Source organism: Lissotriton helveticus, chromosome 10 (assembly GCF_964261635.1).
Source record: "Lissotriton helveticus chromosome 10, aLisHel1.1, whole genome shotgun sequence".
Lineage (NCBI taxonomy): Eukaryota > Metazoa > Chordata > Amphibia > Caudata > Salamandridae > Lissotriton > Lissotriton helveticus.
In genome coordinates, this window is record NC_136071.1 from 1,182,610,047 (window position 1) to 1,182,754,225 (window position 144,179).

General features: G+C 46.2%; 1 protein-coding gene across 1 annotated transcript; it reads left to right on the forward strand.

Moving 5' to 3' along the window:
- The first annotated feature begins 1,369 nt into the window (after window positions 1-1,369).
- Window positions 1,370-107,889, forward strand: LOC144784920 (vomeronasal type-2 receptor 26-like). Its single transcript, XM_078664033.1, has 3 exons — window positions 1,370-1,703; window positions 87,905-88,028; window positions 105,225-107,889. Exons 1-3 carry the CDS (start codon window positions 1,488-1,490, stop codon window positions 106,130-106,132), a joined length of 1,248 nt encoding a protein of 415 aa, XP_078520159.1. The 5' UTR covers window positions 1,370-1,487; the 3' UTR covers window positions 106,133-107,889.
- The last annotated feature ends 36,290 nt before the right edge of the window (window positions 107,890-144,179 follow it).

Consider the following 144,179-nt stretch of genomic DNA (forward strand, 5'->3'; position numbering starts at 1 on the left):
ATCCTGCTGAGTAGACTCTAACTTCCATTTTCCTCCTTAAATTGTATTTTTTCTCCTTTATGTCAGTGCTTTGATTGTATACAAATGGGACTTAGTATTTCCTCACAAACCTCTAAATAAATACAAAAAATATATCAATAAAGAAGCCAATATCGAAATACCCGGGTGGTTAGAGACAGATCTACCCAGGTAATTTTTCAGACAACACTCAGTGATCTAGCACGGCCATGAGTATCTCTGTGATGACCTCTGCATGAACACAACAGATTCTACCCACCGATGCTTCACCTTCCTCATCAATAAATAGTACACAACCACAGACATAGGCACTTTGGGGAAGATTTACTAAGAAGTCATGCAACGCAACGCAGCAGGACAACTTGCTGTGATGTGATGCATGTCAGGGACAGAGCCATATCTACTAAGATATGCTGCATTTCTGCTCACGCCCTGCACCGCTCCACTCTGTACTGCCTAGCACCAAACTAGGCTCCCTTGCACCATGCTTCAAGGGGGCCTGTGTTAAGAGGATTAATTCAATCTTATAAGGAATTTTCCTCTTTCTATGTGTGCCACAGAATGCAGTACACATTGAACAAGGAAATAAGGATGAGAAATAAAGTTATTTTGCCTCATTACATCTCATTTAGAAAGGTGTGTCATTTTGATGCAACCCCAGTTCACTTTTTATAATTAACTCAGTTTTAGTTTTTTTTTGTGAGTTTTATGTAGCCCGAACTAGACCTGAGACATCAGGTATCAGAGAGCTTTACATGAGGGTTTGCATCAGTATCCATGGGTGGAAGCTTGGGAAAACCCATGCTCCACCTTTGAAATATTTTCAGAACCTGGGTACTGCAAGGCAGTGATTTGGGATGCTGTTTGTTACTCTGGATTTACTAAGCCACGCAAAGCCATGCAAGGAGGCTTTGTGTTGACTTAGTAAATCCCATTCCAGATCTTGCCTTGCCTTGCGTCACCCTGCATGACACAAGGGGAACGTAAACCCTAAGTAAATCTGCCCCTTTGTACCAAGTCCTGCAACCCCTATCCTGGCACTGTCCACTGAATGACTCCAGTTATTGCCATCATGGCATGACCAACTCCTGCGACACCTATCACTTCAATTGCACGCGACTGCTGAGTACCAGCATCCAACTCCCCTTCAACAGGCGCAGTGTGGTCTCTACCACTGCAGCCATCTTGTTATTACTAGAGCAAATGCACTGCGTCAGTCTGGCATGGCTGCAGCTCTTCACTGCATCGTCTGCTGCAGAAATACACCTGGACAATTGCAGTTGTCCTGAGCTGCATTGAGGTAGACCCTTTTTGACCTCTGACCTACCAAATGTGCTTTATTCAAAGCTTCTTCTGCAAAAATGGTATGTCGATAAGTAGCATCCCACTGCTGTAGGTATTATTGGGGCTTATGGTTATTTGCTGTGTCATCTTTCAATTTCTCTGTCTACTTCCAGTTACATCATTACATGCAGAATCTTCATTTTAAAACTTCCTCTGGTGATGAAATCTACTTTGATGATGGAGGGGACCCTCCGACGCGCTTTGACATTTCCAGTTGGATTTACTACAACCGCATTAATGCTACAAGGATCAAAGTGGGAAGCTTCCAAATAAACCCTTCTGGGGAAGAACAGTTCATCATTGATGACCGAGCCATTCACTGGCACCCTGACTTTAAACAGGTAATGGCTCCTGTCTGATTTGGGAACAAACTTGGAAAAAAGGTGAGAAACACGTTAATGTGAAAGGACAATAATAATCAAATGGAAAAGTAATTGTTGCCTCATTCACAGTCTGTATCAGAGGGTGATCACAATAAATCGAAGTTCAGCTGCCCTTCTAAACTCTAAGGGGCTTATGTACTAGTTTTTGATGCATGGCAAAGCAACAAGTCACTTTGCAGCGCTACTATGCATCAAAAGAAAACAGCAGGAAAGGGTCATATCGCTGAGATATGGTGTATTCCTGTGCTTTTTCACTGCACTGGTGCATAATTGGCTGACTAGCGTCAATGCAGGCACCCTTGCACCATGGTGCAAGGGAATGCATGACGTTACAATGCATACAATTACATACATTAAGATTTTTACAACGCAAGTCATTACAACGACTTGCGTTGGAGGGCCCTGGACTTAGGAATAGTATAATTTACTATTCCAACTCCAGCCTACATACAGTAGGGAAGGTGTTGGATAGTAAATTATACTATTCCTTGTCCTAGAGCACCATCCAGCGGAAAACCGTGATGTAATAGCATTGCGATGTAATCCCCGCATTGTAAACGATGTTTCCCAGTGCAAGGGTGCCTGAATTGTAGTAATTATTGTTTTTGTGCACGAAGGGACACCTTCCCACACAAAACATAATAATTGGAGGAATTTTTCTCCTATATGTGCTGCAGAATGTAGCACCCACAGAAAGAGGAAAAAAATGGGGAGAAATAAAGTTATTTCTCCTCATGCATTGCCAGGATTAAACTCACAGAGCCGCCCAAGGAATGCCTCTTTGACGCAGAGTAAGGCAACACAGAGTGAGGAGGGTGACAGATGGAGGAAGGCGACAAAGGGAGGAGGGCAACAGAGGGAGACAGAGGGAAGGATTCGGAGTGAGGGAGATGGAGTGAGGGAGATGGAGTGGGGGAAGGGAGTGAGAGAGGGAGAGAGGGAGGGGGAGTGAGGGAAGGAGCGTGAGGGAAGGAGAGTGAGGGAGGGAGGGAGTGAGGGAAGGGGAGGGAGGGAGGGACGGAGAGTGAGGGAGGGAGTGCAGGAAGGGGATTGAGGGAAGGGGAGTGAGGGAAGGGGAGTGAGGGAGGGAGTGAGGGAAGGGGAGTGAGGGAAAGGGAGAGAGGGAGGGAGTGAGGGAAGGGGAGGGAGTGAGGGAAGGGGAGTGAGGGAAGGGGAGTGAGGGAAGAGGAGGGAGTGAGGGAGGGAGTGAGGAAGGGAGTGAGGGAGGGAGTCAGGGAAGGGGAGTGAGGGAAGGGGAGTGAGGGAAGGGGAGAGGGAGGGAGGGAGGGAAGGGGAGTGAGGGAAGGGGAGTGAGGGAGGAAGGGAAGGGGAGTGAGGGAAGGGGAGTGAGGGAGGGAGTGAGGGAAGCCGAGTGAGGGAAGGGGAGTGAGGGGAGTGAGGCAAGGGGAAGGGGAGTGAGGGAAGGGGAGTGAGGGATGGGGAGTGAGGGAAGGGGAGTGAGGGAAGGGGAGGGGAGGGAGGGAAGGGAGTGAGGGAAGGGGAGTGAGGGAGGGAGTGAGGGAAGGGGAGTGAGAGAAGGGGAGGGAGTGAGGGAAGGGGAGTGAGGGAAGGGGAGTGAGGAAAGGGGAGTGAGGGAAGGCGTGAGGGAAGGGGAGTTCGGTAAGGGGAGTGAGGGAGTGAGGGAAGAGGAGGGAGTGAGGGAGAGAGGGAAGGGGAGTGAGGTGTTGTGTTTCTATCTAGGACCCTTATTCGATATTCCCGATTTATGCCCTTATGTGGTTATAATAAATAATATCCTTATAAAAGCATAATAACCATATCCATATTTAGTCATAGCCCATGCAGTCCAAATCAGGCGAGGCTACTTCCCTAGACTCCTAGAAAGTACAACGCGTTCTTTAAACAAACCAAACCTCCAGCAACCTGGGAATTCCCCATGCTTCTGTTTTGATTTGTCCTAGAACTCCTGCGAACACTGAAAGAACGGCCAGTTCTTAGTGACATCTTTTATTGACGTCTTATGTCCAACCTTACGTCAAACCCGGCACCTTTCAGGTATAATTATACCAACGTTGCCTTAAGCAAACACACGGTGGTTTGGAGCAGAGCGGCTATCTACTTGCCCGAGAGCCCAGCAGAGGCAAGAGCCCACGAAAGCCGCCCCTCCCTTTTGACGCACTGAGAGAGACGCTGTCTTTTCTCCTGCCGAGAAAATCCAGCTCCGGTGTTTCGAGATACCCTTGCGGGTTGCTGGGATATCGAGTCCTGAGAGAGAGATACCCGACCTCCTGCTTTCTATTACCCAGGTACGGAGCTGACTAAACCCTTGAGAGGATTCTTGATTCAGATTCCTTGGCAAAAACCAACTTAACTTAAAACTGCTACTTACTTACTCCTTCCCACGTATTAGGCTTAGGTCAGGTACACCGGCGTAGGCGTAGATTAAAAGCACCAGTTGAGTACGTTAGTTAATGTTTTTATGTATGTATATATTTTATCCATTTTAAAGTATCATATGGCTAAGAAACCATATCAATGCTTTTACAGTATTATTTCATAATACTCCTTTTACTGTACGCACTTTACTTCATGATAAGTATTGCAATTATGGCAATTCATTTCTCTTGCATGAGAAAGAAGACTGCTCAATAAATAACACCTTTTATTGAAAACGCCCGTCTCTCTATTTCTCTGCACTCTGGTGAAACTAAGTATGCACGATTGACTGAGCGAAATAACTGTCTATTGTTTTCACACGACTCTAGAGATACACTCTTTATTCTGAGGGAGCAAAGTTGTCATGTTATATGGTTGTCAGAAGCTAATCCCTTCTTGTATATCCAGGGAAGTTAAACTCCTCCTTGTTTACTGGAGAAAGTTTCTAGTGACCTCTGAGCTAGCTGGCAAAACTAATTAAGTCTAATATAGTCAGTAGAGACCTAGTCAACCTCAGTCCTACGTCTACACTGCTGTTTATATTATTCCAATGCGCAGAGCGTATTGGGAATATAGGAACTACACTACATGGCGCCCAACTTTTGGTAAGGCGATAATCTAACGCAAGACCTTAGAGTAACTCAGTCGTGCTTTTTCACACAGAACCCTTTTTCCGTAAAAACTCCAAAAGACGTCTGGAGTGGGTAAAAGGTTAATATCCGCCGGAACTTAGTAGGAAGAGATTCCTATGAATTAGTTTTTGGTTTAGTCAACGTAGAAGGATACAGTGTTTAAAAATATTGTGCACCTAATCTTTGTTTCCTTGAAACTTGATCTGCAACAACAAAAAACTTTCTGTCAGTAAAATGCCGGACGGTGACAAAGAAAGAGATGCTACAGCGTCTCAACTGTTGTTAGATGACACAACTCTCCAACAGAATGACCCGAATACTATACTCATTCCGGTCAACGTAAGAAGAACTATAACTATTAAACTTATAGAAAATGGACTGACATCACGAGGCGGTACAGTCATATTCGTGGTAGAGGCCCATGAATATCGGCAGACAGAGGTATTCTATTCATGGATACACTTTCCAGCAGCAAACGCTGTAACAAAAGAATTCCACTATTACAAAATAGAGGAACCTCCGGATGAATACACTCCTTTCGAGGATGTTAAAATCCCACTAAACTACCAAGGCACCTGCTCTGGTTAAAAGGCGCCCTAAAACATCAAAATCACATCACCAGCCACGTGGCCGGTTCTAGCCAGCTACACACCACATCCCGACATTGATAAAATGTCAGACCGGGAACTTTTAGCTCAGATAAAATTACTAATTAAAATACATAGACAATTGGTCCAATATGTCATGCAGACTTCAACAGTCCAACCAACAATTAACATTCCACAGCTGACCCCTCATCAGGGGAACACAAACAAAATTACACCACAGAACATACAATCATGTCTTGGTAAAATACCCGCAAAACGGGAACAAATTCCATCCTGGTTAGCACAAAAAAATTACTCAAATAGAGGCAGTATTTCCTGATACTACACCTACTGAGAAACACAGAATTCTGACTATCTGCCTTCCAATGGAGATCGCACCACATGTGGAGGACTGTGACACTTGGGGCACGGTCTTTGCTTCCATCTGCACAAAAACACATGGTGTTCCATCCATGGCGGTTATACCAGACGTACTAAGACAGATTCAAAATAAATACGGTCCAGAACCTGCTTTAACTCTGGGTATGAAATTACTGAATAACTTCAAGCAGGTCTCAGCTATATTATTAGCCAACATAAAAGGAGAAGGAGCATCTGTGGCGATCTGCCAGAAATTGAAAGAAACAGATATAGCAGAACAACCTTTTGAACTTGCCAGAATCATAGAAAAATCCTATGAAGAACTAGGAAGAGATAGTTTGGGTGGGAAACCAGTAAAACCCCAACTAACTGAAAGTCCTGAAAAGACCTTTATTAAAAATAATCTAAATACTCCAAAAAAGAGTTGGGATGGTAATAAACAATCCACTCCAAGAGAAAAACGATTCCAGTCCAGAGGAAGGTCTCCTCAACAGAGAGAAAGATCTTCAGACCGAGGAGGCAAGTCTCCCCAAAGGGAGCCCTCTGAGAAAAGATACAACCTTAGAAATAGGGATAATTTGAAGAAATCTGATAGATATCAAGATATTGATACACGTCCCTCTCGATCTTTTCAGACTTCCTCACAGAAATTGGAAAGAAGAGGACGGTCAGAACACAAGGAAGAGCACGTCAAGTCCAAAGACAAGGAACCGGGTCATCAAAAGTAAAAAATTACAATTTCCAAGAAAGAAGGTAGCCAGTATTAAAATAATGAAACATGCCGAGGATACTGAGGACACAACTGAAAAACGGAGAGTGGGCTCAGACAATGCTAGACAGCGCAGCAGAAGTGACAATAGCTCGCAAGATCCTGATGAACCTTCTGGAGACAGTGAACACGAATGAATACATTCAAGTGGAAACTGCAGACACCAGAGTTAGCAAACCCCATAAATTATACAAAATAACATTACGTATAGAGGGGGACAAGACTTGGAAAGTAAGGGGTCTCTTTTGGGATAACCTTTCAAAAGGCTATGACATTCTGTTAGCTGAGAAAGACTGGCCACCAGAGTTTGTCAGGGAGTGCCCTCATGGCGAAGAAATGATTATGCCTGCCTTCTCAAATCATATTCCAATTCATAAAAAATATACACTTGCAAGAAAATGGGCAGTGGCCCAAGCTCCTGCATTATACAAAAATCATGTAGGATGGGATGAGGACTCTCCTCCTCACAAAATCCAGTTAAAAAATCAGCCCACTGCACAAAGGCAGTACCCAGTTAAGCAAGAAGCTAAAAAACAAGTCAGGTAGATTTTAGATCAACTTGAATACCAGGGGGTGTTTGAAACATGCACCTCACAAATGAACAATCCTTTGTTTCCTGTCTCCAAGCCTGACGATTCATATCGTCTAGTTTTGGACTACAGACACTTAAACTCCTGTTGCAAAACATTTGCAGTACAAAACTCACACAGTGCAGCACTAATGAATAACATCGTGCGCAAAAAATATAAAACGACATTAGATATCTCTAATGGATTCTTTTGTCAAAATATTGCACCTGAAATCAGGTATTTGACCGCTTCTCAATAATGGGGTCGCAAAAACACTTCTGTCGACTCCCACAGGGATTCAAGAATAGCCCAGGATTATTCTCAGCAAGAGTAACAGAGTTACTACAAATATATGATGATGAGGCATTATCTTATGTTGATGACATCTATCTAACAGATGATGACCTGGAGACACACTTGAAAAGAGTAAACACCATAATACTTGGGTTTGCAGCTGAGGGTTACAAATTCAACTTTAAAAAGTCACAATTTGCCCATTTAACTGTCCTATTTTTAGGATATGAATTATCAAGTGAAGGCAAAAGCCTAGCAGACAACTTCTTAGAGAAGTGTGCTGTACTCCAAGCACCTAAAACGCTGAAGAACTTACAATCAATACTAGGTTTCCTGAATTTCGGAAGAACATACATTCTAAATTATGCAGAGAGGGTTAAACCTCTCTAGGAATAAATAAAATCTGATTTCAAACCAATAAATTGGACTCAGAAACACACAGAAATTTTAAGATCATTGCAAACAGACATGTTAGCTAAAATCAAATTGCAAACACGCGAAAACGTACGCAACCTTGTAATCCGAGTCATCCCAGGAAGATGCGGATTCACGTACCTAACCTCTAGCGAGGGAGAAATGGTACCAATAGCTTACAAATCACACTTGTACACACAAGCTGAAATAAAATTCAGTTCTACTTAAAAAATTCTAATAGCGGTTCACACCGCTGTAGCAAAAGAAAGAGCCCAAGCCCAAGGCAGAAGAATAACTGTTTTAACAGCAGATTCAGCCCTTGAGGCAATACCAAAGCCCACGCAATTTGACTACCGTGGCATTAGATCCAAAATGGATACAATGGAAAATTCTCTTGCTGCAGAAGACGTGAAATAATATTTTGACTCGAAAATGAAAAAACTAGTAGATCTAGAATATGAAGAAGAATATCCTCTGCCAATCAAAATTCTGCCTCTCGAACAGTACACATGTGTAATCTACATGAACAGATTTGCACAACACTACAATGTAGAGAAAGGTTCCTACAACGCTGCGTGCGCGATTGTTAAAGGTCGCTGGCGCTTTGGTAAATTTAGACCAATAATAACCAAAACTGAATCACTCAGAAACTGTTCAGCTCAGCGAGCTGAAATAAGATCTTTAAAGATGGCGCTTGAAAATGCCGATCGTGAATTCCCGACACTAATAGTGTGCGATTCGCATTTCTGCGTCAGGTCTTACAACAATGACTTGCAGAACTGGGTTCAAAACGATTATAAAGGTGACACAGGTGCCACAATAAAGCATAAAAAGCTTTGGGAACAAGTAGTTATTTTGCAGAAAGAACTACAAAAGACTCACGTGACACACACACTGAGTCATCAACGTGATTGCGTTCACGTTGCAGGGAATTCATTGGCTAACAGAGCCACAGCGGAAGCGGTTCAACCGGCTTCCGTAGCCACATAAAAGCGTACAAAAAAATACATAGACGTAGAAACAATGCTCGCGGTAAAAACCTCATTAAAAGGCGACTATGCAGCATTACCTCTTGGCTATCCACTCAATTATACATACATAATAGATGAAAACTCTGTTCCTTTTGCTCAAATCCCTGGAGTGGGGGATAGAGTAATTCCAAACACGAACAGGAGAGTCTTATTAATAGCAGACGCACACATGGGAGAGGGTCTAGGGCATCGAGAGATCAAGGAATCTATAAAAGAGTTACAATCAGAATACTGGTGGCCGGGGATGAGCTTGCAACATTACAAATTTGCAAAGGATTGTCCAAACTGCAACAGAGATCGCAGTCGTGAACCGGACCAGACTAGTGCCAGGATCCCGTTATTAGAAAGCATCAGGCTATCTATATGCAGAAATCCAGTAGGAGAAATGCGTACCCATAATATTTAAGCCTAGATTCACTTAAAATGCAGACACCAGCACTCGGCTGACGCCAGAACTGTTATAAAAGATTTGCTAGTTTTTATCGGCACATACGCAATTGGCATGCTACATTCTGACCAGGGTCCTGCGTTTAGCTCTCTGGCTTACAAGGAGGCCATGGCCAGCATGGGCATTGCATTGCGGTACTCTTCTCCATTCCATCCTGAGGGAAATGCGGTAGTGGAAAGAAAAAACCGGGACATAAAGCAATCTATAACGGCGAGGGTATTAGGTTCGGGTGATGGGTGGGTCAAACATTTAACAAGTGTCCAACGTAGTCTTAATAATCTGCCAAGAAATTCTCTAAAAGGTCTCACTCCGTACGAACTATTGTTCGGTACTAGAATGCACATTCAGGATCTAGATAGTCACACTTCAGTGGTAGAAGAAAAATCCTTTGATATCAAAGACCGTTCGGCTGTTTTACAGGACTTGAATGAAACAAGAAGAAGCCTGAGCAATATAAAGTTAAAGCAACAGCCAGCAGCCACTGAAGAAAAACCACCTGTCCCAGCAAGACCTGTCTGGATTCCAAAGATTGGGGATCTGGTCAGAGAGAAGACCGCGGTTAAGAAGGAATTTGGGCCTTCTTACAGAAAAGCAGTACCTGTCTTAGCTTTCAGCGGAACAAGATCAGTTGTACTACCGCCCCTTGCTGGTAAAAAGTAGAACCGAGTTGTATCCATCGACCTGGTAAAACCACAATCATGTGGCCAATAATAAGTAGTAGGCCCAGTGGACTCCCAAGAAATAGCAGAGTACCAAAATTTGCTACAATCCAAGAGGTTCAAACTGAGAGACTAATCACAGTTGATAAACCTGCAGTGAATAAAAAAGGACTATGCAACAAAGCCATGGAACTTGTGCCTCTTGAAACCCAAATCGCAACAGTTTGTCAAGAAACACCTGTCTACAATGATGTAGCATCGGACTATACTAATGTCTCCAAGAAAGATCCAAAGACATAAGAAAACCCGGAAGCAATTCGAACAATTGACAGAACTGCATCTGGCTATTTCATCAATTTCGATGACTTTTCTGATGATCCAAGTGAACATGAAGAAACGCCAGCAACAAAAACTTTCAAAGACAAAGTAACTGAACTCTTTCATCAACTAAAAGAAACCTATCTGATCTCACCATGGATTGAATTTTGGATTGTGTTAGGTGTACTTTTCCTCCTGCTTTGGCTCATCATGGTTCTTTGTTTGGGAAAATTCATTGAAGGAAAATACAGTCAAAACATCAACTTGGTCCTAAAGCCTCACAAGTCATCTCACATCGAGAAAAGAGAATTATCATCAGTGAACATGACAGCCAATCCAATACCCGGTGGGGTAGTATGGGACAAAACGGATTATGAAATTTATGGCCCGATTGAGCTCTTGAAATATCCACACCAGTTCAAGGTTTCATTAAGTAACTTTGTAAAACCAAGTACTTTCTCTGATGATTGGGACTTTGAAAATATTTACAATATGATGTCAGATTTAGTAATGTCAGCAAAATTTACAGAACATGATTATTTACAGGGTTCATCAACTTATGAAGAATTGTATTGCTATAATCATTTTGGTCATTACTATTTGCATAAATCTGCTCAACCTAGAATTTTTTTTAATTATAACTAATGGGAACATTGTGCAACACCGCCTAAAGGTAGCTCGAAAACATTTTGTGAGAAATTCCCATACTTCTCAGGGTTTAACACAAGTGATGCAGAAACGTTTTATTTTAAAATGTTAAATAAGACAGGAATGAAAACAATGTTGACAAATACTAAATTGATTTATTCTGAAACATTTTATGAAAAAATGACTACATTTGGTTTTGAATTTTGGAAAAACAACATTGAAACAAAGACCATCTGGAGTACAAAAGAATGGCAGGTCTAAGGTTTAAAAGCATTATTTAGAGCCTGCATGATCCCAGAACAATTAATATTTCTGAATGACACGGTTCAGCAAACAACCTATTTTGGTCTAGCCAAGATAAAAGACTTAAATAAACCGTCTATTCCGAAGCCCATACCTGATAGTAATAGCACTACAAAAGTAGAGATAGAAGTATCCCATATTTTTCACCAAAACAGAACACATCCTGATTGGAAAAATGTTTGATCTGGCCCACAGACACAAATAACTGTCAAGATAGATTCCTGAACAAAATACAGGGGTTAAAACTGAACAAGCCAGACCCAAGATACTCCCAGAGACAACATCCAGGGATAGTTACAACATACAGTGTAGGGAAACTATGCCTTGAGTGGCTACAGAAATCCACACTGGCTGAAATTAAGCAACACTTGACTTTACTTAAAGACGGTGCTGACTTGCGTGATTTCATACTGGGACCACGCAAACAGCGTCAAAAACGTTTCATAGCGGCCGGTATATATGCTCCATACAACGAGGCTTGGAAAGTAACACAAATTGAAACAGCAGAAAAAATACGAGAAATTGATCGTATTAATTTGGAAAAATCTCTTTCTGTTGTGGACAATGGGTTAATGACTCTGTCCTCCAGAATATATTCACTGGACAGTATTGTATCATCTGCTATTGACATAATAGAGCAGGACTTACTAATGTTACAACATGGTCAGTCCCAATTACGTTCTATTGTACAGCTTGGCTGGACGTTGCAAAATATGCGTTCAGGCTACGTGCCATGGCGTTTAATCAACACAACGTCATTATTCTCTATCTTTAACCTTACTGATAAACAAAGCAGTTTGGCACAAAAAGGAGCAGACTATACGATTCTGAGCATTGAAAAACTTGAGAGATTACCATTGACAATGTCAGAAAGACCTGTCATTGAATGGATAATACACAGAATAATTACAATTCCGATAACAACTTTCCAGTTTAAATATTTCCAAGAATATATACCAGCGGGCCAGTATGAAAGGTTGGGTAAAGGCTACATCAAGTCAACATGGAAATTACCTTATACACACAAATGTTATAGTGAACGGAAAAAGGAGGTATTTCTTAGTGGTAACAATTGTAAAAAATCACTAAGCGGTACACTTCTGTGTCAAGGTAATAACTTGCACAGAGCTTGTGAAGGGTCTTCAAATAACCTTTCATGTCACCTTCACGGCACTCCTGCAACACAGATAGAGCCATTCTTTAGACAGCTTTCCAACGGCAGCTACGTTCTAATAAGTGACCACAGCTGTTGTGGCATGGTGCCAGGAAAAGCCTATCTCCTGAGCGTTAGTTCCATGGTCACTTGCTGTTTGCAAATATTGTATCCAAACAGCAATCCAGACATGGAGGCGGCAATATGGCCTTATTAGAATATCTCTTCTATTCGAATTGATACTTTAAGCAGAATTAAATCCATTCTTTTACAAACAACTGTGCCTTTGACCTCGTCAAAAAAAACGTATGATCTGCAAGTTGCAAGGACAACGGCAGAGATACATTCCCTATTATCAACAAATTGCCCCGTGCATTTCGTAGAAATGTTAAGTCAAATCTTAAACATGTCTGATACCAGTGGCATCGCACATGTATTTAAGACAATTTTTTCGGGACTGTTAGCACCCTTTGAAACAGTTCTGGGCTTTATCCCGAATTTTGTGCATTCCATTTTTGGCGGTCTGCCTCTTCTATTGGGACTCGTAGCAGGAATTTTATTTTTGATCCTTCTGCTTCGATATGGCAAGCCAAGCGACAGACAAGAATCCAGGAACGATGGGAGAAACGATCCTAGCTATACGCTAACGGGACCGCATCACTAAAGTCCTCGGATTTGCCCAGCTAGGAGATCTAAGTACAACTTGGTTTCTTTCATTCAGACCAATCTGGCAGAATAGCATCTTACCTGTGCTTCACTGTCTGCTATGGGGAGAAGAATGCGTGTTGGACATCTGTCTTACACTACCATCAGCAGTACCAATGGATATCGATACTTTGCTAGGTCCTGTAACGACTCATGCATCGTGTTGTCCCCAGCGGCTACCTATTCTGATGACGGCATTCGTTGAGACTTCACCACTACAAGTAGGTGGCGGTGAAGTACGAGAGGAAAGCAGCACCAAACAGGTACAACCTTGTGTGAGCATTGCTGATCCAGACATGTATGATAGCAATCATTCTCACATGTGCACAATTTCAACCTTTTCAAACTTGGTCGAACTTTCACCTGATGTTGTGGACTAATTTTTTGCAAGTCTGTCTGAAATGATGTTCTCCCTGAACAACGAGAATAACTTTTAAAGCAACAAGCACACAGCGTTCCCTGAACTCTGAATTCGGCCTTCAGTTTTTGATAAACACAGCTACTGAAAACATTTGGAACTATTTTTTTCCCCTGTAAGCGACATTATTTTTTTTTCACTTCCAAAATATTTACCCTTTTTCTGGCACATGGTAATCTGCTTAAAGTAGAACTATTCTTAGAGAACAGAGCTTCTAATTTAGGAACTCTAGAGACAATATTTTACCTCAGCCTCTAGCACAGGTACAGCATTTGTATTAATATGTGATGAAATGGTCTCGACCTTCTTTTCTGTATTCAGAGCCATTTCATGTGTAATTTCGCAATTCATTCAGCTGATATAAATATGCATTTAACTGAATGATACCACTGCTTGAAAAGCGTACAGTACCAATACTCATTTTCGTGTATTTACCATATACCATTTCAAATGCGATTTATGTATTTTGGGGTGGGTTGGAAAACACACATGCATTGTTATATGTTTAATATTGCTTAGTTTTAGTAATGATGGACATTAATTCGTGGAGTGGGTGTTGTGTTTCTATCTAGGACCCTAATTCGATATTCCCGATTTATGCCCTTATGTGGTTATAATAAATAATATCCTTATAAAGGCATAAGAACCATATCCATATTTAGTCATAGCCCATGCAGTCCAAATCAGGCAAGGCTACTTCCCTAGACTCCTACAAAGTACAACGCATTCTTTAAACAAACCAAACCTCCAGCAACCTGGGAATTCCCCATGCTTCTGTTTTGATTTGTCCTAGAACTCCTGCGAACACTGAAAGAACGGCCAGTTCTTAGTGACATCTTTTATTGCCGTCTTATGTCCAACCTTACGTCAAACCCGGCACCTTTCAGATATAAATATACTAACGTTGCCTTAAGCAAGCACACGGTGGTTTGGAGCAGAGCGGCTATCTACTTGCCCGAGAGCCCAGCTGATGCGAGAGCCCACGGAAGCCGCCCCTCCCCTTTGACGCACTGAGAGAGACGCTGTCTTTTCTCCTGCGGAGAAAATCCAGCTCCGGTGTTTCCGGATACCCTTGCGGGTTGCTGGGATATCGAGTCCTGAGAGAGAGATACCAGACCTCCTGCTTTCTATTACCCAGCTACGGAGCTGACTAAACCCTTGAGAGAATTCTTGATTCATATTCTTTGGCAAAAACCAACTTAACTTAAAACTGCTACTTACTTACTCCTTCCCACGTATTAGGCTTAGGTCAGGTACACCGGGGTAGGCGTAGATTAGAAGCACCAGTTGAGTACGTTAGTTAATGTTTTTATGTATGTATATATTTTATCCATTTTAAAGTATCATATGGCTAAGAAACAATATCAATGCTTTCACAGTATTATTTCATAATACTCCTTTTACTGTACGCACTTTACTTTATGATAAGTATTGCAATTATGGCAATTCATTTCTCTTGCATGAGAAAGAAGACTGCTCAATAAATAACACCTTTTATTGAAAACACCCGTCTCTCTATTTCTCTGCACTCTGGTGAAACTAAGTATGCACGATTGACTGAGCGAAATAACTGTCTATTGTTTTCACACGACTCTAGAGATACACTCTTTATTCTGAAGGAGCAAAGTTGTCATGTTATATGGTTGTCAGAAGCTATTCCCTTCTTGTCTATCCAGGGAATTTAAACTCCTCCTTGTTTACTCGAGAAAGTTTCTAGTGACCTCCGAGCTAGCTGGCAAAATTAATTAAGTCTAATATAGTCAGTAGAGACCTAGTCGACCTCAGTCCTACGTCTACACTGCTGTTTATATTATTCCAATGCGCAGAGCCTATTGGGAATATAGGAACTACACTACAGAGGGAGGGAGAGAGGGAAGGGGAGAGAGGGTGAAGGAAGGGGAGGTAAGGGGAGTAAATAAAGGGCAGGGAAGGGGAGTGGGTGAGGGAAGGGGAATGAGGGAGAGGGAAGGGGAGTAAGGGAGGGGGAAGGCAAGAAGGAAGGTAAGGGAGAGAAGGGAGAGGGAGGGAGAGGAAAGGAGAGGGAGGAAGAGGGAAGGAGAGAGGTAAGGATAGAGGCAGAGGGAGAGGGAAGGAGAGTGAGGGAAAGGGAGTGAAGGAGGGAAGGGGAGTGAGGGAAGAGGAGGGAGTGAGGGAGGGAGTGAGGGAGGGAGTGAGCGAAGGGGAGTGAGGGAAGGGGAGTGAGGGAAGGGGAGAAGGAGGGCGGGAAGGGGAGTGAGGGAGGGAAGGGGAGTGAGGGAGGGAGTGAGGGAAGCCGAGTGAGGGAAGGGGAGTGAGGGGTGTGAGGGAAGGGGTGAGGGAAGGGGAGTGGGGGAAGGGGAAGGGGAGTGAGGGAAGGGGAGTGAGGGAAGGAGAGTGAGGGAAGGGGAATGAGGGAAGGGGAGGGAGGGAAGGGGAGTGAGGGAAGGGGAGTGAGGGAGGGAGTGAGGGAAGGGGAGTGAGGGAAGGGGAGGGAGTGAGGGAAGGGGAGTGAGGGAAAGGGAGTGAGGGAAGGGGAGTGAGGAAGGGGAGTGAGGAAAGGGGAGTGAGGAAAGGGGAGTGAGGAAAGGGGAGTGAGGGAAGGCGTGAGGGAAGGGGAGTTCGGTAAGGGGAGTTCGGGAGTGAGAGAAGGGGAGGGAGTGAGGTAGGGGGAGTGAGGGAGGGAGTGAGTGAGGGAGAGAGGGAAGGGGAGTGAGGGAGGGAGAGAGGGAAGGGGAGAGAGGGGGAAAGAGGGTGAAGGAAGGGGAGGGAAGGGGAGTAAATAAAGGGAAGGGGAGTGGGTGAGGGAAGGGGAGTGAGGGAGAGGGAAGGGGAGTGAGGGAGTGGGAAGGCAAGAAGGAGGGTGAGGGAGAGAAGGGAGAGGGAGGGAGGGAGAGGAAAGGAGAGGGAGTGAGAGGAGAGAGGGAAGGAGAGAGGCAGAGGAAGAGAGAAGGAGAGAGAGGGAGACAGAGAGAGAGGGAGTGAGACAGTCAGAGTGAGGGAGAGAGAGGGAGAGGGAGTGAGTCAGTCAGAGTGAGAGACAGAGGGAGACAGGGAGGAAGAGAGAGGGATGGAGGGAGGGAGACAGAGAGAGATAGAGGGAGAAAGACAGAGAGAGGGAGACAGAGAGAGAGAGAGAGAGAGAGAGAGAGAGGATGGAGGGCGAGAGAGAGAGAGAGAGAGAAAGAGAGAGAGATATTTGTGTATGCCAGGTCTGGTAGCTCAGTGGGCGAAGGCGTCTGCTGTGTTCAACCTCATGGTCACAGTTTTTTTTGTTCGTCTAGCCCTGCCCCCTCCCCCACTGACCCCATCACCACCTGTGCGGCCCTCGGACACAAACCACACTGTAAATTTGGTCCCCGAGAGAAAGTTTGTGAGTACCCATGCCTTAGCAGGTACTCACCTGGGCCCTTTCCTCTTGTACTTCTCACTCTGCACCTGAAACCATAAGTATTACCTCTGATGTTTTCCCGACTTACACCCTTCTTCCCTGACTTCCTGCTTGGATTGATCTATTTTTCTTTTACCGATTCAGGATCTGTTACTTTACTTACCCGATGCCTACATAAATAGACCAATCCTTTCACTCAATGAATCCTAATTAGTTGGCCTGATGATCATGGCTATTGTAACAATCTTCACTCTCTTAGGCATAATAACTACAGACGCCAAAAACCACGGACTCTGGTTGTCATTTAAATCTTTTCTAAAATTTTGTAATGAAATGTAAACACTTAATAATACAGTGAAATACTTGAAGGAGAAAATATTTGTTAGCAGAAATTCAAAAAAATCAGTCACTACTGTCACCTGAAAAATATGGAGTGGATAGAGAAGAGGACAAAAGTACATATAGATAAGCTCATTAACTTAATCTCTGAAACTATATATTACCCAAATGAGATGCTGGAAAACTAATCCCCAGGTCTAGGGACTGGCGGGGCCTCCCAACACAAGACTTCAGGGGGCAAAGGACTCAGGACAGGATCAGGACAGGATAGAACAGTTGGACCTCTTCTGCGCTCCCGACGACCAGCGCCGCACCATTTCTCCAGCTCTCTCCCTCCGCGAGTGTTCTTCCGCAAATCTTCTAATCAGCAATCAGCTTTGGATCTGCAGTAATTTTTCTCAAGAGTCTGTGCTGCACTGCTCTGGAGCGTCAGTGTCTGCATCTGCGTCTCTGGATTTTTGATTCTGGAGTCTCTCGATCTCGGCATCTAGTTCTAAGTAATTGGCTAATCTACCCTAGTTATACCTTACTTTATTCATGTCCCACCCTCTAACGTAACTTTTACCTCTAAATGTGGGCTCTGATTGGACCAATTAGAGGGTGTCAGGCTCACTCCACTGCTGAATTGGCAAATTTATAAAACTTTATTGTTACTTGAATCTGCCCCTTAATTTATTATTCAATATCCTGTTACTTGTACACATTTACTATACATTGTAATACATTTTATTCAATTCATATAAAGGTGTCATTCAAAAAAAGAGTTCATAGAGCACCTTTCCCAGGCTACCTTGTTCTTGACTTCTTGGCAGGAGCTCCGCAATGAGTTCACCGGGTCGGTTTGTTCTCCTTCTGTGCATGTGCGCAAGATGGCGCTCAAGCTCACGTTATTTGGCTTGAGTGGCCCGAATTAATACTAATAATAAACAGCAGAAAAGAAAAACGTTAGAATTTCAAACTTAGTGTATCAGTGTTCACCACCCGCCTCTACCTCATATTAATCTTATTTGTTAAAGAGAGTGTAGTATCTTGGTATTCTCTATGCTGTCCTTCTCTACCTCTAATAGAATGTTCAGGTCATGCATCTATCAGAATGTTGGTGATCTGCCTGTGAGTTTACAGTTGGCTGGGCTGAGCACCATGATGGATGCTCCTGGTGGGGTCTGTCTATCTTACTTGGAATAAACTATCATAAAACCATATGATTACTTGTGGACTTCTCATCATTACATATTGGCGACGATCTTAAGAAAGAACCTACATTTGTCAAGACTAGAAGTACTTCAAACAAATTGAAATTACGAAAGAAAACTACGAATTATGAAAGGACCTCCTGCAACAAGAAAAGCTACCCCAACTGCCAGCATGACCCCACCAGTGACCTACAATCGGTTGCCCACAGCAGTCTGGCAGTTGTCCTGTGTACCAGTGAGTCTACAAATTTTAGGTTGGAACTGTGCCCTCACGCTGGGTAAGCCTGTTTGTTTTGACTTTGGGACTCACGCTGTATCCTCACATGAGGGTAAGCATTTTATTTGCCAACTCTGCCAATTGTCCTATTTACATGGAGAGTCTTCTTTATGCTGTGTTGGAGCTGTGCCCTCAAGAGTAAACCTAAATCTTCACAGTTCCTGGCTCATTCTGTCTAGTGCCTTCACGTGAGGGTAAGCATTAATCTCTCTGGGAAGATGTGTGACTATTCAAGTTTGAAAACATTAAGCAGCAGTCACTTATCTCTATTGGTTTATTTATTTAAAGACTTTCCCAAGAGGAGACTATTCTCTACAGAGCTGGCTCCTTGCTTGTGAGCGAACATAGGATGTGGTTTGGTGATTTCTGCCTGTTTCACCCGTTTACCACCATGGTATGCCAAAGCTTAATTTTTGTGGAGATTCCTTTTTTTATGTTCCATTGTTTTCTGTGTTTTTGGGCGAAAATCGAGCCACTGAATCCTTCGTCAGTTTAACTGCCTTTCCTTGTTTAAATATACAGCGCGTGTCTTTCTCTGTGCACGCTCTCACCTGCTGTCTTCTACGGAGCTCCTGTGACGTGCTGTTTTCTCTGCTGGATCTCCCGATGTGGTTTGCTGCGAGGAAGCGCCGTGAGCCACTCTGCTTTGCGTCACTGTGCGTGCCGCCATGTTTGTTTTGGGAGTCCTTGAAGTTACTAGCTCTGCTTACATCGTCTGCCTCTACGTATTTCGAAGTTTTATTGCCAACCATTCTGGCCTTTTTTATTTCACACGTTTATATATTGTGATGCACACGTTTTTGTGTTACGATGCAGCGGACAGCGGGACAAGTGAGAGTTTTTCTTCATCCTCAACTGAGCGCTGTGACAATTCTGAGGTACTGTGCACTTTCTCCAAGAAAATTACGGAGTCTTATGTAGCGCTGTAATGAATCTCAGTGTGTTCATCATTTTTAAGGGTAATTTATCAGGGGCAAGGATCGAGCTCCGGCGTTTAAGATTTAATTGAATGCCTACATGTGAACTATCTAGTGACTTGTTGTTAAATTGAATACGATTTACTCCTTCTGCTGTTTATGTTATATATACCTGCTTTGGTTCATGTTTTATGCCACATTGTTTTGCTTTGCACACAACACACATACTTGCCATGCTTCCTGGTTGTGCACAACAGTGTTTTGTTTTTTATTGCACTTGCAGTGGGTTTTAGTCCCGGCTGCTCTATTTATCACATGTTTATTTTAAACGTTTTCGGGATGTGTCCCGTCTTCTTTTGTTTGCAGTGGGTTTTAGTTCCACCTGCGATGGGTTTCTAGTCCCATTTGTTTGCAGTGAGTTTTAGTCCCACCTGCTTAAATTTCTTTGTTTTTGTAGTGGGTTTTAGTCCCACCTGTGTTATTTAAATGTTTTGCGATGGGTTCCAGTCCCATTTACTTGCAGTGGGTTTATTCCCACCTGCCTATTTTGAATGTTTTGTGATGGGTTCCAGTCCCATTTACTTGCAGTGGTTTTTTAGTCCCATCTGCTTATTTTAAATGTTTTGCGATGGGTTCCAGTCCCATTTACTTGCAGTGGGTTTTAGTCCCACCTGCCTATTTTGAATGTTTTGCGATGGGTTCCAGTCCCATTTACTTGCAGTGGGTTTTAGCCCCATCTGCTTATTTTAATTGTTTTGCGATGGGTTCCAGTCCCATTTACTTACAGTGGGTCTTAGTCCCATCTGTTTAGTTTCAATGTTTTGTGATGGGTCCCAGTCCCAGTTTCTTGCAGTGGGTTTTAGTCCCACCCGCTCTAAGTTTTTGCAATGGGTTCCCAGTCCCATTTGCTTTCTATAGCCTATGTTTGTTTTTATTTTGTGCCCTGTAGGGTATGCGTATTTTGTCTCCTTCAGAGGAGCTATGCTAGGGTTTCAGTCATTAGCATTATAATTTGCATTTCTTGTCTAGAGCTTTGAACATGTTATGTATTTCTATTCACATATGCTAGTTTACCAGTTACTTTTAAAAGTCTAGGTTTTAAATATGTTCAGATTTGATGTATTTTTATTGTAACTTTTTTTTTGCACTCTTGGTTATCTCTTGCATTACGTTATTGTATTTTGCTTAGAGGTAATAGTGTTTTGATGAGGTTTCATCTCTACTTTTCCTCATCTTTTGTTCTTTCTCTTGCTATTGTTAGCTTTTTGTTTTCCCTTAAGAAGAGAGGATAATGTAGTATCTTGGTATTCTCTATGCTGTCCTTCTCTACCTCTAATAGTATGTTCATGTCATGCATCTATCAGAATGTTGGAGATCTGCCTGTGAGTTTACAGTTGGCTGGGCTGAGCACCATGATGGATGCTCCTGGTGGGGTCTGTCTATCTTACTTGGAATAAACTATCATAAAACCATATGATTACTTGTGGACTTCTCATCATTACAGAGAGGCATTTCATGTAGCAAACAAGGCTTGAAAATATAGCAAAGCAGGCGCCATGCATGCGAGTTGGCAAGACGCCATTTTAAGCATCACTGCTCGGGCACAAGTTTTCCCACCATCTATACTACGTCAGACAGACTGACGCATGCACAGGCAGAATTTCCAGTTTAAAGCGACAGTGTTCGTATTAATCGTCTATTAGATGCAGTTAGTCATTTGCAAGCGTCTTTTCCCCGTGTAATGTTTATTAAAATGCATATTAGTCTTCACACCACGATTTTATTAGTATAGTTAATATTTCTATATATCGGGAGAGTTGCTTTCAAGCAAGTTTCACTCGGTACCTTGCTCCATCAGGACACTGGACGCAATGAGCATGCAGTCGCAGTGACACATGAGAGAGATAGGGCCGCACAGAAAAAAATTGGGCCACATAGAGTTCTGCCGCCGGTGGATCCCCTCACCACCAACCAGACGCTTATGAATGTTGAGGTCCCTGCAGTACAGGAATCACACACCTTAGATGCTGACAAAGTTTCTGGGGCTCAACCCTAAGCAACGTGATCTCCAGACATACTTCTTAGTATGGCACCCGTGACTCGCTGCCTTTTGGGATTCAGCAGACGAAGTAGGCACTTGCAAGGGCAACGCTTTCTAGATGTTTTTCAGTGCCTATACACCTACGGGTAGTAGTGCGCTTTAGAAATCCTACTTTCATTTATTTAATTTCAGATGTCAAAGGTAGATGGTGTAGGCCCTTGTAGGAGATCTTTGATATCTACAAAAGAACAGGAGGCCAACCAACAGACCCTTGGAGAGTACCCTTCAGGGTGCTACACTTCAACAGGTCTTCAGCCAAGGCCGGCCACTATTCAGACAGTTATCCTCCATGCGCACAACAGATTCCTCTGACAGTGTGCACCACACAGTCTGGGTCCTTCAGTCCTACGTCCCAACAAGTGTAAAGTAAAGTTTATTTTGTTGATTAATTAAAACCATTACAAACAGCAAAGAGCAAATTCAGTTTACAACCGGGTTTAAAAAAAGCAATATAAACACAGACCCAGATTATCCAGCACTCATATACATACTTAGTTCAGCTGTAGAAGGATAATCAATAAACAATTTAGCAGCAAATGTGAAGTAAAGTGCAACGAGTTGTTAATGAATGGATTAGCAGCAGAAGTTAAATAAAGTGCAAATGTGCGCTGTAGTTCCATAACAAATATATTAGATGCTAATCAAAGAATTCTGATAAAACCATTTTAATCTAGAAAAATAATTAATATACTATCTCCCCACTAATTTGATGTACTTTAAGGAAACAAATTAGATGATCATGTACTTTCAGCAAATATTATCTAGGAATTGACATAATACATTTATAACAATTACATTTTAAAATTTCTATAAAGTTTCCTCATGATCCCTAAAAACATTTACTATTATAGAGTCATTGACATTTTAGATAGCATTCATTACATGGATTTCATCGATTACAGCGTCTTCCTTACATAATTTTGTTTCCACTGTAAGGATATATTTAACAAACTGATGAACTAATCTAGGTGTAGTACCACTTAGACATACAATGATTGCAGTTCTGCACGTTCTTACTCCCATTTCATTAAAAAGCAGTTTTAAAAACATCTTTCGTTCAACAAGCAATCTTGGGCACAAAGTTACAATATGTTGTAGAGTTTCTTCGTTTTTACCACATAATCTACAAACATTAGACGGCCAATTTTTTTCCCATTTTGGGATTCCATCTTTGGTTGGGTATCTCCCAAACCGTAGCAGCATAAATTTATTTTTGATATAAGGTTTTAGATAAAATTTCAAATAGGGCTGTGGATACAAATTGTTAAAAGAGTTTGCTATTGTCCAAAGATGTTTTTTTCCCCTTAAATCGTCTTTATCCGTTATACAAGACAACAGTGCTGCTGATTGATTGATTGTTTTTTTAAAGACCATTTTACACCTTGTTTTATCCTCTAAGTTCGGGCAATCAAAGGCAAGCAAGCACTCGTTTAAATAAGATCGCCAACTTCCCGAATAGGCCCCTCTTTGAATCTCTAGCCAACAAAGGTTTACCAGCGAGCCTTCCTCTGATCTGGATAATAACAGTAAAGATTTTAAAAATGCAGATTGCCTAACGAGACACTGTTTCTTCAATCCAAATTCTAGTCTGACATTCGCTCGACTGATGTTTTTTGGGATTCTAAATACCGACTTATATGATCTTATTTCAATATCATCTAAAAGTTTTGCATCTTTGCCCCGAAAAATAACAGAACCATAGTCCAATAAAGGAATTAACTTCACTTTCATGGCCTTCATCAAATGGTCATGATTTGGGCATAATAGCTTATCCCTCAATTGTCTAAAGGCAAATGTGAGAGAAGAGCCTTTAGCTTCTAGGTTGTTAAAATGTTTCCTAAAAGATAAATTGTGATCAAATGTTATACCCAAGTATTTATAGGTTTTTACTCAGTCAACAACCATACCGTTGACATTCTTTAACACCTAATTTACCTTTTCCCATGGTCATTATTTTTGTTTTTTTCATATTTATTTTTAGACCATTCCTTGCGACATAGACGTTGAAAGAGTCTAATAATCTTTTAAGGCCAATAACTGTCTGACTTAATAAAATAGTATCGTCAGCGTATTGTAAATATTTAATCTCTTGGCCCATCACAAAAGGGGAATGAGCATTAATATCCTTAAAATGGGCAGGGAGATCGGACATAAAAAGATTAAAAAGGCAAGGGGCCAAAACGCAACCTTGTTTCAAGCCAATATTTGTTTCCAGGCGTCGGGTTATATGACTCCCGTCGCCTACTTTAATCTGGACCCAAGTATCAGAATATAACAGTTTAATCATTTTTAAAAGTGCGTCGGATATTCCCCAATTATCTAATTTGGACCATAATATGTTACGGGGCACAGAGTCAAAAGCTGCTTTTAAATCAATAAAACATATATACAAATTTTGTTTCCTGATTTTGGCTCTTTCGCCTAATAAAGTTAATAAAACTAAATTTGAGTAGGTTGATTCTCCCTTTCTGAAGCCGGTTTGTAAATTTGGTATCAGTTTTTCTTTAGAGACCCATGATACCAATTCCTCTAACAAGCAGGTTGCGAATATTTTAGCGTCAACATCAGTTAGAGCTATTAATCTATAATTTGCTGGGTTATCTTGAGGGCCGCTTTTATAGATTGGTTGGACGATACTACCCTGCCAAGAGTCCGGAATTTTACCAGTTTTAAGCACATCATTAAACAGCAGGGTAAGGACCTCTGGCCAATCCTTCAAAGCAGCTTTAAATATGGCATTTGGCATTCCGTTAGGTCCGGGCGCACCATTTGATCGAATCCAATGTACCACTTTTTTTACTTTATCAACTGTCCAATGCTCAATACCCGGGGTATTTATCGGGGGTTTCCGAGATATTACGGTTATATCTGGACATTTATTATGCATAGGAATAGATTCGTCTTGAACGAACTGAGGGCCTAATTGAACCGTTTTAGAGGTTTTTAGAAAAGATACCCAAGTTGATTCATCAATATTTGCGCTATTGCTTCTATTGTTTCCATTTTCTAAATTATTAATTAAACTCCAAAAGAGCCTAGGGTCTTTTGATTTGCAGGCGTGATGTAATTTGGCCCAAATTGTTTCGTAATAGGCTTGTTTGGACTTCCAAACTTCATTCCTGTAAATCTGTTTTAATTGTCTAATTTGTTGGGCGACCACAGCACAAATGGGCCCTTTCGCTTTCCTATAAAATGATCTTATGGTTTTATTGAGTTTTCTTTTAAGATGTTTTACGCGGGGGGAAACCCATCCTGGGTTCTTTTGAGTTAACGTCTTACCACCTGTAGATTTTGATTTAGTAAAATTTGACACAAGTGCAGTACATAAACAAGGCCAAAGATCTACCGAATTTTTCCCCTCTAGTATCGCATCTTGTAAATCAACAATTAGGCCAGCTAGAAAGTCCAAGATATCCTTTTTAATTTTATCATTCCATATGAGCCTTTTTAAATTAAAAGCGGTAGTTGATGTTCTAATTGTTTTCGACTCGGGCAGATAATTGAACGCTAAAGCAAGAGTAATAACTTGTGGGTTGTGGTCGCTCTTGATTCTTGGTACAACTTGATAACTTTGGACTGCCTTAACAAGATTTTCTGAAATTATGCTATAGTCAATTATCGAAGGACTAGCACTTTTCCTAAATGTAGGAGTATTATCAGCATCTATGAGAATATTTAAGTTATATTTTCTGAACTCACAGACCATTCTAATAGGGTGGATGATGGTACAATTCCTTTTTTATATGAAAAAAGATGCATATTAAAATCCCCAGTTATAATGATCATTGAGTCCAAATGATCGTAATATAACAATTTTACCATTTCCCATAATAGATCGAGTTGTGAGGACCTTATGTTTTTCTTTGAACTCAAATAGACATTTAGGAAGATAAATGATTGTTTGGCAATAAATTTAACACACAAGATCCATTTTACTTGGAGGTCTATCTCATAGTGTTTAACATCAAGATTTAAGGAAACATATATGGAGAGACCTCCACTAGGGCGACCTATCGAGGCCTCACGAGTTGCCACGTTCAGATATTCGTAATAACCAATAATAGGTTCACTACACATTTGCCAGGTCTCCTGCAATATTAGGATATCAAAGGAGTACAGAAAGCTCGTTACACTCGGATCCTCAAGAAGAGTTTTGAGTTCGTTTACGTTCCAAGAACAAAACTTTAGGGATTTAAATGTTTTTTTTTAGGGAGATAGGCTTCAGTCCTTCTTTGCAGAGTTAACCTTTGATAGTATTAAGGGAAGCCAACTCCAATCCTCAGTTGGATTAGGTGTGGACCGTAATTCAACACAAACTCTGGATCCAGACTGGCAGCTCTTAATCTTGATACCCCGCATCGTATTCACCTCAGTTGATGGGCCTGAGGCACCTTTCAGTACTCTGACAGGTGAACCATAAACTGTTTTTTGTACACCCTTTGTTTGTATCGAATTGCAAGGTGATTTAACCGGAATCAACAAAGTTGGGTATTGAGTTTCACAAAAGGACCTAAGTTTAATGCCCCATTTTTCAAATTTATCTGCAATGGCCAATATTTTATTGACAGTATCCTCCATTCGCCAGGTAGTCACAGTTGTTTCAATATTGCGGTCGATCTTAAACTCCACAAGTTCCAGATCTACCGATGTTATGTCTATCAGATCTGGGATTGCAGTGAATAACTTCAGGATATTTCCACAGTTCAGAACATCATGAGTTCCCCTCGTGATGTACTCAGGGCAGAAAACAACTTTCATTTTATCCATTTGTCCATCTGGGACAGCCTGGACCTTCCTCACAACAACCTGGTCCAATATAGGTTCTGCCTGTTGACGTGAGATAGGCAACTCGATGGATTTTTGTACTAAAGTGCAGGGGGGAGCAACAAAGGATTTTGTACATGAAACATGCGGATTTGTTTTTACAGTTTACAGTTTCCCCATTAGGGGTTGTTTGCACTCCAAGTTGTTCCACCGATTTACCACGTGGATGGTTAGACATAGGATCCCTTTTTTGAGCCTCGGGACATGCATTAAAGAGGGCCTCATCCTGTGTTGAGTGAATGTCATTTTGTACATCCCTTATTTTAGGTTCAAGTTTTTTTACACACCTAAAAATTGGAAAAAGGGCTTTTTTTCAAATTCTTTGGGACGGTTTGCAGTAACTTCCACTCTTGAGGAATCTTTGATATTTATATGGTTTGTGGTTACCTCATCTGTAATATGATTTGTTCCCAAAAGGATTTTATTATGGTTCTTCCTCAATCTTTTTCTTTCCCTTTTAGATAAGATTTTATGTTTATGTTTTGTGTTCTTAACTTGACTAATTTCTAGTGACTTTATATCTTGTGCTTTATTGGAGGTATCAATTAACGATTTGTTTGGCTCCACAACATTACTTGTCGTTTCTTCATGTAACAGTAGAGGCTTATTTATTTTGTTATCGTTAACTGATTTATGTCTGTCTACATATATGGAGCCTTTTTTATCTGTAGAATCCCCCCCACCATCTGTAGAAACTAAGGTCAGGGGGGCAATCGATATTTGTGCCCGGCGGTATTGCCTCTGTAACCCACGAATTATTAATCAATGAAGAGGCAGGCGCTGGAGACGGGAAGGCAGGAAACAAGGTTTATTTTCTCCGGAGGAGAACACATCAGTTAGACAGCAGGTATCGTCATGAGGTGCTCTAACTGCATCTCTGAGGCCTGGCCTCTTATATACAGGTTTATAGCTTTATTACATATAACACATTCTTGGCGTTACTTTGATGTACGGAAAGACATTCTCGGAATCCCCGCTCCAAGCCCGTTCCCACACACATTTACAGTTGAAGTCCCCACCCTGGTCACAACAGGTGATGAATATCGCGCAGCTGGACATTCCGCCGATTCACGGAATGTGGGGGTTTGATCGGATCTCATAGGGCGGGGGCTTTGATCAATTCGGGGGTCCTTTGATGAGGGAAGCTTTCTACTGTACGGGGAGGGGCAATAAACAGTATCGGCAGAGCTAGGTGTCGGCCTGGGAACGAGGAAGACAAACGGGCACAGGAAAGGGGGTCTTTGCATCAAAGGATCTGGGACTATGAAAGGAACGAAGGGAGGTGTCGCGCCGGGAACAGGATGGGGCTCTGAGGCAGAGCTGCGCTGGAGAGGGGTTTATGACCCAAGGCATGTGAGAGCGGGGGGGGTTGTCAGCGCGCGGGCTTTGCGAGGGTGAAGGGTTATGCTGGGGGGGCTCAGTGGCGTGCAGAGGGTGGTTCTGATCGAGGCACCTAAAATGGCGGGTGCACACGACAAAAGTGTGGCATTCGGGAAAGGCAAGATGGCGCAGATAATGTTTACCAAAATCGTACTAATTTTCCACAGTCCTCTCTTTAACATATCCAAGACATCTTGCTGGTCTATTTCCTAACCATGTCTATTGTGGCGATCATGAGTAAGCAGGAACCCAGGTGGAGGAGCCATAAACAGTACATTTAAAAAAAATTTCATCTTGGGAGGCGGGCCTATTGAAAAACATGTTCGCAGGAAAGTCATAGTAATGCAATACAAAAACGATTCTGTAGCGAGAGCAGTGAGTACATTTCATAATGTGAACTGATAGGTTATTACATATACAAGTTCTGATCAGATTTGGATTGGAGCATAATCAATACAATGGTGGCTGGGAGAGAAATGAGGCATAGCGGAAACGATGATTGAGGGTGCCAAATGTTCGAAGTTAATGAGTTCTCAGTATTCTTTGTCGTCTTTTGTTGGCGCTGTGGAGCACCGGCGGTGGAGCTACGGGTCCAGCTCTATTCTAAGTCCCGCGTTGCAGGGCACGACCTTTTCCTCGCGTTTCTGGTCAAAAAAGGTCCTTTTCGCCCTGTGTTCTTTGAGGTGATTGTCAAAAAGTTCAGATGGAAGAAGGGTGCATGTGAGCAGTCCTTTAGGGTAGGTCGGAGAAAAAAGGGGGATGGAGCAGGGCCAGATCGGGAACAGACTAGGGGGACGGAAAATTTCAGATAGGCGGGCTCATGACCGAGTTCAGAGAGCGGGGACTTGTCGGCAAACACTGGACATCGAGCAGGGGCATCAGGTCAGCCCTTTCTTCTCATTTTGTCGAAAACAGTGCCTCGTCCTGCAGCTCCTTACTGTCGCGGTCTCGCCTTGGCCAATGTCGCAGGTGTTCCATAGTCTGTAGTCAGGCCTCGTGCTCCCACATCCGGTCCTTCTTTCGTCCGACAGCCGTACCCTTAAATGAGTTTGAAAAGACAGTCTTTAGAGAATTGGCAGAGGAAGGTAATCACATAAGTCTATTTCTCTCCCAGCTCCAGGAAAAAATGAAATCGTCCGTTATATTAGGGTTCACAACTAACAGATAAATGATTGATGAGGGGCCTGCTGGATTTACTATGACTTTCCTTCACAACTATCTCTTTGGTGTTTGTTGGTCGTGGTGCAGGATTATAGTTACGACAGTTCTTCTGATGGAGACCCACCTTCGTGATACGAGCCTTATAAAGCTATACCGTTCTCTAGGGTTTTATATTTTACAAAGGGTACTGTGAGCTATCAACATGGTACTAAATAGGTATTTTGCTGAGGGACGAACATAGGCTAAACATTTCTTTTCTATCAATGCATCCTGCCTTTCAACTAAACATTTTCGCTTTCAACAGGGTTCATTGCAATGATTTCTTCGCTTTGATCTAGTCTTTAACCTTGTAAAACATCATTCTGGTTCCTACGTAGCCTCCTACGGCCTGATTACTTAATTAGAAAAGACAGGGGTTTTATGGGAAACAACTAGGGACATAGAAAACTGTGGTAAGGGCGTAAATCGACCCATCTCTCACAACCGGGGATGAGAGACAGTTTCATAACTCCCGTCTGGAGCAGCTGATACGGGGACAGGGGCGTTCCTGGAACATGAGGATGTTTCGATCACCTTTACTGTTTGGGTATTGCAACAATTCGGGACGGGGAAGGTCGCGTTTATCTGAGGCATCTTTTTATAACATAGGAGCCGCTGACATGTAGTTCCCTTATTTCGGGTCGGATTGGGGAACCTCAGTCGTCTTACCTGTCCTTTCCCTTATGGCCAAATCTCGGTTTCATCAACTTTAGCAGAAAGGAGAGGTAATGACACGGCGTCAGGGTGATTTTATTAAAGACAATTTCTGTGCAAATACCGGCGGTATTTGGAGCCAATTGGGTGGTACGCTAGGGGTGGCGGTTTGCCAATTTCGGTGTTAGTCCTTCGGGAGAGTGAGAGTGTGGAAGGGAGAGAGAAAGAGAGGGAGAGAGAGAGAGAGAGAGAGAGAGAGAGAGAGAGAGAGAGAGAGAGAGTGCAACAATAGGCTAGACAGTACACGTGCAACATAGGGAGCGGCCGTGTATCGAGATAAGCTATTCAGCGCATTACTCGACACAAAAACATTGCGGGTCGGTGTTAGTATTTTGAATGCATGCGGTTCAGGACGGGCAAACATTAGGCAGGGTAGAGGGGTCATGCTTTGAGAAAAAGGGAAAGGGTACCACGGTGTCGCACTTCTTGCATTCTCGGTCCTTTGACCAGCTGAGTCAACGCTTCAGTCACACACACACATTCTCTCATAAGTTCAGACATACGTGACATGTGTCATTCGCGCAGCATGGATTAAGGGTGATCATTTTCCATCAGATCATACGATTTATTGGCTCGTTTGCTACATGAGTAGTTTGTGGGTGTGCTTAAGCGCCACCTTGCGGCGTTAGTTCGCTTCGCGTATCAGACGTGGCAGGGCTTCAGATCTTTGCCATACCTCGGTTGTGATCTCCGATGTATCCTGTAGAGGGAGGGAAAAGAGGGGAAGGGAGGGGGACAACATTCGCGTATATCAAAATACATGGATTCAAGAGTCCTTTACTTACCTCATACTCGTCTCTCCTCCTCGGGGTAGAATCCCTGGGGTATGGTTTCTGGAGTCGGGGGGGGGGCAGTGTGCCCTTATAGGTCGGGTGTAGGAAAACGTTAAAAAGAAAACCAAAGGTACCTAGTGCGAGGTATCTAGTTGGCAGGTGTATCTAGCTATCGGGGTCCTTAAATCTCTCTCAACGCTGTGATGTTCTAAGGTTTATTAGTTCTTCGATCAACTCTGTTCCCTAGTACCTTTGAGCGTTGTATTTTATAACATTTACATCGTTCCATTTTACCCATCTATTACATTCCATCATTTATACCGTTTCGTTTTACCCATCCTCTGAAGTCGAAGTCTTCCTCCATGCGCGAGTTCATGAGTCAGTCGCGTGTCTGAAGGCAGAGTATCGTGTCTTAGATCCGATCCTTCATTCGGGGCTGGGCAACCATCTTCTAATAACCTTAAAGAAAGAGCAAAGTAGGGTGCACAAAAAAAAAACTCTCCCGCCGATCCCATATTTTAAATAAAGCAAGCAATACCCGTTCATAGTTTTGAAAACCTTTATTTTTGCAAAATCATTCCAGTACGTAGATTATGAGGGTGGAGTCGTATTGGGCCGGACACGGCAATGGCTAAAGTGCGTACAGTGGGGGTGTTGTTTTGCAGCAATAAAAACATTTAGAAAGGTTTCGTAGGTAACTAAAACGTCCATCAATTGGTTGGGGGGGATCGGGGGCATTTATTTCATAATTTAGAAGCATAGTCAGACTAGCTGTAATCTGATTTCCTATATGCATACCGTGTGCGTGCGTCATAAGCGAGGTTATACATCAATTATAAATAAAAATATAGTACATCGTACATTTTGTAATCAACTTTTTTAACGGGATCCCTTTACATGTTCGTCGAGTGAGTTCTCCTTCTTTCTTGTCAGGTGTACAAAGGATTATATATATATATATATGGCTTGCAACATCAAGTTTCGTATTAGTGTGAAGGAACACCACGAGGTGTTCGTAAGTTCCTATTGATACCAGCGCCATTTTGGGCGGGGCCGGTTCAGTCCGGAAGTAGCATCAGGGGGAATGTTTCCTACAACTGGCAGTTGGACCAGAGTCCTTTTCGGCAGTTCAAGAATTCATGCTAACAGAAGGAGTGGCTATGCCATGCTTATTTCGTTTAGCGATCAAGGCAGTTGTCCCTTACCGGAAGCCTGCAGGGGCCATGGGCTTCTCCGGGGACTTTTGTAGAATTTTCGAGGCTGTGGAGATGCTGTCGGAGGTGGGGGCTCGTGCCCCGGCGGTCAAGCGTCCGAGTTACATTGCTGTTAAAAGTTACTCTAGCGGCCTAGATCCGCCTTCCAGGGGCTCGGACGCCATTTTAAGGCCCTGCAGCGGCCGCCCTTCATCGAGCCTGCAAGAGTGGAAGAGACCCTTTGGAGTGAAAGGAAAAGGAACTCTGTGTCGTAGGAGCAGGACATTCAGCTAGGGTGCAGCTGTGGCGCCCCCCCGCCTGGGGGGGGCGGGGGAGACTCGCTCGTGCCATCTCCCACTCCAGGTGCATCCCACGCTGCTCTCTTTCATGGGCCTGCACGAAAGTCTCTCCACATCCTGTGCTCCACAAGTCCCATGCTCAGTGCTGTGGAAGTATGGCCACCTGCAGCGCACATTCGGTGCTGCACAAGCATCGGTGCAGCCATTGCATATTCGGTGCTGCGCAAATATGGGCGCCATTGCATGTTCGGTGCTGGGCAAGTATTGGCGCCACCTGCCTGGCTGGAGGAGTTCGGTGTTGGGCCTGGGGCTGGGAAGCCTCCTACCTGTGGAGGTGGGGGAGGCTCGTCCGCGTCGCCTCTCCCTCCCAGCCCGACCAGGACCAATTTTCGTGGAGGTATGTACAGGACATCCCGCCGCCCAGAGTTGTCGCGGCCATTGTTCATGATAGAAGTGGCGCCTGGCGTGCTGCTGCGGCCATCACGGAAGGGAAAAGAAAGAGGTGTCCTTCTCTGGGCCGGGCCTCCTTAGGTTATCGGCTGCAGCCGGACTCAGTTGGCCCCGGTCCCTGGCCATTGGTGGCCGGACCGGAAGGACATGTGGCGGGACTACCTGAAACTCCCATGCGCCACCGTGGCCGGGCCGGGAAGGCATGTGGCGGGACTGCCTGCAGCTATCCAGGGCCGCTGCGGCTGGACTCCGCTGGCCCCTGCCTCTCCTCCGGCTCCCCCATATGTTAAGATTTCCTGACCGAGTGTTGGCAGCAGGGCCCGCCTTATATGGGTTGCCGCCGGTTGGGCGTAGCCGTAACCCTGCCCTACTTTGGAAGGTTCCAGAATGGGGGGTGTTCTGCTGACTTTTTTTCCTACAGTTTACCGTTCTTGTATTGGTATTGTTTCTTGCTTGTTATGCTAAATAAAAGTTCGTGTTCATCAGTGGCTTACTGATTTCGTTTCCCATTCCTTTCTTTCCAGGTTGTTTCTTGCTAAAATTTCTGTTAACAGAGTTTATGTAACACGGAAGCACATGCAGAGGGATGACGCAGATTCATACATTACGTACACACAAACTCAGACGGGGAGACAGTAAAAGTATGACACACAAGATCCAAAGACAAACATAAAACAGTGATTGGCCATAATTATCTCTTTCTGTCTGTTGATTTAGGGCTAGATTGGGTTCCCGTCTTATCATTGTCCGATCTATGAAAACTCGAGCATGTCACTGAAATCGGCTTGGCAAAGTCTGTGCCATCGGGCATAATCGAACGTGGTGGTTCTATCTGGCTTGTCCAAGTCAGTCCGATTCATCTTTGTCTCGCGCCTTTTCCCTTTCTGCCGGCCTGTCACTCCTGTCGGCCCTCTGCCCCTACTCACGCTCAGTACAGTCGGGCATTGGGCTTTCCAGTGCCCGGCGTATTTACAAAAAGCACATTGGTTTTGTCCTAAGTCTGGCCGTCCTGTGCGTAGTGTCGGGAGATAATTTTCGGGTCGTGGTGTCCAGGGGTTGTCCTGTTGATATATTCCTCTACCTGCTCTGTCCTCGTCTCTTTTCTTTCGTTGCATTGCTTCTTTGCGCCACATACCGAGACTGTCGAGCATAATAGGCGTTGTCTTACTATTACGAAGGGCTATTTCTAACGTTTCTATTTTATCAAGGTCGAAGGATCCTACCAGTGGCCACTGTTTGTCTTGACTTTCTTTGGTATACCTGTGCCACAATTTATTATAGGCTATGGTAACTAATCCATAGTTTATGAACATGTCTTTATTAGGGGTGCCTTCCAGCGGAGCTAGATGATCCACCTCTAATAAACGGTCCGGGCTGAACCAGCTATCAATCAGTGGGGAGAAGACAGACATGACGGCTCGCAACGAGGGACAAAAAGTCAGCACTGCCTATCTTATCACTGCGCGCAAAGACTAGACAGAATATTTCTATTCTACGTTGTTTGCAGGCAGTGAATACCTCATGAACCAATAACAAAACAATGAATAAATAAATGATCAGTGGGGAGAGTAAGTAGATCCGCAAAGGTCTGCGTCCTCTACCCTTTCGCTATCTGCAAAGGGGAACCTGTTTTTTCCTGTTTGTAGACAGAGAACCTCCAGAAAACAATCCGCGAACGGTAGCTCGGGGTCAAAAACAGTTAATCAGCGTCCGTAAAAATAAATAATTTAATCAGTGGGGGAGAAAAATAGGCACGACGGCTGCGTTACCTATCCTTCACTGTTTGCAAAAGGGAAAGAGCCTACTGTTTCTCCGTGTGCAGACAGTGAATCTCCAAATAGGTCAACAAAAGAGTAATACTAGTATTTTCTGAACAATCAAATAATCATTTTGCAGTTTGTCATGTTTACACGACCTTACCCGGACCGTATGGACAGTTTCTTGTCTTCCGAATCCAGCGCCCGATCGTCCTCTTTTTCTCGTATTCCTTGCAGCACTCCAAATGGTTCCCAGTCAGGACCGTAGATCACTCGAGAGAGGTCTGTTCGGAACTAGTGAAGTTCGGATGATCGGCTGCCAGACGAGGGTCTATTGGGCAAGAGCTCTCCCGATCGTTGCAGTCGTTCACTCTGTCGTCAGGACCTCTCCCACTGGATCCACAAGTCGCTGATGGGCCCCACGTTTGGGACGCCAATTGTAGAAACTAAGGTCAGGGGGGCAATCGATATTTGTGCCCGGCGGTATTGCCTCTGTAACCCACGAATTATTAATCAATGAAGAGGCAGGCGCTGGAGACGGGAAGGCAGGAAACAAGGTTTATTTTCTCCGGAGGAGAACACATCAGTTAGACAGCAGGTATCGTCATGAGGTGCTCTAACTGCATCTCTGAGGCCTGGCCTCTTATATACAGGTTTATAGCTTTATTACATATAACACATTCTTGGCGTTACATTGATGTACGGAAAGACATTCTCGAAATCCCCGCTCCAAGCCCGTTCCCACACACATTTACAGTTGAAGTCCCCACCCTGGTCACAACAGGTGATGAATATCGCGCAGCTGGACATTCCGCCGATTCACGGAATATGGGGGTTTGATCGGATCTCATAGGGCGGGGGCTTTGATCAATTCGGGGGTCCTTTGATGAGGGAAGCTTTCTACTGTACGGGGAGGGGCAATAAACAGTATCGGCAGAGCTAGGTGTCGGCCTGGGAACGAGGAAGACAAACGGGCACAGGAAAGGGGGTCTTTGCATCAAAGGATCTGGGACTATGAAAGGAACGAAGGGAGGTGTCGCGCCGGGAACAGGATGGGGCTCTGAGGCAGAGCTGCGCTGGAGAGGGGTTTATGACCCAAGGCATGTGAGAGCGGGGGGGGTTGTCAGCGCGCGGGCTTTGCGAGGGTGAAGGGTTATGCTGGGGGGGCTCAGTGGCGTGCAGAGGGTGGTTCTGATCGAGGCACCTAAAATGGCGGGTGCACACTACAAAAGTGTGGCATTCGGGAAAGGCAAGATGGCGCAGATAATGTTTACCAAAATCGTACTAATTTTCCACACATCCATAAGATCAACGGTAGTGGATTGTCTACATAAACATTTTATGCCCTCTTTGATGCCTTGAACCTTTCTAACAGATAGCAATTTTACCTCCTGTAACATAGAGCTAACAATTACCGGTAGATCTGGTATTTTATCAATCAGTTGAGCGCAAGTACAGGTTATTAGTTGGCCTTCATTATCCTTTTGAACCCTAATAATCAAATCAGATAGATGCTGCAACTTTTCATCTATTCTGACCACATGTGTTGCTAATGTACTTAAAATATCAACTTGCATATCTAATTTATCTGAATGAAAATTTAGGGCATTAGTGATTGAGTCCATAGTGTGCAGAAGATTGGCCCATAAGTCACATTCACGACCTGTTTTATTTTCTCTTTGCTCTGGTCTTGGTTGAAAATTCCCATCAAATTTTGTTAGCAAAGAAAAATCCAGTGGGTTCAGCCGATCATTTGGTTCTAGGTTAATGGATTTTTTTCGTTCAGATATACAATGGAACTTTTGACCATTAACTGCGCCTGGGACCAGTAGTGATTTATTCAAGTAGTAACTATTCTCCAAGGTTATACTTGATTGGTCCAGTTTGAGTGGTCTTACATTACCAGCATTCTCAGGAGGACCTTTTTGGCTAGATACTAGATCAATAGTTAGTAAAGCCATATCTTTGGCAATATGATCCAGTACAAAAACCTCATCACTTGAATTCTGTTCTAGACCAGAGGAGATATTAATAACTGAACCTTGTTCCTTGTGACCTCCAGCTATCCGGGTACCAAGTGGGGTTGGACCGCTACGAACCCCAATGGACTCCGTACAACATAGTACAGCATCGTGCAAATTGTGCGAATGAATTTGGGCTTTATGAAATGCTGCTTTTGTCCCAATCTCACCCGCAGACTGATAAGAAAGTTTAGGTTTTAATGATGACCCTAACTTTTTTTCTTCATTTTCAACATTTTCTACCTTATCATCTTTTTCATCACTATTCCCATTATTGCCCATACTAGGAATGATCTTATTGTAGTTGACTGCTACCTCCTTCGATTCATCTATTTCTAAGGAGGCCTCTGATAATACACATGGATTAGCTCCCTTTTTACCCAATGGAACTGAGGATGGAGAAAACATTTCACAGGTGTCATTATGTCCACAATTATTTTTGTTTTTTCTTTGATGTTTTTGTGTCCGTTTTTGTTGATAATTATGAAAAAGACTCTGTACGGATGGTTGAATAGCATGGATAACTTGTGGCACGCCCTTAATGTCTTGACCTGAGATAGTAGGAGCTACAAGCAGTGGGGCCTGGTCATTTGGATGATCCTTTCTTAAGGCCGATGTTACGGCCTCTGCCAACTCATTTTTGTACTCGTTTGCCTCTTTAGCACAAACTCCAGGACAGGCTTCGTTTACATGTTCTTGGCTCAGCTTGGGTGGAGTGGTAATGTCCTTATTCTCCTCCTGTTTTTGTCTTTTTTTCTGTTTGGGTAGCGCCCCACGTTGGTTTCCAGATCTCATATCCGCAGACTCTTGAGATGATTGAGTTTTAGTTGGGTTAGACCTGTGTCTTTCTTCAACCTCCACACCTCTCTACACACCGTACCCCAGATCTCCAACTATTGGTGCAACCCGCGTTTCAAGCTCCGCCAGAAATCCACAGGGTTCAACACGTCCTCCCCCTGCTTTTCTGCTCGCTGCGCAAGTGACCAACACACAATTGCCGTTACTGGCAAAACCTCTAATGTGAGACAAGCAAAGTCAAATGGCAATGGACCGAACACTGCGAACAGCAGCCGTCGGAGGATGACGAATAGGGGCCTGCGGGCAATAATCTGGAAAGCAGTCTGCCTTCCCTGGGTAATTCTAAGTATTCTTAACAATCACCAGAGCTCAAATACCTCAGGGGTAATATTCTATATATATATTACCCGTAGATAGTTTGGCTCGGTTCCCACTGTTTGATCCACTTACCGAGAGCTCGTCGTATGAAGCTTGTAGCTTGTAAGCATGTAAGCTTGTGACCAGTCGCAGAAGCTCCAGTCGCTCCGTTCACTGGCAAATGCTGATAAATTTGAAAACACAGCTGTGGCAGTCCAGTCTGTAGCAGTCTGTAGCAGCTCTTCGAGGTCGTTCACTCGGGTGCTGGATAGAGCGCCGCGTCTGCCCGCGTCTACATTCACGTCGGTTCCGCCCGCAGGCTTCCACTCGCTTCCACCAGCTCTCTTGACCCCCCTCGTCCGCACCGGGAGTTGTTTTACCGGGTGCGGGGGAACCGGGAACCAGATTGGGACGGACTTAAATGGACTTGAATGAAAATACAGCCCGCTCGCTGCTCGCCAGAGAGAATGGTGCCCTGTGACTGATGACTGGCATTCTGGCTTTCTGCTGCTGGGGTCTGGTGGCGGCTAATGAGGCAAGCTGGAAGCGGGCAGATTTAATTAGCCTTAGTTAGCCTTAGTTAGACCCTCTGAGCTCCTCTGAGCCCCTCTGAGGCTTTACATTCAAGCAGACACAGGTGAGACACAGGTGAGCACAGAGGACACTGCTGCTGCTGACAATCACAGCTGTCTGTCACTGCCACAGCGTGTCCAGCTGAAGTTTGTACGGTGCAGTTTTGAGATTGCGGGGACCCCCGGGTGGAGGACACAGAAGCGAGCGCTGCTGCGGCTCACCTTCAACTCCGTTCACCGCTGCGCTCTCTCTCCCCTTCCGTGATTGCTCCGTGGGTCCCACCGCCGGCCGCGTCCTGCTGTGTTCCCGCCGAGCAAGCTCTTCCCTCAGCAGCTTGGTTGCTTACGGCGGTGATGACGTTCACGGTTAGGGGCTGAGAGGGTGATGGTGAGTGAGTGAGAGCAGCGGGCGGTGGGGGCTCGGCTCAGCGCTCGCGCCGCTCTGCTTCCACCGCGCTGCTGCTCCTCGGCTCGCTCACGATTCCTCCGACTCCTCACGGCTCCTCTGTCCCAACAAGTGTATCTCTGCTTTGCTGAAGCATGGCACCAGTAGTTATACGGAAGTGGCCTTTGTAGTTGGGGGTGGTTCATGGGGTTTCCCTTTGAACCACAGATGTCTCCCTAGATTTCAGGCCTGTCTGTAATGGAGCAGTGGAATGCAGATGTTCTAATCTTCAGTGGGGCCTTGATCTGGCCTGTTAGAAATGGGGATCTCTAGTTGGCACTGGCTGGCGCCAATGTCCAAATAGGGATCCTTCTTCCTAAGTCAGAGCAAGGGGGCGGCACTCCTGGATAACCCCTGCTCGAACCTGTTGTAACGTAGCACGAGCAGACAGGCCTATCTCGGAGGCAGTGTGTGAAGCATTTATGACCATACTCAATAATGCAGCGAAGACACTACAAAAGGCACACCACACAGGTAGTTATAAAAACATAAGCATCTTCATATAGGCTTGTCACAAGACTCAAAGCGACTTACACTCGATAATATATGTAGAGGGGAATTCTTTTAGTGTGCTGGGCAATGACTGAGCAGCTGGTCACTCAAGTTCGATTTAAGGCAGAGGCCTATGCGTCCTGTTGACATACCAAAGTACCTGGCGGGGAGGAGGCCCAGCAACGCGACTCAGCGGGGGAGTTGTGGGCGTGGAATCCGGACCCTTCAGCAGCCACAGCTCCGGGCGTTGGAACGTGACTCCCGGCTGCAGCAGCCTCAGATGGCGATGGCAATGCTTCCCCCGAGACGAGGACAGTGCAGGCACTCAGCGGCCACAGCTCCGTGGCTGCAGCGGCCCACAGATGGTAATGGCGATTATTCCCTCGGTGCGGTAAAAGTGCGGGCACTTCCGTGGCAACAGCTCTCGGCTGCAGCGCCCCACAAGTAGTAACAATGACGATTGCCCGGTACCGATGCAAAGAGCGGGCCCTCAGCGGTAACAGCTACCGGCTGCAACGGCCCACAAATAGCGGTGACAATTATTCTCATGATGCGAGGCAAAGAGCGGGCACTCAGCGGCCACAGCTCTCGGCTGCAGCGGCAAACAGGTGGTGATGACACTTAGGGCCAGATGTAGGAATTTTTACCGATTCGGAATTTTAGAATGGGTAAATGATATGTAGCAAACGATTCAGTAAATATCGAATCGGTAATAGGGGGTAGACCTTCAAGGGTGTCAGGGTGTCACATTCACACCCTGTTGCACCCCTGTATAGTGCATGGGTGCACATGTGGCACACATACATGCCCTAAGGGCATGTTTGTCTGCCACATGGCACAGTTGAAAAAAGCACAAATTTGTTTTTTTTAAGGTTTTCAATATTTACCACCAACTATTAGTTGGTGGTAAATACCAAATCCTTAATGCACATAATTACTCCTAAATGTGCTTGCTACATATCATCTACCGATTCGGTAAATACCAAATCAGTAAATACCGAATCGATAATATTCAATTCAGTATTTACCGATTCGTATTTACAGAATCTGTATTTTTTGGCATCCTACAAATTCGGTGATTTTGGCCGTTACCGACCGGTATTGGGCGACCTACATCTGGCCGTGTGTTTCTTGAAGCGATGTAATGTGCAGACATTCAGCAGCAACAGCTCTCAACTGCAGCGACCCACAAGTAAGGAGGACACTTATCTTCGTGATGCGATGCAAGGTGCGGGCACTCAGAGGCAACAGCTCTTGGCTGCAGCGGCCCACAAGTAGGGACTAAACTTATCTTCGTTATGCGATGCAAGGTGCGGGCACTCAGCAGCAACAGCTCTTGGCTGCAGTGGCCCACAAGTAGGGATGAAACTTATCTTCGATATGCAATGCAAGGTGCGGGCACTCAGCGGCAACAGCTCTTGGCTGCAGCGGCCCACACGTAGGGGTGACGATTATTCCCAGCCGGCGCCCCTGCAGTAACACAGAGTCCCTGGAGTTCTCGACAGGAGCCTTACCTGCAGGTAGAATCCCTGTCGCAGGAATTCGGATGGCTTGCGGGGTGAAGTCTTATGTCCCTGAGACTTCGGCAGGAGGCAAGCTCGGTTCAAGCCCTTTGGTGATTGCTTAGCAGGATGGAGGAAAGTGCAGACAGTTGTTTACCTCGACGGACAGAGGTTCGCCTTTGTCATCCAAAAGTAATACAAATTAACGGCTTTCAACGCGCACATTTATACCCTAAAAGTCTTTGCTCTCAAGTGTCACAGGTCACTGACCCAGCCAGAAGCAGTTCAGTGTGGTCACGGAGCACTGCGTTTTACAAGGCTGTATCCGGGCCTTGGAACGAGGGGGTCTGCCATCAGACGCAAAGTGGGAGGTGGAGCAGGCATGTACCTTGCCAGGCCCAGCTCGCTTCAGGTCAAGGGTTCACCCTTACTACCAAATGCAGATCTCTCTATTCAACCCCAGGTCTGGATCAGCCTGCCGTGTCCCTCCAAAACCAGACAGACAATACACATAACGACAGATCACATTGGAAGGCTTAGGCAAGAAAATACTCACTTTCTAAAAGTGGTATTTTCAAACACGGGATGAGAAAATACTCTTTACTAAAAGGTGTATTTTAATATCCTTAGCTCAGGCATACTAAATTCATTTTTCCTATCGTGTTCCTGGAGTCGGCTTTGGATTATAGGATGTAATAATCGAACCGCCCATTCTGGCCTAAGGGAACTGATAGCCTTGCCATAGTGAAAACGAAATAGAGTGTAATTCACTATCAGGACATACTACATTGACCAGAGCATGTCCTACCTTGCACACACAATGCACCCTGCCATAGGGGTGACTGAAATGATGCGAAGGGAAGGTTTAGGGACTGGGGAGGGGTTGCCCTTCAGAGTCAGCAGGGCAATTCGGGACTGTGCACAGACTCTGCGATGGCAGGTCCAAGGTGTATTTGGCAAGCTGCTTCGTTGGGTGGCCCAATCAGGGCTGCAGGTCAACCGGCAGCATTTGGGTTACCAGCCCTGGCACGCATGGTGCACTATACTTTGGACTGACGGGCAACTCAAATGAACCAATTAGGGGAATACCAATTCATACGCTCAGTTGATAATAAGGAGCATTTGCGCTGTGGCACTCAATGGCAGTGGCGCAGTGCCCACAACATCTAATACCAGCAAGAACAGAACAGATGGAAGCGAAAAATGGAAGGGAGACCCATGCCAATGGTGCCAGGTCTAACACGCATCCCCTCTAGCTGAAATGTGGGGAGAACTACTCACCCTCTTGGGGGTTCTCATCACTAAGGCGGAAAAATCTGAACAGACCATCAGCATTGGCGTGTTCTGTCCCAGGGCCGTGTTCCACCATAAAGTCCATGCCCTGTAGGAACATAGTCCACCTCAACAACCTGGGATTCTCACCTCCTATCTGCATCAACCATCTGAGGGGTCTGTGGTCTGTCTGAACCCGGAAGTGAGTCCCAAACAGGTATGGTGTCAGCTTCTTCAGTGCCCAGACCACAGCAAAGGCCTCATGCTCAATGGTGCTCCACCCCTGTTCCCCGGGAGTAACCTCCTACAAATGGAGGCTACAGGTTGGTCTAGGCCCTCTTCATTGATCTGTGACAGAACAGGCCCCACACCATGCTCTGAAGCATCTGTATGGACAACAAATTCTTTGGAGAAGTTTGGCACCTGAAGTACAGGTGCGGTACACATGGCCGTCTTCAGGGCGTCAAACCATTCCTAACAGGTGTCAGTCCAGTTCACCATCTTTGGCTTCTTTTTAGAAGTCAGTTCAGTCAAGGGGGCAACAATGTTGCCATACCCCTTGACAAACCTCTTGTAATAACCCCTGAGTCCCTTAAAGGCTCTCACCTGGGTCTGGGTCCTGGGGGGCTCCCAGGCATGGATGGTTTCAATCTGGGGCTTTAGGGGCGGCAGCTGGCCGCTCCCCACCTGTTGTCCCAAGAACACCACCGAACCCTGCCCAATCTGGCACTTACTGGCTTTGATTGTGATGCCTGCCAACCGCAGCGCCAACAACACTTCCCAGAGGTGGCGCAAGTGGTCCTCCCAAGAGGTACTAAACACTGCAATGTCATCCAGGTAAGCGACACTGAAGTCTTCCAGCCCAACCAACACCCTGTTGACCAACCTCTGAAAGGTGGTAGGGGCATTCTTCACCCCAAAGGGCATCACCTGGAATTGGCAGAGCATCTCTGGGGCGGAGAATGCTGACCTATCCTTGGCCCAATCAGTCAAGGCGATCTGCCAGTACCCAGACGTCAAATCAAGCGTGCTGAGGTACCGGGCAGCCCCTAACAGATCTATGAGCTCACCCGCTCTGGGTATGGGTGCACGTCAGTCCTAGTGACCGAATTGAGACCTTGGGCGTTGAGGCCACGCAGAACTGAAGTTCTGGGGTGGCACCAGGGGCTGCAGCTTTTGGTACCAAAACCACTGGGCTGGACCAAGGGCTGCTAGAGGACTCAATCACACCTAAGGCAAACATTTTGGAGACCTCTTCAATGCAGACCCTGACCCGGTCAGTCACTCGGTCAGCCTTGTGCTTGACAGGAGGACTGTCCGCAGTGTCTACTTCATGGACACACCAATCCTTGACACTAGGCACCAGGGAAAACAAATCTGAAAATTGCCCAAACAGCTGGCAACAATCATTCTGTTGCGCCGGGGTCATAGTGGTGGAGAGGACCACACCCTCTACTGACCCATCTTGCTCCTTTGCACACAGGAGTTCCGGAAGAGGCTCGTTCTCTTCCTCCATCCCAGCATTTGTGGCCAGGAGCATACACACTTTGGACTTCTCAAAGTGGAGCTTTAGGCGGTTGGCATGCAGGACCCATGAGGGGTTCCTGGGAGACTGCAAGTCCACCAAGTAGGTAACAGAACTGTTGTGCTCCCCCATCTCAAATGGCCCGGTCCACTTATTCTGGAGAGCACGGGACTCCACTGGGAACATGACCCAAACCTTTTGACCAGGCTGAAACTCAGAGTGGCATTCTGATTGTGCCAGCACTTCATCTCTTCCTGGCTGGCTTCCAGATTTGCTTCAGCAACCTTCCTGAAACGCCAAGTCTGGTTCCTGAAGTCCAGCATGTAACTAAGCACATCCTGCGGAGGTTTCCGGGGAGATTTCTGCCAGCCTTCCTTGACCAGACTCAGAGGTCCTCTGACCGGGTCACCATAGAGCAGTTCGAAGGGACTGAACCCTAGGGCCTTCTGTGGCACCTCAAGGCAGAGCAAGAGGACGTCCCACTTATGCCTCATGGGCTCTTCTAGGCACATAATCATGCCTTTAAGGGTCCAGTTGAACCTCTCAACCAGCCCATTGCCTTGGGGGTGATAAGGAGTGGTAAACGTATAAGTTACTCCACACTCCTCCCACAGAGACTTCATATACTTGGAAATGAAGTTAGTGCCCCAGTCGGAAACTACCTCTCCTTGGAACCCCATGCGGGAGAAAATCCCCATCAGCGCACGTCCCACCACGGGCCGTTACTATCCTGAGCGGGGTGGCTTCTGGGTACCGGGTAGCATGGTCCACCAAGACCAGGATAAACCTGTTGCCCATGGCTGTCTTGGGTTCCATCCAGAGGCCACACAATGTTAATACCCACTCGCTGGAAGGGGGTACTGACAACTGGGAAGGGCTGGAGTGGGGCCTTGATCTTCGCCCCACTATTAACTGCAGTGAGCATCTGAGCTCCTGCACATCTGGGGCCACTAAAAATGGGTCACCAGCCTGTGCAAGGTCTTGGTCTGCCCCAGATGTCCTGCCAATTGCACGTCATGAGCTAACCACTCTAGGAAGGCTCTGAAGTGCTGGGGTACCACCAGCACACGGTCTGACCCAGGCTCCGCCACCTTAGGCTCACTGTAGAGGAGGTCATTCTCCCAATACATCAAATGAGACCCCGTCTTTTCACAGGCTGGCTGTGCTGCGGCCTGTTGCCGCGGGCCCTCAAGAGAAAGGCACGTTCTTTGTTGCTCATAAAACTCCTCCATGGTGGGCCCTCCCTCCTGCTGCCAAAGGGTCAGCTCAGGGAGGTCCTCCAGTTCGGCTTCCTGTTCCCCTGTAGGCTCCAGGGCATCCCCCTCAAGGTCTGCTCCCTCCTGGACCGTGGGAACCACAGGGGCCGGTTTCCCGCACCCCCAGTACCCTCTCTCTAAGGCAGGGGCCTGGGCCATACTCTCAGACTCCAGGTCCTTCTGATCACTCGAACTTGCTGTCATGGACCGAGTCATGGCACACGCCCGCTCAGGCAGCCCCAACATTTCCAAGTGAGACATCCTCTCCACTGTAACCCACGGGGAGTTATCTAAATCATTGCCTAACAGATAGTCACAGCTACTTGAAGTGTTCCTGAGACCCCCCCCCCAGTCAAAGGCTGGCTCTCAGAGTTGTCTGCTGACACTACTGGGCAAAAGGCATGAGGGACAAACTGCTCTTCAGACACCAACTGGGAGCTGACAGCAGTCACACTAACTCCTGTGTCCCTAAGAGCCTCCACCCTCTGGCCATTGATGGTCACCCACTGCCAGTATTTTTTTGTATTAGCAGGCAATGTGGGATTAAGGACCATCTCAAAGTCTCCTAATGAGACAAGGGTCATTTCTATGGGCTCCCACCCATCTTGGGCCCCCATCGCCTCCCCATCCAGGGCTGCACTGGCAATTTGGCGGGGTGGTGCATGGGGGGGCATTGGGATCCTTTTGGGGACACTGGGGATCATAATAACAGTGGCCCACTTGACCACACTTAACACAAGTAGGGGCCCCCCTCTGAACAGGCCTACCTCTCGGGGGCCCTGATTTCTTTTCTGGGGGAGGCTGAGAACCCACTCCTTGGTTCCCTTGGGAATTACTTTGGGGCCCTCTTTGGAACTCCCTCAGTTTACCCCGGTCCCCCCACTCCTCTGCTGGGGACCCAGCCCACCTTTGACGAAGTCTCCCATAGGACCCTTGCAAACCCGGGTTCTCACCCAGCGGTCCGCCTCCTTAGCAAGTTTCCTAGGGTTAGTCAACTTGCTATCAATAAGGTGCTGGCGTAGATCTGGAAAACAATTTCTAGATAAATGCTCCCATGCGAACAAACCGTAAAGCTGTTCAAAAGTTGCCACTTTACTACACTTTACCCAGCGTTCCATTGTTCTGCAAAAAAAGACACATTTTCAACCCAAGTGGTACCCTCTAACTTCTTTCAGGTTCTAAATCTCTGCCTATACATTTCAGGGGTTTACCCACATTTTTTCATCAAGGCCTCCTTCATGTGGGCATACACCACCCTGCTCTCTTCAGGCAGATCTAACAAGGTATCTCTCCCATCACTCACAAAGCGTCCCCACAACCCCGCTCCCCAATCCTGCTCAGGGACTATGGCTATCACGTAGGTGGCAAACCATTGCCCAATATCCTCACTCTTATGGAAATCCTTGATGACATCCTTGGGTATGTAAACTCAACCCTTAGTAGGTACTACAGGTATGCTGCCAACAGAGGGGGAGTCCTCTAAACTCTTAGCCCTGATCTCCAACCCCCTCAATGCTCTCTCATGCTCCAATTTCATTTTCATCATCTGAAGTTCTAACTTCTTACTGTCTAGGTCACTTTGACCTTCTATTTTACCCATCTCCATATGATGCCTCCTTTCTCTCTTTCTGTCCTCCATCTCTTCTAGCAAACAGGCCCTTTGAAGAAACACTAGTACAGGGATTGGAGAGGGCTTTACGTCCCTCCAAGTCCCCATCGTCATCCTTCTGGCCTCCATCATTCTCCTCCCCCTCCACAGTCTCTCCCTCATTCCTGGGGGACTTTCTCGCCTGTAGCCAGGCCGTGAGCTCCTTCTGATATTCCTCCTTCCTAGAGAGACCTGCGGTAGGGACTGTGAATTGCTTGCAAAACGTCTTTAGCTGTTTAGCAGTGTAAGTTTCTATGTTCTCTTCCTCAAAGGTGAGATCCTCTGAAGCATTGGATGTTGGCTTACCCATAGTAACAATACTGAAAATTACGATCAAAAATCGAACAAAATCTAAATATTTATGCGGTTGCGTTTAGGTCTGCACTCACTAGTAGTGTGCACCAGTTATTGTATGTGGATCGCAAATGCAAGTCCTGATCCTCACCCCTGACCAGCAATGTTAGAAATGGGGATCTCTAGTTGGCACTGGCTGGCGCCAATGTCCAAATAAGGATCCCTCTTCCTAAGTCAGGGCAAGGGGGCGGAACTCCTGGTCAACCCCTGCTCAACCGTGTGGTAACGTAGCGCAAGCAGACAGGTCTATCTCAGAGGCAGTGTGTGAAGCATTTACGACAATGCGCAATAACGCAGTGAAGACACTACAAAAGGGACACCACACAGGTAGTTATAAAAACATAAGCATCTTTATATAGGCTTGTCAAAGGACTCAAAACGACTTACACTCGACAATGTATGTAGAGGGGAATTTTCTTAGTGTGCTGGGCAATGACTGAGCAGCTGGTCACTCAAGTTCGTTTCAAGGCAGAGGCTTATGCGTCCTGTCGACATACCAAAGTGCCTGGCGGGGAGGAGGCCCAGCAACGCGACTCCACAGGGTAGTTGCGGGGGTGGAATACGGACCCTTCAGCGGCCGCAGCTCGGGGCGTTGGAACGTGACTCTCGGCTGCAGCGGCCTCAGATGGCAATGGCGATGCTTCCCTCGAGACGAGGACAGTGCGGGCACTTAGCGTCCACAGCTCCGTGGCTGCAGCGGCCAACAGATGGTAATAGCGATTATTTCCTCGGTGTGGTAAAAGTGCGGGCACTTCGTGGCAACAGCTCTCAGCTGCAGCGGCTCACAAGTAGTAACAATGACGTTGCCCAGTTGCGATGCAAAGTGCGGGCCGTCAGCGGTAACAGCTCTCCGCTGTAGCGGCCCACAAAGAAAGCTGACAATTATTCTTCGTATACGAAGCCAAAGTGCGGGCACTCAGCGGCCACAGCTCTAGGCTGCAGTGGCCCACAGGTGGTGATGACACTTAGGGCCTGATGTAGGTAAATATCATTTACCGATTCTAAAATACAGAATTTTACCAATTCGGTATTTTAGAATCTGTAAACGATATGTAGCTAATGATTCGGTAAATTTTACAGAATCGGTAAATACCGATTCGGTATTTACCGAATCGGTATTCCCCATTCATTCCTATGGGCCTGAAGGCCCATAGGAATGAATGAAAATTACTGATTCGGTAAATACCGAATCAGTATTAGGGGGTAGACCTACAAGGGTGTCAGGGTGTCACATTGACACCCTGTTGCACCCCTGTATAGTGCATGGGTGTACATATGGCACACATACATGCCTTAAGGGCATGTATGTCTGCCACATGGCACAGTTGAAAAAAGCACAAAATTGTTTTTTTAAGGTTTTTAATATTTACCATCAACTATTAGTTGGTGGTAAATACCGAATCCTCAATGCACATAAGCACTCTTAAATGTGCTTGCTACATATCATCTACCAATTTGGTAAAAACTGAATCGGTAAATACCGAATCGGATGTTACCGATTCGGTATTTACAGATTCGTATTTACCGAATCGGTATTTTTTGGCCTCCTACATTACAAATTCCCAATACTGGTCGGTAACAGCTGAAATTCGGTAATTTCAGCCGTTACCGACCAGTATTGGGCGACCTACATCTGGCCGTGTGTTTCTTGAAGAGATGCAAAAGTGCAGACACTCAGCGGCAACAGCTCTCAGCTGCAGCGGCCCACAAGTAAGGAGGACACTTATCTTCGTGATGCGATGCAAGGTGCGGGCACTCAGCGGCAACAGCTCTTGGCTGCAGCGGCCCACAAGTAGGGATGAAACTTATCTTGGTTATGCGATGCAAGGTGCGGGCACTCAGCGGCAACAGCTCTTGGCTGCAGCGGCCCACCAGTAGGGATGAAACTTATCTTCGTTATGCGATGCAAGGTGCGGGCACTCAGCGGCAACAGCTCTTGGCTGCAGCGGCCCACACGTAGGGGTGACGATTATTCCCAGCCGGCGCCCCCGCAGTAACACAGAGTCCCTGGAGTTCTCGACAGGAGCCTTACCTGCAGGTAGAATCCCTGTCGCAGGAATTCGGATGGCTGGCGGGGTGAAGTCTTATGTCCCTGAGACTTCGGCAGGAGGCAAGCTCGGTTCAAGCCCTTTGGTGATTGCTTAGCAGGATGGAGGAAAGTGCAGACAGTTGTTTACCTCGACGGACAGAGGTTCGCCTTTGTCATCCAAAAGTAATACAAATTAACGGTCTTTCAACGCGCACATTTATACCCTAAAAGTCTTTGCTCTCAAGTGTCACAGGTCACTGACCCAGCCAGAAGCAGTTCAGTGTGGTCACGGAGCACTGCGTTTTAACAGGCTGTATCCAGCCCTTGGAACGAGGGGGTCTGCCATCAGACGCAAAGTGGGAGGTGGAGCAGGCATGTACCTTGCCAGGCCCAGCTCGCTTCAGGTCAAGGGGTCACCATTACTACCAAATGCAGATCTCTTTATTCAACCCCAGGTCTGGATCAGCCTGCCGTGTCCCTCCAAAAGCAGACAGACAATACAATACACATAACGGCAGAACACATTGGAAGGCTTAGGCAAGAAAATACCCACTTTCTAAAAGTGGTATTTGCAAACACGTGATAAGAAAATACTCTTTACTAAAATGTGTATTTTAATATCCTGAGCTCAGGCATACTAAATTAGTTTTTCCTATTGTGTTCCTGGGGTCGGTTAGCCTTGCCATAGTGAAAACGAAATAGTGTAATTCACTATCAGGGCATGCTACATTGACCAAAGCATGTCCTACCTTGCGCACACAATGAACCTGCCATATGGGGTGACTGACATGATGCCAAGGGAAGGTTTAGGGACTGGGGAGGGGGTGCCCTTCCCAGTCAGCAGGGCAGTTCGGGACTGTGCACAGACTCTGTGATGGCAGGTCCGAGGCATATTTGGCAAGCTGCTTCGTTGGGTGGCCCAATTAAGGCTGCAGGTCCAGTGGCAGCATTTGGGTTACCAGCCCTGGCAGGCTGGCACGCATGGTGCACTATACTTGGGACTGACAGGCAATTCAAATGAACCAATTAGGGGAATACCAATTCATACGCTCAGTTGATAATAAGGAGCATTTGCGCTGTGGCACTGATTGGCAGTGGCGCAGTTCTCATAACATCTAATACCAGCAAGAACAGAGGAGATGGAAGCAAAAACTGGAAGGGAGACCCAAGCCAATGGTGCCAGGTCTAACACGTGTCCCCTCCAGCTGAAATGTGGGGAGAACTACCCACCCTCTTGGGGGTTCTCGTCACTAGGGCAGAAATATCTGAACAGACCATCAGCATTGGTGTGTTCTGTCCCAGGGCGGTGTTCCACCATAAAGTCCATGCCCTGTAGGGACATAGACCACCTCAACAACCTAGGATTCTCACCTCTCATCTGCATCAACCATCTGAGGGGTCTGTGGTCTGTCTGAACCCGGAAGTGAGTCCCAAACAGGTATGGTCTGAGCTTCTTCAGTGCCCACACCACAGCAAAGGCCTCACGCTCAGTGGTGCTCCACCTCTGTTCTCGGGGAGTAACCTCCTACAAATGAAGGCTACAGGTTGGTCTAAGCCCTCTTCATTGATCTGTGATAGAACCGCCCCACACCATGGTCTGAAGCATCTGTCTGGACAACAAATTCTTTGGAGAAGTTGCGCACCTGAAGTACAGGTGCGGTACACATGGCCGACTTCAGGGCGTCAAAGCTTCCTGACAGGTGTCAGTCAAGTTCACCATCTTTGGCTTCTTTTTAGAAGTCAGTTCAGTCAAGGGGCAACAATGTTGCCATACCCCTTGACAAATCTCCTGTAATAACCCCTGAGTCTGGGTCCTGGGGGGCTCCCAGGCACGGATGGTTTCAATCTGGGGCTGTTTGGGCGGCACCTGGCCGCTCCCCACCTGTTGTCCCAAGAACACCACCGAACCCTGCCCAATCTGGCACTTACTGGCTTTGATTGTGATGCCTACCCTGCGCAGCGCCAACAACACTTTCCAGAGGTGGCGCAAGTGGTCCTCCCAAGAGGAACTAAACACCGCAATGTCATCCAGGTAGGCGGCACTGAAGTCTTCCAGCCCAACCAACACCCTGTTGACCAACCTCTGAAAGGTGGTAGGGGGATTCTTCATCCCAAAGGGCATCACCTGGAGTTGGCAGAGCATCTGTGGGGTGGAGAATGCTGACCTATCCTTGGCCTAATCAGTCAAGACGATCTGCCAGTACCCAGACGTCAAATCAAACGTGCTGAGGTACCGAGCAGCCCCTAACCCATTTATGAGCTCACCCGCTCTTGGTATGGGTGTGCGTCAGTCCTAGAGGACCGAATTGAGACCTTGGTAATCCACGCAGAACCGAAGTTATGGGGTGGCACCTGGGGATGCAGCTTTTGGTACCAAAACTACTGGGCTGGACCAAGGGATGCTAGAGGACTCAATCACCCCTAAGGCAAACATTTTGGAGACCTTCTCAATGCCGGCCCTGACCCGGTCAGTCACTTGGTAAGCCATGTGCTTGACATGAATACTGTCAGCAGTGTCTACTTCATGGACACACCAATCATTGACACTAGGTACCAGGGGAAACAAATCTGAAAATTGCCCAAACAGCTGGCGACAATATTTCTGTTGCTCCGGGGTCAGGATGGTGGAGAGGACCACATCCTCTACTGACTCATCTTGCTCCTTTACACACAGGAGTACAGAAGAGGCTCGCTCTCCTACTCCATCCCAGCATCTGTGGCCAGGAGCATACACACATCGGACTTCTCAAAGTGGGGCTTTAGGCGGTTGGATATGCAGGAACCGTACGAGGTTCCTGGGAGACTGCAAGTCCACCAAGTAGGTAACAGAACTCTTGCGCTCCCCCACCTCAAATGGCCCAGTCCACTTATTCTGGAGAGCACGGGACTCCACTGGGGATATGACCCAAACCTTTTGACCAGGCTGAAATTTAGAGTGGCATTCTGATTGTGCCAGCACTTCATCTCTTCCTGGCTGGCTTCCATATTTGCTTCAGCAAGCTTCCTGAGACGCCGAGTCTGGTTCCTGATGGCCAGCATGTAACTAAACACATCCTGCGGAGGTTTCCGGGGAGTTTTCTGCCAGCCTTCCTTGACCAGACTCAGAGGTCCTCTGACCGGGTGACCATAGAGCAGTTCAAAGGGACTTAACCCTAGGGCCTTCTGTGGCACCTCAAGGCAAGAGACAAACAGGCAGGGCAAGAGGACGTCCCACTTATGCCTCATGGGCTCTTCTAGGCCCATAATCATGCCTTTAAGGGTCCAGTTGAACCTCTCAACCAGCCCATTGCCTTGGGGGTGGTAAGGAGTGGTAAATTTATAAGTTACTCCACACTCCTCCCACAGATACTTCATATACTTGGAAATGAAGTTAGTGCCCTGGTCGGAAACTACCTCTCCTTGGACCCCATGCGGTAGGAAATCCCCATCAGCGCACGTCCCACCACGGGGGCCATCACTGTCCTGAGCGAGGTGGCTTCCGGGTACCGGGTAGCATGGTCCACCAAGACCAGGATAAACCTGTTGCTCATGGCTGTCTTGTGTTCCAGAGGCCCCACAATGTTAATGCCCACTCGCTCGAAGGGGGTACTAACAACTGGGAAGGGCTGGAGTGGGGCCTTGATCTTCGCCCCACTTTTCCCGCTTGCCTGGCAAGTTTTACATGTCCTGCAGTGAGCATCTAAGCTCCTGTGCATCTGGGGCCAATATAAATGGGTCACCCGCCTGTCCAAGGTCTTGGTCTGCCCCAGATGTCCTGCCAATGGCACATCATGAGCCAACCCCAGTAGGAAGGCTCTGAAGTGCTGGGGTACATCCAGCACACGGGCTAACCCAGACTCCGCCACCTTAGGCTCACTGTAGAGGAGGTCATTCTACCAATACATCAAATGGGGCCCCGTCTTTTCACAGGCTGGCTGGGCTGCAGCCTGTTGCCGCGGGCCCTCAAGTGAAGGGCATTTTCTTTGTTGCTCACAAAATTCCTCCATTGTGGGCCCTCCCTCCTGCTGCCAATGGGTCAGCTCAGGGACGTCCTCCAGTTCAGCTACCTGTTCCCCTGTAGGCTCCAGGGCATCCCCCTCAAGTTCTGCTCTCTCCTGGATCATGGGAACCACAGGGGCCGGTTTCCCGCGCCCCAATTCCCCTCTCTCTAAGACAGGGCCCTGGGCCATACTCTCAGACTCCAGGTCCTTCTGATCACTCTGACTTGCTGTCATGGACCGAGTCATGGCACACGCCCACTCAGGCAGCCCCAACATTTCCAAGTGAGACATCCTCTCCACTGTAACCCACGGGGAGTTCTCTAAATCGTTGCCTAACAGAGTAAAAAAGTAAAAAAGTAAAGTCCACATTTGTAAAGCGCACAATCACCCGTAAGGGTCTCTAGGCGCTGGGGGCCGTCGGGAAGATTAAGCGAGCTATTGCCCAGAGTCACATGGTGCTGGGCTAACCTGCCGCCGGAGCCGGGGATCGAACCGTGGTCCCCAGATTCCAGCGTCAGTCGCCCTGGCCGCGGCGCCACACCTCTCCCTACAGACAGTACACAGACGTGGTTGGCCTCACAGCTACTTGAAGAGTTCCTGAGACGCCCCCCCAGTCAAAGGCTGGCTCTCAGAGTTGTCTGCTGACACTACTGGGCAAGAGGCATGAGGGACAAACTGCTCTTTAGACACCAACCGAGAGCTGACAGCAGTCACACTAACTCCTGTGTCCCTAAGAGCCTCCACCCTCTGGCCATTGATGGTCACCCACTGCCAGTATTTTTTAGTGTTAGCAGGCAATGTGGGATTAGGGACCATCTCAAAGTCTCCCAATGAGACAAGGGTCAATTCTACGGGCTCCCACCCATGTTGGGCCCCCATCGCCTCCCCTTCCACGGATGCACTGGCAATCTGGCGGGGTGGTGCACGGGGGGCATTGGGATCCTTTTGGGGACACTGGGGATCATAATAACAGTGGGCCACTTGACCATACTTAACACAAGTAGGGGGCCCCTTCTGAACAGGCCTACCTGTCAGGGGCCCTGATTTCTTTTCTGGGGGAGCCTGGGAACCCACTCGTTGGTTTCCTTGGGAATTACTTTAGGGCCCTCTTTGGAAATCCACCGGTTTACCCCGGTCCCCCCACTCCTCTGCTGGGGACCCAGCCCACCTTTGGCGAAGTCTCTCATAGGACCCTTGCGAACCCGGGTGCTCACCGAGTGGTCCGCCTCCTTAGCAAGTTTCCTAGGGTTAGTCAACTTGCTATCAATAAGGTGCTGGCGTAGATCTGGAAAACAATTTCCAGATAAATGCTCTCATGCGAACAAATTATAAAGCTGCTCAAAAATTGCCACTTTGCTACCCTTTAACCAGCGTTCAATTTCTCTTAAAAAAAAAGACACATTTTCAACCCAAGTGGTACCCTCTAACTTCTTGCAGGTTCTAAATCTCTGCCTATACATTTCAGGGGTTAGCCCATATCTTTTCATCAAGGCCTCTCTCATGTGGGCATACACCATCCTGCTCTCTTCAGGCAGATCTAACAGGGTATCTCTCCCATCACTCACAAAGCATCCCCACAACCCCGCTCCCCAATCCTGCTCAGGGACTATGGCTATCTCATAGGCGGCAAACCATTGCCCAATATCCTCACTCTTATGGAAATCCTTGATGACATACTTGGGTATGTGAACTCGACCCTCAGTAGGTACTACAGGTATGCTGCCACCAGAGGGAGAGTCCTCAAAACTCTTAGCCCTGATCTCCAACTCCCTCAATGCTCTCTCATGCTCCAATTTCATTTTCATCACCTCAAATTCTAACTTCTTATTGCCTAGGTCCCTTTGACCTTCTATTTTACCCATCGCCATATGCTGCCTCCTATCTCTCTTTCTGTCCTCCATCTCTTCTAGCAAACAGACCCTTTGAAGAAACTCTAATACAGGGATTGGAGAGGGCTTTACGTCCCTCTAAATCCCCTTTGTCATCCTGCTGGCCTCCATCATTCTCCTCCCCCTCCACAGTCTCTCCCTCATTCCTGGGGGATTTTCTCGCCTTTAGTTAGGCCGTTTGCTCCTTCTGATATTCCTCTTTTCTAGAGAGACCTGCGGTAGGGACTGTGAATTGCTTGTAAAACGACTTTAGCTGTTTAGCAGTGTAAGTTTCTATGTTCTCTTCCTCAAAGGTGAGATCCTCCGAAGCATTGGATGTTGGCTTACCCATTGTAACAATACTGAAAATTACGATCAAAAATCGAAACAAATCAAAATATGTATGCGGTTGCTTTCAGGTCTGCACTCACTAGTTGTGTGCACCAGTTATTTTATGTGGATCGCAAATGCAAGTCCTGATCCTCACCGCTGACCAGCAATGTTAGAAATGGGGATCTCGAGTTGGCACTGGCTGGCGCCAATGTCAAAATAAGGATCCTTCTTCCTAAGTCAGGGCAAGGGGGCGGCACTCCTGGACAACCCCTGCTCAACCGTGTGGTAACGTAGCGCAGCATACAGGCCTATCTCAGAGGCAGTGTGTGAAGCATTTACGACAATGTGCAATAACGCAGTAAAGACACTACAAAAGGGACACCTCACAGGTAGTTATAAAAACATAAGCATCTTTATATAGGCTTATCACAAGACTCAAAATGACTTACACTCGACAATACATGCAGAGGGGAATTCTCTCAGTGTGCTGGGCAATGACTGAGCAGCTGGTTACTCAAGTTTGATTCAAAGCAGAGGCCTATGCGGCCTGTCGACATACCAAGTACCTGGATGGGAGGAGGCCCAGCAATGCGACTCCGTGGTGGAGTTGAGAGGGTGGAATCTGGACCCTTCAGCGGCCGCAGCTCAGGGCATTGGAACGTGACTCCCAGCTGCAGCGGCCCCCAGATGACGATGGTAATGCTTCCCTCGAGACGAGGACAGTGCGGGCACTCAGCCGCCACAGCTCCGTGGCTGCAGCAGCCCACAGATGGTAATGGTGATTATTCCCCCAGTGCGGTAAAAGTGCGGGCACTTCCTTGGCAACAGCTCTCAGCTGCAGCGGCCCACAAGTAGTAACAATGACGATTCCCCAGTTGCGATGCAAAGTGCGGGCCCTCAGCAGCAACAGCTTTCGACTGTAGCAGTCCACAAAGAAAGCTGGCGATTATTCTCCTGATGCGAAGCCAAAGTGCAAGCACTCAGCGGCGACAGCTCTCAGCTGCAGCGGCCCACAAATAGCGGCGACAAATATTCTCGTGATGCAATGCAAAGTGCGGGCACTCAGCGGCAACAGCTCTCAGCTGCAGCGGCCCACAAGTAAGGAGGACACTTATCTTCGTGATGCGATGCAATGTGCGGGCACTCAGCGGCAACAGCTCTCGGCTGCAGTGGCCCACATGTAGGGGTGGCAATTATTCCCAGCCGGCGCCTCCGCGATCACACAGAGGCCCTGGAGTTCTCGACAGGGGCTTCACCTGCAGGTAGAATCCCTGTTCCAGGAATTCGGACGGCTGGCGGGGTGAAGTCTTATGTCCCTGAGACTTCGACAGGAGTCAAGCTCGGTTCAAGCCCTTGGGTGATTGCTTAGCAGGATGGAGGAAAGTGCAGACAGTCCTTTACCTCGACGGACAGAGGTTCGTCTTGACATCCAAAAGTAATACAAATTGGCGGTCTTTCAGCGCGCACATTTACACCTTAAAATTCCTTGTTCTCAAGTGTCACAGGTCACTGAACCAAGCCAGAACCAGTTCTGTGTGGTCACGGAGCACTGTGTTTTACAAGGCTGCATCCTGCCCTTTGGAACGAGGTGGTCTACCATCAGACGCACAGTGGGAGGTTGAGCCGGCTTTACACTGCCAGGCCCGGCCCGCTTCAGGTCAAGGGGTCACCCCTCCCCATACTACCAAATGCAGATCTCTCTATTCAACCTCAGGTCTGGATCAGCCTGCCCTGTCCCTCCAAAACCAGGCAGCCAAAACACATAACGGCAGAGAACACTGGAAGGCTTAGGCAAGAAAATACCCACTTTCTAAAAGTGATATTTTCAAACACGTGATAAGAAAATACTCTTTACTAAAAGGTGTATTTTAATATCCTGTGCTAAGGCATACTAAATTTGGTTTTCCTATTGTGTTCCTGGAGTCGGTTTCGGGTTATAGGATGTAATAATCAAACCGCCCTTTCTGGCCTAAGGGAACAGATAGCCTTGTCATAGTGTATTTCACTATCAGGACATGCTACATGGACCAAAGCATGTCCTACCTTGAGCACACAATGTACCCTGCCATAGGGGTGACTGACATGATACCAAGGGAAGGTTTAGGGACTGGGGAGGGGGTGCCCTTCCCAGACAGCAGGGTAGTTCTGGACTGCACACAGACTCTGCGATGCCAGGTGCGAGGCGTATTTGGCAAGCTGCTTCGGTGGGTGGCGCGTGTAGGAGAGTAGGGTCTGCTATCCTATGGTCACCCCAAATTTTTGCTTTTTGCTTCACTGGTTTCGGACTTAATGTGGCTGTGGGCCTGCTAATCAGACCCACAGCCTGCTGTTCTCTCTCTAAATTGTAACCCATGCACTTTAGGTGCATAACGACATTGGAACTGGTTCACCTTATTGGCCCCTGTAACAGTGTACCCAGGTACCCAGGGCATAGGTGCTTCCAAGGCCTACCAGGGGCTGCAGCACGTATTGTGCCACCCCTGGCCTGGCCTCCATATTTGACACAACTGGCTGATCACTCAGCTGGGGTAAGTCGGTGTAACCACCCCTTACTTAGGTGTAGTATGCCTATACCTAACCTAAAATGGACACATATGTTCCTATCAGTCACTCCTATGGAAGGCCTCATCAATCCTGGAGGCAGAGTGCTTGGAAATATGTGAGATGGTGCTCTGGCATGAGCTGAGCCCATCTGCAGCTTTCGGAACCATGTCCTTTAGCTGTTTCATGATACTGCCATACCATATACTCTTAAGTGCATTATAATCCTCGCGGTTAAATGCTATCTTAGGTTTGGCTTTATCAAAACATGTCGAGTAAGGTGTCATACGAATTGGAATACTACCCCCTTGCCAGTTCTGGCGACGGGGGTAGCATTCCACCCTTCTAGAGGGACACGACATGTACCTAACCTGAACCCCGGTTAAAGTTAAACAGAGCCTTAGCATCACAAAATGGATGTTGCCACCACAGACACAAGTCTGACCTCCTGCTGCTGGGAGTCTGTAACGGGGTCCCCCTGGCGCCCCCCCCCTTAGGGCGCGAACTAACCACTTGTGACCCCCCCCTTGTCTTTCCACAGCCCACGCAATACTCTGAGTGGACCAGGCCAAACACGTATAGCTGTGATGAAGAAGACGACTGGCCCTTTAACCCGTCAGGAGGCCGAGAAGAGGAGGAGTCCCGCAGGTGGATAAATACAGAGACCGCCCAGCACCAGGTGTGTCTTTACACCGGAGGAGTGGTCAGAGCGGAGAGGTGCGGAGAGGCGGGAAGCAGCGAGGAAGAGCAGAGAGAAGACGGACGGGAGAGCAGAGAAGTGAAGCGGAGGAGAGGAAGAAGCGGAGAAGGCGAAAACCAGCAGAGCGGCGGCGTCAAAGGGAGTGGCGAGAACCGTTGGACGGAAGGAGAACAGCCGGACTGGGAGCAGAGCTGGGAGCAGATCAACGAGGACAGCGTGGACTGCGCACGGACAGCAGGAGAAGACGCCGAGAGAGCAGAGGAGGACAGGGGAACGCCTGGAGGCCACCAACACGCGCCGCCCAGCCGTACGCCAGGAGGGGTACGGCTCACTGAGGTGCGTGATCGCTTCCTGGGGTGGTTCACTACTAAGGCTAGAGGTTTAACTGAGAGGGGGGGGAGAATTCTGAGGGACGACTCCCTGAAGCCCAGCACAAGCAATCGCCCTACTCGTTAGAGTAACACACCAGACTAGGAGATTTGCACCGGGTGTTTCCCCTCACTACCCTTCCCTGGGATTGACAACTACCTCCCTGTTGTTCCGTACTGATACGTGCCTCTCTTTTCCTTCCCTTCGGTGTCGGCGTGGGTGGCCAGCACGGAGCCTCCAGAACCCCCTAGACGGAGGAGCCCAGTCCTGAGAAAAGAAGAGGGAACTCGTCGAAAGGCGCGCAAGGAGAGAAGCCGGTCTCCACGGAGAACAGTTGTACGAAAAACCTGTACAGATGCCCTATACGACCAATTAAAATCTAGAGTAACAAAAACTCGTCTCCTACCCTTTTCTGGTCCCGCCGTTACAGTGGTGGAGAATGCGGGCAGTATAGCCATCTGCGACCAGAAGATGGAAGGAGTAGTACAAGCACTGGTACAAGGGCAGGAGAGACTGGAAAGGCTGGCAGAACAACAACTCCGGGCAGCAGAAGCAGACAGAGAGCTGATAAAGACTGCCGTGACGGCCAGGGCCCTTGACCCCCCTCTAGCATCCGGACCTGTATCCGTGAGTAACATACCCCATACCATAGGTGGGGTCTCTCTGCAAAAGTACCAACCCGGAGAGGACCCGGATGCGTTCCTGCTAAACTTTGAGAGGGCAGCGCGGGCTTGTGGCTGGCCTGGGGCCAAATGGCCTTTCTTTTTGGCCCCGCTACTGGTGGGGGAAGCGCAAGCAGCGTACCAAGTGGCTAATCCAAGGGGCGACACCTCTTATACAGACATAAAACGTATCATACTTGACCATCTGGGTTTGGACAGAGAAGCCTATCGCCTGCGGTTTCGGCGAGAAAGAGGGGTCACAGGAGAAACACCCAAGACCTTATTCGTCAGATTAAAGATGGCCGCAGACAAGTGGCTCAGTCCAAACGAAAGTACCAAAGAGGAGATCATGGATAGGATCTACCTGGAACAGTTCGTAGAGGCGTTGCCTTTTTCCACTCAGAGGTGGCTAAAACAACACCCTGACCTGACGACCGCCCAGGCTGTAGAGATGGCCAACACGTACTCAAGAGTACAACAGAGACCCCTACCGGCCCCGGAGCCCGACAAAGCAAAGGTCCCCTTTCGTCCAGAGAAGAAAATACTGCGGGCGCCTGAAGTACCGAAACCCCGTCCCTGGAAGAGTGAGCCCCTTCCTCACACAGGACCCCAGTGTTTTGAGTGCGGGACCTGGGGACATATAGCAAGACACTGCCCCAGGCGAAGACCAGTGGACGAGCCAATGGAAGTGGGATATTTGCCCCGCCCCGTCCTCTACTCGGCAGAGATGGGTCACGCATACCGCGTAAGTATGAGGATAAACGGCAACCCGGTACAGGCGCTCTTGGATTCGGGTTGCCGCCAGTCAGTAGTACAGGCCCATCACGTACTGCCCCGTCAGCTCCTCCCACAGGAACAAGTATACATACGATGCGTCCACGGGGATGTAAAGCCCTATCCCGTCGCAATACTACCCCTAGAACCCCGGGTTGGACCCGTCGCAAGGGTTCGGGTAGGGGTGTTGTCTACGCTACCGGAAGACCTGATCATCGGAACAGATAACCCGGCCTTTTTGACCATGTTCGAGCAAAGCCTGGCCCAGACTAAAAGGAAACGGGACCCAAGGGGCCACCCCGAGGAGGCCCCGGCTCTGGCGTCCTCAGATCCCTGGACTCTGGACCGTAGTTTTCAGTTCGCCCAGTCCAATGACGCCACTTTGTTTAATGCCTGGGAGAAGGCTCATTCCACACAGGATGAAGAACCCCGGCGTTATCCACGGCTGTATATCAAAAACGGACTATTGTATCGTCAAGGAAGAGAAGAGGACCCGGAGCAGTTATTGGTCCCAGTGTCTTTCCGTGAACAAGTCCTATTCTTTTCCCATTCCCATCTGGTGGCCGGACACACGGGAGCAGAGAAAACCACACAGAACCTCCTAAAATGTTTCTATTGGCCCGGGATCTACAAAGACGCCTTGACCTACTGTCAGGAGTGTGACATTTGCCAGACTCGAAACATGACGAGGCCCCCTGCGGTACCTTTACAACCCCTCCCAATCATAGGGGTTCCCTTCGAACGGATTGGGATGGACATCATAGGGCTACTCCCAAAAACAAAGAGAGGATATTCGTACGTTTTGGTAATTGTTGACTATGCCACGCGATTCCCGGAGGCTTTTCCCCTCACCTCCACCACCTCCAAGAACGTGGCAGACAAAATGCTTGAACTGTTCTCCCGGGTCGGTTTCCCCAAGGAAATACTGACTGACCAGGGGACCCCCTTCGTGTCACGCCTCATGGGGGATGTGTGCAAGGCTCTCCACATACACCAGATCAGGACCGCAGTATACCATCCGCAAACAGACGGATTAGTGGAACGGTATAACCGCACCATAAAAACCACATTAAGGAAGATGCTGGAGGTCAACAGTAACGAGTGGGACCAAGTCCTTCCCCTTGCGTTATATGTCATCCGAGGACAGACCCAAAGCAGTTTAGGGGTCTCGGCTTTCGAAATGTTATACGGACGAAGGCCCCGATCACTCCTAGACATGACCAAGGAGGCGTGGGAAAAAGAAACCCCAGAAGAGACGGCACAAACCCTCGAGTATGCTCGGAACCTACGCTCCAAACTAGGAAAGTTAAGGGACTTGGCATTCGCCAATCTTGAGAAACACCAAAACAAACAGAAGACTCTGTATGATAAAGGCAAGAGATGGAGAACCCTGGAAAAGGGGGAGTGGGCCTTGGTGTTGTTACCCTCCTCCTCGCAAAAATTCAAAGCGGAGTGGAGCGGTCCGTACCAGGTAGTGGAGAGGATCGGGAAAACCAGTTACAGACTCCAGATGACCGCCAGGAAAAAGCAGGTCTATCACATAAACATGCTGAAGAAATGGTTGGGGAGTCCTCCTACTACGGTTCACCTGGTAGAAACGGAAAAGACCAACAGCACTTCCACCATACCCCTGTTGGTGGTCAACGAAGACTTACGACAGGAAGAAAAACAAGAGTTGTTAGACGTACTATGGAAACAAGAACAGGTGTTCTCCGACCTACCGGGGAAAACCACGATGGCTGAACACCGGATCGACACGGAGCCAGGGAAGACCATTAAAATCCGACCTTATCGGATCCCCGAGGCCCGAAGACAAGACATCAGACGCGAGGTGAATGACATGTTACAACTCGGCGTCATACGCCCCTCTCACAGCAACTGGTCCAGCCCGATCGTCCTCATACCCAAACCGGACGGCTCGCGCCGGTTCTGCATGGACTTCCGGGCCCTAAACGCGATATCGAAGTTCGATGCATATCCCATACCTCGCATCGATGAACTCATAGAGAAATTAGGCGACTCGCAGTACATCAGTACGATCGACCTCACCAAAGGTTACTTGCAAGTACCGCTGAAAGAGGAAGACAGGCATAAAACAGCCTTTTCGACAGCAGAGGGACACTACGAGTTCACGGTGTTGCCTTTTGGCCTTCACGGGGCGCCTGCCACGTTTCAGAGACTAATGAACCACGTGTTAAATGGACTGTCCTCCTTCACCTCTGCCTACCTAGACGATATCGTGGTGTTTAGTCCAGACTGGAACACCCACTTGATACATCTGGCACAAGTGCTGGAAACCCTGACCAACGCGGGACTGAAGATCAACGCCAAAAAGTCAAGGATAGCTTTTCACAAAGTCAAGTACCTGGGTTTCGTATTGGGACACGGCATGATCGAGCCACAAACAGAGAAAGTCAGGGCCATTTCTGAAGCACCGTTTCCATCAACAAAGAAAGAACTCCGGGCGTTTTTGGGGCTAATCGGGTACTACCGACGGTTTATCCCGAATTTTGCACAGGTGGCCGCCCCCCTCACGGATGCCCTACAGTTGTCGGTCAAACAGGCAACGCTTTCCAAACCCTCGGTGGCCATGCAAGACTCGTTCCACGAGCTGAAGAGGAGGATCACATCCACCCCCATCCTCACCTCCCCGGATTATACGCGCCCATTCTCCTTGCACACCGATGCATCCGAGTTCGGGATCGGAGCGGTGTTGTCGCAAGAAGGACGAGACGGCTTGGACCACCCGATCCTGTTTGTCAGCAGGAAGCTGTTCCCGCGGGAGTTAAAATACGCCACCGTGGAGAAAGAATGCCTGGCAATCCGGTGGGCAGTGGAGAAGTTGGCCTACTACCTCGAGGGTCGGCACTTCACTCTGTATACTGACCATGCTCCCCTTACCTGGATGGCCAGGAACAGGGCTAATAATGCCAGGGTCATGAGATGGTTCCTGGCCTTACAACCATTCTCTTTCAGGGTGTGCCACAAGCGGGGTGTGGATAACGTTGGGGCTGACTTTCTGTCCCGACACCCGCTTCCCGAGCGGAAGCGTCCTGGGGGGGAGGTGTGTAACGGGGTCCCCCTGGCGCCCCCCCCCTTAGGGCGCGAACTAACCACTTGTGACCCCCCCCTTGTCTTTCCACAGCCCACGCAATACTCTGAGTGGACCAGGCCAAACACGTATAGCTGTGATGAAGAAGACGACTGGCCCTTTAACCCGTCAGGAGGCCGAGAAGAGGAGGAGTCCCGCAGGTGGATAAATACAGAGACCGCCCAGCACCAGGTGTGTCTTTACACCGGAGGAGTGGTCAGAGCGGAGAGGTGCGGAGAGGCGGGAAGCAGCGAGGAAGAGCAGAGAGAAGACGGACGGGAGAGCAGAGAAGTGAAGCGGAGGAGAGGAAGAAGCGGAGAAGGCGAAAACCAGCAGAGCGGCGGCGTCAAAGGGAGTGGCGAGAACCGTTGGACGGAAGGAGAACAGCCGGACTGGGAGCAGAGCTGGGAGCAGATCAACGAGGACAGCGTGGACCGCGCACGGACAGCAGGAGAAGACGCCGAGAGAGCAGAGGAGGACAGGGGAACGCCTGGAGGCCACCAACACGCGCCGCCCAGCCGTACGCCAGGAGGGGTACGGCTCACTGAGGTGCGTGATCGCTTCCTGGGGTGGTTCACTACTAAGGCTAGAGGTTTAACTGAGAGGGGGGGGAGAATTCTGAGGGACGACTCCCTGAAGCCCAGCACAAGCAATCGCCCTACTCGTTAGAGTAACACACCAGACTAGGAGATTTGCACCGGGTGTTTCCCCTCACTACCCTTCCCTGGGATTGACAACTACCTCCCTGTTGTTCCGTACTGATACGTGCCTCTCTTTTCCTTCCCTTCGGTGTCGGCGTGGGTGGCCAGCACGGAGCCTCCAGAACCCCCTAGACGGAGGAGCCCAGTCCTGAGAAAAGAAGAGGGAACTCGTCGAAAGGCGCGCAAGGAGAGAAGCCGGTCTCCACGGAGAACAGTTGTACGAAAAACCTGTACAGATGCCCTATACGACCAATTAAAATCTAGAGTAACAAAAACTCGTCTCCTACCCTTTTCTGGTCCCGCCGTTACAGAGTCCTTCCAGCGAGGGCAGCTTGGACAAAGTGTTTCCTGCCTTGGGAGGTGCTAGCACCACCCCAGACATGATTTTGTGTATTGGGTAGGACAGGGCTGAATAGAATCAGACATGCCTGGGGCACACAAGCTGTCCCTGTGCATAGGCCAGTTCAAACCGGTGCTGGGGCTTTCCTGCCCCAGTCCTGGCGCGAAACTGGACAAAGGAAAGGGGGTGTAACCACACCCCTTCCTGGTTCCACCCAGAGGAGGGACCTAGTAGGTGATCCGGCCCCCCAGATTCGAATAAGAGTGGGAGCTGTGTCCTGAGACTTCAGATCATCCTGAATCAACTTGAAATAAAGAAGAAGACTGGACTTCGACATTCTGCTGCTCAGAAGACGGAAGAGAATCTCCCTTGTGGCCATGGAGTGACCACCCTGTGAACACAGGCACCAACCAGCAACTCGACGTCTGCTTTGCCGCCGCCTCCCGCCGGAGCCCGAGCCCAGAGCCTGACAAGACCCAGACTCTCAGACTTCTCACCGCCCGATCCACAGTCCCTGCAAAGAAGGGACCCGTGGAGGCACCGAGAGACGTGGGACCGGACATCTTGGAAGACCCCCGAAAAGCTGACTGCGCAGCATCAGAGGCACCCTCGACGCTGTGCTTTGGGGTTTGAGAAGCCCCAACCTCGAGCAGCCCTTGCACCGAAGATCAGCCCCCCAGCATCTCCACGATCTGCGTGGGGCCCTTTTGCACTGTGCCACTCGACGCGCCATCCCGTCCACTTGCCACGCGGCTAGTGGCCATCTTGGCGACGAAATCTACAACTTTCACTGCAGGTCTGGTTGCTCCAGACTTGCCCTTGCTCCTGTGAAAAGGAGCACCCGCTCTGACCTTGCTGGTCTGAGTGACAAGCCTTTCTTGATTCCTGCGTGGCTTGCATTAGCCAAGGCCTGTTTGCTTCCATCCGGTTGCCGACACCGCCAACAGCGAGAAGCCTGCGTGGGACAGCTCGTGACCGACTCCTGGACGTCTTCGACCCCTTGTGTCCACGTGGCTGCAGAGAGAAGCTACTCCTCGACGCCTGTTTGCACCCGACATCGCCTGGTTCCACTCTGGTTCCACGGTAGTCACTGGCTAGTGACTTTGAACATTGTCCCCTCTGCTTTCAGGTCTTCACGACTTCAGATCCACCCTTGGATCCACCGGAACTCTTCACCTCGAGTCGCCTGCAGCATCTTCAGCTCCAAGCACCATCGACCAGCGTGACGAAACCCGACACTACTTCGACCCTGTGCACCCGCTTCCTGTGGGTGAGGTAACTCAGCTCCGCCGGTGTTCCCACACTGGTACACACCTCTAGGGCCTGTGTCTTAAGTTTCATCCTTCTAGGTCACTCGGAAGGTTCCTCTTTAACTAACTTTGTACTTTTTACGCACCATTGACACTGCATTGGTATTGCGTGCACTTTCCGCACTGCACCCGAGTCCTGCGGGCCTTTCCCGACTTAATCACTGTTAGTCCTGAACAGCTCCAGCGATTCCCCAGGCCCTAGGCCTCTTCACTTTCCTCATAGTGGTTCTTATACCACTATTTTAGTATATGGTTTAGGTGGCCCCTAGGGCTCATCCATATTCGTGCAACTTTTGTGTATTTTAACTTTGTTTTGTTTTAACGCTTGTGCTTCTGTGCTCATAAAGAGTATAGGGTATCTTTTGAGAAATAAATCTATATATATTTTCAATATATATCTGTGTGGTGTCCTTTCATTTGGTATTCAAGGGATTGTATATGGTAAAACAGCTTGCTTCACATGCCTTTACAGAGTTTAGCCTAAGACTGCTTAGTCCATGCTACCCCTAGGATAGCTTGTCTATAAGGTTGACTTTGTACATGTACATGTACATGTACAGGAATTTATATAGCGCAAATCACCGAGCGGTTTCGAAGCGCTTGCTTAGGGAACCCGTCCTGGTATTCCCCTGTGAGATAACCCCGGCAGGGTATCCGCAAGGTGAAAGCCAGGCATCCCGCCGCGAGGGGCCGTTGTGGAGATTAAGCAAGCTATTGCCCAGAGTCGCAGAGTGTGAACCCATGAATCGAGTAGGCACCGGAGCGAGAATTGTCGAGTCCATGGACATTTTAGGACTCAAGACCCCGCCGAGCCGGGAATTTAACCCTGGTCCCGGGCTGACCTCTGCTTCCAGGTCTGCCTCCTCTAACCAGTGAGCCACACTTCTCCACGTGAAACCGACTTTACAACCTGCACCATAAGGGTTGCTTGGCATGGTACAAGGTGATCACTAGAACTAGTGAGCATCATATACCAGGCCAACTTCTCACATTGGTGAGCAGCGGATTGGGATTTGAGCTTGCTGTTGTTTTACCATTACACTCTTTGAAAATATCATTTGAAAGATCATACAGGTACCTGATAGGTACACTAAAACAAGACTAGATATACTTAAGTTCTACTGAACTTAGTTGCTGTAGAGGATAGGGAGTAGCACACCCTGACTACAACTACTAGATAGGTTCTGTAGGAAAACAGAAGTGTAGGTAGATTGCAACACATCCACCACACTAGAGCAATGTCTGGAGCAGAGGGATCCACTGGACCCATCTCTGTTGAGAGTGACCCTCCAAAGGCACCATCCAAATTTGCTATCTTTCCATTTAAGGAACTGAGGCAACTGTGTTCCATGAGAGGAATCAAAACAGGTCCTACTCCTACAGCAGGACACCTCAGAGAGCTATTAGACCAGTCTGAAGCTCTAAAGAACCCCAAACCAGGCCCCTCAGGGACTGGTGAGGAAGTTTCATCTTCTGAAGATGATAACCCTGATGCCCCTGCCCCTGTCATCCAGATAGATGAGGAAGACCAGACCCCTGGGAATACTCAGCCTGAGGAAGAAGAAGAGGAGGAGGAGGAGGAAGAAAGTGATTCTGATGATGGTAGAAATAGCCAGGTGTTAGTCAGCAGGCTTAACCAGGCTAACTTAAGCTTATTTGGGACTGAAGGTGGGTCCAACCCATTCAGACCCCCAAATGGACTTAACCAGGAGCATAGGAGAAGGAGGAATCACTCAGGTGAATCCAATACCTCCCATGTTTCTAGAGGTTCTCATGGCAACTCCAGAAGGGAGTTGACTAGCCCTCAGAGAAGGGAACATGAGGCCAAAATGAGAGAGGCTGAACTTAGGATCCAGAGACAAGAATTAGAAGTTGCCCTGGCCAAAGAGAAACTTGCTAGAGCAAGGCAGCCTAGAGAGAGTGGGTTAGAACCCACTGGTGGCAGCAATATCCTTAAGGATAAAGACAGGTCCTATGACAATAGAAACCTGAGTAAGATTGTGCCCCCCTACAAAGTTGGGGATGATATCCACAAGTGGATGACTGCACTTGAGAGAGCTTGCAAAGTACAGCAGGTTCCTCAGGAGCAGTGGGCAGCAATCTTGTGGCTCTCCTTTGAAGGTAGAGGCCGAGACAGACTCCTCACAGTTAGTGATAGGGATTCTAGAAACTACCTAGTCCTGAAGAGTGCTCTGATTGATGGGTTAGGCTTAACCACTGAACAGTACAGGTTAATGTTCAGAGATACCCAGAAGACACAGACTCAGGACTGGTCTGAATTTGTTGAATGTGCCACTAAGGCTCTGGAGGGCTGGTTGCTGGGAAGTAAGGTTACAGACTATGAAGGATTGTACAATTTGCTTATGAGAGAACAGATTTTAAATAACTGTCAGAACCAGCAGTTGCATCAACATTTGGTTGACTCAGATCTAACCTCTCCCCAAGAATTGGGAAAGAGGGCAGACAAATGGGTTAGAACCAGAGTTAAGCAAAAGAACCAGAACCAGAACCAGGGTGGTGACCAAAAGAAAATAGACCAGAAGGGTGGGGAGCAGAAAGCTAAAGACCAGAAGTCTTCAACAGGGCCCCAAACAAATACTGAGGGTGGGTCCCAAACTTCCAAGAAGAAGAAGAAAGAAGGTCAAAGAAAACCCTGGTGTAGCTTTTGCAAAAACACCACTCACTGGACAAGTGATTGTAAAAAGGGTGGAGCCACCAACACTGCAGCCCCTAAGGCACCTGCACCCACTAGTACAGCTGGCAGTGTTGGACCACTGGCTAAGGGGGTAGTGGGTATCACCTTGGGAACTGATGGAGATTCTGACCTAGTCAGAGTCCCCACACAGGCTGTTCTGATCTGTGATGGGGAGATTGATTTCTCCCCTACTGTCAGTCTCAATAATTTGGGCAAGTACAGGCAGACGCCTTTAATTAATGAAAAAGTGGCTCAAGCATACAGGGACACATGTGCCAGTGTCACTATGGTGACGCCTAGCTTTGTGGACCCTGGACAGTACATATCAGGTGACAATTACCTGGTGACCAATGCCAGCAATGTCACTACTACCCATAGTGTGGCAATTGTGAACTTTTCCTGGGGAGGGGTAACTGGCCTAAAAAGAGTTGTGGTTAGTGCTGATCTCCCAGTAGAATGTTTGTTGGGCAATGACCTGGAGAACTCTCTATGGTCGGAAGTTGAGTACAGGACTCATGCAGAGATGTTAGGGATATCATCACATGTCCTTGCTGTGACCAGGTCACAGGCCAAAAAGGTCCTCTCTGAACCTCAGGTCTTGCATCCTGGAACAATGGACCAAGTACCTCCCAAGACAAGGAACAGGAGGGTAAAGGCTGTGCCTTCCCAAATGCCTACAAGTGAGGATCAGCCTTCACAGGAAGATGATTCTGAGACCCCTGAAGGAACTGTCCCTATAGAGCTTGAACCTGATCAGGTTGAGTTTCTGGGGACAGGGGGACCTTCTAGGGCAGACTTGGGGCAGGCTCAGCTATCCTGTCCTTCTCTTGAACCCCTCAGACAGCAGGCTGCTGCTGAGGCTGCTGGGAATGCTCAAGGTACCCATAAGGTCTATTGGGATGATGGGCTCCTTTATTCAGAGGGTCGAGACCCCAAGCCTGGTGCAACCAGGAGGTTGGTCATACCTCTGCAATTTAGGGGCTTCCTTCTTACCTTGGCACACGATATTCCCTTAGCAGGACACCTAGGCCAGAACAAAACATGGGACAGACTTGTCTGTCACTTTCACTGGCCTCACATGTCAGAAGATACAAAGGAGTTTTGTCGCTCCTGTGTAACCTGCCAAGCAAGTGGCAAAGCAGGTGGTTCCACAAAGGCCCCCCTGATACCACTACCTGTGGTGGGGGTGCCCTTTGAAAGGGTAGGGATTGACATTGTTGGACCAATGGATCCCCCCACAGCATCTGGGCACAGATTCATACTGGTGGTTGTGGACCATGCCACCAGGTACCCAGAGGCAATTCCACTTAGGACCACAACAGCTCCTGTTGTGGCCAGGGCCTTACTTGGAGTTTTCTCCAGAGTGGGGTTTCCTAAGGAGGTAGTATCTGACCGAGGTGCAAACTTCATGTCAGGATACTTGACAGCAATGTGGAAGGAGTGTGGTGTCAACTATAAGTTCACCACTCCCTATCATCCACAGTGCAATGGGCTTGTTGAGAGATTTAACAAGACCCTAAAGGGCATGATCAAAGGATTACCTGAAAAGCTCAGGCGAAGATGGGATATCCTTCTGCCCTGCCTTCTGTTTGCTTACAGAGAGGTCCCACAAAAAGGGGTTGGCTTCAGCCCCTTTGAATTGTTGTTCGGGCACCCTGTAAGAGGACCCCTATGTCTGGTGAGGGAAGGATGGGAGTTACCTCTCAAAAAGCCCAAGCAAGACATAGTGGACTATGTACTTGGTCTCCGCTCCAGGATGGCTGAATACATGGAGAAGGCCTCCAAAAACCTTGAGGCTAGCCAGGCCTTACAGAAAGCCTGGCATGACCAAAAGGCTGTCCTGACTGAATACCAGCCTGGACAGAAGGTATGGGTGCTGGAGCCAGTGGCCCCAGCAGCACTCCAAGACAGATGGTCTGGACCCCATACCATCATGGAGAAAAAGGGAGAGGTTACCTACTTGGTGGACCTTGGAACTCCCAGAAGCCCCCACAGGGTGCTCCATGTTAACAGGCTGAAAGCATATGTTGACAGGGCAGACATGGGCTTGCTCATGGCTACAGATGAGGGGCAGGAGGAAGAGAGTGACCCTCTCCCAGACCTGCTGACTCAGAACCCTGAGGATGGCTCAGTTGATGGTGTGGCCTTAGATGGCAGCCTCACTGAACGTCAGCAACATGACTGTAGACAGGTTTTGCAGCCATTCCGACATATGTTCTCCCTGACACCCAGCCAGACTAACTGGTGTACCCATGTGGTGGACACTGGTGATAGTCTCCCTGTGAAGAACAAAATTTACAGGCAGCCTGACCATGTCAGAGACTGTATCAAGGCTGAGGTGCAAAAGATGCTGGAATTAGGTGTCATTGAGCCTTCAGAGAGCCCCTGGGCTAGCCCAGTGGTTCTGGTCCCCAAACCTCACACCAAAGATGGGAAGAGAGAGATGAGGTTCTGTGTGGATTACAGAGGACTCAATGCTGTCACTAGGACAGATGCACACCCTATTCCAAGGGCGGATGAGCTCATAGACAAATTGGCTTCTGCCAAGTATTTGAGCACATTTGACTTGACAGCTGGCTACTGGCAAATCAGGTTAGCTGAGGAGTCTAAGGCCAAGACAGCATTTTCTACCCCCAGTGGGCATTATCAGTTTGTGGTGATGCCCTTTGGTTTGAAAAATGCACCTGCCACCTTCCAAAGGTTGGTGAATCAAGTCCTTACTGGGTTGGATAACTTTTGTGCAGCATATCTGGACGATATTGCTGTCTTTAGTTCCACCTGGGAGGATCACCTGGTCCACCTGAAGGAAGTGCTAGAGGCTCTGCAAAAGGCAGGCCTCACTATCAAGGCAACCAAGTGCCAGATAGGGCAGAGTAAGGTTGTGTACTTGGGCCACCTTGTGGGTGGAGGCCAAGTTCAACCTCTGGAGAGTAAGATTCAGACCATAAAGGACTGGACTCCTCCAACTAACCAGACTCAGGTCAGAGCTTTCTTGGGCCTGACTGGGTACTACAGGAAGTTTGTTAAGAACTATGGGTCCATTGTGACTCCTCTTAATGATCTGACATCCAAGAAGATGCCCAAAAAGGTTCAGTGGACAGAATACTGTCAAAAGGCATTTGATGACCTGAAGAAGGCCATGTGCTCTGCACCTATCCTGAAGAGTCCTGACTACTCAAGAGAGTTTATTGTCCAAACAGATGCTTCTGAGTTGGGAGTGGGAGCTGTGCTTTCACAACTTAATGTAGATGGTCAAGACCAGCCCATTGCTTTTATTAGCAGAAGGCTGACCCCCAGAGAGAAACGTTGGTCAGCCATTGAGAGGGAGGCCTTTGCTGTGGTGTGGGCCCTGAAGAAGTTGAGACCATACTTGTTTGGCACTCACTTCAAGATTCAGACCGACCATAAGCCCCTCTTATGGCTTACTCAGATGAAGGGTGAAAACCCCAAACTACTCAGGTGGTCCATTTCCCTACAGGGGATGGACTTTACAGTGGAGCACCGCCCAGGGACTGACCATGGCAACGCAGATGGTCTCTCCAGGTACTTCCACTTAGAACATGAAGACACAACTGGTCAAGGTTAGTCTAATGTCCCTGCGTTTGGGGGGGGGGGTTGTGTAGGAGAGTAGGGTCTGCTATCCTATGGTCACCCCAAATTTTTGCTTTTTGCTTCACTGGTTTCGGACTTAATGTGGCTGTGGGCCACATTATTTAACAGAAGACTTGTGGAATAGACTGAGTTAACCAAGCGTTAACTGCATTTGCTTGTGGCTGAAAAGGAAGCTATAAATTAAAGCGCTAGCATGTGGTTTACGATTTACAGTTGGCAGCATGCGCGTGAAAGCAGCATCTTTTGAAGCATGCGCGTGAATTAATTACTCGAGATTCTTACCGCACTTCTATGAGAGCCTGGCATTGTGTTCCCTCTGAGTGGCTTTCTTTGAAGTGAACGCGAGACGAGACAAAGGGCACACACAAGCTGACGTCATGCGCAAAGACTTGGTTATGAGCATGCGCTAAATGGTTTATGTTTGTTAAGCATAAACAGTATGATCTCACAGCAAAAAAGTATTTCCAGGTTATGCTCAGGTAAAAAAGAGGTGAGCATGCGCAAAATTGTTTAGAAGACAACTACTCAAAAGGAAAGAAGAATATTATATACTTATTAAAGAAAATAGACCATCATTCTCAAGATAAGTTAACTGTTTTAATTTATTTTGTTATTTATTATCTTATTTATTTTTTAAATATAAGAACAATTATTTGAGAAACATGACAAGTGCAAGAAAATAATTTATCATCTTTTTGAAAGGTGTTACTGAGCAAATTGCCAATGGATCATTCTTGACGGAACATTTTTAAGTCCAGGCAAATATTCCACACGAAAATTAAATTCCCAAAGCCCATCAATCCACCTTTTAATTCTTGGGGTGGTGCTCTACACATTCCTGCAGGAAAACATGTGTACCAATGGCTTGTGGTCTGATCTAACCAAAAATGGTATACCCCACAAATAGAACCTGAAACGATTAATGGCCCATGAGCAAGCAAGAGCCTCACTTTCTATCACTGAATAACGCTCCTCTGCTCCTTTAAGTGACCGTGACGCAAAACCAATGATTTTTTCTTTTCCATCAATAACCTGGAATAAGACGGCCCCTAATCCACGCAGACTTGCATCAGTGGTCAAAATAGTCTTTTTATGTACATCAAAATGACCCAGGGTTGGCATCATCGCAATTTCACTTTTTTTTACTTTGTCAAAAGCATTTACACAATCGTCATTCCAACAGAAAACAGTACCCTTTTTTAGAAGGGTCCTAATAGGTTGCATTACACTTGCAAAATTACATACAAACTTTGAGTAATACTCGGCTAAACCAAGAAAAGACTTAACCTGCTCCTTGTTGGTAGGAGGTGGTGCCTGTAGTATAGCCTCCACAAGATCAACTTTAGGACTGATGCCCTCACCCGATATAGAGTGCCCAAGATAAAACACTGAGTTGACCCTGAATTTACACTTCTCACTTTTTAAAGTGAGACCATATTCTTCCAACCTGGATAAAACTTTAAAAAAGGATTTCATCATGCTTAGCTGTATCTTGCCCATGGACAAGAATGTCATCTTGAAAAATAATGACAGAATCAATTCCAGACAAAACGTTTTTCATCACCCTTTGGAAACAAGCTGCTGCACTTGCCTGACCAAAAGGCATCCTTATGAATCTGTAAGCACCTAGAGGAGGTACAAAAGATGTTAAAGGTCTTGAATCCTCATGAAGTAAAATCTGATGGTAAGCTGATGATAAATCCATAACACTAAACACAGTAGCACCCCCAAGTTTTGACAATGTCTCATTAATGTTGGGAAGAGGTTGTCTGTCAACCCAAATTGAGTTATTCAGGCTTCTTAAGTCCACACACATTCTAATCTTAGTTCCTTTATCCTTAGAGGCCAAAACAATTGGGGCGAGCCATTCTGAGAACTCAATTTCCTCAATAACACCTAAGTTGAGCAGTTTCTCAATCTCCTCTCGAAGTAGTTCCATCATAAGATTAGGCACTTTCCTTACTTTATGCACAGATGGTTTTGCACTCTCCTTTAATATAATTTTGTGTTTGATACCCTTCTAAAGTCCACTGAAAACTTCAGGAAACCTGTTAATGATGTCTTGGACACCATTCTGCAAAGAAATTAACATAACTTGTTCTGGTGCATTTGGGTTCAAAATAATGCCAAGATCTCTTTGGTGACGCCAACCTAAGAGATTATCCCCACACTTTGCAACATAAACCTTACCTACTGTTTCTCTATCTTTGAACACAATAGTTTGGATGGAATAACCAATCAAATCAATTTTTTGTCCTCCATAACCCACAGGATTAATATCAGGTGCCAAAAGTTCAAATTTCTTGTTCCCAAAAGTCCGAAACCAAATGTATCACTTATCAAAGTATATGGGGAACCAGAATCCGCTAAGACTGGAACAATTTCATACCCAATGCACACATCACATTCTGGCATAGTCCTAGTGTCAGAGTCAATTGTCTTTACATCAAGTATACTGAGAGAGTCCTCAGATGTAGAATTAGTAATACAATGAATACCCTGTTGCGTGAATTCCTCATCGTCTTCAATCAAATTTACTCTTGTGTTTCTACACATACGGACATAGTGACCTTTGTTGCTACAATTTCTGCAATTAGTACTCCTGGCATAACAATTTGGGAAATTCGGCCCATGATTCTGGCTTCCACACCTCGGCATTTGAACTTCCCATCTTTGTTCAAATTGAAATTGAACTTCTGTTTGTCAGATTTAATCAAACTTTTCTCTTGCTTACTGGTTGCTTTATTGCTAGTTGCCACATGATTTTCAGAGGATACACTGTCTTGGTTGTCTTTCCTCAAATTGGTAACAGGATCAACATGCCCCGGACTCTTACGTATTTCTTTCACCCAATGAGCAGTGTGTTCAACACTTTCAAAAATGGTTATGGCCTCTTTCAAGTTAGGATTTTTGGATAGCAACTTTTCCTGAATCTTTGGATCACTAGTGCAGCGGACAAGTTGATCACGAATAAGAGAGTCTGTCAATTGTTAAAACTCACATGTTTGTGCTAATGACTTGAGAGCTGCAACGTAATTGCCAACTCTTTCTCCTTTACCTTGACACGCATAAAAAATGGATGTCTTTTCATAACCACATTCAAACGTGCTCCAAAATGTTTTTCAAGTAAAAGAATACTCATTTCAACATCATTAGGCTCACCAGCCCCTCTGCCAATAGGTATGGGATCGAGACTGTCATATATATTTCTACCCTCAGTGCCAAGATTGTGCAACAATAAACCTATCTTCCGTGCCGCAGAAATTTTTTCCCCATCAATGCCAATTTAATAGGAATCAAAAATTGGTTTCCACTTCTTCCACGGAAGGATAGGTTCACCTTGCTCGCTCAAAAATTGAGGAGGTTGGCTCATTCCAGTAGCCATAGTCGTCCTGTAAGGCAAATTAACTTAACCAGCTAAAAATTAGACTAAAAAATTATCTAAAATGACAATTCAACATAAAGAAGGAAAAATAACAAGCTAACACAACTTTGGAAAAATACTCAGTATCCAGTGCTGACTGTGTGAAGGTTTCTTGGGTAAAGGAATCAGCCATTAACCAGGAAGAATGACAGAATGGTTCAGTTAGTGATGAGGCAAGAAAAATAGCTATGGATTTTACTGTCAATGGTTGGCCTTGTTTGAAAGAGGTTCCTGAAAGTGTCAAAGGTTATTGGAATGTTCGTGAAGAGTTGAATATTGTGCAAGGTGAGCTTTTGCGGGGTGATAGGTTGAAACCACCATTTCAGATGCGTGAGAAGGTTATCAATCTTGCACATGAAGGGCATCTTGCCCGTAGTCTTACCAAGGCTAGGATCGGGGAGTCTTATTGGTGGCCTGAGGTTGACCATCATGTTGAAGAAGTGGTTAAGGATTGCACTATCTGTGCCGGGAATGATAAATCCAGGAAAGTAAGGTCTACTCCTCTGTCTCCTGTTGCTATACCTGAATGTCCTTGGTCCAAACTTGCGGTGGATATTGTTGGTCCATTTGGGAATTTAGCTCCTTCTGAAAGATTTGTTGTGGTCTTAGTAGATTATACGTCAAAGTGGATGTCTGTTGCTTGTATGAGTTCAGTTGTGACAAAAAACATCATAGAATTTTTTGAAAGATTCTTTTACAGGTGAGGGTGTTTCTGGTATACTTGTTTCTGACAACGGGGTTCAGTTTACCTCTCAAGAAATGTCTGATTTTCTTAAAGATCTGTCCATAAAACATCATAAGACTGCTCTCTATGCCCCTCAGGCCAATGATTTGGTCGAGAGCATGAACAGGTTAATCAGAGCTTCCGCCCAGTCTGCTTTGGAGATGAGAGTTCCGCTTAGACCGATACTGAGAGAGAAACTGTGGACACATAGAAACACTCCAAACAGTGTGACTTGTTATTCGCCTTTTAAGAAACTCAATGGTAGAACTGCTGGTTCTAAACTTAATGCCTTATGGTTGAGTATAAAAGACAGGAGTTGTGTTGTAGATAACTGGAGAATTAGAAGTTATAAATACAAGTATAAGCAAAGATGTGATGTTAAAATGGGGGTTAAGAAATTTTTGGGGAAAGTGGGTGATTTTATTTATGTGAAGAAAGCAGTCTGGTCACCTAAAGGTGAGTCTAAATATTTTGGGCCAAAGCATATTGTTAAAGTTATGAAGAATGTTTTCATACTTGCTGGGGGGGGGATGTTTGGAGCATGTCTCGTTTGGCAAAGTGTACAAAGGGGGATGAATATGTCAAGTCTAAATCTTGTTTTTCCCAGTCCAACGATGGTCATTGTCAAGACAATTTTCAAAGGGATCAGATTTGTGATAAACTCAGAGAAGTCTGCCACCTGTTAATGTGCCGCAGAGTGGTAATCATACAGATGGTTCTGGTCTTTCTTCTCATAGTACCAGAGTCAAGAAGTCATCTTTGTATCTTCAGGATTATTGTCTTAAATAATTACTTTTATTGCTTTGTGTATACTTCTGTGTTGCTGCTCCTTTTTATTTATTCTTTTTATTTATTTTAATTATTATTATTATAAAGAGAGATGTGTTGTAATTTTTCTTTAATGTTGATGTTCCACTTTTAGAATGATGTGACATCAGTGAGAGCGTGTTGCTCGAGCTGAGTCACACAGAGTGTCAGTTGCTGCAGTTTCAGCAGCAAATTATCGGTGGGTGTCAGAATAAACTCCACTTGAAGGATTTAAAGTGTTTTCCTCGTTTTATTACATTCCTAAATAAACCAGATCTTAAAACAGCAGTTCAGGCCCTGGTCATCTCAAGGATCGAATATGGGTGCACTACCTTGGCTGGGCTCCCCAAGATATGAACAGCCCCATTGAAAGCATGTCTTAATGCAGCCACAAGACTGATAACGGGATCCAAAAATTCAACCATATCTCCCCTCGCCTGAAAATACTAAACTGGCTGCCTTTCGAAGCAAGAATTCAATTCAAGTTGGCATGCATCACTCATAAAGCAATACAACACAAAACTCCAGTTTACCTTGCACAGAAACTCACGCTTTCGGGAGGGAACCGATCCTCCCGGAGCAAAACAGACTTACTACTGAAACCGGCTTGCTTCTGCAAGAAAAAGACTTATGATTGAGCATTCTCAGGGGCAGCACCGAGAATTTGGAACACACTCCCCCCAAACATTAGAAGAATTACATCCATTGCAACATTCAAAAAGCAAGCAAAATCGTATTATGAGTACATTTCTCCCAAAAGGCCAAATAGCAGAACTTGTGTCTATAAACTGTTCATTTGTGTTCAAGGTACCGCTAACCTTGGGGATTGTACATAAGGTCATCCTTTTTCTTAAGCTGCGTTATGGTAATTTAACTATTGACTGTATATGTGTTTATATGCTATCATGAAGTGTAATGTCGTAAAACAGTAATGACCGTTTTTTCTTTAATGTCTCGGTTTGTTGAAACGCTCATGTAAAGCGCTCTGATACCCTACTTTGGGTCATGTTCGCGCTATAGAAAACACTAAATAAATAAATAAATAAATAAAATAAATGCTGCTTTATACCTATTAGCAATGATATAAATTGGAATCCAAAGGTATTTGCTCACCCCTCTAATCTTTGCCTGTGCTTAAAGTTGGCTTTGTCTAATGAGAATGGAGGGCTGTCATCATCTCGTTTGGTTGTAAATATATTTATCCCCCAGGAAAATACCATGATATTTTCGTCGATTCCATGCTTTCATTCATTCATAGCATTAGTGTTCTGGAGCAATGCTCTTTGATTATTATTGTAGGGAACTTCAATGCTAAACTTTTAAATTCTGCCTGCATGACCTTTAGTTACACCAAATTGATGAGGAGTGGTGCATTCTGACGTTGTTTTACCTGAAAAGGTTAGATCAGACAGGCAGAATTTACATTTCCTGGAAAGCCTGAATTACACAAATTAATTTGTTTAAATGGCAGATTTCCTGAAGACTCTTCATACACTTTTCACCCCCCATGAGGGCAATCCCGAATCAATTATATGGTGGTATCTTATTTTATATTATATTATTATTTATTTTATTTAGCGATTTATAAAGCGCCTGGTGACCCGGAGGCATCCCCGCGCTAATGATACAAGTGGAGACCAGAGGGGGAAGGGGAGCTTATTTGGGGAAAAGCAGAGTTTTCAGTTTTTTACGGAAGAGGTGGTGGCAGGGTTCCAGTCGCAGGAAGCGGGGAAGTGAGTTCCATCCTGCAGACGCTTTGACTGCGAACCGTCTACCGCCAGTGCGTGCCTTCCTGAATCTCGGGACGGTGGCCAGGCGTTCGTTGTCAGAGCATAGGAGTCTAGGGGCCTTGTAGGGGGTGACCATGTATCTCAGGATAGAAGGGCCAAGACCATTGAGGAGTTTGTGGGCAGTGCACATCGCCTTGAATTCTACCCTCTGCCGCACTGGAAGCCAATGTAGGGCCTTCAGCGCTGGTCTGGCAGAGGTTCTGGAAGGGAGGCCCATAAGGAGCCGGGCTGCCACGTTTTGAGTTCGCTGGAGTTTGGCCAGGGTAGATTCAGGGGCTCCCAGATAGACAGCATTGCTATAGTCTAGCCGGGCAAGGATCAAACCTTGAATCAAGAGTTTCCTAGATAGGGGCGGAAGTAGTGGGAGGATTTTACGGATGGAACGCATAAGTCCGAAGCAGGTGCCTGCTGTTTTGGCTGCCTGGGTCTTCATGGACAACTCCGGTTCAAGCCAGACTCCCAAGGTCTTGATTTCTGGTTTCGGGGAGGGCACCTCACCGAAAGCGTCTGGCCAGACCGAAGGTGGGATGGTGGACCATTTCTTGCCCATGAGCATGACTTCGGTTTTCGATCCATTGAGCTTCAATGATGACTCGCACATCCAGTGGTGGATTTCCTGGAGGCAGTTCAACAGATTGTCCGGGTGATTGTCAAGATGAGAGAGTGAGACGACCAGTTGCGTGTCGTCCGCATAGCTCACTATCTTGATTCCGAAAGGGGAGACGACATCCTCAAGGGGGGCCATATAAGCGTTGAACAAAGTAGGGCTTAATGACGACCCCTGGGGAACTCCACTAGTGAGGGGGAAAGGGGTAAGCATGGGCGGATTTTGCGGATCCACGATTCACGAATTTGCGGATTCACGGATCGTGGATCCGCAAAATCCGCGGATTTAGCGGATCGGCGGATTTGGGGGCGTGGCTTCCATGGCAGGAGTGGACCATCGTGCCAGATTGAACCCTGCCCTTCGTATTTATTCAAGAAGACGCCACCGTTTTGTGCCATACCTCTACTCAACTGGAGTACTTTCTACTGGATGATCAGTAAGTGCTACCTCGTTGGGTAAATGTATAGTGCTTTTACTACACTACAGCTGCTTAAAGTGGCAGAGAGTTGTCTACAGCGGCCAGGTGTGTGGTACTATGCAATCGCGCCGAAGGGCGCAGGGGTCCCTTGAGTGATCTGCCCATCATAGTGGGTAAATGGCGGGAAGACGGTGCACACCGCGAGTGTGTGGGCGGGGCCAAACGGACGGCGCTTCCATGCGAGTGCACATGGCTCTTGTGTGTATACAAGGTCAGAGACTGATCAGAGCAGCAGATGTAGAGACAGAAGCCCCTGGCCACATAACAGCACGGGGATTGCGCTCGTGAAGGTCAAAGATGCAAAGGCCTTTGTCCAGCGTCACAGCTGATTTTCGACGGTATATTTGGGAAGAAGGCACACCTGCCCAGCCTCCACAACGGTATAATTCCATTCCTGGTCTGTAGTAATTAATTTACGATGGCGCCGGCAAGCTGCCAGCGCCATCCTAAGATAGTTACAAAATTAGCTTCAACAGGAAGCTCTAATAGATTAAATAAAGCAGGCGCTCGATGACCTGCTTTATCTTATCTATTAGAGCTTCCTGTTGAAGCTAATTTAGTAGCTATCTTAGGATGGCGCTGGCAGCTTGCCGGCGCCATCGTAAATTAGTTACAACAGACCAGGAATGGTTGAACTTTTGCCCCCGGAATCCGCCGCTCGCGGATTGCGAATTTTCGGCAAATTCGCGAGAGTTCGCGGATCGCGAATTTACCGAAAATTCGCAAAATCCGCGATCGGAGCGGATTTAGCGCTCATGCTTAGAAAGGGGCTGAGCGGGAATTGCCGTCCCATACCTGGAAAGAGCGGCCTGATAGGAGAGATTCTATCCACGCAAGCGCCGTGTCCGCGAGTCCCGCCACGGCCAGCCGGTGGAGTAGGACACGGTGATTCACCGTGTCAAAGGCTGCACTGAGGTCCAGGAGGATGACTGCCACTGACCCTCCTGAATCCAGAATGCACCTAGCCTCCTCGATGACAGCGAGGAGGGCGGTGTCTGTACCGTGGCCAGGGCGGAACCCAGACGTAGAAGGTTGTTTGATTCAAGGAACTGGGACAGTTGGACGTTTACCAGTTTCTCTGCTATTTTGCTGATACTGGGGAGGAGCGAGATTGGCCGATAATTGGCCAAGTCGGAGGGGTCTAGTTGGGGCTTTTTGAGAAGAGCCTTAACTACAGCGCTCTTCCAGCTCGGTGGAACAGAGCCCTGGGATAGCGAGATGTTGATGAGTTCCGTGATGGTGGGGAGGATAGTGGGAACGACTGCTTTCAGGAATCTGATAGGTACGGGATCAAGGGGGGAGCTGCTATTCAGTTTGGCCAGGGCTGATCCTACTTCGTCCAATGATACTGCCCTAAAGGCAGTGAGTTGTGGGGGCAGTATATTTCCTGTCTGATTGGTGAGTGCGTCAGAGTCCATGTGATTAGGTAGACTAGGAGGCGGGAGGGAGACTAGGATACGGGTGATTTTAGAGTCGAAGTAGGTTGCCAGTTCATCGCTTCTGTCCGGCGAAGATGAATTGTAAGAAGGGGGCGCCGGTATTTTCAGCAGTTCTTTGGCGATGAGGTAAGATTCTCTCGCTGAGTTGGTGGCATTCCTTATTCTGGTGTCATAATATGCGGCTTTGGTGCACCTCAAGGCGGCTTTGTAAGATCTCACCGACCTACGGTAGGCGTCCTTGTTAGTATGGATCCAGTCCCTTCTCCATAGTCGCTCCGTTTTTTTACACTCAATGCGGAGAGGTCTTAGTTCCGGGCTGTACCATGGAGCTGACCCAGTTTTCCCGTTTTTATCCTCACAGGTTTTTATGGGGAGGATGGAGTCGAGGGAGGTGGAGATCCACTCCCTGAACTTTCTGTCCGCGGTGGCTGGGTCCTCCGATGGACTAGGGGTTGCCTGGTCCAGGGCTTTGGCCCAATCCTCAGCCGAAAGTCTGGACCATGCTCTATCCCTAGTATAGGTGGCGGGTTTATGGGGTTTCCTAAAATCCCCTGGTAAGCGGAAGGGGACCAAAAAAATGGTCCGTCCACGGGAGGGGGAGGGACTCTTTAGTTTGTAGGGTGTGGAGGTTAGTAAACACAGGGTCTAGTAAATGACCCTTATCTCATCAAATGTTTGGAGTGTGTACACAGTTGGAGGTTTTGGGGACTGATTTAAGTGGCCATAGTATCCTTTCAGTGTCTATTGATTTGGATTCCTGGAACTCTGGGAAAGACAGTGTACCCTACAACAGATCTAATGGGTGCACTTTCTGGTCATGGGACACCATAAGGAACCTGGGCCATATTTTTTGCACAGAAAGCCTGGTTCCCTCTGGATTTTCCTTAGATGACCCTGTCTCCTGGTTCGAAAAGCAGCTGCCCTTTTTTCAAACTTTTGGGAGTAAAGATAGAGGTAAAAGTGTCAAGTCACCTATTAAGATCCCTTCAGCTTTAATAAAGGTGAATTGTGAAATAAACTCCCTAGTAAGGAAACAATTTAAATGTTCCCTAATTCCGAAGCAGAGGGAAACCAAGTGCCTTAAGCGTATAAGAACTAGACTGAAGGTGTCTGAATGAAGGAAGGAGGATGGTTGGAAATGGATCAATCTAAGGGAATCTTCTACTTCATTTAATTCTCGTAAATATTTAGGCCACAGTGGCCAGTTTGTGCTTAGTGTTGAAGCAGGTTCACTGGAACTATACGGCCCGCCTTCCTGTGAGGAGATTGAAGGATTCGTTAAGGGTGCAAAAACTTCAGGTGCTATGGGCCCTAAAGAACTACCGGTAGCACTCATTAAACAGGAAGCCTCCCAATGGGCTATCTTTTTATTTCCTCTGTTCCAGAACTGCTATTGGTCTGGTGATATTGCATCTCATTGCAAAGGAAGTATTGTGGTACTCTTATATAGAAGGGATTCAAAAGCCTCTCCTGTCAGCTATAGACAAATCGCCCTTCTGGATGTGACTGGCAAGGTATGTGCCAAAAGTAAAGTATGTCACCTTCAGGAATGGGCATTCTGCAATAAAGCGCATACCTATTGAGCAGGCTGGCTTTTGTAAGAATTGTGTTACCCTTCAAATATCACGGTCCTCCAAACCCTGGTCAAAAAGTATCCCTTAGCTAGGGGAAGGCCCATGCATTCTTCCTTTATTGATTTCTCCACAGCATTCAACAGGGTTGACCGAGGGATGCTGTGGACAACATTGTCTGCGCTTGGGATTTCAGATCATCTTCGGATGGTTAATAATTGCCTTGAACTCTTCTACTTGGACCCAGGTCCTGATGGGAGGGAACCAGGGTTTGTCCGGTGAAGTGGGGATGCATAATGGTGTAAAGCAGGGCTGCCTGCTTGCGCCTCTTCTTTCCTCACTCTACACTCATGATTTGCCTCGTAGAGTTGGCCAGACAAAGGGGGATCCATTTAAATCAGGTTTAATGAATGTTGATTGTCTTCTTTATGCTGACAATGTTATTTTGCTGGACTTAACGCTGATAGGCCTCCATAGGCGCCTCTGTGTGTTGGAGAAGTATCTGCAAGAACACTTTCTAAAAATAAATATATCTAAGAGCAAAGTCATGATTTTTAGAACTAAGGGGCGCAGAATCTGTAAAAACTTCAATTGGTCCCTGGGGAATGCAAAGGTGGAAGTGGTGCAGTTTTACCCTCACATTGGCAACATTTTCCCAAGTAAATGCTTAAACAAAGATCATATAAGACACTGCAAAAATAAGGCATAGTCCATGCTTCTGCTATGCACAGATTGTACAAGTGCTGTGGGCAAAGGCACTTCACACAAGTCCTCTCAGTTTATAAGACAAAAATGCGGCCATTTGTGAGTTATCCCTGTGCAGTGATGGACGAGCGGCACTGATGCTTCTTTGAGTAAGTAGAAGGGCGCACACGTGACCTGAAGACTTTCACTTCTCCATGTGCCCAGGGCTCGAATTTAGACTATCTTCTACAACCGTGCTTGCTATGTCAGCCGTCCTGAGGTGGGGGGACAGTCTACTGGGCAGTGAAATGGATTCTATCCGAGCTGCACTAAAGCTTGAAATCTTTCATAGCTTGAAGGGAAGAAGCACACTTTATTCTAATTATATAACATCTCTGTAACTGTTTGAGATTAGCCAGAATGCGTTTGTCCTCTTCCAAAATCTTTTATTAAAAAATGTGGTTTAAAAATCGTTCTATTACAATTGCCAATACTGCAATGTTTTCTTTTTGAATAATTGTAACCTGAAGAACAGAAATAAAACTAGTTCTTCAGACTGGTGAGCTTTTCAATTTAATCTATTTATTTTTCAATACAAAGTCACTCGGAATTATTTAAGCGGCAACTTTTCATTTTTATAAAAATTAAGAAGTTAAATAGACAGGAGAAAGGAAAAGGAAAAAATCCTATTAACAGTATTTACATTCACTTAGGGTACTCATTCAAAACAAGTGTTTACTCATATAACCTCAGTCATACTCATACATACTTTGTGGAAACTGTGTGGAGAAAAGGGAGGGTGAAAGGAAAGAAACACAAATCAAAATTGTAGGTACAGAACTGTAATCTATCTATCTAATAACCAGTCGGTTAATCCACTTGGAATTTACAATGAAACATTAGCTACTTTATACAAACGGCCATCTGAAATACACGATCATTTACAAAATCTGTTTTCAGTTTTTAAACACAGATTGGCCTTGCACGGTGTGGTCGACGCGTTTCGAGTTCCTTGGGGGAGGGAACTCTCTTCAGGACCTCAATTTGGTTCTTAAGGTTCACATCCTTTCTTGCAAAATAACAGCAGTCATGCTTTTAACGTTGCTGTTTCCAGTATGAAGTTTTAACTTTGTGGAAGCTTGGCTCTTGAACCCAGGGGAGTCTGGAAGTCTTCGTTGCCTTGTAGTTGTTTTCCTATGATTTGCTTGGAGCGAAAAAGCGTCTTGTATTAATCTGGCGTCTCGCTCAACAAGCTTGGCGTTCGTCTTTCTCCATGTCCTTCGTCTTGGAAACATCGACTTTCCAAGACGAAGGACTGCAGAGAGCGTTGTACTATTTTGCCTACATTGATTTAGTTGCGTATTTGCACTATGTCAGATGTTGGCACTTTACAGTAGAGCATTGTATTCAGTACTGTTATTTTGAATTTGCACTTTTTGGGGCATATTTGCAAGGACGGAGATAAATAAATGCCAAGCGCGCTTAGCGCTTGTTTATTTATCGCCGACTATCTCTGGAATTTATCTCCCTGGTAGCGCGTTATTAACAACTCGCTTCTCCAGGGCGATGAAAATTCTATAGAGAGAGGGGGAATCGGCGTTCCCTGCAAAACGGCGATAACCTTGCTGATACGACCCTGTGGTCACATCAGCACAATCCACCCCCAATGTTAGGGATAGCTAAGTCTGCATTTTAACAGCAGTTTTCTCCAAATATATATTTCCAAGGTTGTACTGCCCAGTGACGCCCACTTTGCATCTCATTTGAGATGCAAAGGGAGGCGTCGGGTAAAAGGGTGCTAACATGAGCTTATGCATGTTAGCACCCTCTTGTTAGTAGGGCAATAATTTTATCCCCGCTTTTAAAGCCAAAAAAAGTGGAGATCAAGCCCTTGTTAATATGCCCCAATAAGGTTGTATATATTCTCAGCGAATGAGGTTTTGTATTAGATTTGTCATTTACAGTTTTGGGTCATCTGAGGGATACCCTATGGATCCCTGTGTGTTAACTTTGTATGGATGAACAATTTATCTTTCAACTGTAGTGGTATGTGTTTGTTTTTTGCTTTAATTTTCTTGCATTGAAGATGAGGATGAATTGCTGTATTTTTTATGTGGATCTCTGTTGAGTTCCATAGTACAATAAATAAGAATTTAATTGAATTAAAAGTACCTATCATTAATATTTTGGCAGATCATCTTTGTCTCGTCTCCCTCCAAGGACTTGTTCTTTGACTGTCACATACACAAAATAAAATATAAATATAACTCAACAAGTTTGCCCTTATATTTTGAAGGACAAAATATTTTTGGGGGAATTCCTAAACATTTTCAGAAGTGCTCCTAGAAAGCGAATGTTGCACTACTGCTGAGAACCACTTCCTCGGCATTTTCACCAATACTGGAGTTGTTTATTGCACACTTGCACTCTGGAAATGGATTTATACCTGCTCATGACTGATGTAAATCTCCACTATTTAAAAGGTGGGAATGAGTCAGCAAAATCTTGTCAATGTCCACAAACAAGTTTGTTTACTCTGAAGAAAATCTTATTTTTAAAGTGGTCAAATTGATCTGTGGATTTGACACCCTGTGTAGCCTGCTAAGAACACCCAGTCTCTTTAGCTCATTGTCCTCAGAACTCCTGGCTCTGTATTAATAGGGCATGTACCTTGTGTCTCCTCCTCCACAAGCCTCTCGCTCTGTAATATCATGTGCCCTTTGGTATTTCCTCCCTGGATTTTTCATACTGATGTTATCACTTCTGCCTCACATATCTTCAACCATAGATCCTGTGAACTGATGTTGTCATAAATTGGCCCGCATCTGTTCCTCCATGGATCCCTTGCACTGATGCAATCACATGTGCCCAGAATCATTCACTCCCTGGACCCATTAGACGGATGAAATACATCTGTCTGCATCTGTTCCTCCCTGGATCCATAGAACTGATGCAATCACATGTCTTCTGCATCTCTCACTCCCTGGATCCCTCGCACTGATTCATTCACATCTGCCAGCATCTAATTCCTGGATCACTCGCACTGATGCTATGCCATATGCCCTGCATCTCTTCCTGGATGCATCGCACTGATGCCATTAAATGTGCCCCACATCTCTCACTCCATGTATCCCTCGCACTGATGCTATGACGTGCCCCACATCTCTCACTTCCTGGATCCCTCGCTCTGATCGACAACGGAGAAACAGCGGCCCTCATCCTCCTGGACCTCTCCGCGGCCTTCGACACTGTCTGCCACCGTACCCTAGTACAGCGCCTCAGCAACGTCGGAATCCAGGAAAAGGCACTGGAGTGGATCACCTCCTTCCTCGCCGGAAGGACACAGAGAGTCCGCCTCCCCCCGTTCAGATCGGAGGCCACCGAAGTCATCTGCGGCGTTCCTCAAGGCTCCTCGCTCAGCCCAACACTCTTCAACGTCTACATGAACCCCCTCGCAGCCATCGCACGCCAGCACAACCTGAACATCATCTCCTATGCCGACGACACCCAGCTGATCCTCTCCCTCACCAACGACCCCGCCACCGCCAGAGCCAACCTGCACAAAGGGATGACAGACGTAGCCAAATGGATGTCGAACAGCCGCCTGAAACTGAACTCGGACAAGACGGAAGTCCTCATCCTGGGATCCTCACCCTCCGCCTGGGACGACTCCTGGTGGCCCCCCGCCCTGGGCAGCGCACCCAAACCAACTGACCACGCACGCAACCTGGGCTTCATCCTGGACTCCTCCCTCTCCATGACCAGACAAGTCAACGCCGTCTCCTCGTCGTGCTTCAACATCCTTCGCATGCTACGTAAGATCTTCCGGTGGATCCCCACCGAGACCAGGAAGACGGTCACTCAGGCCCTCGTCACCAGCCGTCTGGACTACGGCAACTCCCTCTACGCCTGAACCACCGCCAAACTCCAGAAGAGACTCCAGCGGATCCAGAACACCTCAGCACGACTCATCCTGGACATCCCCCGCCGCAGCCACATCTCCGGACACCTGAGAGACCTGCACTGGCTCCCGGTCAACAAGAGAATCACCTTCCGGCTCCTCACCCACGCACACAAAGCCCTACACAACCAAGGACCAGGATACCTCAACAGCCGCCTCAACTTCTACGCTCCCAAACACCAGCTTCGATCGACCAGCCACGCCCTCGCCGCCGTCCCCCGCATCCGAAGAGCCACCACAGGAGGAAGGTCCTTCTCCTACCTGGCCGCCAAGACTTGGAACTCCCTTCCGACCCACCTCCGCCTGACCCAGGACCACCTCGCCTTCAGGAAGCAGCTCAAGACCTGGCTGTTCGAGCAGTAGCGGACCCCCTCCCCCCAGCGCCTTGAGACCCTCCGGGTGAGTAGTGCGCTATACAAATGCTCTGATTGATTGATTGATTGATGCTATCACATGTGCCCTGCATCTCTTCCTCCAAGTATCGCTTACATTGATGCACTCACATGTGCTCCTCATCTCTCACTCCCTGGATCCTCACACTGCTGCTATCACATGTGCCCCACATCTCTCATTTTTTGCGTCCCTCACATTGATGCCATCACATGTGCCCTGTATCTCTTCCTCCAAGCATCATTACAAGTATCACTCTCACTGATGCATTCACATTTGCCCACTCATCGCTAACTCACTGGATCCCTCGCACTGAAGCAATCACATGTGCCCCACATCTCTTCCTTCAAGTATTGCTCACACTGATGCTGACATCTGCCCTTTATCTCATCCTCCTCTTTTATCTCATATGAGTTTATAGATACAATTTGTCTCTCAATCTGCTGCTTGTGTGATAATGTCACATCTGACGTTTGCCTCTTCCCCAGTTTATTTCTCACACATGTTCTTCTTACCCTCCTCTCCAGGTCCCTCACTCTGTGTGCAGTGAGAGCTGTCCTCCTGGGTACAGGAAGGTCCCTCTGGAGGGGCAACCCATCTGCTGCTATGTCTGTGCCCCCTGCTCAGAAGGAGAGATTACCAACAAGATTGGTAGGTGATAAAACACTGCATGCCTACCAATGATCCTTTCCAAAGACCCAAATGAGAAGACTTGCACATGTACATTACTCTCAAGTGTAATTTCTTATTAGGAGTTCATAAGTAACATTTCTTCTAATATAGAGAATTATGCAATGAAGTGGCATCAAAATGCTCCATGCAAATAGAAAGGCATAGATTCAGAACCTTATTGTTTATTCCCCTCAATCTTTCATATTTCTAAGGTTGGGAAAGAGGACTCCTTTGGGTAGAAATACCCTTTTAATAACAACCATTGTGTTATGCTTATGGGCAGATTTACTAAGAGTTTGTTCTTGGTTTGCATCGGAAAAGTGGTGCAAAGTATTGTTTTGAGACTTACTTTCCAGTGCAGATTCTGAATTGAGTTGGACTGTAACTCTAAATAGCATAAAGTAGCACTATGAGCAAGTTTACGCCATGGAGGCGTAACATGGGTGGTACATGGATGTTCGCGCGCACTCACCCATGGATGTTGACACTAATCCCTATCTACTAACTTTAATAGAAAAGGATAGGCATGAAACAATTACGCATCCTCAAGGCAGGTGTAAAGTTGGAGAAAATGTACCATACATTACACATACAAAGTGGTAATTTTATGAAACATTGAATTCTGTTCTGGAAGAGTACACTTTCAGTATAAATCTTTAACGTGACATAACTCAATCACCCTCACCCTGTGGTGTCAGGGTGTAATTGGCACAAGGCAGCCTAAGGTACGCCAGCACTAGAGGACGGAGCCACATCACCATATCTTAATAGATAACTTTGGTTGCTGCTCATGGTAAAAAAAAGGTTTTTAGCAAAGTGATTACGGACAGGTTTAGGAAGGTGCAAATTTTCACCCTCAAAAGAGTAAGCCCATTGGTATTCACAAACTGCACTTCTGTAGTTAGCATATCCAAATATTTCACCAAAGCAGATGTAAATGCATTCCAGCTCGACCTGGAGTAAGCCCAGCACCACATATGGCCAACCACTGGTACTTCAACAACCCCCTATCTATAGTAACAAAGACAGGCTCTTATAATAACACCAGATAACAAGTAATGTTAAAATAAAAGAATGTATTTAGAATTTTAAAACATATGTATAACTGTAATTTAATGTTAAAGAAATAATGTATTATTTTAAAATAAACATTTCTTTATTATTAAATAGTTTAACACACCTTTAAGCTTAAGAATAAACGTAACTTTATTTATTTAAAGATAATTTAATTAAAAAAAATCTATAGAATATTATTGGTAACATTACTATATAATAAATAAATATGGACATGTTATTTAGGTAGGAATTTTCTAAAATTAATTAAAAAAATAAATGTCATTTAAATTTAATATATTCAAATCGTCAACTATTTTTATTTCAAAACTGAGTTTGTTGTGCTGTAATAGTTTTTTATTTTTTTCTACTGTTAAAGTACATATATAAAATTAATTTTCATTAATATGTAACAGAAATATTTGTATAATTTATTTTAAAGTTTAATAAACTTTAAAAAAAATGATCCTATACTTTACACTTAGGAGATCTTCACCCAGTGGCTATGACTTTGTGTCAAAAGTTACTAGTAGTAGCATTTCACTCTTAGGATCTACTTCCCGATTTCTTTGTGATGGGGCAAGTAAGTCCATACTAAGGGGCCTATTATGATGTTGGTCGGAGTTTCCTCTGAATGACACCGTGGTGGAAACTGGACCGACTGACCTCTGGTCAGCGATCCTGAACGCCTAATTATGATGGGACCGTGCATGGTGCAGTTGCAAACCTACATTTCCCTATGGGAGCATGTATTACAGCCATAAACTGGCCTTAGTACATGCTCCCATAGGGAAATGTGAGGTTGTGTTAATCCCTGCACCTCGTGGCAGACACCTCAATGTGCCTGCCAAATGGTGCAGAGATTAACAGGGGGGCACAGAGGCAGCAAAGGGAATGGAGCCCTGCTAGAAGCCCCCAAACACGATTTCCGACAGGGTTTCCATGTGAGAAAGGCCTACATGAAAACCCTGCTGTAAACCCGTGCATCGCAAACCGCCGTCCATATTGATTACGGGCCAGTTCCGACTGGCTGGCGGGCTCCTCTCGGAAGCCAGCTGGAATGACCGTCCGGTTTCAATTCTGACTGGCTGTATTGTAATCAGCCAGCCGGAATTGAAACCGACGATGACCTAGGTTTGGAAGCTTTACGACCTACATCGTAATCGGCCCCTATGTAGTATATTTACACTCAGAAATGGTGAATAGCCAAAGCTAGTAAATTTACTGCACACTACAAGTCTAAATTTAAATATGTAGATTTGTATATTTGTCTTGTAAATAGTGAGCATAAATTCACTCTTATACTTTTGCGTGAATTTCATACTTTTGGGTATTCACAATTTCATTACAAGAACGGAGGCTACATTATGCAATGACTTTTAATTGCAGATCCAAGCCAGTCGCATCACAATATAAAGGTTCCAAAAAGAAGTAAAGCATTACACATAGCAACCATCAGCCTCTTTTAAATGCGGCTCCAAGCAGATAAGTAGCTCATATTTTTCTCCCTCATTTTAATGTTACTGTTATTTAATATTGTTATGGATCTTAAATCCTGGGGAGGTTTAATTTAAGGGTGAGTTAATCCTCACATCATACTGCTGTTGGATTCTTTTCTATCTACCTTTATGTAGGTTTCCCCCCCCCACCTCACCGGATCTGCAATTTACGGAGATCCTACCTCCCCCTTTTAGTGTCTAGGCTTTAATGATGTCGCCTATATCCCCCTCTTCAACGAGTCCCCCTCGCGAACACCCATTCATGTTCCCTCACTCGAGATGGATTGTTTAAGCTCCCTCGCACGAGATCGGCCTTTTTCGGGTTTAGGCCCATACTACTCTAGCCCCAATTATTTATCGAAAACCTTACTCCCGCAGTGAGCCGCGCGCCTGCTTTCCCACGCGCAGCCCGGAAAGACAGTCCCCGCAAAGTGCCTGCTCTACCACACGCGCAGCCTCGCTGCCTAACAGAAGCGAGTGCGTGATGCGGCGTTCATACGAAACGAAACGCTGACCTTAGGCCGATCGATGTGCCTTTCCTCACGGAGCTTCTCTCCCTCAGCGTGTAAGCACCGTGCCTGAGGGTAACAGGAAACAAACACGCAATAGGTGTATTAGAGGAAAGTTCCCTGGCGAGCATCACGCTTCGTGAGTGCCTCGCCTAGGGACTTTCCTCACCCCGGTGACAGTTGAAATTCAGCTGTTTGTGGACATCGGAGCTTCGCGGTTTTTGCTGGTATCAAGCCCTAAAGGATAGATCTTAAAAAAAAAAAAAAAGGGAGCGTTAAAGGGTCTAGGCATTTGAATACTCGTGCCTGCATACTTAAATTTCCTTTCAGGAATAATTATTTTCCAATAGACTCCCTTTGGTTCACCCCCTATACCTATACTGACAGTAGGTGAACATAAAGACCCACAAATAGGAATAAGGGCAAATAGCTTCTTACTATAATATAAAAAACAAATTTAAAAAAAGGGGTGAATAGCTTCTTACTATGATATAAAAAAAAAGTGTAGAAGAAAGGCAATATGGAAAACCTTTCTGACTCAGATTCAGAAGGAAACAGTGCTACAATCCCTAACTTTAATAAGGAGGATTTCCGATCTATGATCCAGAAAGAAATGAAATCCTGTTTTAGGGAGACCTTTGCCCAGTTCGCCCCCTATAAGAGACCTATACCTCCACAAGAGGATATCTCTGATGTTTTTAATGGTGAAAAGGTGGGTGCAAAACGTACCAAAAAAAGTAACAACATCACTACCGAGACCCATGTGAGCACAGGAGGTCCTAGCACCTCTGGTATTGTTGGTGGTCTTGGCACCACAACATTTTCGGATGGTCTTCGCACCTCAAATAATAGAGATGTCTTTTATGACACACATCATTCGGGTGCCTCTTACGTCCCAAATACCTTGGATGCCCCTAGCGGCTCATTATCTCTAACTGCTCAAGACTTCCAGGAGGGCTCGGATGATGATGACGACTTAAATCCAGACGAATACGTTCTGGACTTGGATGATGCCGACATTGGAATTTTTGATGAGGAGGATGAAGCCCCCTCTACATCCAAGGATAGTATTTTAAATCCCTTGGGAGAGGAGATGTTTTCCCCCCTAAATCTAAAGCATCCACGTTCCACACAATGGTCCCCTCAGGAGCATGTATCAAAGTTTATCAAACAATGGATTCGATTTCCCCTTGAAAGAGGGACAAGGAATATTCTAAGGGCCGAGTGTTCAAGACCCTCAATCGATGAGAAAGCATGTTATGCTCCTAATTTGGATCCTGAATTAATCAAATACTTATTTAGACTTGGTCGCCACCCTAGAAAAGGTCTCGAAAAGGCGTTTAAAGGGTGCCAAGATCGCCTATTAGACGTGCTTGGTCCATTGAGCAGAGTTCTTGACTCCGCTGAGGAATGTTACCTTAAAGGTACCAAGCTTGATACTGATGAGATAAGAGGTTGGAGTCAAAGAGCCCTCATTCTCCTAGGTAATGCCAATACTAGTATCAACGCTGAAAGGCGTAGGCTCATCCTTTTTAAACTAGACCCTAAACTCACAGATATGGCTGAGAAGGAACGTTCTTTGAATCCAAAGGGCCTGCTCTTTGGTGAAGAGCTTATAAGATCTTTAGGAAAGTACGTCTCGACTTTTACTGCTCTTGATAAGGCACAAAAGAATATGAAGAGAGCTTTCAACAATAATGTTTTTGGAAGGGCCGGAAGAAGGGGCCTCCCTTCCGGCCGGTATAACCAAAGGCCCTACCAGAGATCACGCCCCTTCGGAAGAGGCTCATACCAGAACAATTACTTCAACACCTCCAACCGCGGAAGAGGAAATCGAGCAAGGGGTGGAAGATCTCGATCATCTTTCTCATCAAACCCTCCAAGTAAGTTCCCTTCATTTACTTTCTCCTTCTTCCCCTCCCAAAGTAGGAGGCAGACTGAAGCTTTTTTCCAACAAATGGGAGGAAATAACTCAAGACCCGTGGGTTCTGTCCACAGTAACAGGCTTTGTCATAGATTTCGTTCAAACTCCGTTTCAAACCTCATTCCTGAGGGATATTCCCATCTCAATGGAGAAGGAGAAGATAGTAGAGGAAGAGATATCTTCTATGCTCCAAAAGGGAGCGATATTAGAAGTTTCCATAGATTCTCTAACCTTTGTAAGCTCTTTGTTTCTTGTCGAGAAAAAAGGGAAAGGTTGGAGACCGGTTATAAATTTGAAGGGCCTGAACAAATTTCTCGTTTACAGGCATTTCAAAATGGAAGGTATACATCTTCTGAGAGACCTTCTTCAAAAAGAAGACTGGTTAGTCAAACTAGATTTGAAGGACGCCTACTTCACTATTCCGATGGCGGAAATACATCAACCTTACCTACAATTTCTTTGGAAAAATCATCTTTATCAGTTCAGGGCTCTCCCCTTCGGGCTTTCGTCCGCCCCTTGGTGTTTTACCAAGGTAATTAGAGCAGTAGCCTCCTTCCTAAGAGGACGGGGTGTTCGTCTTATTTTTTACCTCGACGACATCTTAATAATGTCCCAGGACCTTCCTCAGATTCACGTCGACCTAGAAACGGTTATGAATCTGCTGGAAAGTTTAGGTTTCATTGTCAACAAAGAGAAGTCTATTCTAACCCCCTCCAAATCTCTGGAGTTCCTGGGTTTCACTCTAGACACTTCCAAGTGCCTTCTTCTTCTACCTCCTTCAAAAATCTCAAATATCAAGAAAGAGATTCGTCATGTCTTAAGACAGGAAGACATCCCTTTAAGGGAGCTGGCAAGACTTCTGGGTCTTTTATCTTGTTCCATCCAGGCGATCTTCCCAGGTCCTCTGAATTACCGAGCCTTACCAAGGATAAAAGGAAGGGCGTTGAGGTCCGGTCTTTGGTACGAAGACCGAGTCTCCCTAGATTTGGAGGCCAAAACAGAACTGAACTGGTGGTTAAAAAACCTGGAAGCTTGGAATGGGAAAGCAATTTTCGGGTCAGAACCGGATTTTGTGCTGGAATCAGACGCTTCCCTTCATGGTTGGGGTGCTTGTTTCCTAGACCAGAATACGGGTGGTGTCTGGTCTCAGGAGGAGTCATCTCACCACATCAATTTCCTAGAACTTACCGCTGACCTATACGCCCTTATGAGTTTCAAGCACTCAATTCAAGGGAGATCGGTTGTTCTGAAAATGGACAATGTTTCGGCAGTGGCCTACATCCATCGGTTGGGAGGCACGAAGTCTGCCGACCTTTCAAACCTAGCAAGGAAACTCTGGATGTTCTGTTTAGAACCCAAAATTGCCCTCAGAGCGGAATACTACCCAGGGAAGTCGAACGTTTCTGCCGATTGGAATTCCAGATTCCTTTCGGACTACAGCGATTGGAAACTGAACGTCGCTGTCTTCGACTCACTAAATTCTTGTTGGGGTCCATTAGAGATAGACCTATTCGCGAGCCGTCTCACCTTTCAACTAGAGCGTTACTTCAGCTGGATGCCGGATCCCAGCGCACAGGAAGTGAACGCATTTCTCCAAACCTGGTCAGGGATCAATGCTTATGCCTTTCCCCCATTCGCAATGATACAGAGAGTCCTGCAGAAAGTGAGGCAGGATCGGTGCTCTCTAGTCTTAATAACTCCCCTCTGGCCATCACAAGCATGGTTCCCCACTGTTCTGGAACTGACCTTCGAAATTCCATTTCTGATTCCCTCCCTGACAGATCTACCTACAGACGTAAACGGAGATCCTCACCTAATGACCCTATCAGGGAGTTTGTACCTTCTTGCCTGGAGAGTGTCAGGCGATCTAACAAAGTCTCAGGACTTTCGTCATCAGCTTCTACTCTCCTCAAAGAGTCATGGGCACCAGGAACTCACTACAGATACAACAACATCTGGAAATGCTGGTTTCGTTGGTGCATGGAGAGGGAATTGGATCCCACTCAAGCACCTATCGTTGATATAGTAAATGTCCTCGCTGAACTCTTCGACAAGGGGTTGAGTTATAGATCATCCAACTGTTATAGATCAGCGATCTTTGCTGGTCATGTCCTCTTTAACAGTAAGTCAATCGGGAAGAATGTGATCGTTTGTAGGGTAATGAAGAGTATCCGTTTGAAGAGGCCCCCAAGGCCGAAATATAATACTCTCTGGGATGTGAATTTGATTCTGGATCTCTTCACTTCCTGGCCAGATAATTCACTTTTGAGCAGAAAGTTTCTTTCTTTTAAACTCGCAACTCTTCTTTGCCTTATCTCCTGTCGTAGAGTTTCTGATGTTAAAGCTCTGGAGATTTCTAATAGATCTTATAATTTATTTGGAGTTACATTTGAAGTCTATAGAAGAACCAAGACAATGTCTGATTCAATCTTCTATCCTCGTTTCGATCCTTCCCCGAAACTTTATGTGGTTGATTGTATGAAAGCGTATGATATGACAATGTCTAATCTTAGACCGCTTAATGAGAACCAACTTCTCATTTCCTTTGTTAAGCCTCATAAGGCTGTTTCCTCCACTTCCATTGCCAGATGGGTTAAGTCTGCTATGTCTCTAGCTGGTATTGATATTTCCAAATTTCAAGCTCATTCTCTTAGAGGTGCCATGGCAAGTAAATCTCTTTGGTCCGGAGGTAAGTTGGATGATATCCTTAAAGCTGCAGACTGGTCTAATGCAAGTACCTTTGCAAGACAATATTTTAAACCAATTGAGCGTATGTCTAATGTAGTTTTACAGGGCTACCAACATGCATAATGTAGCCTCCGTTCTTGTAATGAAATTGCGATTCTCCTATTAACATGCCTAGAGAATCTAGATTTCATTAAAGACACGGAGGCTCACATTATCCCTCCCAACCCATCCCAGCTTGGTATTGGGTTTAATTTAACATGATGTTATTCATAATCTTAATGTTATGTATTTTGAGTTATATGTAATTTATTGTTCAATTGTTCACCTGGTGAAACTGCTTACATTGTTTTTTAGGATACAATTTTCATTGTCCTCTTTCTTTCAGATAATCCTTCTACTTAATCTACTTTTGACGTTTCATCATCTGTAGGCCGTTCATTTGTCTTCTTCTTCTTCAATTTTGCTTCTGTTTACTTGGAATCTCATGGAATCTACTGGATCTACTTTTCGCCAGATTTAAAAGAGGCTGATGGTTGCTATGTGTAATGCTTTACTGTATCTAGTGTTCTTTTTGGAACCTTTATATTGTGATGCGACTGGCTTGGATCTGCAATTAAAAGGCATTGCATAATGTGAGCCTCCGTATCTTTAATGAAATCTAGATTCTCTAGGCATGTTAATAGGGGAATCGCAATTTTCAAGTGTAATAAATATAGAATTTTTTAAGTAAAATGAAATAAAAAACACAACCTAGCAATTTTATTTCCAATTAGTACTAACCACATTGAATTAAAGTTGAGTTTAATCATTTTAAATTACATTTTAATTTTAAATATATTTTTTACTATGGTTAATATTATTAGCTAAAATAATAATATATGTAGATATGATTGTGTGCACTTTTTAAGACACACAAACACATACACATATGCACATAATTAACTGACAGCAAGTGATATCACTGGGCTAACTACTAACTTTGGGCTCCAGAACTGAATGATGCCTAGCGTAAAGTGCTTCAATGTCTTGGCAGGGTTGATGAGTGCTATATAAATGCATTGTTTAGAGCGTTTCATATAGCATGAACTTGAACCAAAGGTATCGCGTATCAATGCGCTTTACACAAGCACCAATTGCATTACATGAGGACACATTCATTTTTGTTAGGCACATGGAGATTAAGTGATTTGCCCAGAATCACAGGATGTTGCGCGTCCTTGCCAAGACTCAAACCCCGTTCCCCAGATTTGAGATCGACTGCCCTAGACGTTAGGCCAACTCCTCTCCCCAAGGTCAACTCCTCTTCCCAATTTTTAGTTATAATAATTTAAAAGTCAAAATAATGTAATTATTTTAACATCTTTTCCTATGGGGTATTAAATTAAGTTCCTACACCCACTATTTTCTATGGGAGTGTGTTTCAGAACCTGCAAATGGCCTTGTGTGATGCTAAACTTCATCCAAGGCTTGGCTGGTGAATATTTGCTGCTGTTTTGTCACCCTTAATGCCATGGCAACTTCAGAAATGACATTTGTGAATAAAAACGGTCGTATTCTTTTGTAGATGTGTTATGTATTATAGTGTTAATGGTTCTCTGTGCACACTAAAGTAATAAAAAAAATCATTTTCTATACCATGTTCATATGGTGCTGCTCCATTCGTTACACTATGTCAAGGTCCTAAAAGTATTACAATCATTGTCCGGTCAGGTGAGCCCTTCCCTGATGAATGTGTGCACTTTTTTCATGGAAACCTCTAGGGTTCCTTATCAATATTTGTGATGACAAATTTTCAATAAACAAAATTGCAAGCCATTACTTTTCAATGCTTCATCACTTCCTTATTTTCAGAAAGAAATCGATTCTTACTTCAATTTGTTTAATCCAAAGGACATTATTTGAACTTCCAGTTCTATCTTATCCATAGATTTTACAGCCTGATACATTTCGGGTCACTCCATGGACCCTTCTTCAGGGGTCTAAAAAAATAAATAACACAAGATGCTAATCAGTCCGTCTTTCGTAATAAACAAAAGATATACATATATTCAATGTAATACTGACAAACGATAATGGAGATTATAATTACTAGCATACAACATATAATAGTACAAAAAAAGGTTCCCAATGTACATAAAGTGACAAAAGAGAAATCAATGCGCGGTGCTGCATCTCATGTATTTCATGATGTAAAACATGATCACATGCTTAATGCACGCATTCATGGAAAGCGCTCACGTCCCAAAATGATTCAAAACCAATACCTCATGCCACGTTCGACTGATAAACGATATAACTCGCATTACAACCAAAGTTATCAGGGAACGCGGTCCTATCTAAGCTAAACAAGCATTGGCATAGCCAATAGGTCTTGCCTTTAGGACCTTATAAGTATTTAGTTATCCAGCACAATATCCTTGGTGCAACAACATCAACTGTTGCATGGCTAAACACTTATAAGGTCCCAAAGGCGAGACCTATTGGTTTTGCCAATGCTTGTTTTATTATGTGAATTTAAAGCGCTTTTGACGGACTGGGAGCAGTGTTAATACCCAAATAATGTTGTTGCTCATCACGAAGATCTAGTCACCAAAATGATAATATGAGCTGTAAAGCACATTGGGCTTTACAATGAAAATGTGACAAATAGAGTTCTAAAACTGTGAAGGTTTATTAGGGCTTCCACCATCACAGACTGCAAAGCGAGCGGTTATAAGTCCATCAATTAGTGATCTATAAAAAAAAAGGTATGAAGCTGGGAATAAAATTCAGGAAATAATCAAACAGAACCAGATATTGTTTAGGATTAGTGAATAAATCAGTCATAAAGCAGGGGTCCGATCAGGGTGGTGGCGCCCCCTAAAGTTAGGGGAAAGAACAACCCCAACACCCCAAGAAGGGGCTATGTTTATAACACCTTCCACAATGGAAGTTATACAGCTGTTACAGTTGTGCAAGAGTCGCACGGTTTGAGCCAATCACATTAGAGGACGAGTGATATCTTCTGAGCTCACGTTGTCAATATTGTTCCAGAGATTCCTCTGCACTCTACCCCCCCCCATAATGCAATGATCCCTCATATATATTAGTGTGGTATGAACCCCCCATTGGATAATTGGGCCCTCATTTAAGGGGATTTGGTGTAGGGGAGTGAAACAAGTCACCTTGCTGCTCTGCCTCATGTTAAAGTGAAAATGCAGGATTACACCATATTTATTCAGTATGGTGCATGCAGTTGCCCTTGCTCAATGGTGCAAGGGTGCCAGTGTTGTCAGCAGTATTCTTTTTGTGCAGGAAAGGGTACAGAAACAACCTAAGAGTCATTTTTCTCTTTCTATGTGTGCTGCAGAATGTGGAAATAACTTGTAGAAATAAAGACATTTTTCCTTGTTATGCCTCAACTCGGAAGGCGTAAGGATTTTGCTTTTTCTCAGGTTTCATGTTTTTTAAAATCTAGGGCAGCATCAAAATCTATCGATTTTGCATAGGAAAACAAACCATGAAGCCTATGGAACGTCTCCCGAGCGCAGAGTAAAGAAACGCAGCAATTTGTGTTATCTTGCCTTACTACATATTTATGAGGTCATTCAAAGTCACACATAGTGGCTTTGCATGGCCTCATAGATATGAATTTGTCATCTACGCCACTGGAGCATCACCAAAGTTACACTCCGCCGGCACAGGGGGCTTGTAAATAAGCCCAATGGTTCTGAATATTTCCCATTTGATTTTTGGTTTATTTGTTCTTAATTCCTCCCTGCTTCCCCCAGGTTAGTGCCTATTATACTCTAGGACTCATATTCATAGCTTGCCTTTGTGGGTTAGCACTATGATTCAATTTTTCCGAATGTGAGCCGACCTTTTATCCTATCTTAAGTCACTCCTTGATGTACGTAAAACATGGACTTCTTGAATCGACCTTCTTAGGAAGGAGATGGTGTAAAAGACAACAGAAATAAAACTGATGTAGATACAGTTCTCTTGAATTAATATAAATCATACCTTAGAATAAGACCATAAGTGGATCCGTTGAGAGCTAAATAAATAAATAATATGAGAGGTCCAATAAAATGAAAACCTCAATGGCAATAGGATCCTTGGTTTAGATTGTCCAAACATGATAACATTTAATGATCTGAATTATTATCATGAAATTTGGTCATCTAATTCAGGACCAATTTCACTAACATCAGTAAATATATATCCAAAAGGAACATATAGACACCGAGAGTCGCACAGGGGTCCCTTTAATATAACTCCATGCACGAGGGCATGGAAAAACAACGGACGCAGAACTAATTAGGGTACGGTCCCTTTAAATAAGTGTAAACACCACCATACGCCAAAAATGTGAGCCATCCACGGAACGCACGGTCACGTGATAGTACTGGCGCGTTTTCACACAGGTGTAGGAACTTAAAGCGTATATAAAAGAGAGCACCAAGGTCAGCGTTATCTGATCCACGAAAAACGGCAGACCGGTGACGGGACCTTTAACCTACGTGCACCCAAGTAAGTGAACAATAGGCACATGTTATTTACGAGAGGGACCACAGTTTAGGAATTGCATGAGCCAAGTCAAATGATTGCACTTTCAGGACCTCGTTGTATAGATTATATTTTTAGAATAACAGATAATATATTTAATGAATTAAACATGTCCCTAGTTAATGCATATTCAAATATAGCCCACACTAGGCGAGTTCTAAACAGTAAGATCCGGCCCTCCTTTGCTCTGTATTTACCGAATTAAGTAGTTGCTTTGTCAGGGACCCCACGAAATGGGCTAGGTAAAAGTAGGGAAAAGAGAGCCCCTGCACCATATGACATTCCTCGTAAAAATAAAAGTTATGAGTATACTTTACCAACGACATATTAGAGAGAACCTTTGATGCCTATATAAATTATTAATAGATAAGAGGACAAAATATCGTTAAACAATCCCTTGTCTCAATAGGTAACATTCCTAGAGCTTAATACCTGTATAGATCAAAGACGGGGTTAAGAGACTGCCCAAGAAAATTATCAGAAGCTTTTATCCAGTGATATCACCATATTGTGGTGAGTATGGTTTATATATGCCTCAGGCGAAATCCTTGCAATAGAATAGAGAAATTGCACAAACAGAACTGATAGCTTAGAAATTAAGACTAGCCAATAACTGTCCTATGCATAGTTAAAATATGAGATTGTTGTTTTTTTTCCAGATCAAGCTAAACACATCAATTGATCGTAGGGAAACGCATGGAGCTATACATGCCCCGCAGCACTCTACCGGAATAAAAACAAAATCCCGGAATTATCGGATAGGTCAGTCTGAGCAAAGAACCATCCATAAATATCATAGTCAGAGATTAGAACCATGAAATAATCATGTACCATCATTTTCTATCTAGAAGTCGATCATAAACAAAGAGTACTCCAAGGTTATCTGAAACACACGGTCTGGTATTGTCCGGAAACAAACCAGAAGTTTCCTTGGGACGTCACTCAGAACTAAAAAAGGTGGGTTTTGGTTACTCTTACCCACATTAAAGAATCCTAGAATGGCAGACATGTATGAATGCGAGAGTATGAACGAGTGATGATTTTTGCTAAAATCGGGTTCCTTAAGGGTCATTGAGATATTGCCAGTGTGTAAGACTTGTATATACATACAAAACAGAGTTGTGAGGTCATCTTTCCATTTCTCCCTCCTCCTCCACCTGGGTTCCATCTTGGGTTGACTAAGGGGATCAGAAGTATTTGACCAATGACTCCCCGGAGGGTTACAAAATGTCAGAGGAATTATAGTACTAATAAAATTGTCTGTTAAAAAAATTCTTAGGCATCATAGGGCATAGTATACAAATCGCTCAAAGAGCACTGTCTAATTGTACCCAATTGTTTCATATAGGATATATACGCCGTTACAAGAAGAGAGCTTTTTTACACATAAACTGTCCTGAAGAAGGTGGCATAGAGAAACACATGAGCTACCGAAACGCGTTGACGCATCATTGAATGTTACACCCAAGGAACCACACGGGTGCCTCCCTTGATGAAATGATTAATGGACACCTGTTCTAAAAATATATATTGAGTTCAATACGGAGTAAGAAGATTAGAGATGCTTTTTACCTTTGTTTGCACTTCACTTGGTTGTTAGCTCTCAGAAACTTAGACTTGCCAATATAGTGTCATTTTTTATACAATCTGTCTTTTTAACTTTATGTTAGATCAAAATGTTTGGTCAATAGGACTTTTTAACTGTCTTTGTGTATAATTTTTATTGATGTCGTAGATTATACCATTATCAATTTTTATTAAAGACAAAATTGTGCTTTTCTAATTTAGTTCTGTTTTTGTATTGATGTCTCTTAATCACCTTTGAGGAACTGAATCTGTGAGTAATGGATGTATGATACAGGAGAATGAGAGTTATCCGATAGGAGCACTATCCACCGCTAATATCGATTAGTGGGGATTCTAATAGTCCCAGGAGAAATCCTCTTATTTTTACTTACCAGTGGTACCCCTTCTCTTGGGTGTGGTGTCACTCCCATTTGATTTGCTCTCCTTGATGTACACCATATTGCTATCAGTGATCTCAGCTGGGCTTATTGAAATAAGAGTATGTGTTGCAAGATATTGCCTGTGAATGTGATTGCACTCCATATAATAAAATGTTAATAAAATATGGTGCAGTTCAGCAATGCAGTGCAGCAACTTTGCTTTTACCGCCCCTACCCTCAAGGCAGGACACAACCTCAAACTCGTCTTCGCAGGAGGCAACAATGTCACATTCAGCTACACACCGCAACCCATCTGGACAGACCAATACTGCTTTCACTTCCACGTGGAAAATCTCACCACACCAAAAGCACCACCTGCCACCACAAAGGAACTGGAGCAATGTCACAGAGGAGCACCTCAACTCCACCCTCAACTGCGATGCCCCCCGACCTCGACCGACACCAACTCCTCAGCCAAAGAACTTCACAGATGGATCACCAACTACGCAGACATGCTGGCCCCCTCCACAACCTCGACAGACAGCAACCCAGGAATCCCCATGGTTCACCACTAAATTCCAAGAATCCAGACACACCTGCAGACGTCTTAAGAAGAATTGGAGAAACAGAAAAACTAAAATGGAGACTGGGCATGGACCATTTTGTTTATCACAACAGTCTGAATGTCCAAGCCTGGTCCTGGGACCCCCATCACCCTGCTCCCCAGTCGTTTCCGCTGGACTCGACCTGCAAGTGACCGAGTGTCACTGGTGTGTTTCCCCATAGACTGCAACATTATTGTTTTGCAGCAGTTAAATGCACTGATTGATTTCTCTTATTAAATTCATAGCTCCGGTTATACTCATCCGACTGTCTTCATTTTGGTGTCTACAAACATATAAAATATGTTCTATTTTCATAAATTGTTGTCAGTTTTCTTTTGAGTCAAGTCAGTTACTTATCGTCCAGATTGGTACTATGAATTGATTAACACATGTTTCTCTGCTAAAGCCTGACTGCTCTGTGCCACACTACCAGGACCGAGATAGGGATTTATTAGTGTGAATCCAAAGAATATATTTGGGGCAACGTGAAGGTATCACATAGTCCAGCTTAACCCGCCTCACTACATAAGTCCCCACTTTCCTACAGTGAGAATTATTGCAATAAAACCACGGTAGCAGAGATTAGCCATAATACCATACCACTAATGATGAGACCCCATGTGTCAACCAAGACAGCACTTTGGATCAGTAGTTGGTACTGGTGGTGCTAAAATCTAATACCACTGGGAATGACATTCAACAGCTGTGATACTTATCGCCTGCAAAATGGAGGAAAACATGTGTGGTGAAGTTTTGTAAAGCGCTCATGTATATCGGAGGATTCTTGGTGCTAGCTTCTAACACTGAGGGGCCCTGATTAGTTGCCGTAAAGCCATGTCTTTAAGGAATTCCTAAAATGCATGAGTCAATGCTGATTTGATATTAAAGTGAAGAGTGTTCCAATGTAAGGTTGTGCCTCCAATGAAGCTTCCGCCTCACAAGAAACAAGCTTGTGGAAGGGACCCATCAGATTTCTAGCAATACTAGAGCGAAGCACTCTACTAGGGGAGTACCACGTTATATTATTCATTAATATGTTTAGATCCAGACTGCTTTTTCTGTCTTTAGAGACTATGGGAACAAGGGAGAGATGGATTTCTGATTTTCGAGGTGTGATGATATCTAATGTCTGGGTAAATGCTTCCTCAAAATCCTTCAAAGCAAGATTAATATCTCCATGAGTGGTAGGGAGGGAAGGAGTAAAATGTGAAGTAAAAGACTGAAGAGACACCTCTCTCCATGGTCCGACCTTTCTAGGTGACAGAGTGGTGAGGTCCATGGATTCTCCAACATGGAGATGAAAATTGATAGAGAAATGTTCTGTCCAGAACTGAGGCGTGGGGGATTCGACCCATAGGTTAGGAGAGTTTGTGAATATGAAATCTAATGTGTGCCCAGTTATGTGTGTTGGGCCTACTACTTATCGATAGAGGCCTAATGAAATGACACTGCTGCTAAGGTTTATAAAGTTTACTTGTGTTTGAGAAAATGTAACACATTGGCAACAATACAAAGCTTGCCTGTGCTCACTTCTGCTTTGTCCAAACATATTAGACTTTTATGGTTTATAGTACGATATTGATCTATTTAAGGGTATGAGTGTTTATAGCGGAAACGTTATTTAGAGAAATAAAGAGAGCTGTGCTTTGAGGTATTGGGGTTGAAGAACAGAGATAGGAGTCATTTCAAGGTTGTCTGTATGCTGCAGAGGAGGGGCCTTGATGGTTATGAGGCTTATGTAAGATCAGGAGATTAGATTGAATTGTGATAGTCACATAATGTAGTAGAAGGGGCAGAATTTCCAAACCAGCAGCACCAGTGAAAACACAATATGGAGACTATACCCAAGCAGGGGCAGGATTGACCTTACAGGTGCAGCTACATGATACCTCCTTTAAAGACAGATGTAAACTCCTATTATAAACATTCAAATCTGGGTATTCTTTTATTGCTTGAAGACATTCCTCCGTGAAAAGGCGAACCCTTTGTTGCCTGTGTGCGAGCCCCCATTACAGACCATTCTACATTCATGAATACTTTTATGTAGTCAGGAATAGTGTACACACATCCTACAGCCAGTAACTTCACAAATATTCTGGTACTACTCCTAGGTTTGTGAAGGGTTTTATAACACGCTCAAGGGTTGGAGAGTGACCACAGCTGGTAGATGTTCCTCTGTCTATCCTCCTGGCAGCCTCTATGGAGATGCTTGGTCAATGTTTTTGTTAATGAGTTGCAAAGCCCAGTGTGTATATTCCGCAGACAGTACACCCGCATACAGGTGTATTAATAGCCACATGACAGGTCATCATAAATTCATTGTGTCACATTCCATTCATCTGTCTCATCTTTCCCTACTTGAAAGCATCTTCTGTAATACTGAACAATGCTCTTTCATTGCAGATATGCCAAACTGCCTAAGATGCCCTGAAGACCAGTGGTCCAATCAGAAGAGAGATTCCTGCATTCCACGGGTGGTAGAGTTCCTGTCCTATGAGGATCTGCTGGGATTTGCCTTAACCTTAATTACAAGTTTGTTCTCCCTCCTCACTGCTGGAGTGCTAGGAATCTTTAATAAATACAGCAACACACCTCTGGTTAGAGCCAATAACCGGGATCTCAGCTACATCCTCCTCCTCTCCCTCATGCTGTGCTTCCTCTGCTGTTTTTTGTTTATCGGACGCCCGTCCAAGACATCCTGTCTCCTCCGTCAAACTGCCTTTGGGATAATTTTCACTATTGCTCTTTCTTCAGTTTTAGCAAAAACTCTCACAGTTATCATTGCCTTCAATGCCACAAAGCCGGGTAGCAAGCTCAAAAAGTGGGTGGGCCCTCGATTGTCCATCTTTGTGATGCTTGGCTGCTCACTTGGGGAGGTGGTGATCTGCACTGTGTGGCTCCTTCTCTCTGCTCCATTTCCAGACACTGACACCAAATCAGAAACCGGGAAGATGATCTTACAGTGTAACGAAGGTTCTGTCGCTGCGTACTTTGCTGTGGTTGGTTATGTGGGATTCTTGGCTCTTCTGAGCTTTGTTGTTGCTTCAATAGCTAGAAAGTTACCGGCCACTTTCAACGAGGCCCAGTTTATCACCTTCAGCATGCTGGTATTCTGCAGCGTCTGGGTCTCCTTCATCCCAGCGTACCTGAGCACCAAGGGTAGGTACATGGTGGCCGTGGAGATCTTCGCCATCCTTACTTCCAGCTCTGGACTGCTGGGCTGTATCTTCATCCCCAAAGTCTACATCATCCTCCTTAGACCTGAGCTGAACACCAAGGACTATCTAATGGGAAAACAAGTAAACACCTGAGACTCATAGCACAATACGGAGTGGCAAATTATTGACCTGCAACATTACCAAGTACAGAAAATGGGATAGCACTGTATCTTCAAGGTAGGTATATGTAACTGTGTGTTTACACTTACTATTTTTAACTTCACATCTATGTATCTTGACAATGGAAAACATTGTTTACATCGAATGTGCTACAACGCATTCCATTACAACGCGAACCATTACATCACAAGTTGTTTTAATGACTTGCTGTAGGGGGCGCGCTGATGTTGGATTCACAATCCAACACCTTCCCTGCTGTTTCACAAACTGGAGTAGGAATAGTAAATTATGCTATACCTAAGTCCGGTGCGCCCACTACAGCAAGTCGCTGTAACAACAATTGATGTAATGGTTCACGTTGTAACAACACAGTCGTTGTTACAACCGTGTTGTAATGGAATGCGTTGATGTGCATTCATTGTAAAGAGATATATTCCTTGACAACATGTATATCATCAAGGCTCATCGGTGTGGAGGTAAAAATATAAAGGGGCTTATTCAAGTATGTTTTGCATCGCCCTTGCGCCATGCAAAGGGGGCACAACGGTGATGCAAAACCTCTGATTAATGAAGTCACTCAAGGCCACCTTGCGCAGCCTTGGATGGCTTGATAAATCCAGAAAAACACAACGGTGTGCAAATCGCTACTTTGTGTTACTCTGCCTTGGGAAGGCACTCCGTGGGTGGATCGTGGGTGTTCCCACACATCCATCTATTGATTCTGACGTATTCCCAAATTTATTATTACTGGTAGACCTGGGAATGCGTCAGAATGCTATGCTCTCCCATAAGAGGCATAATGAGGAGAAATATCTGTATTTCTACTCTTTACTTCCTCTTTGTATCTGTGTTCCATTCTGCAGCACACATTGTAAGAGGAAAATACCTAGGGGGATTGTTTTTGTGTAGGAAGGTGTCCCTTCCTGCACAAATACAATCCTGCTCACAATGCTGGCACCTTCGCACCATGGTGCAAGGGGGCCTGCATTGGCGCCAGGCAGCACATCGTGCACCAGCACTGGGAAATGACACGACGCCGTATAGTGTTAAGTGCGGTGCATTTTTGCCCTTTCCCTATCACGCAGTGCAGCACAGAAAGGTGACGCGCTGAGCTGTGTGAGATCTTAGTAAATATGGTCCTAAATCTACCAATGTACTTGCCTTGACAATACTGCTGTAGATCCCTTCCTGACTTGATATTTTTGCAGGCAATATTCTGCACTCAGCCATGTGCTAAAAAGTGCACAAGAGCCCAACGAAGAACAAGCAAATAGGTGTCCTGTTGTACTGGGATATGTAAACATCAACTATTACTGACTTAAATATGTGATCCCTTAGGGAATACTTTATCAGCTTAGCATTCTAGCAATCAAAGCTTTACTGCCCAGAGAGATGATTTCGAATTATTTAAGTCTGTGCCTAACTTTATATTTTTGGGGTAAAACAAAAATACTGCAGTTTATAAAACTGTATTTTCCTGTGCTTGTCAAAACTAGGAGCAAACTAGACATAAACACTATCTTGAATTCTAAAGCAGCTATGATGTATGTCAAAGTGAAGTTTGTTTGCATAGTTAGTTAAAACCATTGCATATCAATAAAAAACATGTCTAATACATTTGTTTAAAATGCAATAATAACTACCCTAAAAACCTTTTACTCTGACCTCTGCTTAGTATTTCTGCTATATACAGTGAAACTCAGTGATATGCCATTTATCCTGCAAGTAAAATACAGTTGTGAATAAAGACATGTGAATGTAAGTGCGAGTCCATTGTTATTGCACCTGTAAACCAGTGGCATTAAGTAAACCAGCGGACTAACCAGTCGTCTTGCCTTGCTAATTCCCCCCCCAGCAGAAAAAGGGTGCTAACATGCACATATGCATGTTCGCACCCTCTTGTTGATAGGGCGATGGTTGCCCCTTAGGAGCATATCAGCAAGGACTTTATATCTCCGCTTTTTTGGCTTTAAAAGCCAAATACTACTGTCTGCTAAATTCTTGACGTAGCCACCCCTAACATAGGGGGTGGATTCTGCTGATACGACCACAGGGTCGTATCAGCAAGGTTATCGCTGTTTTGCAGGGAACATCGCTGGAAAACCAGCGATGTTCCCAGCAAAATGGCGATTTCCCCGCTATCGCAGGAATTTTTAGCGCCTTGGTGATAAGCGTTGCTAATAATGCGATATCTCCACGATAAAACCGGCGATAGCGGGCGTTAGGGAAAGGAGCGCTAAGCACGCTTTGCGATAGTTATCTCAAAGCGTTGCTGATATGCCCCCTAGAGTCTAGCAATCCAATATTGAGTAAGTGAGCTGCTCAAATCGCAAATAAAGTGCAATTGTCCTCTAGAGTTCAATGGTCCTAAATATGAACAAACCTTACTGTCTTATTTGCCTCCTAGCGGCCGATTGCTCGTTCACTTGGTACATTTCTCTGAAGATTGGCTTCAGAATTTTTACCCTTTTGCAGGCTGGGGGAATTGAAGTGCCACTTAACCAAGTGATTACCGCTTGTGTGCAAAAACGAAATTTCAAGTTTATGAATAGTTTCAGGTGTTTTTTCCTTTGAGCAAGGGGCACCGGGCACACACAAAAGATATGTACTAGCGACTCTTGCTGGTATCTGCAGAGTTGATATTTTCAATTTTGCGACTGATCTTTCCAAGCGGAGATGAGATCTTTTGTCTCCATGAAGCCAAAGTGAAATAACATGAACTGATGCTTTAGGGCATGAGAAAAGTGCTCTGAGAGATTCTTCTGAGGCCGCAAGCTGTTGTGAGAGTTGATCACTGCCCAGGCGCGCCATCTTTGCGCAAGAGTATTGTTAGACCTGTCTGCCTTTGGGTAGTCCCTCCAATTTATTATTTATTTTGTCCCCTTTTTGCCACTCATTCCCTTTCTATCTTTTTGTGTCCACTAGATTTTTATGGTGTTGGCCTGGGGGGATAGATACTCTTTTGCCCTCATAGTTTTTCACCTCAGGCCTAGGTGCCTTTTCTGACAAGAGTTCACCCAGATATACAAAATGGTGGTTTTCAACTGTCACAACTGCCATTTCCTAGAGTGCCCCATAGATTAACATTAAGGCCTTCCAGAACCTTCTGGACCCTACTGGACCCTGGGTGGCCAGTCTATAAAAGGGCAGGGGTCAGGAAGCCATTTTGTGTAGTTCAGTGAGGTGGAGGAGAGAGGCAGTGGTGTGAGGAGGAGGACGCACTAGAAGGAGTTAGTTGATCTGAGGGATAGACAGCCTCTTCAAGAAGACGTTCCCCCTCTTGCCCCTGACCGAACCCTCTCATTAGACCTTACTTTCTGAGGAAATCGGTACGGCCGTGGCTGTGGGCCCCTGAGCCTCTTTGACCCATACTTCCCTTGCTGCAGTCAGGGAAAGCTTCCTTTCCCCCCTCCTCATTTCCTTTCGTGGGATCTTCTCACCGGTATTTCAGAAGAGAAGGGTGGAGTGAGCTTCCACGCCCTGTGCTGCTGAGAAACCCCTGAGGCGGGGCGAGCGACGGCGAAGGTGTTGTTGGGCTGGGCGCTTGAGTGAAGTAAGCGCTAATCACCGCGCAGGCCCAGCCGTGCGGCTGTTCGTGAGAGAGACGGCATAGCGCTGAACTCTGCGCAGGCCCGGAAGTAGGTAGCGGTCGACCAAGCGTGAGAGAGACGGCGCCTGGCGGAGACACTAATCACCCGCGCATGTGCCGCAGCACGTCCAAGGAGTGAGCAGCGAGTTTTGCGTCGGCGACTGAAACACCGGCCACCTCAGTCCGGTCACATCTCTTTGCTGGCATGTGGGCGAAGGGCCGGTGATCGAGTGAAGAGCCGTTAGGAGGAGGGAGAGTTGGAGTCCTGACTCAGCGACATCCTCTGTTCAGGCGTCAAGTAAGGTGGAGAAGTAGGGGGAAGAGTAAAGAGCGTCTGGGGAGTCAGTTAAGACGCTGGGAAGGAGTTCTTCCAGGCCCTACTTCGGGATTAACTGTGGGAGCCCCTGACACTCCCGTTTCTTTAAGCGGAGTAACCTCATGACTAGCCCTGTTAGGGTGGAGGAAGTCCGTTGGAAGGCCTGTTGGGTTAAAGGTGCAGAGGATTGAGTAAAACAGAAGATCACCTCAGTGCTGGGTAGTAACCTGAGACACTGAGGGTAACAAAATTGAGAGTGGTGTATATTGTGGGATTTTCTTACAGAAGAGGTGGGGACGAAGACGTTGTGACCTCATCCTGTGCTTACCTGTGAAGAAGTGATAACAGAGCTGTTTATGTTATTAAAATTGAAAACTGTAATCCTGGGATTGCTCCCCTATTGTGAGGAAGGGTCACTCAGTGAGTAGTGAGGTAACCTCCCAGGGTACTAAAACCTGAATATTTCTGAAGTGATAAGCTGAAGTGGGTAAAGTGTAAAAAGTGTAATAATCCTCTTGGTGAAACCAGAAAGACCTCAGCCTGGGTGTACATTCGAACACAAAAGGGGGTGCTATAGCTGTCTAGGAAGAAAGTGCTTCCCGGAATCATTTACTGTAAAAAGATTAAACTTTGCTGAACTAGATTTTCCTAATGATATTGGATATATGTGGAAAGAACTGTTAAAAAGTGTACAGTGTATTTAATTGTAAAACGACTGAGAGGAGAGAGAGAGAAGTAGACAAAATATTTTTATAAAACAACTCGTATTTTTCCACAAAGATTGGTGTAGCGTCATTTTTGAGTGGAATTGCATTGAGTTACTGCTGGGTGGTGTGCAACCTTTACACATGTGCCTCTATTTAGTGACTGTCTTACCCTAGGCCAGGCTACCCTAGGTGACCTGACAACTCTAGGTCCAACAAGTATTTTAATCTGTTCAATGAGACAACATTCGAGTTGAAGCATTTATTGTTCAATAAAATGCAGATATTCCCATGCTTGGGTACCAGGCTTCTTGCATATATAAAGCCTTAATGGTCTGGTTTAGGTGGTATCCCCAGGAGCCTTTTAAGTTGCTCCTCAATTTCCAGCCAGTATAAGTTGTTGATGGAGCCACTTTCGGAGGCATGCAGCCATAAGCAATGCTTGAAATAATCACTCCTGCATTGAAATGTGTTGTAAATAATTTAAGTAAGTAGCAGAACACGTCTTCAGGTAATTAAGATGGATTTATTAAGTTACATAGAATAAGATAGCAGAGCAGTAAACCTCACAGCTGACCAGACCATCAACTGCCAAGGCTGGAATCCTCACACACAAGATAGAACACTCTTAGGTAGTATGGGAGGTAGAGAAGGTAGGGACACTAAGAAAGGATTACAGACACCAAGTAGTCATATTGAATGAAGTATACACATACAACATATCTTCTCTCTTTACAGATAAAACAAAATAAAGACTCAAACACATTGAAAGAAAACACGAAGAAGAAAACATATAACGCATAGGAGGTCAGCAACCTTAAGAACTTCCAGAACACGAAGGAAGAGAATCAGGATCAAGATGAAAAATGATGATGAAGATCACGATGACCACCTTCTCCCCTTCGATTGACAAAACATGAAGAGTCAGTCCACTCTCTACACTCAGTCATTGTGGCCATCAAAAACGGAAATAGAGAGTTCACTTTCTCTAATCGGTGTTTGTCCGTATTGGCTTCCCGCTAATTGTTTAAGATAGAACAGTTCTGGAAAAAATTATCCCAAAGATAAATTCAGAGCCAGAATTCTTACAGTCCAAAATCTAGTTCTGGACCAAGTGTCAATGATCTGGGTCTTCTCCTCAGGTTGTGGGCCCCTGATTGTAGTTCGGAACCCCTAAGTTTCCTCAAAATGTCATTACTCTTGTGGACTTCCTTTGTCCATTCCCGGTACATATCTTCCAGTCATGGGACTTCCTTTGTTCTCTCCGGTTTTAATTCTGGGATCTTTGTCCCTTTCCGGTTCTGGGACATCCTTCGTCCTCTCACGGTACTGATACTGGGTAACGCGTCTTAATACCTGCGCGCGCACTAAGCGTCTCGTGACTTATGGCAAGCGCGCTTGATAATTATGGTAACGCGTCTTAATACCTGCGTGCTTCTTAATAATGATGGTAACGCGACTTAATACCTGTGCGCTTCTTAACCCCTTCGATGCTTGTGACGGAACGGTTCCGTCATGAGCGCTGGTTGGGCTGTGCTAATGACAGAACCGTTCCGTCACGGCCCTGCCCGTTTTTTCGAACCTTCAGCACAGCGCAAAATTTCACGCCGCGCTGAAGGTGTTAATAATTATGGTAACGCGTCTTAATACCTGCGCGCTTCTTAATAATTATGGTAACGCGTCTTAATACCTGCACGCGCACTAAGCTCTCGCGACTTATGGCAAGCGCAGTTGGTAATTGGCATTTTTCAATTTTTTCAAATAGTATTCAATACTTGAAATCTACAATCTTTCAATACTTTTGCACAGAGACATCTCTTCTTCTTGAATTAAGTCTCGTTTTCTTTTGCCTCACATTTCTTGTAAGTCGCTTTTCCGCGCTTCATCTGCTATATCTCATCACCATTAAAATATTTGGTGTTACAGTTCTTAACTTGCACCTTTAGTTTTGTCATCACATCACCATTAAAACAATTTACTGTTCCAGTTCTTGACTATCATGGTTCTAGACTCTGTCCTTGTTTAGTATCATATTCCACAGTAATGTACTCCAGTCAATATTTAAATACTAATTGCCAGTATTGCACTCCACTAGTTCTGAAATCGCAGTCACTGTCCTTGAGAGTAATTCAGTTTGTTAATTCAATTAACAACTATTGCTGTACTTCGTCTGATGCCCCATTGGTCTACGTACTTTAACTTCTTAAAACATATACTAGTTGAAATTACAACTGTGAGTGCTAAAATTGTATCACCTTTGCTCAAGTACAACTATCGATAATTTTAAATAAATCACAGAATAATTCGGAATGAAGGAGCTCCTGGACGCGCTTTGTTTCAGTTCCACAAGATGGCAGTATTGTAGCATATATAACGCTGTAACAGTCTTTCAAATGTGGCTCGGTTTTGGCTCAACCTTGACAACAACACTCTATTATCTCTCGCTTTCCTTGGGGAAACGAACAAGTGGAATGCCTTTGGAGCGCATTCTTAATGAAAAACAAATTACTTACAGTTGACATTTCTCATTTATAAGGGCTTGTGGCCGCCGCTGGATAGACCTTCTTGACATCCGTATAATGTTCCTCCTTACCCCCACACTAGACACTGTGAGCCGCTGTGGGTGAAGAACCGTTTTATTTAAATTAGCAAAGTTATATTCAAGCATAAAGCGCCGAGCGTCTTAACAGGTAGAGCTCCGGTCGCTAACTGCCAATTCCCCGCTTCGCGCCTTCACTCCAGTGTCTTCTGCGCATGCGTGCGCCTTCCGCTCTCGTCTACGGCGTGACGCGTCATCACGTTCACGCTCGTAGACTAGAGCGCACACCACATATCTCCCCCCTTTAACATTGACAAGGTTAGCTATGCCAGTCTCAGTTCTAGTGTCCACTCATTTCAAAAGTCTCTATATCTGGAGGGCACATTAACTGCCCTGCCGCTGCGGGTGCACCTTACCGGCATCTTTTCCTCCGTCGCTCTCTCTCCCAGTGATCTCTCACCGTCTCTCTGATCTTCTCCCTGTTCTTCACCGGCAGGTGTCTCATCTTCATTGGTAGATCTGGTGGTAGAAGTTTCCATTTCTCTGTCCTTTCCTGCTTCTTCCAACAGGTCGTTTGCACTCTGCATAAAGGGAGGCCTCATTTCATCAGACCCCACCTGTATCTCCTCCCTCTCAGATTTAGGCCACTTTACGATCTTGTTGACTTTGGCCATGCGGTCTTGGGACCATACCTTGCCGTCGCTGAGGAGAGCTGCCCTTCCTCGCACTTCCTTAACCTGTAAGGGTTGACTATACTTGCTTTCTCCTTTCTTTTGTAGGGTGGGCAGCTTGACCCTGACCCACTCTCCTTCTTCCAGATCTGTTTCCTTCGTGTTGCGTCGTCTGTCATAATGGGCCGCATATATCTTCTGGGCCTTCTCAAGGTTATGTTGAACCACAGCCGGGGACCACTTGCTGGTGATGGTTTTCTCCCTCCACACTACGTTGTCCCGAGTGAATGGGAGGCGGCCTCTCAGCACTTGGAATGGGCTGTATCCCACCACTGTGGGGGTGATCCTGTAAGCCCACAGCATACTCATTACTTCGGTCTCCCAGTCTTTTCTTTGCGAGATGGCTGCTTGTATGGAGCCCATTAGCACACGGTTGAACCGCTCTGCTTGGCCGTTACATGCTGGGTGATAGATGGCTGTGTGTTTCGATTCAATCCCGTTCCTCTTCATGAATCGCCTCCATTTGTCCGAGACGAACTGCGGTCCGTTATCGCTGAGTATAGATTTTGGTATTCCTTCTCTTAAGAACAATGACGTCAAGAACCTCAAAACTGTGTCAGTGTCCATGGATTCTTGTATATCGACTTCAGGCCATTTCGAATACTTGTCTATGACTACACACAGATATTTGTTCACCCCTCTGTTATCCAGGACGGGCCCTAGTATGTCAATGGCCACGTTCTCCCAGGGGTTTTGAGGGGTCTCGAACTTTCCCAATGCTGGTCTGAGAGGTCGAAGTATTTTGTCCGCTCCTTGGCACTGTCCGCACTCTCTTACTTGCCTTTCGATTTGGGTATCCATTCCTGGCCACCAATACATCTGCTTGACTCGTGCCTTTGTCTTCACAATGCCCAGATGTCCTTCATGAAGTTGTTTCAATAATCTGGGTATCAGGGACTCCGGTGGTACTACCCTTTCTCCTCTGTATAGAAAGATCCCTGAATCGCTCAATGACAGTTCTTCTCTCATCTCGTAGAACTTCCTTACTCCTTCTGTGAGCTTTTTCTTGTCCGGCCATCCAGCAGTAAGGTGTCTTTTTATCTCTACTTTCTCCACGTCTTGTTCGTACGCAGCCGCCCATTCTTGACTGCTAATCGTTACCTCATGGTCTTCCATGCTGGCTACCATCTCCTCTTTGTCCAGGACCACCTCCGGCGCCTCCTCCATTGCCGAAGCCCGGCTGAGGTAATCTGCCACCCTGTTTCGAGTTCCTGGCAGATACTCCACGTCATACGTGTAATCTAGTAGTTTTAATGTCATTTTTGCGATTCTTGGAGTCGCAGTGTCATGGCCCGAGGACGTCAGAACCTTGACCAGGGGCTTATGATCCGTTTGGAGCTTGAACCTGGTTCCCCAAATGAACTGTCTAAATTTGCCCATGGCCCAAGTGACTGCCAGCATCTCCTTTTCGATGACACTGTACCGTTGTTCCGTCGGGGAGAGAGCACGTGAGGCAAAACTGATGGTTTCCACGGGTCCATCCTCCCTCTCCTGTGCCAACACCGCTCCTAAGCCTTTGTCACTTGCATCCGTTGTCACGATGGTGTTGCCTGCGGAGACGTATCCTTGCAAGGGGACGGCTCGGCTGATGCAGTCCTTTACCATCTCAAATTCATTTTGTGCTTCCATGTCCCATTCAAACTTTACCTTGTCTTTGATGAGCTGTCGCATTCTGTACGTTTTGGTGGCAAAGTGTCTCACGAATTTGCTATAATACTCGGCCATTCCGAGGAATGACCGCACTTCCTCCTTGGTACTCGGGGCTTTGGCATCCTTGATGGCCCTCACATTTTGTTCTTTCGGTGATATACCATGTGTTCCAATTTCATGACCCAAGTAGGTGACAGAGGGCATCCCAATCTTACATTTGCTCCACTCCGCTGTCAAGCCTTTGCTTTGTAACACTTCAAGGACTCTGGTCAGTTTGCTGTCATGGTCCCTTTTGGTGGAGCCCATAACCAGAATATCATCTTGAAAGTACTGCACTCCAGAGATATCCTTAAACAACCGATGCATCAACTTTTGAAAAACAGCCGCTGCGGACGCCAGCCCGAAGGGCATCCTGCGGAATTGATAACACCCGAAGGGCGTGATGAAGGAGGTGTACTTTCTACTCGTGGGATGCACCTCAATCTGATGGTATGCAGACGTGAGATCTATGGTGGAGAAATGGGTGATGCCTTTTGTTCTTGCCAACATCTCCTCGATTCTGGGAAGGGGAAACTTCTCCACAATGAGGCATTTGTTGAGCTCGCGGAGGTCCACGCAGAGACGAACCTTCCCATTCGGTTTCTTGACCACAACCAAGGGGGACAACCACTCCGAACTGTCCACCGGCTCTATGATGCCTTGGTTCTCCAGTCTCTGCAATTCCTGTTGCACCGCTTCGCTGGTGGACATGGGAATGTTCCTGACTTTGTGCGTCACTGGTATTGCTCCTTCCTTGAGGACCATTTTGTGGACAAATTTGTCCAGTTTTCCTACAGTACCCTCGAATACCTTGGGGTAGGCCGATTTCCAATCTTCCTCTTTTGTGAGGGGCCACTCATCCGTTAAGAGTATCTGTTCCTTCCCGCCGGGATTGAGTATGATCCCTAAATCCCCTGCATCTCTCCATCCTAGCACCGATGGGTCCTTCTCTGCGACGTATAGTGTGCAGGTGGCTGTCCTCCCCCTAAATTCAAACTTGAAGTCTCGGCATCCCACCAAGGGAATGGCGTTCTCTGTGTATGAGATGGGCCTGATGTCTGGCGGCCATAGGTCTGGACCAACCGCTGGTGCAAAATCTTCTTCCCATATGGATCTTTGTACTATGGTCCAGGGAGAACCTGAGTCGACAGCTACATGTACTTTCACACCCCCTATAAGCATGTCCGTGCGGGGCTTATCTCTGCTTTTCCCTGTCACTTCCAATACTTGATCCTCTATACACAGTACCATTTCTCCATCTTCTAGGTCGTCCTCACTGATTTCTGACGTCGCTAATTCTACACACTTGACGGTGGTCCTCCTCCCCTTTTTTCGACATACTTTTTCAAAATGGCCGACCAGGCCACAGAACGCGCATCTGGCGCGAAACGCAGGACAGCATTTATCCTGAGCCGAGTGCGCTGCGCTGCCACATCTATAGCAAGAGAATTTGCTGTCTGTGCTGGGGCGGCCGGTCTGTTTCCCGGTCCATTTGGATTCCTTCCTCTGTTCTCCATAGGATCCTTTTTGTCTGTTGGATGCTGAGGCCTCGTCTATCTTGTTAATCATCTGCCGCTGTGTGCTTTCTCTTTTGGCCGCTTCTGCGCAGCGTTTCGACATTTCTGCCTTCTTTACCATCGCTATGACTTCCTTGAGTGAGGTCTCACTCTGTGCCCATAGTTTGTCCTGGACAGCCCTGTTGGTGGTATGCATGACTATCTGGTCTTTAATATACTCCTCCTGTAAAGTCCCATATCGGCATGTGATGGCCAGACGTCGGAGCGCAGCTACGTAGTCGTCTATAGACTCACCAGCCTCTTGCTTCCTTTGTTGAAAATTGTAACGGTCTATTGAGACACACACTGCAGGGCGGTAGTGATTGTCCAGGTCATCCAATGCATTTTTGAAGACATCCGTCTCTGTTGCACCCCTTTCCTTGGGCACGATGTTTGCGAACACTCTCACCCCCTCCGGGCCTAGATTGTGGAGTAACAATCTCTTTTTCCTTTCTGGTGTGTATTCCTCTCCATTGTCGTCCTCTCGTGCCTCTATATAGTTCTTAAAGTATTCTCTCCAATCCTCCCATTTTAACTGGGGTTCCCCTGGTCTGGGTAGGAATGGGATGGGGGCCATCAGGGCCGACACTTGGTTCGCCATCTTGGCCTCGCCTCTGTGATCTACTGCTTGGGCTCTGGCTTGGTCAGGCGCGCTGGACGTTCCTGCGCTCCCTGCAGTGTCACCTTGACTTCTGGGACTGCCTGGGGTATTATCCCTTAATGCCTGCGTGGGGTTGTCTGATTGCACCCCCTCCTCTGGTTGTGGGACGGTGCCTTTGGCTGCCAGGATGCTGGCTTATAGGCTTTTGTCCTTGGGGCAGCACTGACCTGATTCCTTGTGGCTAGGGTTCTTGCCCGTCGTGCTGTTGCGCTGCTGCCACGCTTTACACTTGAGCTGTTGTAGGTAACTGTTCTTCCCACTGGCTGGTGTAGGATGATGATGGTAGTGGTCGCTCCTTTCCACTGTGCTTGGTGGTGTTCGTGTCTCAGCCTCGTCGCCAATATAATGTTCCTCCTTACCCCCACACTAGACACTGTGAGCCGCTGTGGGTGAAGAACCGTTTTATTTAAATTAGCAAAGTTATATTCAAGCATAAAGCGCCGAGCGTCTTAACAGGTAGAGCTCCGGTCGCTAACTGCCAATTCCCCGCTTCGCGCCTTCACTCCAGTGTCTTCTGCGCATGCGCGCGCCTTCCGCTCTCGTCTACGGCGTGACGCGTCATCACGTTCACGCTCGTAGACTAGAGCGCACACCACAATCCGTAGTTTCAGCTCGGTGGCATTGTGCTCCGGTTACTTTGGAAACTCAGCGACAAGAAGTCTGCTCCACGTTGCGCGCTATTGCGCAGTGACGTTCACAAACTGCTTCTAGGGTCAGAGGTTAAAAGACACGCACGTGAACAGGGAACGTGCTGCTTCTCCTACAGTAGGACATTCTAAGACGTCATCAGTGAGGAGAAGGCAGGGCAGAGGAAGGGTCTCTCCGTTCACCAACGGTACACTGAAGATCCTAGGCTTCTTTTAAGTCGGTCACTCCACATCTGCTTCAAAGAATGGTTCTCCTCACATTCCACCTTGCGTAACGGTCAGAGCTTGTCTGGGATGCACATACCAATTAGCGCAATGGTCTTTGAATACCTCAATCATACACTTGCTTTAAACTAACTCATTTCCAGTAATAGATGTCCATTACACGATAGAAAACAATCATTCTGACCTGTAAGATTGGAGTGTGACAGCAGCTGTGATTAATTCTTGGCAAATAGGTTTGAGTCACAGTAGCTCGACGTTGGTATTCACCACAAACCACTTACTGCAGTGGGACGATTTTTTATTTAAAGTACTCTGTCACTCACAGTTGCTGTAAGCTTATTTCACACGTTTCACAGACTTGCGGCTTCTTTTGTTGATTTTTTCTTGTAAATTGTGGCTATTGTCTACAGGCTTTCTTGCGTTACAAAGGTTTTACTTTCTTTCCTTCTTGTTACTGGCCGTAATTACGTGGGTTCTTGGTTGTGAGGTCTTGCTCATGCTGCGCTGGTCTTCAGGTCTTCTCTTCTGGTCTGCTCCTCTGGTCTGGTCAGCTTCAGATGTCGCCAAAATGTTGTAAATAATTTAAGTAAGTAGCAGAACACGTCTTCAGGTAATTAAGATGGATTTATTAAGTTACATAGAATAAGATAGCAGAGCAGTAAACCTCACAGCTGACCAGACCGTCAACTGCCAAGGCTGGAATCCTCACACACCAGATAGAACACTCTTAGGTAGTATGGGAGGTAGAGAAGGTAGAGACACTAAGAAAGGACTACAGACACCAAGTAGTCATATTGAATGAAGTATACACATACAACCATGTGCTTGGTTTTTCAAGCCAAACTCTAGATGCACCTGGGCTGGTGATGCTGATTTTGGGATGGGAAACACAGTTTTGTATAATTTCGTTTGGATCTTATTGAGAGTAGGCCTGGGCGGTAAATTCCGTTCCGTTCGCTGAATTTGCCCAATTTGGGTAATTTTGCATTGCGCGGAGAACCTGAAATTGCACCAAATTCTGCGTTCCGCGACTTTGCAAAAATTTTGGTTGTTTGCGTTCTCAAATGTGAACAAACCATTCTGCGTGTTCGCAGAATTTCTGTGTGTTTGCGGGATTTTTTTACCATTTCACGGAGATTTGCGTAACGCGATTACGCAAATTCCGCCCGCCCCTAATTGAGAGTGACTTTCACGACCTCGCATGATTTCCATGCCATAGGTCACCATTGGCTTTAACTGAGAGAGCATTACTGTGAGCAAATGGCTAAATAACGGATATCTCCGTTTCTTCTTTAATAAATTTAACCCGCACATTAACGACTGTGCTTTGGCCTGAATAGCAGCTAGGTGATGTTTAAAAGTCATTTGATGTTCCAAGTTAGATCCTAAGTATTTATATGTGGTCGCCACCTCGACCATTTTTCCCTCCAAAAAACAAGAATATGAATTACATTTGGAATCAACCAGCCGAACCACTTTAGTTTTGTTCAAGTAAGCTCTAGCCCTTGCTTATCCATGTACCTTTTTAGGGCATTCATGCTATGCTGCAGACCTATTGGAGTTTGACTCAATACAACAATATTGGAGGCATCCTAGTTTCTCTTGAGCCAAAATTGGCGGGCGGATGTTGTCCTGTGGGAGGGCGCCTATAAGACCTGCAAGATATAGGTGAAACAGACTTGAAGCCAAGAAGCATCCTTGCTTAAGGCCGTTCTTCCTATCAATTTTGGGGCATATTATCAAGGGACGGCGTTAAAATTATTGCCGATTTGGCGGCAGGAAACTGCCGCTAAAACGGCGATAATGGGCTCGATAATATGCCGTAGAGAATTCCAATAGAAACCCATGTTAACACCAGAACATGGGTGTTGGACCCGTCTGCTTCTGAGAGCCCCCTCACCAATATAATTTCTTTTGTTCCCCTGAACCTCCCAAAATGTGTCATTTTTTTTATTTGTCTACCAGGACCTTTTTGTGTGTTGTTTCATGGGGCTAGGTGTTCCTTGACACCCAGTTGCTCACAAGGTTTCTGGCACCTATGTACAAGGCGCCTGGCGAAACCTGTGGACATGAAAACTGAGGTTGGCAACCTGTGTGTGTTTAACCTTAAAATGGTGGACACATATTTCCCTCATGTGAGTGACTCCCATTGGAGCCTCCTTGAACCCTGACCTTTTGAGGTTTTGGCGCCCTTTCTGGTTGGCGCGCTTTCCTGACAGGAATTTCATAACTTTCCTCAGGTACCCAAAATGGCTGCTCCAGAGCCCCAGTACGGTGGCTCTGAGTGACCAAAAGACACCTCAAAAGTGCCATGCACTTGACACAGCCAGGGAAGGTTCTAGAACCTTCTGGCTCGTGCCAGTACCTCAGGGCACTGGCTATATAAAGCCCAGTCCCTGGCGGCCATTTTAGATGTAATTCAGATTCCAGACTTGACACCAGAGTGACACCTGCCCTGCTGACCCCTGAGGTGGCTGAGAGCACAGGCAGTAGAGTGGCAAGGGTTAATAGCCTGATTCCTGACTGGCGTTCCAGTCAGGCGTGTTCCAGTAACTTTGCGCCTACAGCGCCTGCCCAGCTAGTGCCTCATTGCCCCAAAAGACTGTGGCCAAGTTTATGTGCCTTCCCCCCCCCCCAGTGGCGAAATCGTGAAGAAAAGGCGAGTCGCGACCTTCCACAGTGCCCCCTTCGTGAATATCGCCTATCGCGGGGGACTCGGATGTCTCCGAGCCCCACCGGCATTGTGCGTTTCCTGGTTGTGCAGTGATCGAAGGTGAGGTGGTGCGCCGGGGCGGGGAGAGGCCGGCCTTCAATGGGCGGGATTAGCGTCCCTGCCCTTTCCCAGAGACCCAGGAAACGGTTGCCCTGGGCGGGACCAGCCCCCGTATGAGGAAGTCGGAGGGAGGTCCGTGAAGCCCCTGAGAACCCTGAGGCTGGCGTAGGAAGTGCTGTGCCCCAACTGAATCGCTATTCGATTGCAGCCGTAGTGAGGTGGGTCGTTTCCCCTGGAGGGGTGCCGCGTTATCAAGGAACTGTGCACCGGCGTTGATTTGAGCGAGCGCTGAGACTGAGTGACCCCGCTGGCAGCCGTTCGTTCGTCTACTGACTTCGAACTGTGCTACCCTGGTGCCTGCGATATTGCCGTAGGCTCAAGTAAACCACACCGGCAAGTGGACATCCTTCCCCGGTGGCAGCGGAGGGCCAAATGTCATATTTACCGTGTTTCCTTGTCTTTAGGTAAACGCACATGGGCCCCGCGTGAACATAAAGAGTCCCCAGTGCACCGTGAATCCAGAGAAGCCCGCATGCATTCCCCATGATTCCACAAGTACTGTTATCCTTTTCAAAGTGGGTTTATCTTGCAAATGTAAACTTCCTGATTTATTTAATTGGTGGCAGTGATACCAGAATGAAAAGGTGGTTATGCATTTAAATGAACCAGGCTTTATTATTTCATGTATTGGTGATATATAAACCTGATATTTATTTTATTTATTGATAGAGCTATTCCTAATATTTATGCAACACCAGTGTTCCTGAAGTCCTATTTACTGTATTTATTCTCAACCTGAATCCCAGAGTGCTGTAACAAATGAAATGTGAATGTGCTTCCCCAATTGATCCCTATTTACAGCAGAGAACTTTTATATAAAGGAATCGTATTTTTCTACAGCAGTGGTGTGGTGTCCTTCTTTTTGGTGTGACTGTGCAGGGGGTTATTATTGGGTCAGAGCCGGCTTAGCACTACAGCCTTCACTGCCTTGACACTTGAGCCAAGCTACCCCCTTTGTGCTGGGCTTGCCCATCGCAGGTCCAACATAAAATTGGTGCTCAGCGGGTGGGATTGCGACCCGTGCTTGTTCTGTACCCCATAATAATTCAGTGTGCGTCACAGGTACACACCCGGAGTTTTCTCCCAGTGGCCCTCTGATTTAACATTTTGTTTTTTCCAAATTCTCTTCTGGAGGTGGGTGGAGGTGACCCTCAGAGTCTCATATCCTTATAACCTACTTCGTGGTGGTTGTCCACACTTTTCACTGACAAGATGGAATTCGAAATGTCAGAGCTGGAGACCTATACTGTGGCACAGCTCAAGGATTTCTGTCAGGAAAGGGGAGTGTTCGTTAGGCGAGGGGCCGAAAGAGAAGAGCTCCGTACTAGTCTGCGAGCCTGGGTGGAAGCACACCCGGAGGGAACGGTAGAGGAGGAGGAGTCTGACAGAGGTACTGTCATTGAGGGAACTGCGGAATGTCCCCTGGGGGTGGGTGAGATGTCAATCAGCCCCAAGGTAGCCTCACGGGAGGGCAGCAGTGTATTCTCAAGAGAGTTGTCAGAGACCGAGTTAGCCGACAGGAGAGAGGAGAGACAGTTCAGATGGGAGTTGGCCAAGCTGGAGATGGAAGATAGGAGAGAGAGAGAAGGGAGGAGGATGGAACATGAGCTCAAGCTACGAGAGCTCGACCTCCAGGCCCGTAACATCACTCCGGGGGGTGTCGAGTCAAAGGAATTTGTCAGGGAGCCCAGGCCTCATTTACCCAAGGATGTGGTCGCCAGTTATTCCGCTGGAGACGACATAGCCAAGTGGCTGACCGCCTATGAGGTCTCCTTAAGAGCCCATGGGATCCATGAGAAGCATTGGGGTGGTGGATTATACCGGTACATGCCTCCGACAGGTAGGAATGCCCTATTGCCCTAGACCGGGAGGAGCAGGTAGATTACCCCGCCATGAAGGTGGAGCTCATCAGAAAGTTTGGGTTGACCCCAGAGAAATACCGGCAGAGGTTTAGGGGCAGCCACAAACTAAGCTCACAGAATTGGGTTGACTTCATGGATTATGCCAAGAAAGCCCTAGATGGGTGGGTCCAAGGTAGCGAGGTGGAAGACTATCGAGGGTTGTACGACCTAATACTCAAGGAACATCTACTCGAGAAATGTCTTCCTGAGCTGAGGCAACACCTGGTAGACAGCAAACTTACTTGCCCCCGTAAGCTTGCTGAGGAGGCGGACATTTGGACAAGTACCCGAGTATCCACGAGGGGGACGGCAGGAGATTCTCAGAAGTCCGGACAGGGCGCTCCCCAGAAGAAAGAGGGGGGAGATAACAAGAAAAAGGAGTTCTCCAAAGGCCCCCAAAATCATTTTAAGGGGAAAAGTTCCTTTCCCAACTCTAAGGCTAACCCGCTAAAGAACCCTAATCCTGGCCAGAGTCAGCAGCCAAGGGTTGTCCATTGCTTTGAGTGCGATGGTGTTGGACATTATAAAGGAGACGTGAAATGCCCAAAGAGACCACCCCCTCCCACTGGAGGAAAAGCCCCGGGAGTCGCTAGTGTAGTGCTCGGGGAGGAGATGCCCTTAGGCAAGGGGGGGGAGTGGGCGGGTGTCACCTTAGTGTCCTTGGGTGATCAGGAGATGGTTCCAAAGATCCAGGTGCCCTCAAACACTACCAAGTATGGGCAGTGGGTCACCATCAACGACCATAGAGGGGAAGCTCTGAGAGATACAGGAGCCAGTATGACTATGGTAAGGAGTCATCTGGTGTCTTCAGAGCAGGTGATTCCAGGCGTACTTCACCCAGCCGCGATGGCTGACGGCAGAATGTGCCACTATCCCGTGGCCGAGGTTCCCTTTGAGTGGGGAGGGATTGCAGGTTCACTTCGAGTTGCCGTAAGCCCTGCCGTGCCAGTCGACTGTCTACTGGGCAATGATATGGAGCACAATGCTTGGAAGGAGGTGGAATACCGGACTCATTCTGAGATGCTGAGTACACCTGGTTGGGCCTATGTGAGTACCAGGTCTGCGGCTGCTCGGGAGGAGAAGTCGCATGGGTTGGAGCCTGGAACAATGGCCCACCCAGCTGCTGATGAGGGAGCATCTCGAGGACAGGAGGAGCCTGCCTCGATGTCCGTGCCCCGTGAGACGGATAGGCCACCAGTGGAGGTGGACCCGGAGTCCGCGGAGGAGGACATGGTTCTGATGGAGGACCTACCTATCCCCGCTGAGTGGCGAGTGGAGGGAGGACCGTCCAGGGAGGAACTAAGCAAGGGACAGAGGGAATGTCCCACCCTCAAGGGTCTGAGGCAACAGGCTGAAGCCCAGGCAGCAGGTAACGAGTCTGGGAACCATCGTGTTTACTGGGAGGAAGGTCTCCTCTACAGTGAACCTAGGGCGCCAGTGCACGGACTGTCACGGGCCCTTGTAGTCCCACAGTGTTACCGAGCCTTCCTATTAGAGTTGGCTCATGAGATTCCCTTGGCAGGACACTTGGGTCAGGACAAGACCTTTGCCCGGCTTGTCCCCCACTTTTATTGGCCTCGAATGAGGGTGGCGTCCGACACATACTGTCGGTCGTGCATGTCATGCCAAGCCAGTGGGAAAACAGGGACGAAGCTGAAGGCTCCCCTGGAACCACTTCCCGTCATTGGCACCCCCTTTGAAAGGGTGGGCATCGACATTGCCGGGCCCATAGATTCACCGACATCATCCGGTCACAGGTTTATCCTGGTACTGGTGGATCACGCCACAAGGTATCCAGAGGCAGTTCCTCTGAGAACCATTACTGCACCGGTAGTGGCGAAGGCCCTGATGGGGATCTTTACCCGAGTGGGATTCCCCAAAGAAGTTGTGTCTGACAGGGGGACCAACTTCATGTCAGCGTATATGCGGGCAATGTGGAAGGAGTGTGGAGTGACCTACCGGTTCACCACTCCTTATCACCCACAGGCCAATGGCCTCGTGGAGAGGTTCAACCAAACCTTAAAGGGTATGATCAGAAGTCTACCCGAAAGCCTGCGGAGGAAATGGGACGTCCTCCTACCCTGTTTGCTCTTTTCCTACAGGGAAGTGCCACAGAAGGGAGTGGGCTTCAGCCCCTTCGAGCTTTTGTACGGTGCACCATGTACGTGGACCTCTCAGCCTCGTGAGGGACTCCTGGGAAAAGTCTCCCTGGAAAGTTCCCCAGGATTTGGTGAGCTACATGCTGGCCTTCCGAAGCCAAATGGCTAAGTTGTAGAAGCAAGCTTCTGACAACTTGGAAGCCAGTCAAGCAATTATGAAAGCGTGGTATGACCACAATGCTCACCCAGTGGAGTTGGAGCCTGGACAGAAGGTGTGGGTGATGGAGCCGGGGGAGCTGAGTGCTCTCCAGGACCGTTGGACAGGCCCCTATGAGGTATTGGAGAAGATGGGCAAGTCTACCTATCTGGTGGACGTAAGGACCCCTCGGCATCCGCATCGGGTGTTACATGCCAATCGCCTCAAGCCCCACTTCTAGAGGCTCGAAGTCATGTTGGTAATGGTGACTGACGGATCGGAGGAAGAGGACACAGCCTCTCCCCGACCTCCTTGCGTCTCAAGAAAAGGATGGGTCAGAGGAGGGAGTAAAACTCTCACCATCCCTGACTCCTGAGCAGCAGGAGGAATGTCGCCAGGTCCTGGAGACATTCGCTCCGCTGTTCTCCCTTGTCCCGGGTAAGACCCATCTGTGTACCCACGACGTGGACACAGGAGACAGCCCACCTGTGAAGTCAAAGTCTTACCGGCTGTCTGACAAGGTGAAGGCCAGCATCCGAAGCGAGGTAGCCATGATGCTGGAGCTAGGAGTCATCGAATCTTCGAACAGCCCTTGGTCCAGCCCGGGGGTTTTGGTATCCAAAGCTGCCCCACCTGGCACCACACCAGAATTACGATTCTGTGTGGATTACCGAGGACTCAATTCGGTAACGAAAACCGATGCTCATCCAATCCCTCGGGCGGATGAATTGATTGACCGGTTGGGAGCTGCCCAATATCTCAGTACCATTGACCTCACTGCAGGGTACTGGCAGATTCCCATGACTGATGGAGCCAAGGAAAGGTCAGCCTTCTCCACACCTGATGGACACTACCAGTTCTGCGTTATGCCTTTCGGGCTCAAGAACGCTCCTGCCACTTTCCAGCGGCTGGTGAACACGATCCTCACCGGGATGGAGTCATTCTCTGCTGCTTACTTGGATGACATAGCTGTCTTCAGTAGCAGTTGGGAGGATCACTTGCAGCACTTGCAAGCCGTTCTCCAGGCCCTGGAACGGGCTGGCTTGACGATCAAGGCCAGCAAATGTCAGATTGGACAGGGGCCGGTAGTGTACTTAGGTCACTTGGTGGGCCGGGGAACGGTGCAGCCCCTTCAGGCGAAGATTGAGGCAATCATGGCCTGGAAACCCCCCAAGACCCAGACTGAGGTCCGAGCCTTCCTGGGCCTCACAGGTTACTACAGACGGTTCGTGAAGGGGTATGGCACTATCGTGGCACCCCTTACAGAACTCACGGCCAAAAAGCAACCCAGGAGAGTCATCTGGACGGAGGCTTGCCAGCGAGCCTTCGACACTCTGAAACAAGCATTGTGTAAAGCTCCAGTCCTGAAGGCTCCAGATTTTTCAAAAGAGTTCATTGTCCAGACAGATGCATCCGATATTGGCATTGGGGCGGTGTTATCGCAACTCAATGAAGAGGGTCTGGATCAACCCGTGGTCTTTTTGTCACGGAGACTGCTTCCCCAGGAACAGAGGTGGAGTACCATTGAGCGGGAAGCCTTTGCGGTGGTCTGGGCACTGAAGAAGCTGCGACCATACTTGTTTGGTTCACACTTCCTTGTTCAGACAGACCACCGACCCCTTCGCTGGCTCATGCAAATGAAGGGGGAAAACCCCAAACTGTTGAGGTGGTCTATCTCCCTACAGGGAATGGACTTTCGGGTGGAACATCGTCCCGGAGTTGACCACGCCAATGCAGACGGTCTATCCAGGTATTTCAGCCTTAGTGTTGAGGACTCCCAAGGGGTTGGGTAGTTCTCCCCACTTTCGGCTGGGGGGGACGCGTGTTGGACCCGTCTGCTTCTGAGAGGCCCCTCACCAATATGATTTCTTTTGTTCCCCTGAACCTCCCAAAATTTGTTGTTTTTTTATTTGTCTACCAGGACCTTTTTGTGTGTTGTTTCATGGGGCTAGGTGTTCCTTGACACCCAGTTGCTCACAAGGTTTCTGGCACCTATGTACAAGGCGCCTGGCGAAACCTGTGGACATGAAAACTGAGGTTGGCAACCTGTGTGTGTTTAACCTTAAAATGGTGGACACATATTTCCCTCATGTGAGTGACTCCCATTGGAGCCTCCTTGAACCCTGACCTTTTGAGGTTTTGGCGCCCTTTCTGGTTGGCGCGCTTTCCTGACAGGAATTTCATAACTTTCCTCAGGTACCCAAAATGGCTGCTCCAGAGCCCCAGTACGGTGGCTCTGAGTGACCAAAAGACACCTCAAAAGTGCCATGCCATTGACACAGCCAGGGAAGGTTCTAGAACCTTCTGGCTCGTGCCAGTACCTCAGGGCACTGGCTATATAAAGCCCAGTCCCTGGCGGCCATTTTAGATGTGATTCAGATTCCAGACTTGACACCAGAGTGACACCTGCCCTGCTGACCCCTGAGGTGGCTGAGAGCACAGGCAGTAGAGTGGCAAGGGTTAATAGCCTGATTCCTGACTGGCGTTCCAGTCAGGCGTGTTCCAGTAACCTTGCGCCTACAGCGCCTGCCCAGATAGTGCCTCATTGCCCCAAAAGACTGTGGCCAAGTTTATTTACCTTCCCCCCCCCCCCGGTGGCGAAATCGTGAAGAAAAGGCGAGTCGCGACCTTCCACAGTGCCCCCTTCGTGAATAGCGCCTATCGCGGGGGACTCGGACGTCTCCGAGCCCCACCGGCATTGTGCGTTTCCTGGTTGTGCAGTGATCGAAGGTGAGGTGGTGCGCCGGGGCGGGGAGAGGCCAGCCTTCATTGGGCGGGATTAGCGTCCCTGCCCTTTCCCAGAGACCCAGGAAACTGTTGCCGTGGGCGGGACCAGCCCCCGTATGAGGAAGTCGGAGGGAGGTCCGTGAAGCCCCTGAGAACCCTGATGCTGGCGTAGGAAGTGCTGTGCCCCAACTGAATCGCTATTCAATTGCAGCCGTAGTGAGGTGGGTCGTTTCCCCTGGAGGGGTGCCGCGTTATCAAGGAACTGTGCACCGGCGTTGATTTGAGCGAGCGCTGAGACTGAGTGACCCCGCTGGCAGCCGTTCGTTCGTCTACTGACTTCGAACTGTGCTACCCTGGTGCCTGCGATATTGCCGTAGGCTCAAGTAAACCACACCGGCAAGTGGACATCCTTCCCCGGTGGCAGCGGAGGGCCAAATGTCATATTTACCGTGTTTCCTTGTCTTTAGGTACACGCGCATGGGCCCCGCGTGAACATAAAAGAGTCCCCAGTGCACCGTGAATCCAGAGAAGCCCGCATGCATTCCCCATGATTCCACAAGTACTGTTATCCTTTTCAAAGTGGGTTTATCTTGCAAATGTAAACTTCCTGATTTATTTAATTGGTGGCAGCGATACCAGAATGAAAATGTGGTTATGCATTTAAATGAACCAGGCTTTATTATTTCATGTATTGGTGATATATAAACCTGATATTTATTTTATTTATTGATAGAGCTATTCCTAATATTTATGCAACACCAGTGTTCCTGAAGTCCTATTTACTGTATTTATTCTCAACCTGAATCCCAGAGTGCTGTAACAAATGAAATGTGAATGTGCTTCCCCAATTGATCCCTATTTACAGCAGAGAACTTTTATATAAAGGAATCGTATTTTTCTACAGCAGTGGTGTGGTGTCCTTCTTTTTGGTGTGACTGTGCAGGGGGTTATTATTGGGTCAGAGCCGGCTTAGCACTACAGCCTTCACTGCCTTGACACTTGAGCCAAGCTACCCCCTTTGTGCTGGGCTTGCCCATCGCAGGTCCAACAATGGGCTTCTATGGGAATTCACATGGGTATATTATCAAGCCCCTTATCGCCGCTTTAGCGGCAGTTTCCCCATGTGTTTGTAACTCGGCTGCAGTTTCCAATTTTGTCTTGCGCCCAGGTTCCTGTATGTAGTTCTATAAATGTACACTTTAGGCTTCTCAGAATGCCCTCTTCTTTCAATTTTGACCATAAGCGTCCTTGAGGAACTAAAAAACCCGCAGATTAAGGCAATAATCCTGTAATTTGTGTTAAATACAATATGGATTATTAATTTTATTATGATATATGTTGGTAAGGTTGGGTTTCTACTCTTGTAGATAGATTTGTAATTGTTGCGTTTCAAAGAATCTAGATTCCAGCTGGTACAATGCAGCTCAGTAAAAACTGTGCAAAATAATAGTCCCTAGAAGTTACGTCACCTTTGTATAGTGCATTAGGAATTCTGTTTGGGCCTGATATCTTCTGGTTTTCATTTCTTTCGAATTTTCATCAGTCTTTCTGTATCCACTACTGAAGTCTCGGTTTCGTGATGGTAATCTGTGTAACGCTTCTGCTTGTCGTCACTTACTTGGCCGACGTATCTTGCGGTGACTGGACATACCTTTCTTTTGGTTTTGCGAGCGGACTCTCCCCCACGGTGTCTATCTCTGAATGCTGCATACATGGGGCGCACATGGGCTTCCCATGAGACTGCATCAATCCCTGCATTGTGTTGTCTGGCCTTTCCAGTTGACGACCCATTCATCTCAGGGCCGGCTTTAGGGCAGTGCAACTGGAGCAGCTGCACTGGGCGCTGACCTGTGGAGGGGGCGCTGAATTCAGGGGTGGGTGTACTGTGTTTAGCAATAACTTATGATTGGAGAGATGAGGGGCACTTTTGCCTGGTGGTAATGAGATGATTGGAGGAGGTGGTCATGGTGTGTGGCGGCGCCAAAAATGATTGTCGCACCGGGCGCCACTAGCGCTAAAACCGGCACTGATTCATCTGCCGCCAGAATGTTTTACCGCTCGGCTGTTTAATGGACAGGAGGAGCTTGTTCCACAGATTCTCATTGTATCTTATTGTTTCTCGCCAACAGTATATTGCATTCTCAAGTTTTGTACTGTGCTTTTGTCTGGTCTCTTCCCTTGGTTTAAATGCTTTGTCACTTTATTCGTTTCTCTTATAATTTGAGATTTTTGATTATATAGCTCCCTGATGTACTAGACTTGTCTCCCTGGACCTCCATTTTTGTTGGCTTTGTTTATGCTTTTATGGGGTTGTTTTTTGGCTGCAAATTTTGTCAATAGTGTATCACTTAGAATTGCCCAGGTCTTTTCTCGCTCACCTCCTCCTGTTTTAGCTTTTTCCTGACTTTTAGATTCTCTTTTTATGACCTCAAGAGTTCAGGCACAGTGATAAACCTCTGCCTTCAGCTTCTCAAGAGGCCGGGCCACGCATTTTAAACTTTTTAAATCATACGTTTACTGGGGAGGTGATTAAAACTTGTATTGGACACAGCTGTTCGATCTTACACACTTTTCAGATAGATTGGGGAATATGGTCTCTTTCTGTGCGAGGGAGAATTTGAAGCTGACACACCTGTGGCAAGGTGGATTTGCTTATCGACATATAATCAATTGTTGAGCTTTTTCTACCGCTTAAGAAGGAGATTGATGCCGGAGAATCCTCTTTTCTATTTTCACTCCGAAGCCTTAGACCTGGGGGCATATTAAAAACCAAAAAAGCAGAGCTAAAGTTTTTGCCCTATTAACAAGGCAGTGCTAACATGCATTAGCGCATGTTAGCAGCCTTGTTATCAACGCCTTGCTTTGTATCTCTAATGAGATGCAAAGTGGGCGTCACTGGGCAGGACAACCTTGCAAGTTTCGCTGATATGCACATCGCAATATTTACAAGGCTGCCCCAGCATTTAAGCAGACCTTAGTTTTTGGAGAAAACAGCTATTTTTGCCAAAAACTAACGTCTGCTAAAATGCAGACTTACCTGCCCCTAACATTAGGGGTGGATTATGCTGATACAACCACAGGGTCGTATCAGCAAGGTTATCGCCGTTTTGCAGGGAACATCACTGGAAAACCAGCAATCTTCCCTGCAAAACGGTGATTTCCCCGCTATCTCTGAAATGTTTATCACCCTGGAGAAACGCGTATTTAATAACGCGCTACCAGGGCGATAAATTCCAGAGATAGACAGCGGTAAATAAACGAGCTCTAAGCATTCTTTGCGTTATTTATCGCTGTCCTTTAATAATATGCCCCCTAGTTTTTCCAGCTGTCTTCTGAATTTGCTTCCACCTTGGAGAGTGCCCCTTTTTGTACTTAGATTACTTAGGTCTGTATTGAAATCACCGGAGATAATGAAGATTGCGTGCTTGTATTGTATCTGTAAGGTTTTTAATATATTTCTTTTTTTTGTCAAAATCTCTTTATTGAAATGTTTTCACTGGTTACAAACATTTTACAAAGACCATAGTACGTTCAGTCATTTTTCAGGGGAGCAAAATTCATGTGGAGGTTAGCTATAGTATTGGTAAAGTTTTGTAACAAGAGACGGATATCCCCCCATGAGCATCTCTGAGAAGCCAAGTTCTACAATATACAAAAGTTGACATATATAGTGAAGCATATCACCCGTAAATACGCAAGAAAAAAGGAAGAAAAAGAAAAGAAGAAAAACCCAACCATACTCAGGAAAACACATAAGCCTAATATTTAATATTTAGCCTAGTTTTTAATATTTTGAGCAAAACTTGCATGTTTTCCCGTTTTTTTATTTGCTGGGGCGAATGTACATTTATAAAAAGCACTGCCATAGGCATGAGACATGCCTCCTTGGGTTCTAGCTTAATTGCTAATATCCAGGTTACCCCGAGATCCATTTGTTGAATGGCCCATTTGAATTTTTTAGCACAGAAAGTGGGAGGCCCCCCCTTGGAATTTTGAAAGCTTTGTCATCGGTACATGATACTCCACATAGCTTACAATTTGTGTTGGTTTTGAACACAAAGTTTGCTGAATCAGGATAATGTAAGTGTTCTGGAGAAATTACCTCGCGACCTCTACTTGTAACAGATTCTTCAGTCCGTGTGTACTCCATGAGCAGTTGTTTATGCTATCTGACTCCGTTTCAGAGCTTTTGTTCTTCTTGTCAGGACTGGGTGATGACTTGACTGTTGTGAAGCCAGGGTCTGGGTTTTAAGCGCCGCAGAGTCATAATACACCTGATGGACCTGGCCCTGGTGGTCATTGCTTGAAACCTTCACAATTGTTAGGTTTTCTAAAGTTCTCAGATTCATTCCTGCCCTGCCACTCCCCTTAGGACTGAGCTCCCTCTTGCTTTAATAGGAGCAGTGGTCTTCGGTAGCGGGGTGGGATTTGAACTTTTGTCGCTCTATCCCCCATGAATTGATGATGACTTGATTTGCCAACATTTGGTTAACTAAATCTGGAAAGGACCAAGTTGTTACTGTTGCCTCTCTATCGCTTCTATAGGGATGGTGGTCTGAATTTGACTGATGTCAAATCGGACTCCTTAATGTAAGCAAGTGTTAAACACCCCAATTGACATGCAGTTATGATTTAATAAATGTTTGTTAGCATGGAGCCCCCCTATTAGTCGCTGCGTTATCTATACTACTATTATAAAGGAAGAACTTTGAGGCTTTGAGGCGGGTAAACTCGGGAACCACAGCGCCAATCCACACACCCGATACATCTTTGTAATCCTCAGGGTGTGCAGATGGACATAGGCTATATAAAGTAAAAAAATACGTTATATTTACAAAAAATTACATTAAAAAAAATAGTCCCTGAGAAGTAGCGCCGGCCGTGACCTGCGTGCTCACGTCAGGACATGGCGTGGGGGAGGAGCGGTGACGAGCGGCCGGTGAGGAGCAGTGGACCGGGCGGACATGGTTATTGATTAGGGCTTCATGTCGTATAGTCTGATTTTCAGTAAGTTCATCTTGGATTAAAGGTATGTGGTTTCTTTTCTGTGAATTTGTGGTTTTAAAATGGGAAATGTCCAAAGACTGTTGGCAGGTTTGTGCTCCGTACCCGGTCCCAGGCAAGCCAAGCACTTCACGGCCTGCTGTTCGCCCGAGTTTGGTTTCGTCTCTGCTTTCCAGGGCGGGCGGAGGGGAGAGAGCGGGCGGAGGGGAGAGAGCTGGCGCTGGACGGGTGAATCGGGCTTTCAGCAGCAGAAGAGGGAGGGAAAAAATCTGCTGCTAAATGAACCCAGTGTGTTCGTAATCCATCATCAAAAAGAGACATTTGAATGCACTGCATCTACCTGCAAAATAAACCCATACGCCAATGTTCCAGTCCAGGCCAAGCAAAAGAAAGCAAACAGTGCTCATCTGAGCCCCGTCTCCCTTCTGTTCTTGCGTCTCCCCTTGCAATCTCGGAGTCTGGGGGCCGCAGAGGGCAGGCCAGGGGTCATAAGGGGCATGATGCCAACTGAATTCCAGGAACAGGAGAGGTCGGGGGCTGCTCGGGGGTGCCGTTGTCTAGTGCCTAGGGGCAGCTGGTGACATTTGAAAGCAGTGGGGCGTAAAAGTTAGGGTTGATTTATAAGTAGCGGGAGAGCGCTGCATTTCTTTTTACTTTTGCCATTATTTAATTAGTTTTTATCCCCATCTAACCCATATGCACAGAACTACGATTACAACTGGAACACATGTTCACTCCCCTGTGGGCTGTGCAGGGAGGCGCAGGACTGGATAGCCATCAAGATTCTGTACTCCTTTTCACTCACTGACAGGCACTGTGAGAAACTCGCAGTGACCTCAGCCTCAGAGCTCTCAAGTCAAGTGGTGCAACTCAGTACAAATTATGCACTGTACAAGAGCACTGTTATACATGAAAAAAATACAGACGCAACATCGTTCAAATAGCTAATACTTTAGGGAATGTAATTATGCAAGATGAATACGTGCATTCTAAATAGGAACTAAATCACTGAACATAACGGTTTAAATTCATAATTAAATGTTAAAATGTTGGCATTTACTTTCATTAATGCAGCTGCCCTTGGTTTGCCTCCAAACTTGCCAAGAAGGTCCCTGCAACAACGGGACAGTTGGCAACTACGCATTGGTATAATTTTCATTCTCTGGAGCAGGGATGCTATACCGCATATATGATGATGTTACTTAAAACTCCTTTCACACCATTCAAATATTTCATAACATTAATTTATATTCTTTAAATCGTGTTTTAAACTCTAATACATTTTACATCAATTGCAGTTTTTATTTTGTCCCTATTATTTTATCCAGCATGTGATTTCAACAGGAGGGGATTTCACCCAATGGGTTTTACCAGACCTGTTATGTTTTATCGGCAGATCGCAGTAGATCTGTTATGGACCATGGGACCAATTTCATTTATGAAGCGAGCAGGGCAAGGAAAGTAAATCCTGGATCTTGGAGAAGGTCGAGGACACGTGGCTCCCGTTCAGCATTAGTCAGCTCTGAGCTGGACGCTCTTTCTGAAAATTAAATGTACATGGTCAAGGACATAAGGTACAGAATGATGCAAATGTGAATTATTCCCAATACTAATCATGTTATGAAATGATAAAAGCCACGAGAGCAAACATGTCATTATTCCACGAAAGCAGTTCCGTGAAGCTTCCAGCACTCAATCATAACTGCAAGGAAATGATTTTTATTGTTTGCTAAATTAGAAATGTATCGAAACTCTTGCTCTGAAAGACAGACTAATAACAATATAGGGCTGGCTCTAATCAGTAAGGCTGAGCCTAATGAAGCAACAACAAAAAGAGAATTGCCAATACTGATATGTCTTTTTAAGAACAATGAAATGCACCAAAGTACAGACGCCAGTTCAATACTTGAGGTGGCTATAGAATAGCTGTTTTATTTCAAAAATTATTCAAGGGTGGCACTAGTTTAAATTTTCTTGTGCTTTTACAGGTTTTTTACACACACATATAAGATTGGGAAACCAAAAAACAATATCAAATTAATACACCATGTCAACATTATACAAGCATGTCACATTCATACCACTTTCATTCAAACATTTAAAAACAGACAAGGGGGGATGAAAAGGGGGAACATTAAATGAAGGGAGAGATAACAAACAAGGGTCAACTATACAATTCAAATACAGGGTTGGAAAATCACAATTGCAATATATACACCATTAGCATTTCATTTTTAGATTTTTTGTAGTCACACTAATATTTCACAATTGGTAGGTGTACGTGAACCTACAAGTGCCTATTACTTTAGGCACAAGAGTAGCAAAAGTTGACCCTACAGGGTCTACGCGTTTCGAATCCTAACTAGTTCAAAGGATTCTCGTCAGGACCATTGGGCGCTCTGTAAAGAAGACAGAAAGAAACCGTATCTAAGTGTCTGGTTCAATTTCTAGTAAATAACAACAACCTCTCAAGTGCTACAACACCACAAAATCCACAGACAGCTTACCTAACAACTGCACCGCCAGAGGTTATTTAAAGGGGTGGTGGCTCCTACACATAGTAAAGAATAAAAGAGTGAAAGGAAAGGAGTACTAGAAATTCTAATGGTGTATATATTGCAATTGTGATTTTCCAACCCTGTATTTGAATTGTATAGTTGACCCTTGTTTGTTATCTCTCCCTTCATTTAATGTTCCCCCTTTTCATCCCCCCTTGTCTGTTTTTAAATGTTTGAATGAAAGTGGTATGAATGTGACATGCTTGTATAATGTTGACATGGTGTATTAATTTGATATTGTTTTTTGGTGTCCCAATCTTATATGTGTGTGTAAAAAACCTGTAAAAGCACAAGAAAATTTAAACTAGTGCCACCCTTGAATAATTTTTGAAATAAAACAGCTATTCTATAGCCACCTCAAGTATTGAACTGGCGTCTGTACTTTGGTGCATTTAATTGTTCTTAAAAAGACATATCAGTACTGAAAGACAGACGGCCTTTGTCTCAGAAGCGCCGGACAGGGTTCGGTCCTGCCTTTGTGCGTGTGAATCTCCGGCAATCAGTCCCTTTGTTCGCACTTGGCACTGTCCTTTGTTGTGGGTAGAAACAGGGCGCCGATATGAATTGTTTCGCATACTACTTCTGCAAAGGAAAAAACCTTACCTTGCAGCTGGTCCGCGCCACCTCTCTGCTCCCCTGGCTTGGCGCCTTCAATAACGGCCCTCTGGAGTGGACTGGGAGTAACTCACAGCCAATCCTGGCGCTGCCAGCAGCGCCAGGACTGGTTGGGGCACAGGTTTCTCTTAGCCCGTAGCATGCCCATTAGGAGACCCGGGAGCTCCTAATGGGCATGCGCAATTAAGTGAAAACACAACTGCGCATGAGTGGGCACGGGTAAAAAATGTGCCCTCCATCCCCACTCATGCGCAGTTGTGCTTTCTGCCTGCTGCCTCTGGGGACAATCATGTCAGTCAACATGACGTCAGACAGCCCACCCCTTTCAGAGTCTGAAGGGGTGGGCTGTCCAACATCATGCTGCCTGACATGATTGTCAGTTCTCCCTTAGCCTCTTTGAACTTGAGTAACCTTCTCAGTTTACTCCAGTTCAAAGACGCTGAGGGAGCTGCGGGCAGGGGGGCTACGCCCCCACGCCCCTATGGATGCACCGCGGCTGGTAGTGCCCCCTGCACACACACAACCCCTCACAGCAGACAGCGACTCCCGGACTCATCTTGAGCGAGTTTGGGGTGCTGCTGCTCCCCGGGCACCCAGTCTCTCAAGGAGTCGCACCCCCGGCCCTGCCTTGGCCCTGCCTTCGGACACTGCTTTAAAATACCAGAGGTAGAAGAACAAGAAATAATGCTTTAGCACACTGGTGACTGAGGAACGCAGAGGAATGTTTTAATCCATGGTGTAGACGTACAGGACGGCACGCCACTTTATACTCCCACACAAGAGGGTGAAGTGAAGTGCTTTGTAACACAGGAACAGCAAGGAGACAAACCTGGAAGACAACCACATTGAAAGGTGTCTGCAGGACTCGTGCGCCCTGTTGTGGTAAAAAGATGTAATGCACGGCGTGTGCACATAAGGAGGTAGTTACAGGGACGATAAAACCAGCCAGACTTTGTGGGGATGCAGTGTGCAGCCTGACAACTTTACCCTCTGGATCCTGGCCCACCATCACATAGCACAGAACCTGACCGTCAACCACACCTGGTCTCAACACAGCACAGAAGGTGTTGAATGAATACATCTTTATTGTATAAAATCTATTTCTATATCTATATCTATACTACTATTATAAAGGAAGAACTTTGCACCTTTGAGGCGGGTAAACTCGGGAACCACAGCGCCAATCCGCACACCCGATACATCATTGTAATTGTCAGGGTGTGCAGATGGACGTAGGCTATATAAAGTGTAAAAATATGCGTTATTTAAAAAATTAACATTACAAAAAAAAGTAGTCCCTTCGAAGTAGCACCGGCCACGACCTGCGTGCTGACGTCAGGAGCGCGGGGAGGAGCGGCGTCCAGGAACGAGAGGAGGAGCGGCGGACATGGCGCGGGGGAGGAGCGGTGACGAACGGCGGAATGGCAGTGAGGACCGGCGGACAGGCAGGAGGAGCGGTAAGCGGCAAGGAGCGGCGGAGCGGTGAAATGAGGAGCGCGGGAGAGGAGCGGTGGCAGAGGTAAGGCTCCAGGCAGGCGGGGGTCGGGGCAGGGAGGGGGCGGGCGGGGGACGGGACGGGGCGGGCGGGGGCCCAGGCTGCTTGACTATGTCGGGGCAGGCGGGGGACGGGGCTGGCGGGGGACGGGAGGGGGTTGGCAGGGGCCCGGGCTGCTTGACAATGTCGGGGCGGGCGGGGGGCCAGGCAGCTGCTGCACAATGTCGGGGCGGGTGGGGGTCCGGGAAGCCTGATTGCTCCCAGACAAGGTCAGGACGGGCTGCTAGTCATACTCTAAATAGCTAGTATGTCTTTTGTCCAGCCAGACAAGAATTTATTTTCAAAATAAAGAGGAAATAAGGGAGTTATTTCAAGCTTTAGATAACAAGTGGGCACAGCCGTGACCCACAAAACATTGAGACACAACAACGAACATAGAATGGCCAAAGGGCAAGGTAAGATATGTCTGTGCATATGTTAGAATTTTTACAGACTTTACTCATTACTGTCTACACCATTGCACATTACAATATTATTTAATCATATTACATATGGCGTGTGGGTGTCGATGAGCGGGACTGCAAACATACATGGTAATTGTGTTGGGCCTCGAGGTTTAGTTTTAATTCCCCACACGGAAGTACTTCCTTCAATCCCACTCTCATGTCCCCGCAGGTCGCATCAGTGCACCCGCTATCCAACGGTGCCCTATTTTGTATCTCCCGCATATCCTGGTGCCCGCTCTCCCGAGCTCTTGTAGTACTTTCACAGGTAACGATCCCGGCTCTTTAAACCATCCTGAACCCCGGACACTCAGTCCCACTGGCCGTTTCTGTCATCTATCGCGCCTCATTGCCTTCCGCCACCTTGTACGCATGCCTTGTTTCCACGAGCATCCGGAGTTAGGCCGATTTTAACAGCACCTATTCCCCGCGGCTAATTCTCAATTGTCCGTAAATATTTTATTATACACTGCGCCTCTCACCTCTCGCTTCTCATTGCCTTCCGTCACCTTGTACGCATGCTTTGTTACCATGCCGTTTTACCACGAGCATCTGGAGTTAGGCCGATTGTAGCAGCACCTATCCCCAGCGTTAACTTCGCAGTTTTAATCATCTTATTATAACACCGCGCCGTCCTCCCACTTAGATACTTCACTTAATATCAGTATCCGCTCTCTCCCCTCAGACATGAATCAGTGCATCACACCTCTTGAGGGTAGCCAAAATCCAAATCCTCTGCGATAGTATGCAATGCATCACACCACCCACGTGTTTTATTCACATACCGTTCTCCTCCCACCTCCTCACATCCACACACGCCGGTTTTTAATCCACCAAGTCACAAATTAAACATGCCTAGCATAACCAATGTTCACCAATTATTCTGTCTCCTTTTTATTCCCCCTTCCTTCCCTTGTGTTAATTACATGTACAGTAATGTGATTAAGGCAATGTGTAAATGTATAAACTTAATACAACAATGACTGATTCAATAGTCCTGAAGATGATGCCTTGTATCTAGTGCTGGCATCGAAACGTCGTCGACACCCACACGCCATATGCAATATTATTAAATAATATTGTAATGTGCAATGGTGTAGACAGTAATGAGTAAAGTCTGTAAAAATTCTAACATATGCACAGACATATCTTACCTTGCCCTTTGGCCATTCTATGTTCGTTGTTGTGTCTCAATGTTTTGTGGGTCACGGCTGTGCCCACTTGTTATCTAAAGCTTGAAATAACTCCCTTATTTCCTCTTTATTTTGAAAATAAATTCTTGTCTGGCTGGACAATAGACATACTAGCTATTTAGAGTATGATTATTCCTTTTTTTTGATTATTGCTCCAAAAATAGGGACCATTGTTCTCTACAATATGATACTGCCCAAGGTCCCTATACTATACCTTTTGGGTTCCCTTGTTTCTTTGTAGTGAATTTAGCTGACATTTCTAAATCTGTTATCATATTATTAAGTCAAAGTCCCAATCATCAGAAAATGTGCTGGGCAAAACAAAGTCACTTAAAGAAACCTTAAACTGGTGTGGAATCTTCAACAGTTCCACCGGGCCATAAATGTCATAATTAGTTGTGTCCCATCCTATACCACCAGGTATAGGAACCGCTGTGATGTTCACTGAAGACAGGTCTCTTCGCTCACGATGAGATGATTTGTGAGGTTTCAGGAGCAAGTTGATGTTCTTACTTGCTGTGTCCATTGTACTGTATGTTCCATCTATCATCTTTCACAAACTTAAAACAAGAATGAGCCAAAGTAGGAGAAAAAGTACACCTAACACAATCCAAAATTCCACCCATGGTGAAACCAGATATGTATTTTCAAATTGATGGAAGAGTTCTGTTATTTTTTCTTTGAAAGATTTATTTGCTGGCGTTGTTTTAGGCTCACTGGGATCCTCAGAAAAAGTATCAAAGTTGATGAAATAGCCAGAGGCAGTTTGGTCAATTGTTGGAATTACATCAGGATTGTTTCGAATCGTTGGAGCTGCTTCTCCCTTTGTCATATTTGTATAGTCAGAGGCTATATCATTCTAGATGGGATTTTCTTGACGAACTGTTATTTGGGTCTCAAGAGGCACAAGTTCCATGGATTTGTTGCATAGTCCTTCTTTTCTCACTGGAGGTTTATCAAAGGTGATAAGTCTTTCAGTTTGAACCTCTTGGATTGTAGCAAAATGTGATCTTCTGCTACATCTTGGGAGTCCACTAGGCCTACTACTTATTATCGGTCATATGATGTGGTTTGACCAGGTCGATGGACACAACTCTGTGTTCCATTTTTCCAGCAGGGGGCTGTCGTAACACTGATCTTGTTCCGTGGATTTCTAAGACAGGTACTGCTTTTCTGTAAGAAGGCCCAAATTCCTTCTTCACCACGATCTTTTCCCTGACTAGATCCCCAATCTTTGGAATCCAGACAGGTCTTGCTGGGACAGGTGGTTTTTCTTCAGTGGTCGTTGGCTTTTGTGTTGTGTTGCTCAGACTTCTTCTCATTTCATTTAAGTCCTGTAAAATAGCCAAAGGGTGTTTGATATCAAAAGGTTTTTGTTCCACCACTGAAGTGTGATGATCGAGGTCTTCGATAATCATTCTAGTACCAAACAGCTTTTCATATGGAGTGATTGCACCCAGAGAATTTCTTGGCAGATTATTAAGACTATATTGGACACTTATTAGATGTTTGACCCACCCGTCACCCGAGCCTAATACCCTAGCTGTTATAGATTGCTTTATGTCACGTTTTTTTCTTTCCACTACCGCATTTCCCTCAGGATGGAATGGACTTGAGTACCGCAATGCAACGCCCAAGCTGGTCATGGCCTCCTTGTAAGCTCGAGAGCTAAACGTAGGACCCTGGTCAGAATGTAGTGTGCCGATTGCGTATGTGCCGATAAAGACTCGCAAATCTTTTATAAAAGTTCGGGCGTCAGCCGAGCGCTGAGGCCACATCCAAATGAATCTTGTCCTTAATAGTTGTGGAACTGCATCTGTCCATGGTGACGTCTGCGCGTAGATAGTATAATGCTGTCTAACAATGGTGTCTGAACTGGGCTGGCTACACTGTAGTCAGGTATCTCTTGGTTTTCAAAGCTATGATCTCTTTAACAGACATTGCAATTAATTCCGAATTCGTAAACTTGGACACTCATTCCTGGCCACCAGTACATCTCTTCTAATTCTATTAGAGATTTTAAGATCCCTTGATGTGTCAGACCCTCTCCCATATGTGCTTCGTGAACCAAAGCACTTCTCCGGTTCTTGTTTGGAATTACTCTATCCCCCACTCCAGGGATTCGAGCAAAAGGAACGGAGTTTGCATCAATTATGTATGTATATCCGAGTGGATAATTTAGAGGTAACGCTGCAAAGCTGCCTTTCTTTGAGGCATTGACTGCTACCATTGTTTCACCGTCTATTTTCCTTTTTGAACGAGTGATTGCAGCTACAGAAGCCGTTTGCACAGCTGCCTTTGCGGCTTCATCAGCCAATGAATTCCCTGCAACGTGAACGCCATCAAGCTGGTGACTCAGTGTATGAATCATGTGAGTCTTTTGTAGCTCTTTCTGTAATAGAACTACTTGTTCACAAAGCATTTTATGCTTAATTGTGCCACTTTTTGCGTCTTTGAAACCGTTTTGAACCCAGTTCTGCATATATTCATTGTAAGACTGGACGCAGTAATACGAATTGCACAATATAAGTGTGGGGAATTCGTGATTGGTATTTTCAAGCACCATCTTGAATGCCTGTAGTTCTGCTCACTGAGCTGTACCGTCTCCGAGCGATTGAGCTTTAGTGACCATTCGTCTAAATTTATCTTCGCGCCAGCGACCTTCAACAATCACGCACGCAGCACTATAGTCTCGTTTACCCCCAATGGAGGGCTGTGCTGATCCGTCTGTATAAATTATACATCCGTAATGTTCTAGGGGCAGAATCTCGGTCGGCAGAGGACATTCGTGTTTGTATTGTAGAAATTCTTGTGTTTTCAAGTAAGGGTCAAAAACGTATTCAACGTGTGTTGCAGCAAGAGAATGAACCCATTGAATCCATCATGGATGTAAAGCTTTAGCATTTGGAATGCTTGCTTTGGTCACTGCCTCTAAAGCAGGTGCAGGTGTAACAATCATTATGGGTTTACCCTGCACAAGAGCTCTCTCTTTTGCTACTGCAGTTTGAACCGCTGTCAGAATCTTTTCTGTAGAAGCGAATTTCATTTCAGCTTGTGTGTACAAATGTGATTTGTAAGCTATTGGTACCTTTTCACCTTGATTAAAGGTTCGGTATGTGAATCCGCATCTCCCTGGGATGATTCGGATCACAAGGTTGCACACGTTGTCGCGTGTCTGTAATTGTGTTTTTGCTAACTTGTCTGTTTGTTTTTGTGTCCAATTAGTTGGTTTGAAATCAGGTTTGATTAGTTTGTAGAGAGGTTTAACCCTTTCTGCGTAATTTATAACGTAAGTTCTTCCAAAATTCAGGAAACCTAGAATTGACTGTATGTTTTTCAGCGTCTTTGGAGGTTGGAGCAGCGCACATTTCTTTAGAAAGTTAGCTGCCAGGCTTTTGCCTTCACTTGATAACTTGTAGCCTGAGAATAGGACGTTGAGGTTGGCAATTTGTGATTTCTTGAAATTGAATGTAACCCTTCAGAAGCAAACCCAAGTATTATGGTGTTCACTCTTTTCAAGTGTACGTCCAAATCATCATCTGTAAGATAGATGTCGTCGACATAAGATAATGCCTCATCATCATACATTTGTAGTAACTCTGTTACTCTGCCTGAAAATAAACCTGGACTATTCTTGAATCCCAGGGGTAGACGGTAAAATTGTCGCTGTGTCCCCATTATTGAGAAAGCGGTCAAGTACCTTCTTTCTGGTGCAATGTTTTGACAGAGGAAATCGTTAGAAATATCTAATGTGTTTTTTTATATTTTTTCCGCACAATGTTATTCATCAGTGCTGCACTGTGTGCATTTTGTACTGCAAAAGTTTTGCAACAAGAGTTTAAGAGTCTGTAGTCCAAAACTAGACGATATGTATTGTCTGGCTTGGAGACAGGTAACAAAGGATTGTTTATAGATGAGGTGCATGTTTTAATCACCCATTGGTATTCAAGTTGATTTAAAATCTCCCTGACCTGTTTTTTAGCTTCCTGTTTAACAGGATATTGCCTTTGCGTTGTTGGTTGAGTTTTTAACTGGATTTTATGATGAAGAGAATCCTCATCCCATCCTACGTGATTTTTATATAACACTGGAGCCTGGGCAACTGCCCATTTTCTGGCATAGGTGTTTTTTTATGAATTGGAATGTGATTTGAGAAGGCTGGCATAATTATCTCTTCCCCATGTGGGCACTGCATGACAAATTCAGATGGCCAGTCTTGTTCAGCTAGAAGAATGTCAT

Excerpts from the sequence above, each read along its gene's own strand:
- LOC144784920 (XM_078664033.1), top strand. The coding sequence starts at position 1,488 with ATGCAGAATCTTCATTTTAAAACTTCCTCTGGTGATGAAATCTACTTT. Across the intron at positions 1,704-87,904 it reads GGCACCCTGACTTTAAACAG|GTCCCTCACTCTGTGTGCAG; the intron begins GTAATGGCTCCT and ends CCTCCTCTCCAG. Across the intron at positions 88,029-105,224 it reads AGAGATTACCAACAAGATTG|ATATGCCAAACTGCCTAAGA; the intron begins GTAGGTGATAAA and ends CTTTCATTGCAG.